Source organism: Diadema antillarum, unplaced genomic scaffold (genome assembly GCF_040938485.1).
Source record: "Diadema antillarum isolate AM-2024a unplaced genomic scaffold, OU_Dant_1.0 seq00000454_RagTag, whole genome shotgun sequence".
NCBI lineage: Eukaryota > Metazoa > Echinodermata > Echinoidea > Diadematoida > Diadematidae > Diadema > Diadema antillarum.
This window is the reverse complement of record NW_027271426.1, coordinates 1,596,802-1,729,436: the sequence shown is the minus strand read 5'-3', so window position 1 is coordinate 1,729,436 and position 132,635 is coordinate 1,596,802. Positions and strand designations below refer to the sequence as shown.

At 38.5% G+C, this 132,635-nt stretch overlaps 3 protein-coding genes across 3 annotated transcripts in view; 1 reads left to right on the top strand and 2 right to left on the bottom strand.

The window, feature by feature from the left end:
* Window positions 1-2,564, bottom strand: part of LOC139732887 (uncharacterized) — a 5,829-nt gene extending 3,265 nt beyond the window's left edge. Inside the window, exons 1-3 of the mRNA XM_071643723.1 lie at window positions 2,494-2,564; window positions 1,334-1,494; window positions 273-448 (exon numbers count right to left, since the gene is read on the bottom strand). Coding sequence (XP_071499824.1) covers window positions 273-448; window positions 1,334-1,484 — 327 coding nt within the window. The 5' untranslated portion in view covers window positions 1,485-1,494; window positions 2,494-2,564. The remainder of the gene's footprint in view (window positions 1-272; window positions 449-1,333; window positions 1,495-2,493) is intronic.
* Window positions 2,565-17,343: 14,779 nt separating this feature from the next.
* On the bottom strand, window positions 17,344-18,450 carry LOC139732886 (allatostatin-A receptor-like). The gene has a single exon (XM_071643721.1). It carries the CDS (start codon window positions 18,448-18,450, stop codon window positions 17,344-17,346), a length of 1,107 nt encoding a protein of 368 aa, XP_071499822.1.
* Window positions 18,451-84,242: 65,792 nt separating this feature from the next.
* LOC139732836 (nuclear hormone receptor E75-like) lies at window positions 84,243-129,630 on the top strand. Its single transcript, XM_071643678.1, has 7 exons — window positions 84,243-84,472; window positions 123,181-123,501; window positions 124,106-124,250; window positions 125,071-125,252; window positions 125,913-126,152; window positions 126,529-126,781; window positions 128,474-129,630. Exons 2-7 carry the CDS (start codon window positions 123,388-123,390, stop codon window positions 128,719-128,721), a joined length of 1,182 nt encoding a protein of 393 aa, XP_071499779.1. The 5' UTR covers window positions 84,243-84,472; window positions 123,181-123,387; the 3' UTR covers window positions 128,722-129,630.
* Window positions 129,631-132,635: the final 3,005 nt, after the last annotated feature.

The window sequence follows — 132,635 nt, the reverse complement described above, 5'->3', positions numbered from 1 at the left end:
CAGGACAATGTTTATACAATGTTAAAACAAAGGAACCTTCCCACAATGCACTGCCAAGTGAAGCCTGGCAAAGGTTGTCCCTACTAAAGTGAATGTATGCCATGACAGATAGACAGACAGAAAAAGAAGCATATTATAATCCCACATCTCTTAACCCGTTGAAGACTAGTCCTTAGTGTACTCGGGCAGGTGTCTATGGGAAACCTGGGTTATAGCAAAATCAGCTCATCCTCAACGGGTTAACCATCTCCCCCTGAGTGAGGGAAGCTTACCCTTTCAAGTCTCCGGGAGTACGCGGCACGGACAAAGACCTCGTTGTGTTCCCTCTTGTACTCAAATCGCCTCTTGCCCTGGTAGGACAATGACCCTTTGACCTCCTTTAGCACGTCCTCCACGGAGAAGCGTGACAGCATGGGAACCTCCATCAAATCCGCCAGCTTGACAAAACCTGAGAACAAGAAGATGATGGTTATAGCTAGTCGTAATCAATGTCTAACCAACTTCTGCACATTGCAATGTTGTATCTTAGCGTCCACTCTGATAATGTGCAGTATATAAAGTAATCTGAGACATACTGAGCACACACATATGTCTGTATGTGTACATGCATGTATGCTTGTATATATATAAAGAGTTACTTTAGCACCTCCCCCCCCCCCCCCCCCCCATAAATGACCCTGACCCTTTAAAGCCTTACTGTAATTCTAGGACCCAAGAATCCAACACCCAATCAAATTTTTTCAACTTTCTCACTCTTCACACTTGGAAATATTATTTCCTGCCATGTATGATACGTTGTAGTTTTTTTTTCTCTCTCTCTTTTAGATTTGGGCAGGGGGGATACAAAAGGAACTCTCACCCTCGTACACGCATAAATAATCACATTAGAAAGGAAAAAAACACTACTTCCTTCTTTCCTGACTTTGGTCAAGCAGCAGTGCCGAAGACAGCCACACACACGATTTCTTTCACTAAGGATTTTATGCTATGGGCCTATATCTGGTGTAATATAATTTCACTATGATGTAATATCAGCAAAAAAACTACAACAAACAAACAAACAAACAAACAAACAAACAAACAAACACACAAGCAAACAAAGTTTTATGAACTGATGTCAACACATTTATCATCTTGGTTAAAGTAATTTAGTTCAATGTCAACAACTTATCTGGATAAGAAAATCATTTGTAGGATACTGTAGTAAATTTTGTTGGCTTGTTTGAAAACTAAATCATGTTGAACTGCTTCACGATCTCAATGGTAAATGGCCTTCTTGAAGAATTCTTGATCAACTAAATCAGTACCTGCCACAGATATTTGCAATACTCACCTCCCTCTCTCACCGACAGCCCTTCCTTCATGGCTCCATATCTGAGGAGGTAAGCCATCTTCTTGCCCAACTTCTCGTCTCCCTTGAATTCCTTCTCCCCATCTTTTGCCTCCGAGGAGAGATCGGGGGTGACTCTTGATGGACACGCCATAACTTCAAATCTGTGCAGAAAACAACAAAAGATGAGAGGATGATACTACTTGCCAGCCAGCTTGATATAAAAAAGGCTCCAACACCTTCTAAAAACTTGTGCAACTTGGAATTGCTGCCTACCAAAGGATAGTGCCCACGGAACTCCGGTAATGCAGTTTCCTTCATGTAAAAATCTTTTAATCTCATCTCAGTCGACAATTGAAGAATTAGGCTACATTTTACACTGCAAAACAATCTATTGTTCCAAGAAATGTATGTTCAAGCAAAGTCATCTTCCAAATGTGACATTTTGCACATCATATAGCAAGCAAGCAGGTATTCTCTACTATACTGTAAAAGTGGAAATTTCGCGGTGTTGAAACTTATGCGCATTTCACACAACCTAAACTAGCGCGAAAATTAAAGAATGCGAATATTTGTGCTGCCATATGTTCCAGTAGTCGATGTCTTGATTCCGCGGAATTAAAAACACGCGAAACTCTTCTTACCCCGCCGAGCGCGAAAAATTAGTCGCGCGAAAATATCCACTTTTACAGTAGTTACCAGTATCCATACTTGCAAGAATAAACCATTTTTTTTTTTCAGACTGTCTGCGTCAATCATTGCATTGATTTTAACTGTGTTATGGCACCATAATCATTTTGAATAAACTTAAGTAGAACCACCTTTACGCTACACCTTTATCCTCCACTGCCGCCAAGTACACAATCTTGGCTCTTTTCAAAAATGACGTCGCCGTTGACCACAGTATGAAAAAAGAGTCCTTAATAAAACACATGGAGTCAGACCAACGCAATGCAACGCAACGCTATCGCTGTGTCTTCAATACTGTCAGTATCACGATCCCAGCCAGTGCAGCATGCATTGCAGTGTCAACGCATCGCTGTATACGCCATACTACGACGAACACGATTACCAGTACATGGGACCGCAGAACATCACTACGAGTAGTCTGCTATGTAGTCAGAGCTATATATTTGCTCTTATCAACTTTACCAGCTACTTACCATACAAGTGACTTTGTTCACGGTAAGCTAGACTGTTAACATACTGGTGGATGTCCACAAATTTCTCTGTGTTATACACGAGAAGAGGGGCATGATGCAAAATCTGGCCATATCTCTGCAACATTCACACACGACACTATTGCAACACAGATGGAAACATTATGATTTCCTTGTTTCAGCCGTTTTGGGCTATTTTGCGTTTGTTTGTTTTGTTTTGTTTTGTTTCCAAATACTGTGTTTGTCTGCAACATCTAAGTTTAATATAGAGAGAGACCTACCTTCCAAGATACAACTAACCAGTCTTTATTCCTTGATGCCTACATTCGTTGCATTTCCCATCAATCTTTTGTAAGCGCGAGTACAACTGTATGTGTGAAAACTGGAATGTAGGCTAGGGTGGCAAAAAAGTGCTCGAAGGTCATTATGGAATGGAACCAAGCTGACAATTACTAAATAATACGAGGTCAGCTCATATCAAGATAACCCCTAGTATTGTCAATCATTGTCAGTTTGTCATTAGCATAATCGTCATCATAGCAATAATAATAAAGCGATCATAATGATGATGTCTTATAATGGTACCGTAATAGTTTTGACAACAATAATAACAATAGGCCTAATGATCATAATACAAAGAGATTTTTCTCCTCATTACTCATGGCAAGCTCTTTGTGATGATAACACTAGAAATTCTTCCGCTTCTTTTCATCAATTATTATCACTATTATCACAATCATTATCATTAGTATTAGTTTTATTATCATTGTTATTATTATCATTATTATCATTACTATTATTATTATCATTATTAGTAGTAGTAGTAGTAGTAGCAGTAGTAGTAGTGGTACAATTATAATCATAATTGTCATCATTACTATCATTATCGTTATCACTATTATTATCAAAATTATTAGTAGTATTTTTATTATCATCATCATCATTACTATTACCTTTATTATTATTGCTGTTATCATACCGACAATGATTGCATTATTAATCACACCTTTCATTGAAACAGTGAAAACGGGCATTGATAAAAAAAAAACAGTATGTTTTTTCTTCTTTTTTATCATAACCATTATGACGAAATTAATCCTAAAGTAAGTAATGTAGGTATTACAGCAGTAGGGTTTATCTAGATCGCAGTCTTCAGTTTGAGTTTGACTTTATTTCTGCATTTTCCTTGAAAATTTTACATCAAATAACGCATATATTCAAAACAAAATCTACGAAATGAATGCTCAGTAATATTTATCAAATTTCAGAATATTTGAGCAAATACATTGAAATAAAAAAGATCTAAGATATAATCATAATTCTTGCAAAGACTAAGAGAGAAAATATGCTAGTTTTTAAAGCAATAACATGATAGTTGATGGGAGCTAAAAAAAAGAAAGACCGACAGACAGAAAGAAAGAAAGAAAGAAAGAAAACACCCATAGAAGTGGCAACTTGACTTTAAAACTTGTTTTGCCCAAACATAATGGAATCAACAAAGGAAGAGTAATAGGTAAGAAAGGAAAGAAGCAAAAAAAAAATGGCTAATAAGTGTACGAAGTGGTAAATTAAGTGAATCGGGTGCAATTTCAATTGTGCGTTTACTGCAGATCACCAAAAAATGTTTTGAATGAGTATAGACATATACATGAACGTGTTGTGTTCCCATGAGTATGTGGTCGCAAATTATATGTCCTCGTACATCTGTTCATATTACCATGTATAGTGATTATGAGCTGGGTGTGAATGTCTTGAAAATGATAATTGCAGTATAGTAGTAGTAGCAATAGTAGTAATGATATTGATTATGGTAATGATAATGATAATGATGATGATAAAAATTGTCATAATAATGATAATGATAATGATTGCAACACAATGATCAAATATATTTTGTGACCTTGTCATTATTGATTTTCTTTTTCAGTTTTTTTTTGAATGAGATGGTTAAACAAACAAACAAACAAACAAACAAACAAACCAACAAACCCTACATGAACGCAGGACAACAGTGATATCAAAGACTAAAAGAACAAAATAAACACACTCTTAAACATACTCAAATACATCTGCTTGCCTCCGGAAAAATGAGGAAATGATAGTGATCACTGTTTGGTGATCTCACAGAAACACATTGTATGATATACGACTTGTAAACATTTCATATGTCTCTTCCACCCTTTTTCTTATTTTGTCCACCAGCAAAATATTAGACCTATGTGCCGTCGTTTGAATGCGTTTTGGTACTGTACAATAATTGTTCAATAAAGTGACGTATTTAAAACATCCCGAATCACTAGTATAGCCAGTGGCCGTGCGATGACGATATTTTGCGTAAAAACCATGTTCAAGGAAACAGTCTGATTTTTCAATCCTATCCTGCGCAATCCAAATTAGTTACCTGTCATTTTCTGCGTGTTTTCAAGTTGTTTCCGAGTCGCAACACCTACATACCACCCACAATGTTTTCGTCGTAATGATATCGATGGAATATATCTATATAAGGAACAAACTCTCAAACACACAAACAACAACAACAAAAAACATACAAACGAAACACTCAAACTCCTTTTAGTCATTGTTGGTGATCGAAGATGGGTAAAAAGGCAGAACATTTATGATAACGGGTATCACGCAGAACGTAATCACAGAATGATAATGAAGAATCTACAGCAGCTACTTTTCTTCCTTTAAAAAAAAAAAAAAATCTCCTTCTTTTTCTCCTAGATTTCCTAATGGTCAAACAGTGATGGCAGGTATAGGCTTACTTAGTAGGTGGATGGATGAGTGGGTGTAATGGCTGATGAATTTGATTCAAATCGCCGACAGTTGAAAGAAATGTAATTGTCGGGACGATCATCCCCAGATAATCATACCCGCCATTAATGACGATATATTATACATACCGTACTACACGTCACGAGCCAATCTGTATTTACATAATTGCAACGTTTATGGTATTCCATGAATCGCTTCGAGTCACATTCAAGTTTCAAGTTTCAAGTTTCAAGTTTATTCAAAGTTTCCACAATACAAAAATTACATAAGAACAATAATATGTAACAAGGAATACATTGTTGAATATATGCGATTAAAACAATTTGCAGAATATCTGAATATAAATTGACAATGCATGTAGATGCATATAGATGTAAAGTGGAGGGGTCTTAGAAAAGCAAGCTTGTATAATAAGAACCCCTGAAAAGGCAAGTTAAGACATGTAATATAACAACTCACTATTACATACAAACATATTAAAGCCATAGAATAATTCTAGTGGAATCCCTCAAGAAGCACAGTAACAACACCCCTGAGACCAAAGAAATGGACACCAAATTTATTGCCCCCCCCCCCCCCCCCGAGTCAATTTAAAATTTATTTTATTGGCTAGTGATATGACCACAAGAGGGAGCAGCAATTTTTTTTTTCAACTTTGTGGTATGGTCTCAGAACCCTCACTTCTCCACAGGTAAGGACCCTTTCAAAAGGAGAGTTTCTATCAAATTTTTACCATAAACAAGACTTACACAGTGGCTTTAACATTATACATGGATGGATTCTAAGTGCACACACACACACACACACACACACACACACTACCTATGGGATTTTAAAGCAAAACATAATTGGCATTAGACTATGTTACTCAAATGGAAAGTGATGAGATGAAGTCATGTATCTAGAATTTAAAAGGAGCAGCATCAATGAGACTGAGAATATCGATGAAGCAAATACTTCCTAGCCAACACTTTAAATCTGGAAAAAGTGGTACTATCTTTAACATCTGAGGGTAACATGTTCCATTCTTTTATGCAAGACACATAAAAAGAATTTAGGGCAATACTGGTAGCTACACGAGGTAGATGCAGAAGGTTTTTCTGAGGTGTATTATGGGAATGAACAACTGAGTTTTTGACAAACAAATCCAAAAATAAGGAGGGAGAACTGGACATGTGAAGCTTGTACATGAATGCCAATGAGTTAAAAGACACTAACTCGTTTAGAGGTAAACAACACAGCTGTAAGAACTGGAGGGCACTTGGCCTAGTAAAGTGTGAGCTTGTTATTAGCCTGATTCACATTTAATGATTCCTGCTTAAAGGGGAAATATAGTCCTATTATAAGTTATAGTCAGATAAAAAGGAGTGAAATCTTACGAGTTCAACGGTAAAATTTTGACTGAAATTGGATGAAAGATAAGGAGGTGATGGCATTTCTGCAAAACAGCTCTTGTACAGTGGATATGAATATGCACATGAGTGAACTAACCACGTCACAACCTCACAGTTTTCCATTGACGGTGTGCAAAAAAAAAATAGACGAAAATTCAATGTTTCTGTCATTGAATGTTAATCCTGGTTGAATAACTTCAGAATAGTGATCTAGCTAGATATACCAGGATTTGAGCCTCGGGCATAATTGCGTTTGAATGAAAAAATGGACATTTCAAAATTTATGTGCAAACTAAATGGCAAGTTGTGAGGGGATGACATGCTCACTTTGACATTTGCATATCTATATAAGGAACCGTTTCCTGAAAAAAATAGTGAAACTTCCTTATTTCTCACCCGATTTCGATCAAAATTTTACCGTTGAACTCGTACCATTTTACTGTCTCTTATCAGACTAACATATGTATTTGGACTGGATTTCCCCTCTAAAGGAACAATGTTTTGCAAATGCATGTTGACTTGTTGATTCAGAATACCTTGATCATCACTCTATGTGGCCAGTAGAATATCTGAATTATTATATGCCATTAAATGCATTTCTATTAATTTTCTACTATTGTTCTGCAGCTCAGAATACTTGGATAAGTCCACAAGAAAAAAAAAAAAAAAAAACCTTTCCAAACCAAACCTGTTGATGACATCATCTGTCGACGACTGGTAAAGTACAGTTTATCCCCCCCCCCCCAAAAAAAAAAAAAATACAATCAGATTTTCGCATTGATAACACCCAATATGATTAAATTGTCTAAAAGCTACTTCAGGCTCTTTAAATATATCATCTTAGCTCTATTTTGCAGAAAACCCCATTCAATTTGGTCACAGAGAAATGTGAATTGTTGTGATAAAGCATGCCATATGAGTCTGATCCTTCCAAGTTTAGCACTTGGATGCTCTTGTGTGTGAACACAATAGACAGAACTTGGAGAGAAGAGATTCCTGACATGCTCTACAAAATTCATCATTTCTCTTTGACCACTTAAGCGAATCGAATGGTGGTTTCTGTGAGATGTGGGCAATGAGTTATAGTTTTGTAGTTTTGAAGTTGTATTTGGATTGATTCACTATTTTTTAAGTTATCATTCCGGAGGGTCCCATTGTAATTTTGGGGGGACATACGGTACTTTGATATGATTTACAAAAGAAACTGGAAAGCGTCTTCCCCTAGACTGAGGGTTGCAGCTCGTTATTCCGAAGGGTTCGTTATTCCGAAGGCTCTTCAGTCCGAAGATTCGTTATTCCGAAGGTTCGTTATTCAGGATTCTATTTCTGATTAACAAATCTTCGGAATAACGAACCTTCGGAATAACGCAACAAATGTTCGGATTAAAGAACCCTTTTTCATTTTCGGATTAACGAACATCTGTGGAATATGTGTGTTTCGGATTAACGAACCTTCGAAATAACGAACCTTCGGAATAACGAACAGCACATAGACTGAGCATAGTAATAATTATAATCTTGTTAATCATGTTAGCACTTTACCAGTGATTAACATGATAATGTTATTTACAGAACCTTGGTTTGGAAGGGTTTATTTTTGTGGGCGTGTACCCAAGCTATCTGAAGAGAAATAGTAGAAAAATATCATAATGTATAGGCACTAAATAGATAAATATCAATTTGGCCACATGTCGAATAATATGATACATGATCGTGATGCTGCTGATGATGGTGTTTGATAAATTTGCTATTATTATCATTATTATTATTATTATTATTATTATCATTATTAATATTATCATCATCATCATCATCATCATCATCATTATCATTGTCAGTCATCATCATCATCATTTTCAAGAAGAAAACGATGACGAGATAGCAGGAAAGAAGAAAGTCATTGCAATCAACGATGAGAAGTGTCGACCTGTTTGCATCCACAGAAATAGGAGGATTTAGGAGTATATGATTATGTTTGTATATCTCATCCAACACACTCGATAGTTTTGGGTTAGAATTCGTTCGCGCTGCTCCGGTGGCAACAACCCCGCCTTAAGATACAAATTGATAATGAAGAAAAAGCAGGGTGCTCGAAAAAGAGTTTGTCACTCAAATCTCTCCTGAATTATTGACGAATCTGATCTTGTTTTACGCAGCTGTCACGGTTTGAACATCCCGTGTGGCTATATCATTCTAACGCGTTCTCTTCCACTTCCTGCTAACAAGTGCTTTGTTATCATGTTTGTACAGCTCTGGTTGATCTGACGAAATTATCACAGGATTTATCGTTTGGTGCAGCGTTCGATTTAACAACACCCGTCCTCTTCAAAATCCCGTGAGATGGACTGGGCACAGTTGTATATTGTGTGCATTAGAGTGTATTTCACGCAGTAATTACTTCTCTTCCACAAGTGAACAGGTATAATAATGAAAAAGGGGCGGGCGAGTCTAAGAATAGATTGTTTCTACATTCTCTAGTGATTTTCTCCCCATACTTTTTTTTTTACCATTTGTTGGGAGAAGAATCTAGGACTGATAATTGTGAAGGCACACTTGATTATCTCTGTTTGGAGTGGATGGTTTAAGATGTGACAAATCCTGATAGGTCCGAAGGAAGCTAAAATTCTACATACTGCACGTTCTCCACGTAATAATCATAGACAAGCTACAGGCAAATCTTGTAAACAACACATCACAAAATGTGAAAAAAATGGCGGAGGGGGGGGGGGGGGTTGAGACATTTGGGAGAGGGGGAAAGGGAATCTTCCAGCCGTAGATTTTGCGGTGGCGTGATTGCGTTTAACAATGACATCAATAAAGTTTATGCCAAAGACCCGGGTCCCGTTCACTTGGGCAACGCTATTATCATCAACTCATGGAGTCATATCACTCTCCTCAACGATACGATGCCACCCATGCATACTAAAATATCTGTGTAGGAGATAAACGAATCAGCTTTCGCTGTTATACCCCGAACAGACTTGGACTGCAGTGAGAAATGAGTGGGCGCATTATTGTGCATTGTGGGAGCATCTTGTTTTGGATCAAGAAGCCATTTCGAAGAAAAGGAAAAGAAAGAGAAAGAGAGGGGGATCGTAACTTTTTGAGAAGAAGCAAAAATAGATCTAGCAGCAAAGAGTTATATCTTCATGAAAAAGCTCAGCTCCACATTTTTATCCACTTCATTTAATAAACAGAGCAAAACAAGACGGACAGACTTATTGAAGTTTCGTCCAACTCGGGCTTGACCAAAGAAAGTTAGGAAATCTGAGTTTCCACAGGTCTTTAAACCGAAGGGTTGAAGTGATCGCAGCAACAAAGTTTGCTAAAATGATGACGTCATCTCTTCCGCTGCTTTCTGCACAAAATCGTCATTATTATTAATTTTTAGTTGGAAGGTTGATTAAAGCAACGCCAGTTACGATTCCTTATTCCGAAGGTTTGTTAAACCGAAAATGAAAAAAAGGTTCGGGGTTTTTTTTTTTCCGAAGGTTTGTTAACCCGAAATAGAATCGTTCGTGATTCCGGAATGATCGAACCTTCGGCAAATGTTCGGAATAATGAACCTTGTGTGGGGGCACTGTGGAATAGTGGCTAAGACTCCTGACTCCCGATCGGAGGACCCGAGTTCGAATCCCGCCCAGTGTCCCTCTCGACCCAGGTGTATAAATGGGTAGCCGGCAACGCTAGGGTAATAATAAAAGCAGGGTCTTCTGGTAGAGCATGCAGTGCAACACTTCGGAGGCTACCCTGGATAAAGATGACCTTATTGTTATCATCATTGTTATCATTATTGATATTATTACAACTACTATTTATTATTATTATTATTATTATTATCATCATCATCATCATTATTATTTATTATTTATTATTATTACCATTATTATTATTATTATTATTATTATTATCATTATTATTATTATTATTATTATTATCATTGTTATTATTATCATTATCATCATCATTATTATTATAGTCTTCAGAATAACGAACCTTATTCCATTTAAGGATTAACGAATCTTCGGAATAACGAACCTTTAAAACAACGAACTTTGACTCGTTTTCGGATTACGAACCTGTTAATAGTAAAAACAAACCTGTAGAATAACAAACCTTATCTCGATTTCGGATTAACGAACCTCTGGAATAAAGAACATGACCCACAACGTCAACCCTTTCTCCCTTAGAGTGGCTAACAAGAAATGTTTACTGCAACACAACAAAATAATCATCACTTTCCATAAGACTGTGCTACATGCATGACATGTATAACCTTCAAAATTTTGGTGGGCAAGTATATTTTCGAGGGAAAACAGAATGTGTTGCCCTCCTAAAAATCATAAATGCAGTTGTCTTTTACCATTACTATACCCCAACTTGCTTAATTATTCTAATGCGTCCCACCCTCTTGCTACCCAACATGAATGTGTCTGGTGCCAAAGGAAAGCGGGGTATTGCCTGAGCAAATTGTAATTGTTGCTAAGAAACGGCAATCGTTACTTTTTCCCAAAAGACTGAAAGACACGTTCAGGTTTTTCCCTTTTCTTGAGAAAAAAAAGGCTTGATTTGTACTTCAAGGAAGAACAGAAGACAAGTATCATGCAGTTTACATATTATTATTATTACGGCTTTATAGGTAATTCCTTACATCTCAAAACCAATACACCAACAATTAACTAGTATTCACATATTGGAATTAGATGAGCTGATTATTAAGTAATATGCTCCAAGTCTCCCACTGTCCAAAACACGAAGTTTCGCCTGATTTCCTTCTTTTTTCGACAGGAACTCAACCGGAAGAAAGAGTTGTATCATTTTCATCAAGATATTTGTTGCATTATGCTACAGAGGTATACGTTTGTATGGGTGACACGTTCATTATTCCAAAGATTCGTTGATCCAAAAATAAAATGAAGGTCGTTATTCAGAAGGTTCATTAATGCGAAAATTTAGGGGAAAAAAAGGTGTTTTTCCGAAAATGAAATAAGATTCCTTAACCCGAAAACGAAAATAAGGTGCGTACCAACGAACCTTTCGAAATACGAAGCTTATTTTATTTTCTGAAAAATGAACGTTCGGAATAACGAAGCTTACTTCATTTCCAGATTAACGAACCATCGGAATAACGAACTGTAACCAGGTTGTAGTTGCTCAAGTATCGATCAGAACATAACTTTTATGATATATGAAAATTGGAAGTTGATGACATTAAGCAGCTTCAGATAATTCGAATGTGGTTGTAATGGATATCACCATTCACAGAAAATGTGACACCTTAAGATTATTTCTTATTCTATGTCTTGTTATATGTATTTATATGTCTTGCAGTTCGTTAAAAATCAATCTGGTAAAGGTTTCTTTTGAATACGGTGTGTATATGAAGAGTTTAAATGTCCAAACCCCAGATATCCAGTTTTTTTATCAATTTGAGAAATTTGAGATTTAGTCTGCTAAAAAAAGAAAACGATTAAGATATATGTGATAATTTTGATAACATCTTCAAAGCTATTCTTGTTTTGTAGTCAGTGCAGTATTATTGAAGAGTTAATTTTTCTGTATTTGATGATGACCTAACTTAAGAAAATTAAGTTAATAAGTTGATAAGTTAATAATATTAAGTAACTTAAGGAATTGGCTTTTATCTTTTCATTTGTATTCAAACTCTTCAAATTAATGCACTTTAAATTGATGGAACGCCTGCATTTCAATCATTAGAGAATTTATCAATGAGTATAAATAATGAAATGCAAACTCCAAACAAGAAGTTAATGTATGGTCACTTTAATCTGGTGTATCATCCGTGAAGACGTTGAATTAAAGTATGTACGTGCACACACACACACACACACACACACACACACAAATGTATGTATGTATATACTTATATAATATATATATATATATATATATATATATATGTGTGTGTGTGTGTGTGTGTATATATGTACATATACATATATACATACATACATACATATGTCTATTAGTTAAATCCCCAAACTTAACGTTGGCTCTGTAAAGTGCAAACAAAGTGAAATCTGGAGGTGTGAATTTTCTTCAATATGTCTCCTGAGATCGCAACTGATGATCTATGACTTAACAATTACAGTTTTTGTATCTTTTTTTTTCCGGCATGTTTGTTAAATGATATAGATCAGCACTTGCAATTTTACAAATTTCATTTGTAGAGGGAGACATATTAAAGAAAATTCACACCTTAACCTTCACCCCTCTGCTTAAATATTCGCTGTCATTAATTCATTATTCGCTTTCATTAATGCCTTGTCCGCCTTGGACTAGAATTTCGGTGGTGGTATAGTGTCGCTGCCCGGAAAGCAGCAGATGACAGGTTCGAGTTCCGTGGTTCCTTTTTCCGACCCGTTTGTTAAATTACAGATCTGCAGTTGTGATCTTACAAATTTCATTTGTTAGAGAGAAAACAAAGAAGATTCACATTTCACCCTTCACCTCTCTACTCAAAGTTCTCTTGCTTTCAAAGTGAAATCTTAACTGTCAGATCTGCATATATTCGTTCAAAGCTGTGTCTTTATTAAACGCTGATGCGGTAACACGTCGTTTCCTTCATTGAAATCGGTGTTGTTATTTCCTAGAAAGCAAGACATGCGCCAGTGAATGTGATCAAGTTTTTCTTCAATCCTTTAGTTTGAATGTACATAGCAATTTTCTTACAGTAAGACACGGAACATCAGAAGCGCAATCGTAATTCTGTAAAATGTTGTGGTAGATATATTTTGCTATAATAAAACCTTAATGATGTCACATGTCGAATGTCATGGCAACTGAATACTGTAAGTAAGATTATTAATAAACGGATACATGCGCGTACAAATACCACCATGATTTATACATTATATATCGTTAAATACCTATATTTCGTCATGATATTCGATGATGCTTTTAAACATTGTATTTTTGAAAACACAGCGTTCAGGTATGAGACGTTTTCATGACGTACTTCTACGTTTGTTTCCTCTCCCCTCCTCAAATATTATCGCCATTGATACGATAATCACATGCAATGTCTTGTTTATAGCGCCATATAAACGATGGTGTTTTGCCTGGGTCTTTGCAGAATTTCCGCGTTTAAACATTCATATCTCGGAACACGTGAGTGCTCAAAGCCGGAAACCAAGACACGTTTTATCCCTCGTGAGTAGCCATGCGGTGAGGATTCCCATTATTCGATTTGTGTATGTGTGTGTGTGTGTGGTTGTGTGCGTGCGTGTGTGTGTGTGTATGTGTGTGTGAGTTGTGTGTGGTGTGTGTGTTTATTTGGTCCTTTGCCCTTGCGATCGACACATCCACATCAACCACGATTCAAGGGACAATATCTAAGATCTGCTTTCAAGCCATCAACTTATCTTTTTTATTTTTTTTATTTTTTTGGCTTTGAGCTGATGTATCCTAATCATCCATGCAACTTGCGTCTATCACCGACCCTTTGTGCACTTTTTATCACTTAATGCAATTGGCATGACGTTCTATTTATACTGCGCGGAAGTGTGGATGTCAGATACAAGAATGACGATAAACGCAAGCAAATGGCAAGCCAATCAATTACGACTTCTAAGAATACAGGGAGAAGTTGCGTATTTTTTTTAGATCGAAAATGGAAAACATCGTAATATTCCCAAATGTGTTGTCTTATTCTCCCACTTGGTCACATAATCATGAATGCGAATGTGTAATGTGAAAACCACTCAATTTCGATTTCTTCAAATTGCAGAATTTCTCTCGATGAAAATGTATGAAGTACTAAAAACAGCGTTTTTTGCCCTAATTTGTTGCTGTTCTATTTACGGTCCGATTTGCTTCAATCCGGAGCAAACATGTCTCAACTTGTCACTGTCCCTCTCTCCCATTCTATCTCAATGTCCATGTGTCTCTTTGTTCATCTCATTCTCAAGATGGAATGACTTTTAACTGACGTATTCATGACCTGTAACAAACACCATTTGGGTCATCTATCATATTCAGTGATATATTATCATAACTCTTTGCAAACATGACATATAAAGTCATTTCTGTAAGTATCATTCCTCTCCAAAACGCTCAAACTTGTGTCCTTTATAGTTGTTCATGTGTGAATAAGATTCATGCTATACCACACTTGAAAGATGAGGTCATTTTGAAATGTAACTGTACCCCGAAAACTAGCCCCTAAAGTTCATAGTTTTATATTTGAAGTCTCGGCACGACTGTCTTTTTTTTTTCTTTATTTTGCATTCTTTTGACCCTATCTCTGTCCCAGTCTCTCTCTCTCTCTCTTGCTCTCTCAATGTACTTTTTCTCCTTCTGCGCCTATATTACATCTAAGGTCTGTTGAAACTATAGTGTTTAAGTTTTAAAACACCCATGTATGTGCAGTCAAATTAGTTACTACATAGCCCAACGAAAAAGGAGGATACCTTAACTACGTATAATCACAAACAATGTTGATATCACTTTGTAGTCTCGTCATGCTAACAGTATCACGAAAATGACAACGAACATGTATGATGTTTCCATGAGCCTCATATGAAAATAAATTATATGCGTATATAAAGTATTTATCACAAGGATTGTGAACTTATCTAAAAATGATATAGACAGATGAATAACCTTTTCCATTCTAAACTCGTTCCATAAACCAAGCATGTAGGCTAAATGCCCTATAGAATTTGGCAGATACTGTTTGCATTTATTGTTCCGTATTTCATGTATTTCACATTTGATACAAATTTACATTCCATTTGATATCAAGAGAGATATCCGACACAAAATACTTAGAAAATAGTCATGATATTTCAGATGTAAAGAAACAAATACGTACACAAACATGAATAACGTGTAATAATATGTGGAGGTAAATGTTAACTATTTCGAGGGTTAGTTTTTTCTTAAACACACCAATTCTGTATACTTAGATGCTTGTTACGTAAAGCATAGTGGCATTATTCCGGAGGTTCGTTAATCGGAAGATGGAAAGTGGTCTGCTATTCTGAAGGTTCTTATATCCATAGGGTGAAAAATTGAGTACTAACGAACCTTCGATATTCAAACCCTCTTTTTTTTTCTTCTTTTCGGATTAATGAACCTTCGAAATAATGAACCTTATTGCATTTTCGGAATTATGAACCTTCAGAAAAACGAACTTTCGGAATAACGAACCTCCGGAAGAATGCACTTTAACCATATTGGAAGCTTTACAAAAAGTAGAAGCTTGTAGAATGCAGGTATCCAAGATTAGGATTTTTAGGGTTTGCTACAACGTACTGATGAAAAAAAAAGAAAAAAACATACAAGAAACTAAATGTCGATAATGTATTTTACGTAACACACGAAAAATGACACAGTGCTTGTGATTACAAACGTAAACGTAAGGTCACAAAGCTTGTCAAATCAATTTGGTCAAACAAATTGAGTCACCCGCGGGAAACTTCATTGTAAACACACAATGATAATTCCAGTGAACAGGTTATAGGACAATTAAACATTATATTCTTAAGAAACTGGCTTTGAGACTTACCTTGAAGAAATTAAAGGGTTGTACAGTTCTGGTCGAGGTGAAAATTTAGCTTTTAACGTTTTGCGAGATATTCAGAAACCACTCTATGAGATGTCAAAGAGCATGCACTTCTAATGGGTATCAAAAGTTTATTAGATGAAAATCGGTTTTGAAATGGCTGAGATATCCAAAAACAATGTGAAACAAAGAGATCCTAATAAAGTTGGGGCATGTCGCCTTTAATTATTAGCACTTTTTTGGATATCTCAGCCATTTGAAAACCAATTTTCATCAAATAAACGTTGAATCCTTCTTAAGATTACATGTTCTTTCATATTTCACAAGAGGCTTTTCATTATCTTACTTAGGAATGTTCAAAACATGAATCCCTACCTCAACCAATACTGTACAGTCCCTTTAAGAAGGAACTCACAGAAATTGGCTGAATCAGAACAGAATATAATTATTCCAAAATGAGGCGCCAATAGCAGGAAATGCCTTAGGAGCAAAAATAGTGCGAACGTGGAAAAGTGGTTGGATCCGCTTTGTTTTTTAGGGTAAGTATGAATATCACCGATGATCATCAATGATCAGTGTTTTATTTCTAACAAACATTGAGGAAAATATGATAGACAGTTCTCCAATATTCCATTTATACATAGATATTCCAACGTGATTCAAATTAGTACATAGAGGGAGAGGTGAAAAGGATGATTCAAATGTAGGAAATTGTTTTCAAATAACAATTTTGACCTTAGTGTGCAGGGATTAGTATTCTAAATAGAACATCAACACTTTTTACGAGGAACACGGCATTTGACGCATTTCACGATTCTAACTTGCTAATCTGTTCAAGAATGTTTGTTTAGTTATTATTGAGCATGGACGGCAAAAGGCTAACAGTTGTTTTCCAGCAATTTTGAGATGATTCCTATTGTTTTTGCAATTCATAAGATATTCAAGTATTGTAAATGATTGCATGACAGTATAAACTTCGCACATTTCTAGCCTATACTTGTTATCATCTAACATCTGGGCATTAAAATCATCAATTCTTTCTAGGTGAGTTCTGAAATACATTTAGGCCTGAAAGAAATCCGCTTTTCAACAAGACTGCTGATGGCCTCCCGCTATCTCTTTCTCTATTCTTTTTAATGAAAGGAGAAGGGCCTACTTAACATCCAGGGTGAAAACATCTTGGGTGGAACGAGGTTTCTGACTCATTGGCTCCTCAAAGATGGGCGCGGTACTCGTGCTGGTTCCCCCAAAGAACGATCGCACCGCATCGCGGAACCGAGGGTGGCGGAGGGTGTAGAGAAAGGGGTTGATGCAGGAATTGCAAAAGGCAATGGCGATCGAGACTCGGTTGAAAGGACTGTAGAGGTACGTGGCCGGGATGATCCGGAGGTTGTAGGCGAGGAAAGCGATCTGGTTAGGTGACCAGCAGAGTACGTAGATCAGCACGATGGTAAAGGTGAGAGTTAGCACTCGATCACGGGCAGCTGTGTGGAACGACGCCGTCGACCTCTGGGCGTCGCCGGTCTTGAACCTCGTAGCGGCGCGGTTTAGGGATCGGACGATGGCGAGCTGTGAACATAGCATGGTAACCGTCGGGATGGCGAACTGGACGGCGAAGGTGTACAGCCCGAAAGTGACGTCCAGTTCTCGATTCGGCATGGTAAAGATGCAGTCTCCAGTGGCGCCGTCCACCTTGTTGATAAAGAGGACCGGACTCATGGACAGGGCCGCCCAGATCCACACAGACATGATGACCAGGGAGACCCGTCCCCGAGTGACGAGCCTCTTGAAGCGGATCGGGTAGACGACGGCCAGGAACCGGTCCAACGATACGGTCAGCAGACCGTAAATGGACGCCGTGACCGACGTCCACATGAAATAATCGCCGCGCATGAACTTGCAGAAGAGCGACCCCGCCAACGACATCGGCATGGTCCTCACCGTAGGATACGGAAGGAGGAACAACGACGTCAGAAAGTCTGCGATCGCCAGGTTTCCCACAAGGATGTCCGTTGATCGGCCTCGCGATGGACGACAGAAGATGACGATGACCACGAGGAGGTTTCCAGAAATGCCGAGGATGCTGGTAACCAACTCGCAGATCTCGTACCAGGACCACATCATTTCGTTCCATGACCACGGGAAAGATCGTGTCACGGTTATAGCTGTCAAGGTATTACTGTCACTGCCTGTCAGCTCATAGTCGAGTAGTTGCGCTTCCGTTGCAACATCTACATGTACATTGTCGTACTGTGCCATGGTATGTGAAGGTTTCTCGTTTTTGCCCTACGGATGAAACAGTGGGATAAGGTGAAGCAAGTCAAGAATTCAGTTTCCATGAAAATCATCATTAATCGCTCATAATCTACTAAAAAGATTTTTTTTTGTAAAGTGAAACATCTATCAAGTATTTCTTTGAAAAAAATAAAAACCAGATCACGTAAATCGAACAACTTCAGTTTACAGCATTTTCAGTTTCAGATCGAGCTGTAGTAACGCAATCACTACAGTAAAACTCCAGTGGCGAATCCAGGAATTCTGTAAATGGGGGCGTGACTAATATTTCTGGTGCCACTTCCGGGTTTCATTTCATTTCATTTTTTTCTTTTTATTTCTTTTGTTTTTAACGAAAAATAAGGGGGGCGTGCGCCGGTTGCGCCCCCCCCCCCCCCCCCCCCCCCCCCCCTCCGGATCCGCCCCTGTAACTCAGACAGAAATCGGAAAGAACGTACAGAAAGCTTGTGACTGTTGAGTGTCTGTACTAAACATCTGACATGGCGTCATGCACATTTTTGTCCAAACATTATTGCCAAGATAGCAGTCTTCGTCCTGTGATTCTGAATTCTTGCGGTTATATTTGATGAATGTATCCTGATTTTCCCATTAAAATACCCGACTTCTTCTGTCACGCAAGATGTTTCAGTGGTGTGACGTTTCATATTGATATTGAACAGAAATCAATGAGAAAACTTTGGTTTAAAAAACAAATAATGAACAATGCACCGATGACGTCGGAGCCTCGTGATGACTGTCTTATTGATTGTTTGTTTGTTTATCAATATAATCAATATGAGACAACAAGGACGCGTTGATATCTTAGTAAATTATTACCATAATCTGTCTTACTTTGTTTAAATAAAAAGAATTAGAGATTTTGTTTTAATGCCTGCATTCAAAATACTCTTCTTCTTTTTATTCATTCGTTACGTAATCTCTAATGGCCTCGTCTCAGTCATGCACGTCCCATATAAACTTGGACTCACGCTGAACAGCCATAATGAGGGAAAGATTCACAGGAAAAGAATATAGGAAGAAAAAAGAAATTTTAAAGCTGACGAGCAAGTCAAACGCTGAAACAATTTTCTGGAAAGCCACGTCCTCCCTGGGCCATGTTTTATGAAGAGTTATAAGTGATTATATAGTTGATTTCTATCATAAGTCTATGGCACCCTGTGTAGCAAGGGAGTTTATAATCGATTGTATCTTTTGATAAAACGGGGCCCAGATGTATGATATGTTTTGAAAGTATGTGAACATCATTAGTCCCTTGTAGCCAAGGTCGATATTTCTTAAAACGCGACTGGAGCCAATGACTAGCCTCTGTCACTATGGTTACTATAGAATAAAAGGAAAATTTGAAATGAAATGCGTTGACATTATGAAAAAATCTGCATTGCTCATAACAACGCTGCGCCACTGTATATGGTTTAATTATATCATATCTCCATAATACATTATATACATCAAATGCACATTGTAACTCATTTATGTCGTCCTTCGCGGCCATAGTGTGAACACTGATTTCTATCGCTCATTACATGCCTCAAGCCGTACAAAAAAAAAATGGGGGGAGCTAATGCTAATAAAAGGTGTGTGAGTGATGTACCAACGATTTTTTACCCGCGTAAAAACCCAGCTAAGACATAAATATTGGCAGATAGGGCAGTATGCGAAAGAAAGGGTAGGGGCTGAGTCAGGACCAATTAACTTCCCTCACCGAGTGTTATCCAAAGTGCAGTCAACATTTACTACTCTTGGAAAAAAAAAAAATCTCGAGAAAGCTTTGATTTTAAGGAAAATTTACAGCATTGCTGAAACTGTGGGGAAATGCAGGTTCTTGTTGACAGATTCGATTTTGCTTCAGCATCACAAAAAGATTCAGAAAATAACATATCAAATCTAGCAAGCCTTCTGCCCAAATTTATCCACATATTTTAGTGGACTTTAATGCCCTATGATAATTGGCTGTAATTCTCTATACATGAAATTTACTTTGTGCATGATAAATATGCGCTTAGGTATAGAATAAATACTCAGCAAAAACACCTCTTAAAATGTGCCAATTTCAGTGAGCAGTTAAAGCCATCTTTGAGTTAATGAAAACGTCAACATAAGGTCAACCGCATCTACGTATCAACGCAGAAGCAAAAAAAAAAATGGGAACGTAACAGTTATTATATATCGATGATTTCAGATACTACAGTTTTCGTCCTATAGATTAAGAATCCCCGCAAAAAAAAAATAAATAGACAAACAAATAACTACAGCGTAATTACATGCCCACGACATGGCTTCGAATGGCAGCCTGTGTAGTAAGGGAATTTATAATCGATTGTATCTTTTGATGAATTATAAACGGGGCCCAGATATATGATATGTTTTGAAAGTATGTGAACATCATTAGTCCCTTTTTCGTAGCCAAGGTCGATGTTTCTCAAAACGAGACTGGAGCCAATGATTAGCCTATGTCACTATGGTTACTATAAAATAAAGGGAAATTTGAAATGAAATGCGTTGACATTATGGAAAAATCTGCAGGGCTCATAACAATGCTGCGCCACTGTATATGGCTTAATTATATTATATTTCCATAATACATTATATACATCAAATGCACATTGTAACTTATTCATGTCGTCCTTCGCGGCTATAGTGTGAACATTGATTTCTATCGCTCATTACATGCCTCAAGCCGTACAAAAAAAAAAATGGGGGAGAGCTAATGCTAATAAAAGGTGTGTGAGTGATGTACCAACGATTTTTTACCCGCGTAAAAACCCAGCTAAGACATAAATATTGGTAGATAGGGCAGTATGCGAAAGAAAGGGTAGGGGCTGAGTCAGGACCAATTAACTTCCCTCACCGAGTGTTATCCAAAGTGCGGTCAACATTTACTACTCTTGGAAAAAGAAATCTCGAGAAAGCTTTGCTTTTAAGGAAAATGTACAGCATTGCTGAAACTGTGGGGAAATGCAGGTTCTTGTTGACAGATTCGATTTTGCTTCAGCATCACAAAATGATTCAGAAAATATTATCAAATCTAGCAAGCCTTCTGCCCGAATCTATCCACATATTTTAGTGGACTTTAATGCCCTATGATAATTGGCTATGATTCTCCATACATGAAATTCACTTTGTGCATGATAAATATGCGCTTAGGTATAGAATATAATACTCAGCAAAAACACCTCTTAAAATGTGCCGAATTCAGTGAGCAGTTGAAGCCATCTTCGAGTTAATGAAAACGTCAACATAAGGTCAGCCACATCTACGTATCAACGCAGAAGAAAAAAAAAATGATGACGTAACAGTTATTATATATCGATGATTTCAGATACTACAGTTTTCGCCCTATAAATTAAGAATCCCCCTCAAAAAATATAGATAAACAAATAACTACAGCGATTACATGCCCACGACATGGCTTCGAACGCTTGCTATTCGATTTGATGGTGGAGTCTTGTTCTTAAATACTTTTTATTTACCAGTGTTTTTTTTTTTTTGCCTTTATAGAAAACACGGGATGAAAGAGCGACTAATAAACTAATTAAGTCACATATTGACTAATTACAATTAGCCAAGGAGAGATAGTTTACAATTAGTATACACTTATTAGTAGCTACAGAATAAAGTGTGTTATACTTTCGTCTTTTTTATTTATTTTCTTCCATGAAATCAGTAAAAGGATAATTGACACCTTTCAGATTCGCCTTCATAGAAACCAAAATGTTCCTTCTTTTTGTTTCCCTCCCTTTAAAGCGGATTGAGTTTACAGTTTCTACGTAATTCTTCTCAGTTCCTAGCTTCAAACACAGATGTGTAATCAAAACCATCAGTCATTTCAGTAAATGTTGAGTTTGTCCTCCCTTAAACGTGAGAAGTTGTACAACTCCGGATGTGATATCTGTTATTTACACCGTTTCCTGACGAGATTTGAAAATCTCCTTGGAAGGTGAAGAAAAGTCCATTCGGTACCCGAGGACAGAGAAAGAGCGATCGTCACGTATTGTAGTTGTCATCATTACAGTGGCCTATTTTCATTCTCGTTCTTGAAACTCATTTTCTCATAAGCTTTTACAATTGCTTGCCATTTGATCTCATTTTTTTTTTGCGCAGCTTTAATTTCCTTGTTGTAATGAGAAGTGACGCAATGACAAGTCAGCTGTTAGTGATACAAACATCGTAAAGGACAATCACAAGTATGGTACAGTTTTGGATGAGATGGGGTTTCACTTTTTCGACTTCTTTTGATGATATTCTGGCTTATGAAATGAGAAACTTCTCACATGAAAGAGCATATAATTCTAAAAGGAATACAAAGTTTATTTGACTTAAATTTGTTTTTAAGTGGCTGAGATATCCAAAACAAGCGATCCTAATAAGAGGTGGGACCCACTTTTTATTAGGATCGGGTTTTTTTTTTTTTTTTTTACTTTGATTTTGGATATCTCTGCTCGATTTCAATCAAGTGAAATTTGAATTTCTCTAAGAATTGGACGCTCTTTATAAAGGTTTCATAAAGGAGTTTGTATGTATCTCGCAAGACGTAACAAGTTGAATCCTCTCCTCAACCAATACTATACCATCCCTTTAATAAAGTCACACTGGTAGAGTGACGTATTAGAGCTTCCGGCGAAAGGTGGAATCTGCCTCTTTTTTTTCTTTTTCTTTTTTTGCCCTTTGCTATGTAAGAATGTTAGAAAAAATGAGATTATGGGAAGCCATGCAAATTAATCTGACAAGTCTAAATACCACGCGTAAGCATAATATTTTGATATCACAAGTGTTTGATGATGAATAAATCAGGATTCAGTACAGAGTTTATGCAAAGTAATATCGCTACATTCTGAATGATATTCATGACTGATGTGCGGTTATCGTAATTTCGTTGTGCTGCTTTCAAAAATGTGGTTAAACTGTATAAAACGAAGGAAAAAAATATTCAGGAAGCGATTTCCGAGGTAAAGTATTTAGGAAAAACGTGATGATAATAACAAAATCTGAAAATTAAAGATTGCTAGTTTACCACACACAAATCTCTTTTTTCTTTTTTTTTTAATATTTTAGCTTGAATATCTTTCTATCAATCTTAATAATTCAACTGTACTAGCCAGAACATTACTGGAACCTGCATGCAATGTGGCGGATTGTGCAGAGAGCAAAAGAAATTGCTGGAAAATCCCACCGAACTCACCTGTTAATTCCAAGGCACTCTTCATTCACGCAGCGCAGAAGCGTTGAATTTCCTGAAATTTAAAAATGATTAAATAGATAAAACCAGTGTTGAAGGTTTGACGGAGAACCGGAGCCCGAAAAGCATTGCATTATAGCTCGGGTTCCATTGCCTTTTATACGATCTAGGAAACGAAAGGTAGGTAAGTTGAGACCAACATCATTACGAGTACGTGCTTCCAAATGTGTCAAAGGTCAGGGCTTTTCCTTCCCTCTCAACTATACATTAAAATATCATGATACTATCATAGTGTCATCCATCGAGGTAAAGAGGCACCTGGAATGACTATGAGCCAAGAGCGAGCCATTTGATTGGTCCTTATTCATATCGTCACCATGAAGAGAAAAAAAGAGAGTTGAAAGAAACAACAACGAATAGGCACGACTGAGTTTTATGATAAATCATTAAAACTTGGCGAGCCGGATATATGTACTAAGTGGAGGGGGGGGCAGCAGCGAAAGGGTGATACTTACTGAGTTGTTAAGCTCTCATCTTGCCACACTTGCCACTTGATGGCGATGGATTTGAGATGGGGGGAATGAAAAGAGGAAAAGAGCGATTACTATAATCGCATTATCATTCCGTCCCAACAATGGGGAGATTTCAATAGGTGCCCCGCGAATCGATATATAAATATTATGAAGAGAGCGTCCTCCAACTACACCAGTGTGCACGCGGCGAGAATTCGGCATTGAGAGTCAATTTCACTCTCTAATGGAGGCACAGACAGCGGATGGCGGGAATAAGCTGAAAGTAAAAAGGAAAAAAAGAAGACGATCAATAAGCCCGGAGGTTAGCACTAGAATGTTAAGAAATTATTAATGGGTGCAGTTATTAGACAAAATTTCTTCCCTATTTAAAGATCAAAGAGTATGGGTTAACATTTCACTTCGTCAAGATTAAAGTGGCAAGGCAAACTCGACTTTTTCTCATATCGTTCTGTTTTGATAAGTAACTTATACGATAATATTTTCTCGGACACAAAAGAGAAAGCAACAGCAAGACAGTTTCTTTATATTCATTGAAATGTTTCGGGGAGACTGCGCACGTCTTCATAATGCATTTACAATTAAACCCTAGCTGTGCCTCCGATAGACCGAGTTCATTTCCTGTAGACTTCGTGCACGGCACACGCGCTTTATGTCACCGGTACCATTGGGATTTCTTTCTAATGAAAAATTCTTAATGAAAATGTTTCCAAAAAAAATGGAAAGAAATGACCTTCAAGACGCACACAGCGTCAATGTGTTGTTAAAAAAGAATGTGTATGTGCATCTTTTTCAAATCTTATTCCTGAAAATTACTAAGAGACATTGTTGAATTGGCAATACGCTTTCCCCGACAAGAACGTATCGTTACGTTTATGTGTGTATTCTTTTTTGATTTTATGTTTGTTTGTTTTTTTCTTTTAAGGAGGGGACCACAATGGTTTTGCACGTGTAGACCTATACATCTTTTTGTTTTGAATTTCTATGCATTTCTTTAAGCAATTGCCCACGGAATCTTTTTGATGCCTGTGTACACTGAGGCATTTCAGATTGTTGTTGTTTATGTTGTTGTTATTGTTGTTGTTGTTGTTATTGTTGTAAGGATTGGGTTAAATGAAACCGCAGTTAGTGACTGCAAATAATGCCTAAATGTATGGTCAATTGTTTGTTTGTTTGTTTGTTTGTTTTTCAAAATGATACAGGAATGATTTTTGTATTGCTTAACCCTATAAAGCCCAAGCTATTTTGACCCTTCCCAGGCCCAAGGGGTGGGGGGGGGGGGGTTGGCACATTATGCCTCCGCATATAACTTCTGTATTATTTGATGTATCACCGTCATATTTGGCACATGCGTATTTGGCACATTATGCCTACCCATAATATCTTCTGTATTACTTGATGTATCACGGTCATATTTGGCACATGCGTAGAGCAACTCAAACTCTGCCCCATGACCCTACACTTGAACTTTCCTAAGGTCATCCATTGAGGGCGGTATTTACCAAAATATAAAGAAATACATAGGAAATATGCTAAAAACATGATTTTTCTTTATATATTTTTTTCTTATTCAGAGTGTATGTCTTTATGTTGGACCAATAATTTTCTTGCCACAAACCAAAATCAAGTCAAACTTCATTGTGTATCTTGGTTAAGATTTCTCAGGGTCATCACTCGTCATTATGGGGATGCTATTCATTAGAGCATAATGACACATATTATGAGACCTATGATGTATTGTTTGGAATAGGTACGTGTATCGTTATCATATTTTATTTTTCCATAATGTTTGAATTTTTAGTTTGCAGATGATTTCAATAAATGATACTACAGGCAAAACTTTTGTGAAAGATTCAAAATGACACAAAATGATAATCTTTTAAAAATACTGTTTTTTTAAGTTAAGTCTATCATGTCTTTTATTTGATGCCTATGTCACATAAAAGATAAAGGAAACAATAGGAAAACATTTCAGGGCCATTCACAACAATAATCACTTCATGTTTGTTTGTTTTTTAATTCATCACATTACAGCAAAGAAACACCCCATTTCATCCATTATCACATTGTTAACTGAAACTGGAACAGAAAAACACGCAAAATCTCACTGAAATTGTTGTCAGTTTACGTTTGCCATGGCAACCAGCAATAACGGTGACGAATGAAAATATGGATTTTATAGCGTTAAACGGAATCAACGCAGTTTGGTTGAAATTCAGTATGACAATGTACAATGTAAAATAGATCTTATCTTGAGTAATAAATAAATAGACAACGCACTGACACCTTTGAAAGTATTGTTTTGAATCCAAAGTACAAGATTGTGCAAGCAAAGGGTTGATGTTGTTGTTAAAATTACACCAAACAAGAACGAAACCCTGCCAATCATTTGCAATAGCGCCATGAATTAAATTTTAATGTAATGTATCACCCCGCGTCGTACAGACCATTTTTCAAACTGTCCTTTAACTAATAAATATTACAGACAGACGGTTCGCCTTTTGCACTGTTTTGTGAAGGATAACATGATAACACGCAATATGTCATGGACAATTTCTAACTACTGAGTATACACTTTCATGGTGAAGGTTGCGCGCGGGCGAGTGTTTGCGTGCATGTGTGTGTGTGTGTGTGTGTGTGTGTGCGTATGTGTGTGTGTGTGTGTGTGCGTGCGTGTGTGTGTGTGTGTGTGTGTGTATGTGTATTTGAATCTCGACATCAAATGATACAGCATATTTGAGCACTTGACCCATTTGTGGTATACACTGCTGAGTATTCCCGGCCGATCTGATCGGCAAAGGCATTTATTTCTTCGTGTAGTTAATGTGCATTTTCTCAGCGTTCTCAGGATTAAACCTTCTCCTCATGTAAATACCTTATCACAATCTTGTCCTATCTCTCTCTTCATAGATGTTTATATGTGCATTTCCGCTTCGAGAGAGTCGTGGGAGGGCATGAAAGATACAGGGTAATCATGATGAATATTTCTTTTTTCGATTTCCTATGCCGACGGTGCCACCATAACAGTCGTATGTGTGCTTTAAAGGCTAAAAGATCGTTTGTGTTGTGACTCTCTAGTACAAGCGTATTTGTCGGGACTTTTCCCCGGTAAGTAATTGCGAGGGATTTCAAAACTGTGCGGGGGCTGCGTTCAAAATTCAAATAACACTAACGTCTGGTTCAGATTGCTCGCCTGAAGTCCTTTGTAAATGCTAATCTATAGCCATGATGACATGCGAGGGAGTATAAAAGGAAATAAGACAGAAGAAAACGAGGTCCAGATGGCAACCTCTGTATGTCGACATCTTCTGTCCTAAAAACAGAGATGACGTCAGTATTTCACGGATCCACTACTTATTGTCGATACCATCGCTGACTATACTTTCATGTCGGTTATTGGAATTTGTTTTACTGATTAAATGATATCACAATGTACACAAATCAACAGTTAGGCCCCTACATAACAATATATTTCAAAAGCAGCGACCATACAGGATTTCTTAATATTTACTGTACGTTTTGTATACTCTTTCTACGAGACAACAGTCTTGTCATGTCAAATGTATATACCATATAGATTTGAAGCTCTAAGGGCAGTTTTTATCAGCGTGTAGGGTCAAGCCTGATGATTGTCCTCAATCTAAAGAATTTGCAGATTTCTTTCCTGAAATTAAAAGGGTCCATTGCTAGATTTATTCGGAAAGTATAATGTTTGCGTTAGAAATAATAGAATCCATGTAATCAACACGTGAGTAGACATTATCATACGTATTCTAATCATTCAGTTATAGTGATGATTAACCTGGGAAAATTAATGTGTTTGAATTAGAAAGTTCTAAACTTTATTGTACATTGATAGTTCATGATACAGGAAAAGAGCAGCATTACTTATACTATTAGAAATAAATGTTAACATTTCGCAATTTGTTAAATATTCTCTTTTTGTGTTGTATTTCTAGTGTAAATACCGATTCTTAGTCTAATAATTTTTACTTTCACCAAATATGGATGCATTCGGCTCTCAATTTCTTATCAAAGTGTAATTTGCATTTTGATTCATTATGGCCATTTATATGTCATATATACTATATGCATGATCTGCTATTTTTCCATGAATGTGTTTTCAATCTATAATCATTACGTAAATTCATTTACATATTCTTTTACGTTATTCTACAAAGGATCTTGTTATCCTAATATGTTTTGATTTCGCGAGCTTTCCGAACACAGCTTCTTATTGACGTGGGTGGCCTTGTTAAAATTAATGAGAGATAAGACTTATAGCTCAACCAGTAACGCAAGCTGACTTTGAAGCGATTTGGGAGGATAAAGACAACTCCTCTATTGGGCGTGTGATTATTTTTGCGAAGCGCAACATGGGTGGATGATAGGGCTTTAGGGCAAAATGACTTGTTATTATAATGACAAATATTCCATTTTCTTTTATGTCGAAATCGACGAAGATGAGGATAATTTTTTTTCACAACTGCATTGAGGAACTTAACAGAAAAAAAAGTCTTTTACCGAATAAAGAAAAAAAAATGCATATTGCGAATTTTGATGAAACTCATTGCACAAACAGGCAAAACAAATGCAAGGATCTACTTGTAGAAATATAGCGTAATTCATGATAAATTCACAGAGTATGCTTACAACGACTTGTTTCCATTTCTCCATTTTTAATCCATTTTCTTTTTCCCGGTAAATTTCGTAAATTTGTATTGTTATATTGCAATACGCTCCGCTGGCAATCAAAATGCTAATGTGGACCGGTGGATGGCACTCCATATTATACGAAACATAATACAGTGTATATTCATTCACATACTACTTTCCCCTTATGCTTGTCCAAAATGATGCATTGCATGTTTGTGGACTTAATATTATCAAAAAAATCTCTCAGAAATGCACTTCGATGATTCTGAAGAGTATCCTTACTCTATGGTGAAAAAATACGTTATGTTGTATTGTTTATTTATACGACACAACGATGATAGCATCTATAGTAACGATGACAAGAGCAGTGATGATAATAACAATAACATATTGAATAATATTGTGATCTTTCTCCAGGGTATAGCTTCTTCAGTGTTGCCACTGCTCTGCCAATGAGCCCGAAAACAATCATTACCCAAGCGTTGCCAGGAACCATTATTATACACCTGGGTAGAGAGGGTCACGGTACGTAAAATCATTTTGTCCATGGATGTAGGCACTTGACGGGATTTGAACTCGTGATCTCAAATTGAATAATCAAGAGTCATATAAACTATACGCCACAGTGCCCCCACTTTATGCTAGGTACATTGTACACATGACAGTCGTTCGTGAAAATTGTCAGAAAGGGCGATATGAGTGTATTTAATCGCGCTGAATTAAAATCTGCTGGTGTAGATGACTAGTGCTTTAAAGGGGCATTCCAGACGATTTTCATAATTTCAAATCATGTAGTACATAAATCGACAGCTCCATGTATAGATTTATGGAATTTATTGTGGTCTTTGAATAAAGAAACCAATACTATAAAAGATTTAAACAAATTACACTGAACAGTGTTGATGACATAGAGCCTCACCTATTTCAGAAATGCTGCAGTGTAATTCCATATACAACACCGCTTGATTGACAGGTTCAACTTTGTAGAATATATGCGTACCTTCTTCTTTTGTTCTGTTTCCTTGAGCCCCAACTCATGCATTCCTATGGTGAGGCTGCCATGTCATCATCCTCGTTCATTGCAAATTGTTATAAATTTTGAAAAAATTCTTATTCCCCATCCAAATCACTATGAATTCTTTAACTCTGTACTCAGTGTAAGTAATTATCCTTTTTTTTTTCAAATTTAAAAAAAAATGTGAAAATCATCCGGAGGTCTCCTTTAACAGACCATTACAAACAGTAATTTTTCCAGTCGTCCGCATTTAATTGGCACTGGGGAAAACCTAGGACCGAACTGCTGCCATTGATTTTACTTTCCCCGGACAGCGGGCAAGTGTGTTCGTAGTACCCTGTGGGAAGTTGGTCCCACATACTTCAATAATGTGTGCCCCATCAGTATGTGAGATTCACTCCTGAATTCATTCCTGAATAGTTCTCTTGTTATGGAACGTGCTAATAGATGAAATCAATATCTCGTTTGGCGTCCTTGGTTGCAGCACACTAAGGTTGCTACAGCTTAACAGGCCGAAAACAGTGTATCTAAGCATTTAGCATGCAGGCCTACAGTGTGACATGAAGGAAAAAAAATCTACAATTATCGATACCGAAGAATTTCATTGACACAACTAGATAGCATTTAAATACGTGAATCCTTGCTGATTATCATTGTCATTGGTTTTATGATTTGTCGTAACCACAAATTTATATTTTGTCACAAAACCCTGCATTCAGGTTAAAACTATTGTTTCGAATAAATTGTATCAAAGCGAGCAGATGAAAGGGAAACATATTTTTCCACATTTTGTAGCATCCTTGTACTACAGTTGAAATTGATGGCTCATTGCAAAAACATTTACTTTTTATAGGATTAGGGCCAATGCATTGCTTATCATTATGGTTACAATCGACTGAGGCTTGTTAAACAAAAAGAAATATACTTTACCTCGCCATGAAGAGAAGGCATTTTGGTAAGTCCTTGAATCCAGAGAAACAGCTTAGAGATCCCCCCGCGCACTGCGACTCAGCGGATGACCTGACGTCATACCTTACGTGGGTCAGACAACCACACGGCGCTCTCGATCCCGCAGGCATCAACAGAGGGAATTCCCTCACTCGAGCGCAGTCGGATCGAAGACAGGTGCGCGCGCGTGATACCAAACATTAGCCAGCTTTTATAGATCTGCGACGCGAACGCTCAGGCGACGCAGCCCTGCACAATGGAAACATCTGTCTGGCGCACGTGCATAACACCATCTTTTGCCCTATTAGCGTCGTCGTAGCGGTCGCATCGCTGATCTAAGGCTCGCGAGTGTCGGGTGTGCGAGAGAGCACGTATTGATGGCGGTCGCTATTCACTATACAGGTTACAAGGTCGCAGACCTTTAAAAAATATCCATACATAATGTACGGCATGTCTGAGAGCACACTGAGGGAGTGAATTGTTTCAGTTGTTGATTGTGTATAAATTGTATGTGTATAGATATATTTTTCTCTCTTATGTATTAATTTTGTGCAATCATTTATATGTTTGCATGCTTTACAATATTTTTGATAAAGAAATTATCCAAACTTTAGAAAACTTTAACCCATACATACAGAGACAGACAGACAGACAGACAGACATGAGGAGTATGTTAGATGAAATGAATGTATGTTCAATTTAATTCTCTTTTATTGCTAATGTGATGGCATTTCTTCAAATGGGCATGAAAAGAATAATTCTAACCAAGAAGCTGATCAGTTAAGATCTTACAAATCGTGACAATCTATAATTATGTAAAATACTCCCCATTATTTTATTCAAATCAAGAATTATTATCATTTTTCAAACAGAAATAAAATGTTAAAAATGCGTCTAGTGGTTGCTCTTGGTTTAACTACATTTTGACCACATCATCCTTTCTCATGATTATCCTAGATGATGTGCAAAACATGGCTACTGCCTCTTGCAAAATGACAATCTAAATGAAATTCGATATTGAATTCAATTTAGTTCATTTCATTTCCATTCTTTTTTTCAACAAAACAGAAAAAAAAAGTAATTACGAATGATCAAATTACTGTGGAAAAAATATAAATGATGCGTGTTCGTAACAAAATAAAGGTAATGCATGCATATACCAGCAAAATACCAAGTTGTGTTTACAGAAAAAAGATATGATGTGATATGATATGATATGATATGATATGATATGATATGATATGATGTGATATGATATGATTATGATAAGATATGATATGATATGATATGATATGATATGATATGATATGATATGATATGATATGATATGATATGATATGTTATGATATGATATGGTATGATATGATATGATATGATATGATATGATATGATATGATATGATATGACATGATAAGATAGAGAGATGATAATGTGAAAGTGATAATGTGCTGATATAGGATGATCATAAATAATGACGTAATCATTATACACTTTCAGGATATAATTATATTCCAAGAAGCAAAGAGGAATACTCGAGCGCACGGAGGGAAAAATCTGAGCGGGGAGACAGCAGATATAGACTATCATGGGTGATGTCCTCTATCTATCTGCCGATCTTGAAAGCAAGGTTGTTAGTGACTTGCTTGACCGCGACGTCTCACTCTCCATTGTCCTCTGTAACAAAATACCGATGCGGTCCAATGATGGAGACGCGTTCACAATCTTCAAGTTCTCCAAAAGGCTTTGGGGTTCACCGCGCAACGATATTTGTGAGCTAAACACCATTATACTATTCGAGACAGGGCGAGATATTGCACAAGCTTGCTGTCAAGGTTGCTCTCAGTAGGAGGCACTGTTTGCTATCTAAAATAAAGTGTTTTTCGACCAAGTAAGACAACCATTTGTCAGTTTTCTATCTCATTTCCGAAGATATATAGCGTTTGACCGTCAAGAAGGGAAGAACTGCCCTTGCTATTTTCTTCTACGAATAACCCTCAGGGATACCTTTCTTTTGTTCTCCTAAATATCACTTGGTAAGTTTGCTCATACACGTTATATGTGATAGGAGACATCGTTTATTCAAAGTAAATTAGGGATTCGACTTTTCTCAGATTTCTATCTCATTTCCCAAGATGTAAAGCATTTGACCCTCAAGAACGGAAGAACTGCCCTTGCTATTTTCTCCTACGAATAAGCCCTTATGGACGTCATTCGTTTGTTCTCCTAAGCATCATTTCTTTGTTGAAATCAGGAGAACCAATGAGCAAAGAGCACCTGAAATATAAGCCTACGAGCTATACAGCAAAATGGTGCTCATGATAATGACGATGGTAATAATAGTGAAAACCAATATGTTGGTAAATAATATGCATCGCATTTTGTGCAGTATAGTAAGCGTCGTAAACATCCGTATATGGCAACACCTTGGGAGATTGAATACGTTTAAAAAACATTAAGTATGCTAACAGTGTACGAGAGGCACCGTTTGTATTCAAAGTAAAGTGGGTTGTTTTTTTACCAAGTGAGACAACTTTTGTAAGATTTATATCTCATTTCAAAAGATGTATAGCATTTGACCTCAGAGAAGGGAAGAACTGCCCTTGCTATACTTTCTCCTGCAAATAGACGCCATGGACGTTATTCTTTTGTTTTCCTATAAGCATCACATTTTTCTTGATATCAGGGGAGTAATGAACAATTAAAACCTGCACTAACCTAGTTCTACAAAACAGTCCTGACTGATGATAGCAATAATAATGGTGCAAATATGTTTTTAAATATATACTTATACCATATGCATCGCATTTTGCGCAGTATAGTAAGCATCATCGTAAATATCCGTATACGGCGTATCCTTGTGAGATGAAAAACGTTAGAAAACACTAAGTATGCTTAAGGTGTATCCTAGGTACTGTTTGTATTCAAACTTTTTTTTTTCAAATTTCTGTCTTATTTCCAAAGCTGACTCTCAAGAAAGGAGTAACTGCATTTGCTATTTTCTTCTATATGTGACCATACATCACAAAGCAAACAAAAAGTCACTCCCCTTGATTGTACGTGAGAACTCAAGAAAGGTGAAATGGGTCAACCGAGTCAATTTTGAGTTTTCCAAATTTTCTGAAAGATCTTTTCTTTTTCTTCATTACTCTTGAGTTTGGGATCATAAATTGAACGGGAAAGTGATTTTTCAGCAGTTTTTCTACAACCCCTTTTATGGTAGAGTAGTGTGTTTTTTCAGCAGTTTTTCTACAACCCCTTTTATGGTAGAGTAGTGTGATCAGGTTTTTCTTAGGCGTTAGAGGCCCCTTTCATTTCTTGAAAATCCTTTCCACCCTCTTCACTTTCAACTCTGATAACTTTTGAAAGGATGATGCTACTGCTTTGAAAGTTGACATTTATCACGGTCAGAATGTGGTTATAGAGCATGCTCAATTTCAGCTTAATGTGATAATCCCTGTATTGTTGTTGCTACAATGGCATACATCATGCTGTCATGTTTTTGTCCCATTCATTGCACAGGTAGCACGGTTTTAGTATAGATAAAGCACTTGTATAGACCCTGTACCCTGGAGCCTCTTTTCTCAGTTCACACTTTCTAGAGTGTGTGCTTTCTTTTCAACATTAATATAGGTTAGGAGAATCCATTTGAATTGAGTTATACATCATTTTAAAACTTAGAGTCTGCTATTTCAGAATCTGCCCATAACTAAAAATCCATGTCTGGCGACTTTTTTTTTTTAATTTTTGGTTTTGTGGTGCAGGGTCACATTTAAGAATAGCTCTCAAGGATGACATCCTTTTGTTCTCCTAAACATCACCTTTTCATATATTATCAGGAGAGCCAATGAAAACTGAGCACTTGCACTAATCCATATAGCTCAACAGCATACCCGTGTCCTTAGTAATGATGATGATAGTAACGATACAAATGTGTGTGCATATATATATACATATATATATATATATATATATATATATATATATATATACATATGTATATATACATATATATATATATATATATATATATACACGATAAACATAGTGAAAACTTTTGAGCAGGAAAAAAAGGGTTTTCAACGGAATTCGAACCCGAGACCTCCGGATTACTTTGCTCAAAAGTTTTCACTATTCATTATTTGTTTCCGGTCAGTTTTCTCTCTTTGTTTCAATACACGATATACATAATATGTATATACGATATCATTTGCATCGTATACCGCAGTGTATAGTAGGGGTGCTGTAAACATCCGTATGACATATAGCTTTGTAAGATTGATACCTAAAAAAGCCCTCCAAAGCACTACTATTAAACTCGTTTTATTTTGCTGGGATTTTCTCATATATTGGTGTCGGTTCATGAGTTATTGTTTCCCTGGACACAAAATGCTCTACATGATATCTCTTATGACTGTCGTCAATCTGTGTGTGTTTGTGTGTGTGTGTGTGTGTGTGTGTGTGTGTGTGTGTATACAAAATCAGTGCCAGTTATGAAAAGTTGGTTCTGAGAGGGTTTAAATGATGTTCCAGTTCACATACCCACGTATGATATGATATCTGAACATGACAAATGCTTGCAAGCTAATTATCACTAGATCTACTGCGAAATCTGAAGCGTGTCTACATAGCTTTGATAGCACTGGATGACAAATCCAAGTGCAGTCAGCGTGCTTTATAATCATTATTGATGATCCTTTGTTGATTTAGTTTCTAAAATGAATTTTGAGATAAACTCTTTTTCCTGAATGATTGATGGTGGACTGAAATTGAAATCCTTTTAAGTAGGTTCCAATCTTTTCTCGATTTACTTCTTTTCAACATCTTTCAGTCTGTTAAATCTTTTCAATATTTCACGTATATAGGGGAAGTATAGTGATTCAATCCCATAAGACATTTGTCAAAATGCTGGTTTATAGATTTTCCTTTCAATGACGGCAATGAAAATGTGTACATGTAATAGGTCATTGACATGCCAAAGTGGCAAACAACTGCATATATATATATATATATATATATATATATATATATAATGTATATTCGCTATTCACTTTCTCACCTTGAACGGGTTTAAAGGGGAATTCCAGAGCAGTTTAAAGTTTGTTTGTTACTGAAAATTGAAGTTTGATAAGCACAACATTTTACATTTTGATCAAAATATAATAAAAGTTAAGGAAATTATGAATCGTGAATATTCGCTAATTTTCACAAAACACTTCTTGAACAGTCAATAAGTACAAAGTATATGCATATGTGAGTAAGTTGATGATGTTAAAGCATCACATTTGCCATATACGGCAGTTTGCACATTATAACTTAAGATTTCGGGGAGTGGGTGTTTCAACGAAATTATGCCTCAGTGTCAAATCATGACAGTACATCTGACAGATCATTATTCTGATCTTATTTTGCTGGGAATAACGTTACGTTTAATACTTGCGTTTAACATTTGTATGGCAGAATATTGAATTTTTGTCACTTTTTGACTGTTTGTGTGCAATCTATGTAAAATTATGTGGTGAAGCTATCATTCATTTTGCATAATATCAACTCTTTGATAACTACGAAGCAAAAAATAGCAAATTAGTTGATTCGGCAGAATTAAAGCCTCAAGTTTGACGGCAATTGTGCTGCATAAATTGTCTTGTAGTTGTTATTAAAATTGTCACTTCTAGATTCCACTTCATGTCTTACATTAATTGAAAAAGATAACATGGAAGTGCTATCTCTGCGCAAACATAAACGGATATTTAACTTTGAGAGAACAAGAAATAAAATCTAAAATGTGGTGCTAAATTGAGAATGAGAAAGCATACATTATAAGCAGAAAAAGTTTCAAAATTCGTGTATATAAAAGTTCTTCTGTTGTTCTAGAACAAATAGCAATGAATAGTATAACTTGTGCAATGAATGTTATGAAGAAAAAAAGAAAAGGCAGGCACCGAATCAGAGAAAAGTGGTTTCTGGGATTTTAGGAACCAGTTGGCCTGTCCACGTCTTTCAAGTCAATCAATGCAGGACAATTTCTAATCAATCATTACCCCTCTCTGTGCCAGTAAGTCAAATGTGCACAAATTTTGCATACAAACTTATGACAGAAAATAAACGTGACTTACAAAGGGTTAATCCAAATAGATATGCGGTAACTCGCTGCTAAACGGAATCAGAACCGTCACTGGCTATTGTGCAATGAGTAAGGTCGATCGTGGGTTCGAATCCCATCTGAGTTTGTGCGCCCATGATTTTCATCATGGTTATTACTCCGACATTGTATAATTGGTGTTTATTCAAATACGTCGATGAAGGGCAATTTGGCAGTCAGTTGTAACTAAAATCATAAAAACGAAAGCAAGGAACAACACACACAAACACACACACACAAACGCGGATCCTGAATCTTTCAGAATTGCACATTCAAATATATGAGATTGAGGATCAGAGAAAGAAAAATACTTGATAGAGATAAAAACATACAGAGAGAAATATGTAGGAACATAAAAAATAGGGGTATAAAGAATTATTTTTCAAAATAATATCATGACATGAATTTCGACTCCTATCTTGAATGAAAGTATATACTTCAAATATTTTCTAGATACCTTAAAAAACGTTCATGAGTGTGATATTACCTCTTTATATCACCTCAACATGTCAATCTCTGCTTCCACAGTTAATAAAACATCATTCTTATGATTCAGCTTTTACTCTAATTCATAAAGTTGACTTTCAGTGAAATCAAATAACTTTTTAAACAAAAAAAAAATCAAATTTATAATGACCTCATTTTTAAAATCTGTCAATAATGCTTATATATTTTGTTGCTTTTGTTGTATTTGTTAAGTATAAACTATAAATCATGCATGTATTTGGCAAAAATTAACATTAAATTCCACAACATCAAATATTTATCTCTTACATCAAATCCTGTTAATATATTGCTTTCATTCACATTGATAACAATATGAAAATTACAAAGATTAATACGCATAAAATTCATATCATTTAAGAGCGCATCAGGCAGTGTATACTCTATAGCAGGGCTTAGAATGACGATTCACGTAGAACCTTTTATATATGATATTCGTTCTTGAAAAAAGAAAATGTATGTATGATCCAAACGTTACGAATATTAGCTCTGTAAATGACTATGTAAGTATTTTGTTGATTTGTTGATTTGTATTGATTTTGAAATGCAGAAATAAAAACTGAACTGAACTGAAACTGATCTGAACACAAGCAAACGAGTCATACCGACTGTAAATTTTAATTGTGCTCCGCTATACGCGCCACCCACCCACATTTCTTGTCCACAAACTCGATCTGGCAGCCTGGGATTTCGGGGCACCGCGAGCGATGGGTTGAGGTTAGTGTCTCATCGAAATTATGTCAGCATCTTCCTTCTAATCATGTGGCAATCTAGCGATCTAAAGAAGATATGAACATTGTAGGCAAGGAAAATAACCTTGATTGCATCAATGATCGACCAGTCCAGTTATTTAGATTCTTCACGTCCGTCGGAAAGGAAGGATAGTATCTTGTACGGATTTCAAGGCATTACATATAAATTGAAAAGAAAAATAACTGAACTGCTTGGACACAAACATAAAAATTAGAAAATTAAAGAATATTGACAGCATTCTTGAAATCCTTTGTGACATCTATGCTGGTGAACCGATAGGATTTGTGCAAGAGCTCACGAGATCTTCTCGCCCTAACGGTGTGAATAAATACTACGAACTCGGCGCGTTTCTTTCATTTCTTGCGTCATATCCGCATAGGAAAGGAAAGACTTCCGACCAGCCATTGCCACGTTTCAGCGAGACGCGTGTTCGTGAAAGATTAGCGCACACATGCCCGCCATTCTACGTACGCGCACGAGCACGTAAGAACACCACAAGACATGTATAAGCGAATACACCACCGTGACACACATCGGCGTTCGATCTTTCCTGCTTTCTATGTCTCGCTACAAGGATGCTCCTAGCTATGCTAATCAACTTACTACAGAGTTGAGAAGGGAAGGAGGGGATTTAACTTGATGTTATAATCTATAAAAACAAAAATGATGACCGCGTTTGGTTTATTTTTATCTCAATACGACAGCTGTTTGCAGTTTCCTTCCTTATCGATGCCCAATTTCAACGGAAAATTTTACTCGAAAACAAATTACTATCACGTACAGTTTTGCTTCCTTCTTAAAATCAGCAATATATCTCATGGGTTTTCATTAACATAACATTATATACCACGGGCCAGGGGAAGTGGGGGGGGGGGGGGGGGTACCATTGACCTTGACCATGAAAAACGTTCCGCGGCCCCTGTATACATATTTCGGAAATTTAAGATGTTGAGTCTTTTGCTGTCACATATTATGGATCGACTATTAAATAAGATTGGGGAATAGGTAAAGTTCTGCATAAATCGTAAGATATGCATTGAGCCTATACACTGGCTCATTTTAACGTTTGTGCTAGACGTTATGTTGCCATAGCGACATCAAACATAGTAATCCCCATCATATCTGGTTTCATGCATCTTTCCTTCTTTTTTCCCCCTTCAGAGGAGGTTTTTCTTAAGACTCAATGACTATTAAACGTGTCAACGACGAGTTTATCTAAATGCAAATGCAAAGCAAGAAAATGGAGTTGTCATTTACGTCCATGCGTTGAATCACAGTTGTTTTCTACTTACTTGTTACGATTTTAAAGGGATGGTATAGTTTGGTTGAGATGGGGATGCAGGTTTTAACTCGTAAAATAATTAAGAAATCACTAAAAAGAAACATCAAAGAGCATACAATTCAAAGAGGATTTAAAAGTTTATCTGATGAAAATCGGTTTTGATATGGCTTAGATATTCAAAAACAAAGAGAAACAAAGTCGTCCTAATAAAAGGTGGGTAACACCTTTTATTGGAATCTCTTTGTTTTTGGATGTCTCAGCCATTTTAAACCCGATTTTCATCAAATAAACTTCAAATTAGTCTTAGAATTACATGCTCTTTAATATTTCATCTAGGTTGTTTCTTATTATCTTGCAATAAGTTAACAACCTGAATCCCATCTCAACCAAAACTATACCATCCCTTTAACTCTTAAACCTTGGTATTTACAGGCATGCGCCTGAGAGGTTTTTGGTTTTTTTTTTTTTCAAACACAAAACATTTCTGGAACAATTCTGACATCTAAAGGCCGAGGCCGTAGATAAGGCACTCTTATTCTTAACGTTTTTTGATCGCAAGAATCAGGTAGAAATCAGGATTTTTAGCTATTATGGTGCTTTTACATACGACTTGAAGAAATGCGAATCTTAGAAATCAAGTATTGAATGATTGAAATGGAAATCCCAAAAATATAATTGAGAAAACACTGTTCTAGTTCAGTTACCTCTTGCCTATAAAAAAAGAACAAAAAAAAAAACGAAAGACATGCGAGTGATCTATAAACGCACTTAACTATTTCGGCGTCAAGTAGTTAAATGTGCACGTATTTCACACTCATATACCTTTGAACAGGAAATAAACGTAGCACACAAAGGGTTAAATAGGTTTCGTATATCGGCCGTTGAGCTCTTTTTTCCTCGGTTGGAGAAATCCTATTCTTCGCTTAAGCTCTTGTTATCCTATTTTCATGGCTAATTTGATAAAAACAATTGCAGCGGTTTATGTCCTGCATTTTTGTGTGTAGCGCGATGCAACTTGAGCGTGAATCTGCCCCCGAGGCGGGGAACTAGGAATTCTGCATCGGTCATCACGCCGAACTTCTTTTTATGTGTAGACCTATATATAAACATAGAGAGCACTATTATGTATATGTACATAATATGTACGATATATATATATATATATATATATATATATATATATATACATATATATATATATATATATATATATATATATACACTTATGTGTGTGTGTGTGTGTGTGTGTGTGTGTAATCTCAATGATGAATAAGGTAGTTTTAGGCACAAAACTTCCTTCAAAGGAGCAACTAACCACAATTATTCTGACTTGCTTAAACCAAGAAATTTAGGGTATTGAATTAGGCGTGGTGTTATCAGCGTAAACAAAAAAAGAATTATGTGTTAAGAAAATGACCTTGTTTTCAACATTTTCAAACATACAGTTAAAAAACACCGATTACCATTATCATCAACACAACTATGAAAATGATAACAATGATAATGATGATATGATTACATCTTTATTTATAAAGCACTTGATAAATGTTTCTACAGAAACTTATTCGAAAAGAATAGACATGAAAATTAGAATTGCTCTTGGGCCGCGAAATGTTTTTCGAATCGAATGTGGGGTTTCGGCTTGACGTGGAGGGGGGAGGAACGTACTGCTATTCCGACTGCTATAACAAAAATAATCAGCTGCAAACATATTTCTGCGTTGATATGAAAAATGAATTTCATAGTAAACAGCTAGTGTTGAGATTGAGAAAAAAAAATCTGAAACATCTCCAAGGAGACGAGAGTTCCAGCATATAGGATAGGGATTTACATGTCTCATCAGGAGGGGGTAAAATTAAGTCCACCTTGATGAACATTTGTATTGAGAGAATGCAGCACAATTAGTAGAACACATCAGTGAAAGTTTGAGTAAAATCGGACAATGTGTTCAAAAGTTATGAATTTGTGAAGTTTCAGTTCGTGATCGCTCGATGTGAAGACTGCTACATTTTGTGATTTCATATGTGTAGAACGATGTAAAGAAAGTATAAAGAAAATTCAAGATGTTTTCACTTTTCTCGCATAATAAGAGAGCACATGACTTGCCTCTTTCAGAAGGCAGGGGGAGTAATACAAACCCTTAAGATATGTCAGTTACAACTTGAGGAAATGTGTACGTTTTTCAAAAAGTGAAATTTTGTGGAATTCTCTTTATATTTTATTTATATCGTTCTACGCATGTGACATAATCAACTACAGTCTTCTCGTCCAGCAGTGACTGCACAGAAGCTTTAAAACTTCGTAACTTTTGACGGATCGCCCAATTTTCCTCAAACTGCATTATCCCAATCCACATGTATATGAAGGTGAACTTGTCCTTTAACCCTTTAACAAGTGGAACAGCAGGGGAACTTTCAGGTGAAGGGCATGATTTCATGCATTGGCTACTACTTCTCCGTGACGGAAAAGGGAAAGCTAAAATATTTGAGGGGAAGATCGCATGAACTTCATGAAAAAGAAAAAAAAAAGTAGACCAATATTTATGTTGGTCGAGTCACCCAAAATGGGGATACGTAATTAATAACCATCTCGACCATGTCATCGTTACGTCATTTGCCGAGATGCAAACACTTCTCCAAGTTATTAATCTCAGACAATGATCACATGCTAGTACCACGAGGAAAAGAATATTGAATTGAACTGAATTGAATTGAATTGAATTGAATTGAATTGAATTGAATTGAATTGAATTACTGAAACTGCACCGGTCTTTAACGCTCGAGACACAGTGAACAGTTCCAGCACGTTTATTGTCATATTTCACTTGACATTGATGCTGTACATTATACTAATACCCCCCTCCATGAAAAAAGATACAAAATAGAACATAAAGGGGATAATGGCTAGAAAGTGTGTCAGCGTATCTATACATAATAGACTACTCTCAATAAGATGTGAAATATGAAGGAACCGCAAAAGCAAAGCTTGTAACCGCTGGTTCCAGGAACAAATAGCAATGTGACTACGTTTTACAATAGAGATAGGACACAAAGGACTGGTGGCATAAAGCATATCAACAATCAGTGAGCAGTAAAGCCTTACTTTTCGTGGTTTACGTTGACTCCGTTGAGGTTGCATTTCGTTATTCGGAAAGTTTGTTCATATGAAAATGAAAAAGGCTTTTTTTTTCATTTTCGGATAAAAGAACCTTAATTTTTGACTTTCGGACTACCTAACCTTCTGAGTAATGTTTTTGCCATTGCTGTGTAATAAGTAGTAATAGACAACCGTGCACAGGGAAAGGCTGATGCACTTGTGTAACGTACACCAAAAATATATGCTGTTGGGCATCACATACAAAATAATTAGAACTGTGTTCTTCGGAACTGTTGAATTTGTATAACCTCAACTGTAATGTAATATAATATTCACAAGATCTGCAAAAACAAAGGATGAGATGAATTCAACAGGGGAAGTGATAGGTAAAATGATCAATGAAGTATTAAAGATCATAAAGTCATTCACATAAATATAACTGATAAAGAATTATAAAAATCCCTCTGATAATGCAAATGCATTTTATTCCTTTTTTTCTCTATTAGACCTGATTTTCATACAACGATAATTTGCGATAATCTCCGTTTCTCCAAATTTCTATCACGTTCATTAGATAAGACAAATTCTACAACACAAAGTGAAAATATCAAATGTTATCAAATTATTTCACCCGAGGACTTCACATGGATATAATGGATTTATTAAGAAGTTACTCAAAGATATGTTTATTTTTTTCAAACATATCTCCTTTAGTTCAGTCAAAATGTCTTTGGTAGAATTATGAATATGCCCGAATTTGCTAAATATTGCAAAAGTAGGGCAATGTGGGGCAAATGCAGGTTACAAATCATCTCCCCATCTCATAACTACCCTCCATTCTAAAGTCTTAAAGTTTTAGGCAAGATTTTATATCAGACATTAATTTCAATTTTGACAGTTGACAACATACTCGATCAATTACAGTTTGGGTCAACTTTTACAAAAGAGCAATTAAATAATAAATCAATCGTCTTTACGAATTTGATAATTACGGTATATAAGGCCCAGCTTACTCTGGGTATAAAAAGTTTTTTTTTTTTTAATCTGATAGATTTGTATGCACACAAAGCCATGATTCATCCATATCAAATTGACATACAATGTGGAGTCCCCAGTATATATATATATATATATATATATATATATATATATATATATACATATACAGAAACGTAATAAGAAAATTGGTCTGCTCGGCATCTTGATGATAATAAGTAAACGAATCAGTAGAAAAAGAACGCCGTAACGGGTTTGATTAAGATTTTTTGTCACACCATGGGCACTGATGAAGAGTGTGACCTTGCCTTTCAGTATTTGAGAGCTATGCTCCGTTTTTAAGATCTTCAAGATCTAGGATTTATTATTATTTTTTACGGCGTTCTTTTTCTACTGATTCGTTTACTATATATACATATATATACATATATATATACATATACATATATATACATATATATATATATATATATATAATACATTCATCGTCGTTTCTAATTTACTCACACTACCGTTTGAGTTTCTCATAAGAGTCATCATAACCTTATTAAAATATCAATATCAGAATTGCAGGAAATTTCATCTTGATTCAAATGCAGTAAATCATCGATGATTATTAGAAAAACAATTTCATGCACTTTTAAACTACACACTCCGATGTTAATCCGCAAATTAATTATGATACAAAGATTTATTTCAAACACAAATATTTATGATCAAGTATACGAAAAATTTCTTACCTCAAATTTTTAACGATTATTTTTCATAAAATGAATTATTCATTTATATCTAACCCGTACATGCATTAATATTCATTTCAATAACCCAAGAATTGTGTTGGCTCACAAACCCTTAAAACATCATGGATGTTGTGAGGAATATTTTCCTTAATTATCTGAAACAACCATCCTTCTACGAATCTTTTGAATTCGAAGAAAGATAAATGAATACCAATTTTGTTGTCAAAATCAGTAATATGATATGTATAGAAATATATTGAAATATTTTGTAGTATTGACAACTGCAACAGAACTGACCTTTTAAGCATAATATTTTTTTAAAGTAGAATCAAACTAGTCCATTCGTAATTACTACCTCCCACCTCCCATGCACTTGCACCTTCGGTCTTTTTTTTGTGGGTAAATCCCTAAAATATTTTTCTTGTCATTATTTTTGTCTTCAGGAAGGGGATGTCATCTCCTAAAGAGGAAATCCAGTCCAAATATGAGTTAGCCTGATAACAAAGAGTAAAATATTACGAGTTCAACGGTAAAGATTTGATCGAAATCGGGTGAAAAGTTATGACATTTTGAAGTTTCGCTAATTTTTCAGGAAACAGTTCTTGAACGGTCAATACGAGTATGCAAATGACAAAGTGAGCATGTCCTCCCCTCACAACTTGCCATATACTTTGGACATAACATTGTGAAATTTCCACTTTTTCATTCAAACGCAATTATGCTCGAGGCTCAAATCCTGATAATCTAACTGATCACTATTCTGCAGTTATTCAACCAGGAATAACACCATGTTTCAGACTTCAATGACAGAAACATTGAATTTTCGTCATTTTTCGTCCACAATCAATGGAAAATTGTGAGGTTATGACTTGGTCAACTCACTCATTTGCATATTCATATCTACTGTACAAGAACTGTTTTGCAGAAATTAGAAAACTTCAAAATTTCATAACTTCCTTAGTTTCAGCCGATTTCAGTCAAATTTTTACCTTTGAATTCTTAAGATTTTACTCTCTTATTTTTGGATTGGATTTCTCCTTTAAGACTCATTACATATGTTAATTGTGATTGCCCAAGCAAAATGGAATCCATGTATATCATGAAAGAGAAAAGGGCAAAAAATTACCGTATTTTGTATCTAAATGAGTTATTGGACTTGTTTGTTGAATTTGATCTTCCTTAGAGATTTCTCATTTCACTAAAATCTGTGTGTTATTGTTGTATTTTCGTTTGTATACTGCATTCTTGACAGAGAAAACTTGTAGAAATAGATTGAAATTGAATTGAAATTGAAATATGTGTTTATATGAATATAGAATTGTAGTAATATTATATAATATTAATAATTGTAATATATTACACAATTATAACTATATACACATGTATATATATATATATATATATATACAATGTATTAAGTTTAATGTATTAAGTTTGATGATTGTACAGTTGCAAGATTGGGAAATAGACGTGAATGCATTATTTTCGGTGTCAGTGAGTCAACAATAGCTCTTATGTAACATATCACGTTGTATAGTGGGCAGATACTGCAAAAGAGGCTTTCAAATCAGAGGAAGTAATTGATATGATACGTGAATTGTTTTTTCAAAGGAAAACTAACGATTCTTCGAATGCTATTCTTTTTAAAGGCCTTCGTCTGAAACCACGCTAATATGATGAAATCAATCATGTAGTATTTATATTATTCTAGTTCTATAAAATATAATATAATTGTATTTTGTCAAATCATAATAAATGATCAATCATGGTGGGAATGTATTACTAGTATACATCCTCCCCCATCATGTTTGATTTATTTTGGTAGTGTAAATAATAATGAAAAATGTACATCTATTCAGACATATGCCATGTCAGCACCTTTTGCCTCAGATCAGAAGAGTTTTTTTGTGTGTGTGTGTGTGTTTTTTTTTTTTTACTTCGTTGGATGTATACCTGTATTCGGTTTGGTACATAATAAAATAAGAATGCGTGTAAAGTGACCACGCCCAGGTAGGTAGAGCTTTTTTTATTGCATTCTACTCCAGAGCTGGATAGAGATGAGTTTAAGCTTGCAGATATCAGATCAGTACTTTGTCTTAAGTACTGTTATATTCTCATTCCTTTCTCTCTTTTTTTTTTAAATTGGCGGAAAAAGTTATATATATATATATATATATATATATATATATATATATATACATTTATATATAAAACCACTTGCACGATTCGGACTTTACAACAGATGTAAGAACTTTCCAAGACTGACATTTAAATAGAGAGTTTTCATTTAAATCTGTCATTACTCAAATCTAAAATAGGCAAATGGTGACAGTAGGAATTGTCCGTACTTTTATAAAGAATAAGTCATCTCGGTGATAAACTATTAACTAAACTGAAATACCAACCATGAAAATTTAGGTCGAAAACCTTATGAAATCTATACACGGACACTCACGGAAATCAGCATGTAAACGACTTAGCGATGGTTTCTAATTCAGCTTTCACTCTATCGTTTGGCCTGATCTTATCTCTTTTCATCACTAAAGAAAAAGGAAAAAAGTTTGAGAGCCGTATGGATATAGGTATTTATACAAACAGAAGATTATTGCTGTGTTTTTTTCCCTCATCGCCAGTTTTACGATCTAGACACATCGATGTGTAAAATATCTTGGGGAATAAACGTTTTCCATTATTAGAAATTGAACGCCAGTTGGGATAGCTTTATCGATCCATCATAGTGAGAAATCTGTGGAGAAGCACTTTGAGAAAATCTGGATCGTAGTCGCCAATGTGTTCCTCGGAAGCCCCCTGTCCGTTTAGAGCGAGATCAACAATGACAATACCCATTTGTTTCTGGCATCTCTCACAAACGCTCGCTACGTCACAGACCGTTGTTGGTGTTGTCTTTCATCTTCCTCTTGTTTTTCCCCGTTCGTCATCTGTTTCGCTGCTGTAGCTGCGAGTATACTTCGCCACTAGTGACGGTAATCCTCGTATAAAGATTCTAACCGTAGGCGTTATGGATCCAAATCCCTGGCATCGTCATCCCAGCTCCGCGCTCATGAAAATTCATTAAACAAAAGGATTTTGGGCCTAGTTTTTCTTCACTAAGGACACAGAAATAGCAAGCGTCGCCATGGAGATAGTCTGTTTATTTCGAGTGGAATAACCTGAGCGCAGATGACACCAACATCTAGTCTTCTCGCGTGGTAGGTTTCATCCTGTCTATTCCAAAGTATATATGACGCTCGGGGGGTAACGAGAGTTAGTAACCTGATGGAAAAAAAGAAGAAGAAGAAATACATTTACTTTAATTTTGTGGTTACGTATTGACTAGCTTTCGGCGTCAATGAATATAGAACGCTATTAATGAGGAGGAAATAAGTACTGTAGCCCTTGGTGTCATGTTATAATACTCTGGCAATAACGTTATCTAAGGGAGGAAAAGATTTTAGATTATAGCCCGGGGAAAATTTCGATTTTTTTTTTTTTGTTTTATTCAAACAAACGATTCTGAGGTATCATTAATGATTCAAAGTAACGGATCAAGTCTAAGATCCGGTTGTCGAGTAGTTGTTTGGTGAGCGGTATTTTTATTCTTCGTCAGTTACCCTCTCACCTCAATTTCCTGCAATGAGATCGAAATTGTCAATTTGCGGGTTAAAAAACGACAATCAAACAAGAATTGCATTTTCTGGGCATATTTCAAATGGAACAGGGTTTTTCTTCTTTTGCGGTAACCCGAAATTAATGTATCAGGAAAAAAATCACTGCCCTGGGCAGATAATAATCAATGCAAGTCAAAAGTGAATACAGTGTATTCAAATATGGAATCGGGCACTTGAAGGGAAAAATACAGGGGGTTTCGGCAAGATGCAAACCTTGTACCGACCTCTCTTGGAATGGGAACATGTTAATTTCGACGATGACTATGTTTAATATTCATAGTGATTTTTTCTTTCTTATTTTTTTTTCTTTCTCTTTTCACAGAGCACCGAATCTGTCTCATATGGCCGCAAGGTGCCATCACAATCCTCTGTACCCCAGGAAAAGGCCACCGTAAAATGTTATCTTAACAAAGACAGCCCTGGAACAAAAAAAAAAAAGAAGTTAGGTTGAAAGTTTGAACATATTAATTAGGTCAGGTGGTGCTGTAGTGTTGTTAGTTTATAGGTTCGCATTATGGAAACGGTGCCGCTTGAGAAAATTATAGAGATGATAATTTAATGTGGTGTTTAACAGCTGACATGGTGAAAGGAGGGTTATATAATGATCGTGATAATTGTGTAAAATATTTTTTAAAAAGTCTCCGAAATTAAAACTGAAAAGATAACAAATAATCCTCCAAGAGGTGAGTAAACACAAGCCTGAATATCTCATGCAGCTTTCGCAATCTATGGTGTTGAATTGTTAAGTCATAAAGTTCATAATCAACACTGTGTAAATCGCTATATATCACGCTATCAGCCGAGAGATTAGTACTGTAATAACTAAATGGAGATATATTAAAGGGATAGTATAGTATTGGCTGAGGTGAGGATTCAGCATTTAAATTTTTGCAAGATACTTAGAAACCACCTTATGGAATGTTAAAGAGTAGGAATTCAAAGTATATTTCTTAAAAATCTGTTTTGAAATGGATGAGATATCCAAAAGCAAAGTAAAGCCAAGCGATCCTAATAAAAGGTGGATCCAACCTATTACTAGTATCGCTTTATTTTGGATATCTCAGCCATGTAAAAACCAATTTAGGTCAAATAAACTTTAAATTCCTCTGAGAATTATATGTTCTTTCATATTTCGTAAGAGTTTTATCATTATCTCAAATCATCATTAAAAAAAACAATGGAAACCTGAGGCCCCATCTCAACATAAACTGTATAATCCCTTTAAAGGGGATGGCTAGTAACTGATCAGTTGGAATCAGTGGGAATACTGGGGGATAATTGGTCAAATCCTTGTGGGATTCATTTAAGAGTATATGATATATCTATCGTTGTGTGAAGATTATTTTCTTCAGAATGGTCTCATATTCAAGTAATGTACAGTTTAAAGGTCCAGTTTACCTTTGGGAACAGTGATTTAAAAAATTTCAAGATATGACATTTAATGCATTTTTTTGTAGGTCTGTTGTACCACAAAACATCCTATCATATAAGATTTTCGCAGTAAAGCCTAAAATATAAGGACATATCTGTATTTTCTCAATAAAACGTAACTGTACACGGTTTAGTCTGGAAACATTTTTATTATAACTATTGTTCACATTTTGTATATTTAACAATACTTAACATCGATTTTACCGATTCAAATTTTTACAGTGGTTGTTGCCATCCCTAACTCACATTTTAGAACTATTTTAAAACACTAATGTTGGCTTTTTGTTTCATCTGCAAATGGTAAATTATGCCTTTGATGTCTCTAGGCTAGCATGCTTGTACAGTGACGGGGCATTAAACTGCACATTACTTGAATATGAGACCGTTTTGAAGCAAATAGTTTTCACACAACAAGAGATGTATAATGTACTCTTAAATGAATCCCACAAGAATAGGAACAATCATCCCCAGCATTCCCGCTGATTCCTACTGATCAGTTACTTGCCATCCCCTCTAAAATGATTGTTGATCAAAATGACAGCACTTGTGTTCTTTTTTTTCACATCTGTCACTGTAACTAATTTTAGCTACCAACAAACAGTGATACATTACGGGGGGAAAATCAGAAACAGTGTAACCCTTTTTTCATTGTCAGCACTTACGTGATAAAATCAATTCATTGATAACCACAGTGCACAAAAGGGAAGTAACGGTTAACATCCTGTTTGTTTGTTTTTTATTGTTTTGTTGTTATCAAATGTGTATCCCGTAGGCCTACATTATTGATCAACTCATAAACGAATTATTTATACATCTCATATTTTCTGGGTTTTTATGTTTGTTTGTTTGCTTGTCCTTTTTTCATTAGATTCCTGCTTTGCCACCATTAAGAAGTAAAGTTCAGCATTTCATTGCGGTTTGTCTCTAATATCCTTATTTTACTTTCCTTTTTTCATTTCAGAATGAACTTGTGATTTGTGATTTCGGTCATTAATTCATAAATAAGCGTGGTAGCAAATTGGAATTGATTTGATTATGCAGGGCTCCACACTAACTTTTATTTTTGGTGGCCCAAAGGCAAACATCCGACCTTTTTTGGTGGCCCGATCAGGCCGTCAAATTCTTCATTTCTGAAATTTTGGTGGCCCGAAGTGCATTTTTAGGTGGCCCTGGGCCACAGGGCCACCGTTAGTGTCGAGCCCTGGATTATGTTTCTTTAAGTGAATCAAACTGAATTTTTTTTAAATGCCATAAATTAACAGTCTGACACAGAATTTAGAAGTCTTGTGGCTCTTTGTTGTTGCTTCATGGTATATTAGATGTAACCAAATCAGAGTAGTCATCTCAATTAGTGTGTGTGTGTGTGTGTGTGTGTGTGTGTGTGTGTGTGTGTGTGTGTGTGGTCAGGTGGTAGAGGGATAGAGTCTCTCAAAGTAAATACTTGTCATACTTTTTGAAAGATTTTGCTGTGTCCCATATCCATGACAGCGTTTACCCGGCGCTCTAATCGGCGTTTTCCGTTTTTCTTCGCTCACCTGCATTTGATGTAATAAGTTCTTTAGGTAATAGTGCAGCGAGATTGATAATAATAATGATAAAAATGAAAGAAGCTATTCCATTATGCGCCATCATTCTAGCGAACTCTTTCCGAGGGGTGCAGAGGAATATGTTTATTCAAAATTTATACACGGTTATGCGCCGTGGTGACATTAAGAGTATTTTGTTGTTGTTGTTGTTGTTGTTGTTGTTGTTGTTGTTGTTGTTGTTGCTATTATAGGCCTTTTTTGCCAGGTCCTTCTCGCTATTTTACCTCATCCATCCGATAGGGGGGAGTGTTTCTTTCGTTCGTTTATGTTTTGTTTGATTTCATTTGGTTATAATAAATGAATATATATACATATATATATATATATATATATATATATATACATATATATATATACATATATATATATATATATATATGTATATACATATATATATATATATATATATATAATATTATATCGACATAAATTAGGAAGGGAACTATCTCCCGCACTATACATACGTATATATATATATATATATATAGGCTATATTTGGTTGCTATAATGGGCTAGTATATATGAAAATGTATTTAGTTCCCGGAAATCGGTGATATTTTTTTTTTCACTCTCCATGATTATTCTGCAAGTTATAGGTTAGCTCTTATCATGCTTATGGGATGAACCTGGGAAACGGGAAAGCTTCCATATACTCTCGTCGTATGATAATACTTGCAATAATAATGATATAGAAACGAAAAACAAGGATTCTGCAGGTAGCAGTGAGCTGATTAAGATTGTCAGTTGTGCAAAGGTTAGAGGGTGTTACGTTTTGTTCGAAGAATTGTGGGGAGTGAATCTTTGCCGGTTTAAAATGCTAGTTTAATTCCTCGTCATAGGTACGAAGAATGAAAGAGGGAGATGGGGGAGTGATGTTGAGGAAGGGAGGCAATTGGAAAGATTTGACATTTTAAAGATGTTATGTCTCAGGCATGTTACGTTTTGTAAACTTCATACTTTTGACGATTACTGACTGAAAAAAAAAAGTTTGGAAAAAAATACCAGTTAAAAAAGGGCGAAGGATACACGAGAGTGAGTGGTAAATAGAGCTTTTGAAATATTTGAAAGATTTTCACACTGATGAGGATATATTCAGTGTATTTGATAAGAAGAAAAAAAAAAACACAAGTTATGTCGCTTGAAGCTGTAAATGCCGAGTTTGAATAGTAATCGGGCTCTTAGCGATAATGCTGCGTCAATATTTTCCCATGCATTTTGTCCGGCGCTCCTCAATATACATCAATTCTACATTGGATTAGAGGTGCGAAAACACTTCAAGTCAAACGTTACCAGGGAGGGATCGGCGAAGATGTGTGCTCGCTTTCTCCGGCGCTCCGTTTTTCCTGCCACCCCCGCGTCGGCTTAGCTCTACGCTATCTTTCGCCTCATATCACGCTCAGGTACAGGCATGTTAAGGATAATCGGCGTAGATTTAGAACGACACTTGAGGAGGGGACGCGAAATCTTATAAAAACCAATCCAACTTTCCGGGGGAAAGCTTCTTCTGATGCGGACAGTCGTCTCGGCCGGGAGTTTGCGGAGTCGTGGATCGATCGGACGGACGTGTATGTGTGCGTACGCCTAGGTTTCTTTATTGTGCTCCGCGAGGGCTGTAATGACGTGATCTACCAGTGACGATGACTTCATACAGGCAATCACCACTCGGGCTCGGGTAAGCCAGATGATATATTCCCGCCTAAAAAAAAAAGTTTTGTCCGCTCTCTCCCTCCGTCTCTCTTCCAGCCCGGCGTGCTTTCGCGGGGCGCCAAGTGAACGAGTTGTGAGCAATAGTTTGTGAACATCCATTACTGTATTGTCCGTGCCAGTGGTTGTGCGTGTTTGTGAGTACGATTCGATTTTGGCGATGCGGTGTGTTTTGTGATGATGTATCTGGAAGTCGAATGCTCTTTTGGCATTGGTGGCGTTCGTTGTGTGTTGTCATGGTAATGTTGCGATGGTAGAGGTTGTTCCGACTTCAACGCCGGTAAAAAATGAGGGTAACGATGTATACGAGGACATCGGAAAGCGACACATGGTAATTTAGTTTAATTCTTCTTATCTCTGAGTTCCACTCTCTTTGTGACCTCGCTGATGATGTCATTCAATCACTTTGTTGTTGTTCCATTTATCATATTTTGTTTCGTTTCGAAGCGAGACGTGTCTAAAATCACGTGATTACAAGTGTTCCTCGTTGTAGAGGAAAAACGCTAGTCGCATGAAATGATGCTCGATATGAGCAATAGTAATAGTGTGCAATCAACGTAATATTAGTGGAAAACTTTCTTACACACGTTTAATGACTTTTAGCTTCGCATGAGCAGACTAGCAGTATACAGTTATACAAAAAAAAAATGGAGACAGAGTTCAAGTTACGAATATTGAACCAAATCCAGCCGCGAAAGTGCAGATGATGCCATTTCGAGTCAAGTAAATGTTATTCTCTACATTCAATGCCGTTTACAGGTCTGGGTTTAAAGCATAATCTGTGTGTATGATACTTACTGTGTCATGCTGGTAAAAGTAGTGCATATTATATCACTTTTTGTCTTGTTATGTTAGTCCTTTAGTCAAAGCCACGATGCCCTGTATTACATTTCGTCGGGCTTACGGAGCAAACACGCTTCACACCTGCACATAAAGTTTGCATGAGTTGCATGACAACATACTGAAACTTGATTAAGATCCAGAGCGTCATCAGAGAGTAAGCGTTTCGTAGCTTGTTTCTATCACTATCATCAGAAAATCGACACTGTTTACTTCGTTATGACTCTCCCGACTTACCAGTTGCTTACAGTTTTCCTAATGGTTGCGAAACATAAGGGCAAAACAAAACTTTACCCGATATATTGAAATGTACTTTGTAATCAGTAATCATATGAATTTAGAATACTCTTATGAATTTTGGAATATGACACGTATACACACACATATTTTATATATCATAAATATATGAGAGATTGATTTCACTATTATGGTATATATATATATATATATATATATATATATATATTTAGATATATTAGCTTGTTTACTTCATTTTTATTTACCCTTTTGGAATACCCCTTTGTAAGCAAGGGTACTTCGAAGATTGTTTGATACACTGAAAAGATTCTGCGTGATTTCGACAGACTTACGAATGATGAGGGAAACATAAGGCGAACCATGGAAAGGATGGTTAATTTGTTTTATATCATTGCTCTTAGTTGTGCATTGTTTCTTTTTCGTTTCATTTTCCATTTTTCACTTCGAGGCGCTTTGAGCACTCCTGTGGATATAGCGCTATATAAAAATCCGTTATTGTTATTGTATTGAATAGTTGCAACTTTTTGTGGAATGTCAGATATACTCTTGAATGATTTATATTTGACGGAAATACACATTACCATGGTGGAAACCACAACGTCTGGACACAAGACTATTCATGTACTCATACTCTTTACTTTACTCTCTCTCTCTCTCCCTCTCTCTCTCCCTCTCTTTCTCTCTCTCTCTCTCCCTCTCTCTCTTCCGTTTTCTCTCGGTGCTTTGTCATACAAACGTTCGTGACGCCGTCAGAATAATGAACAGTTATTGAACCTTGGAAATACGTATACCTTAAAAAGGGGCTTGATGCGAGTAGGCCTAATAAGAACGGTCATTTTAACCAGATTTGAGATTCGAGTCATATCACGCGGGGAATTTTCTTTCTTATTTCTTTCAAAAAAACAACGAGTGAGTTGCTAAAACAACAACAGCAAACAAATCGGCTTTAATTTCGACGATTGCGTGAAAAACAGCTACCATGAATCAATTATAAGTCTGAACAGATTGATGTCCAAAACGAACCAAATGCATTTTCGCAGGTAATTCATAAGTCTTGTAACCAAACCGTTAGCTCCTTTTGTTAAGATTAATTCTTTTAATGATTATGTCTATTACCATCATCCTATTGATGTTGGCTCTTCTGATATGATCACTGGTAGGCGTATAACTCATAGTTTTCAGTCAATGTTTTGATGATCATTTTGTGTCATTTAATTACTACTACTTTCTTGATGGTTTAGAAAAAAAGAAAACAGAAAAGAAAAAATAAAAGTAATTTGCGATAATCTAACGCAAAACGTTATACTTACAAGAGAAATGACATTTGTGAAATTAACAAATAAAGCATCAAGTATAATACCTTCAGTTGAATATCGATGTTGATAAAATGCTACAGAATCCATATGCCTATTTTTTTTTTCATTTGTATTTAACATGGATGTATATACATACAATTATAAAGGTATTTATTTGTTCCTGTAGTTTTCATTTTCGATCATATCTGATATGTCGAAAAGAAGTTATTTCCTTCCGTCATTCTCACCTGCGAGTGAGGTTTGGAATATTGGCCTATGACGTCAGCGTGAGCAATCCTCCCGCCAAAAGTGGCCGGCCTGTGACATTTCCTCGACACTCGGGAAGGATTATACTCAGAAGCGGCAAGGGTTATAGAGCCGACAATTCACCAATGGGAAAGGGGTTTCAGAATGGAAATAGTTTTCCCCGGCCATGATTTTCAACTGCTGCAACTATACGGTAAAGAGAGCCATCAAAACGTTGACACGTACCCCCCCCCCTCCCCCCCCCCCCCCCTCTCCCCCCCCGCGACCTCCTCATCCCATCTAATTTCACGTGTCCTCCTCTTCCGTCACAGAAACCAAACCAACAACAAAGTAGGCTAAGCGAAATAAACCAAAGAGAACCGCTGAACGGATTGAGTGACCTAAATCTCTAACTCAGTTCAGTACTTGTCCCTCTCAAGCCGACGTATTTTGTGCGCTGGCATTTACATATTGAACGCATCTGATCAGATCGTCGAAAAAAAATGAAAAAAAAAATGAAAATAGAACCATGCCACATATGAGAGCAGTGTTAAAGGAATTAGAAAAAGATTGTTTCCTAGCGCAGTTTAAAGAGCAATGTGCAAATTTGATACATGAACATTTGATGTATTGTTACGTAATTTCCATATTATTATAATTATTGTGAAATACCAAAGAGAGAGATATACCCCTGACCCTGGCTTAGCGGTGGACAATTATATTCCTGGGCATCGATTAAATTTGTACGAGACCACCACCACCTCGTAGCCCAACAGGGCCCCGTTTTATCAAAAGATATAATCGATTGTAAATTCCCTTACCACACAGGCTGCCATAGACTTATGATCGAAATAAACTATATAATCAGTTATAACTCTTCGTAAAACAGGGCCCAGATCAATAAAAAAAAAATAAAAACCGGACAGATAAACATACTAACAACTAAGATGAAGCGATACGAAGACATGATGTTATCATTTGTGAAAACAAACAAATCTGTGTGATTTCAAGTTTGATTCGAACCTTTATGATATATGCATGTGTAAATGTTAAAGTTAAGAAAGTGTAAAGGTGCATACAAGCAAGCAATGTGACATTTGCGTAACGCCTCTCCCCAAAGGGTAAAAAGCATTTTATAAATAAATAGGAATACATCAGACTTGATAAACTGACATTGATATCCGAATAAACAGAAACAATAGTGTGAAACATTATCTGACATTACTGAAATAAAAGGGAATTTGAAGGTTTCTCGAACAATACAATTTTTTTTTCTTGAACAAGGTAGAGCTATAAAAGTGTGACGCCGAAGGCCACAAGGTTGCCACGTTAGCTTCGAACCCTTGATCGCCTCGTTTTAAGAACAGCGTACAATCCTGTAGACCACGGCCCTCCATATGCCAGTACTTGCAGGCAAATCGACCCAAGACGTTTTGCTATTCCATTCAATTCATTTCATTTCATTTTTTTTTTCTACAAAAGAAAAACCAACCCAAAACGTATAGACATTGCTTTCTTTGGTAACAGAAATCAACGCATCCTATACTATAATACTCGAAGTTGTTGTTGTTGTCGCGGCCTTATGTATTTCCTGTTTTATTTCGGCGTTGCTGGTTTCTCTATCTCCTCCCGAGCCGTCGGCTCCGGGCAGCTGCGACCGGTGCCGTCGGCCGCAGGAGAGTATCCTACATCGAATGGCGCGGGTTTCGTCCCCTCTCCGCCTCCGTGTCGACGTCGAGGACGAAAAAGAAAAATTAATTAGCTACATGCATAATGCATTTTTGTGCGTGACGAAAGAGCCGAGCGTTTCAATATTCACCGAACCTGCGCTGGCCTCCTGCTTTCTCGATCTTCCATCTTTTAGCTTGCAGAGACACTGGGGGATACTAAAGATGATGGTGCAGCGAAATCTCCGACATCTTCCGGCGGACGCGCGCGCACACACACAATGTACCTCGCAGAACTCTATACACACTCTACACTGTGTGTATATAGTTCTGTGATGTACCTTTGCCTCCGCCTGTTACGTGTACTGAATGTATTGACGATGGTTACACGAATCTGTGTGTGCGTGATATGTACTACAAGGGCATTTACGTACAGTTCGCCATTATTGAATGAAAACAACAAACGTCGGTTATGTAATTGTATTTTGCACAACTGCAGAATACTATAAATGCAGTTCAGGTACGTCATTTAGTTTGCTCGCCGTTTGTTCTCAAGTCCGGTGTCATTGTACGCAGACTGTTTAGGACGCGGCTAAATATATTTGCCGATCGTACCCTTACATATCAGATTACACGCGCAGCTGTGTCTATTCGTTTACTGCAGAGCTGCTGTAATCATACATATTCATAAGATGAGCGGACGTAGAGGAAAACCTCGCTTTGCCGACCGCCTATTTTTAAAATTGCAAGTGGAAATAGAATGTGTGGTTCTATGGTCTATCAAACCAAGTTTTGGTGACAAAAAAGAGGGAGCAAATGAAGACGAATGCAGTGATGTATATATTCTTCTTTCTTCCATAACATGGGAAAAATATTAAAGAAAAAAATACGAGGTCGTGAGAACCAACTCACACGGGTGCCTATTAAACCTGATGACTATGATCTCCCCCTCCCCAAATAACAACAATGATGATAATAATAATAATAATAATAATAATAATAATAATAATGATAAGGATAATGATAATAATGATATAATAATAACAATAATAGGAGCAATAATTGTAGGCCTAATATTAATTATGATAATGTACAATCTGAAGCAGATGTAGTTCTATATTAATATGATACATCAAGCCAAGTTTTGGTAATTAAAAACAAAAAGGAGGGAGCAAAATTATGAAGACGAAAATATCTTATTTTTCTCTCATAACGTGGGGAAAAGAAACATGACAAAAAAACCACAAAACAAACCGAGGCCTTGAGACCAGCCGTGGATTCCCGCGGGTGCCCGCGTGGATGCAAGAGCAGGGGGTAATCAAAGTCATAGTGTTAATATCTTCCCGTTTCGACGGGAACAACCTGTGGGCAGAACTTTCGGGGAATCTCATTTGCGTTTTTGGTAATTTTTCCCTGAATGTTTTTGTTTTTTGCCCTGCGGAGGTGGAAATGTGTGTGTGCGTGAGGGGGGAGGGGTGAGGGGCAACAAGACAACTGTTGGACTTCAACGGGTGCAAATAACCCCTCGAAACTCAAGTTCTATAATAAAAGCAAGTAGTGGCGGGAATGATCCCTACCAATGGACCGGATCGCCTGGCAGAGAATACTACAAAAATGTATTATAAAATTTCTGGGAAGGGTGGTCATTTAGAAGACAGCACAATAACGAAAGAATGAGAAGACTTTTCTTTTTATTTCTTCAATAAAAATGTGCAAAATCGTAATATGAGAAAAAAAATAAAACCCCTCAGACCCGTGGATTTCCACGGGTGCTGCTAGTTTAAGCAGAATTGTGTAAAATGAAAAAGAGTGATGTACAATAACGTATTGTGGAACCTTACGGTAACTATACAATGTCATTTAAAACTGAAGTGATCCGAGGGAAGTAAACAATACGCAAAATTCGAAAAATGGAGGGACCCATGAAAAAGATAAAGGTTGTAGGATGTGGGACCCTCAGGAGAACATCATCAATAGACAACACATGGAAAGTCCTGGAAAACCACTGGAAGGACAGAGCAACAGACAGACATAAGTGTATAAGAAAAAAAAATGGAAACGGGACTGGGATAGGAGTAACACTACTAAAGGAGAATTAACTATTGTAACTATACGTCGTGTCCAAACTTTAAAGTCTACAAAATGTTGAAATCCTAACTGATGCAGCATGTTAATTGTAAGCTAGACAGAGATAGAAACTTGTAAACATATTGAAAGAAGAGATAGTATGAGAAAAAGAGCGTGAGAGAGAGAGAGAGAGAGAGTAAAAAAAAAACAACATTGTCCCAAAGGATGTAAGGAGGTGACGTACATGGTAGTGAAAGGGATCATTACATGCGTATTGGGTTTATTTTTGGTTTCCTTTACGGTAATCGACACACTCTGAGAGGCTTTTGTCAATTGCGATGTCGCGATGAAGGATAAGTGAATTAGGGAGATGATTTTTCAAAGAATTGGATTTGCCGATGACGGAAGTAATAAATCAGAGAAATGCACTAAAAGTACCCAAAGAAAGGCGGGAAAAGTAGCAGGATGATAAAGAGTAAGTGTGAGTAAAGCAATTACTTAAATCATGACTGAAAAGAGGGAATAAAAGTAAGAAAATGCGTGTACGTTAACGCACAAATATTGCACATTATTTATACAGATTAGGATTATAGGTAATCCTCCACACCAAGGGACTGAAACACAAGAACATAAGTGCATTCATAAACACGTTCCAGATCCATGTCAAAATGAAATGTCGTATTAGGAGATGCTAGTAACGTTGCGTGTAATAACTCCGTCGAGAATGATTCAAGGAGTAATATATACATTTTGTCTGATTTCTGGCTGATTTCAGGTCTTTCTCATTTCGACTGACTCTCCAATGTGTATGTCCAACATCTAATCAGCTAATCATCGCGAAGCAGTATCTCAATTAAAAACTGAATGGTCACGTTTTATCACAATCGCTGAATTTGACCGCAAGCTCCTTCAGCACACCGGTAGCCATTGGGTTACGTTAAAGAAAAATCAGTTTCACACTTTAATACCTGCTTCTCTTTATAATACGCAACCCCTCCCCATCCCCCCCCCCCCCCAAAAAAGACAATTACACACTGTAAAAACATCGGTGTTAGATTTAACACCACGGGTGTTAAATCTAACACCGATCAAACTTCAATAAAGGACCACACCCACAGGTGTTAAAAATACACTGTGATGGTGTTGAAAAGTGTTCACCTGACACTTCGTGGTGTTAATTTGACACTGTACCTGGTGTTATTTTGACACTGTACTGGTGTTAATTCAAAACTGACACCACATGGTGTTGATTTGATATTTGTTGGTGTTAATATCAATGGTTTAACACCCGTCCAGCTTCAATAAGAGACCACACCAGCTGGTGTTACTTTGGTGTAAATTTATTTTCACATTTTTTCAAAAATCTAGTATTTGAATGTAAAATTCCTGATTGTCTTGTTTAAATTAAAAATCAACAAGAAGTGCAGTTACTAAGAAACTCTTCAAAAAACAGTTTAAAATTTGGAAATGACACCCGGAGGTGTTAATTTAACACCATAAATGAGCACCGAAAATTTAACACCAGCTCGGTGTTCACTATTTAACACCGGACTTTTTGCAGTGCATGACACATGATCAGAATGATGTGCAAATACATTAATGTTCCGTGGCGGAATGCACCAACAAGTATTTGGAAATGTTTTACTTCGGCTAGTCTTTTGTGCAATTTCGTCTTTCTTTTCTGTTTTCTAGTCAAAACATTATTTGCGCATACGTTAATAACGCCACGAAGATTTCACACACCTTCTTGATAATTATAGTATGTTACTTAACGGTATCTGTAATAATATGACTATTGAAAAAGAAATACACAAGAATAAAACTTTAGCCGGCTTTCTGTCGTTCGTTTTAGAGTTGTCGTCCTCGCGGCTAAAGACCGAAAGTATGACACATTACGAAAGATATATTATATAATTATTCATTACGCATGACTTCATTAACCCTGAAGACTGATTGTCAATGTCAGATTGACAGTTATGATTGGGGACTCTCTCCCATCAAATATAGGATGCTTCAACCCTTTGCTCTGGTTTGTTTGCTAATTACCACAGATGTCTGAAAACCAGATGGCAATGAATAGGAATTACCTAGTTCCGATTGTGATGTCACAATGGCCTCCTGTCGGACTGAGGTACATTCCCATACCTGAATGGGCTTTCTAACTTTAACCACTGAATCCAGTTTTGATGGCTCACAGTGAAGGCTGGTAAATAAAAAAATCGACTAGTTAACAAGGTTAAAGTAAATGCTTAGGCACATATGGAGTTAAAGGCAAGAAATAGTTATCAATTTGTATTTTTGGAAAGGCAGTATACATTAGTTCTGTAAATAAGTTCATTCCCGTTGCTTTTCCCCCCTTTTTATTCGTCTCATATATCATGTATATAATTTTTGGAATAGCTTAGATAATGATTTTGGAATTTTAGATTTTGGAATAGCTCAGATAATGATTTAAAAGAATCTGTGAAGTTAATTACATTTAAGTATAAACTCAAAAAATATTTGTTTTCTAAATATACCAGTTAATTCTGTTCAATGAAAAAACCCGTCATGTTTCACTTTTCCTTGAGATTCTGTAGTGTGTCCACAGATCTTTTCCATCCCTCTCCTTTTCCCTCTCCTTTTCCTTCTCTATTCTTCCCTGCTCCTCTTTCCTCGTTCTTCGTTGTCCAGTATCTGTCTGAGTGCATTTCCTCAAATTCTGTTATTTCTGTGTACTGTGTTATTGTTGTTGTTGTCGTCGTTATGTGTGTTTGTTTTTTTTTTTTTTGTGGCCGATTGCATATCTTCCTTTCCAATTTTTCCTGGCACACCTCGCCCCATGGTGTCTGTGCCACAAATGTGATATGTTACATAGTTTATACTTTTGCATCCTAAAATCCTAGTAAGTATTGTTAATAGTATCAGCATCATTATATCAATGAGTAAAATGTACAATAGTATATAGAAGAATTTAAAATGACTATATTGGTATAACAAATTGGTGCTGCTGTTGTTTTGTTCCAGTGTTCCACGTCTTACAAGCGTGGCTTTTTTAGTGGAACACTGTTTTCCATCATTGTGATTATTTACTATTTTTGTTGCCATGACAAAGTGCATTGTTTCTTTTTTACGACATCATTCGTGTATAATATACTTTATATTGTATTGAAAAAAAAAATCCTTTATCAGACGAGTGTAAGAGAAATGAAAAAAAAAATTGTATCACTTTGGATTATGTCAACTTTTTCTTTTCTTTTCTTTGTGATGATGGAAATAAATAAACTATTGAATTGAATTGAAATTGAATAAAAAACAAATACACGTACAATGATTATGGATTTCCGATCAATCGGTTCTTTGTAATATAATTGTACAACTGCTTTCTTCGGTTAGTCGATCGGATTTTCTCTTTTTTTTTTGGGGGGGGGGGGGTGATCGTCACTTTGCTACGTGTCATTTACTTCCGGCCGGATTAAGGTGACTACGATCGTGGGCAATATTTACGTTAATCACGTGTTTATCTTCATCAATTCCCTGAACCACGCACGAGCACGAGAATAGATTGCACGCTTAACCTTTGCAGAAGCTGCTCTACCTTCGATCAGATGAACGGTTCGGGTCTAGCTCGCTTCAACAGCGCCATCAGTTGGCAACAGTATAGCTGATTTAATTTCAAGACTGATAGTATTCTCTCCCTCTCCCACCCCACCCCCAGCCGTCTCTCTTTATACTATCTATCTATCTATCTATCTATCTATCTATCTATCTATCTATCTATCTATCTATCTATCTATCTATCTATCTCTCATCTCTTCTATTCTTAATTCTCTCCCTGTATCTTGCTTCGGTTTTCGCTTTTAATCAATCCAAGGAAGATATAAGGCGGAGGAGGAGAAGAATTTCGATTCACTTCATTATTTTTCATTTTTATTTTCAATAAGGAATATAAGTGTACAAAACATATCATACAAAAAAGTAATACATGTATATTCTACATAAATCAAAATATAACATAATATTAGGAAGACAGAAAAAGTAAAGGAGGAAATTAAAAAAAAAGTAAAGCAGAAAGCCGAAAACGAAGAAGAGGACAAATAAGCCCGGGTAGAGAAAACAACCCAATCCAAAAACAAAAATAATGAGCTTTATCGCAAAACGATTAAACTCCATTCTCGTTAACTTTGAGATTGTTTCCATTAAAGTTGTTTGGAAAAACAAAAAACAAATAAGATAATAAGAAATGTGGGATATCTTTAATCATGCCTTCAAGAATATTCCATTGTTATGTTTCAAGTGAGGTGGTATGACTGAAAAGTTCTTGGTTTGCTCTGTCTGATTGCAGACTTACTTTAAAATGTTTAAAAATGGCGCTTAGCCCATTTTGTCATCAAATCTTGAAATCATAACAACAACACCAACAAATTCAATTCTATGTAACAATGTCATAGGAAAATGCAATACGTATTAGATATAATTGAAGAGTTTTATTGCAAAATGAGCTAAGTGCCATTTTTAGACATTTCAAAGTAAGTCCATCATCAGATAGAGCAAAATCAAAGCTTTCCAGTAATGCCTCACTTGTAACATAACGAAGTTAAGGTTAAAGAATCCTGTATTTTCTTGTTATTTTGTTTTTGTTTTTTAGCAGCTTTAATCACAAATATCTCAATTCAACTAGAATGGATTTAGCTAGTTTTGCGAGAAAACTCTTCAATTATAAAAGGGTGTTGTTTTCAGGTTTTATCGAAGCACACACAATAGAAAAGCATGTCGCGAGTTCATCACACTTGGAGAAGAAATTCGGGATTGAGCAACCACCGCTGTGTTATAAAGTCCTCAAAAGCAAAACGCCTTTCAGCCATCCGGGATGAAGTTACTAGAATCTATGCTTCTTCCTCAACAGGGGCCACTCGAAATCGATGGCGACGCTTCAAGATGAGGAACAGAGGGGACAATTGATGTTATTTTCTATTTATCAATGACTCGGATAAGTTTTACAATTAAAGCATGATTTAAAAATAGCATGCGATATTGTCATGTTTTGTCGCTACTTATAACAACAAGAAAGCTTTAGAGACGCTCATTTTCCTCTTTTTGGTCACACTTTAATCCGCCACTAACGCCTATTTTATTCCCTTAATTTTCTTCCCACAAATACTACATCCTTCCCGTGGGTAGAATGGGGGGAAAGTTTTTGATTGGATAACCGGCGGCTTTCAAATCGCATACTTGCTGGTTGGAGGAATATACTTTGTTTTTTGTTTAAGAGCATCAATTTCTTCTGTGATTGCTCTAAGGCGTGAATCTTGCGGGACTGGTTCGCGGGAAATCTCGGCAGGGTAATGCACGGGATGGTGTAGCAATTCATCGGAACCCTCTCTTCCACGGATTTTTCGTCTCCTACCCCTCCCCCCCCCCCCAAAAAAAAAGAGCAAAAAGAAGAAAACAGGTGATAGCCACAAACAGGTAGGTCCCGTGGCGATCACAGAGGATTAATTCTAGATTGCGCGATATCGGGATGATCGCGCTGATCGCCGAACTATCACTGCGCAACAAACTCTTTGGGGCCCTTGTGGCGACTAAAATAGCGCCACCTACAACTCCGAGCCCACCAACGTTCCCCTCCCTCCCCCCCCCCCCCTTCCTCAATCGCGTTTATCAAGGTCAGAAAACGGGCAAAACTGAAAACTTACAAGCGCAAACTTTTAGCTTAAATAAGCCACATAAATAAGACAAAAAATGTTTGATACACACTTTTTTGTTTTACAAAACAAATGCAAAATTCATATTATTTACAATCTGTCATTTGATTTGTCATAATCAAATAATTACTCTCATATCAAATAGAACGCTTTCCTGCGAAAGTTTAGAGAAGCTGCTTCTATTACTTGATAAAGACGCAATAAAGATATACATCATAGGAAATACTTCATAGCATTGTCATTTTTACTAGGACTTTAAAATGAAATGTGCGTTGCAAAGCAACGACAACATACATCAATTCCATAGGAAAGAGTAGAGGTCATACCGCCTCTAATGAGGCCAGAGATTTACAGTTGTTGCCATGGTTACAGTAATTAGTCTAACCAACGATGCAGCTGTACGAGTAATAAACTTTATCATCACAATGATTATGTGCAACGACGTCTGGTCACTGTATCAAGAATAACTACTGTGAGGAATACACGAAACAGATGACGTTTTTAGTAAAATTTTGTATCTGACTTAAATCGGGCATTAATCACATATTGTATGAAGAGTATTTACCATTATTTGTAGATATCATCACCTGTTTCTGCACATCTGTAAAAAAAATTGAATTAAAAAAAAATCCCATTTATCTTTTGTATCTTTGACGTGGGTATCCTACTTAAGTAGATATTAATAGAAAATGAAGTGTTTCGCATGTCATCGAGAAAGTGACTTAATCTATTGTTGTGTGTACTATCACCATGGTAACTTTGATGACAATAATTATGATTGTCAATAATGCAAGTCCATTCGAGACGGCTCTGGTGTCTCGTTGCAGATGTAGTCCATCACTTCTATGATTCATGAAGGACAGTTGATACACTGAGCACTAAGCAATGCCAAGAAAAGAATGAGCGCAAATTACACAACGAGGGGTGATTCCTTCTGCTTTTCCACGGACGACCTGCGTGCAATGGAATCGTTTGAATCCAAATCACACGTTAAGACCGATTTCGATTTATTACATGTTTCTCAATAAAATATTCAGAATACATTTCAGATCAATTCATGACCACTGTATTCACAGAAAGATGCAGATAGAAAAACATTATGATATGAGTCTTCTGATTGAGTTATTTCAAAGGCTCATGAAAGTGATCCTCAATTGCAAAACCCCATCGCCCCCCCCCCCCCCTCCAAAAAAAAAAAAAATATGAGTAAGCCTGAAACTAGCAACATATTGTTCAACTCACCTTCTTCTTTTTAATTTTCGGGGTGTTTTCTTACATAGCTAACATTTCTTTTTGAAATTGTAACCAACTTCCCTAAAGAAAGGAGAGGCCCAAAAAATCCGGCAATGAGAATTGTTACTTATTTACAAAAATGCCTAGTTTTCTCTTCATCATCGATGTGTGAATGCCAAATCATGGATAAATCAAAAAAAAATTATCATAATGAAATTGAATGCACAGTGAAAGTCAGATGAGGTAGACTTGTAAGCTTCCATTTAACCTTCTCACTGGTGTCCGTCACCTTAGGTGCGGGGAAATTGGTACAGCTACTACATAGCAGCTTTTGGACTAGCTTTTCAAAAGAAAATAATCATGATATGATTTCATGATGGTTTTACCGGCATTGATCGTGGTTTCTGAAGTAGGGTTTTATGATAATAACTAAAATACTGAACAAATTTCCATCATTATACGATATAAGGACGTCAGAGTGTAGTATGTGGTGTATATAATAATGACGAATTGGTCTCAAAAGGATGTGTGTGCATCATGAATTTCGTGTGTTGGAGACAAGCCGATAAAGTTTTAATCTTGAATAAAGAGGGGGAAGGGGTTAGGTGGTGGGGAGGAGGACTTTTTCGCGTGGGAGGTTTCTCAGACATACGAACTGTTAGGAACGTTATATAGCTTTACTTCAGAATTCGGCACGATCGCGGGACGCGGCAAATGAAACGTGGGCTGGGTTAGAAAGAGTTCTGACTGTCTGACTGACAACAAGTGATGAATCGTCCTGATCTGTGATGCATTCGAAATGTGAATACGGTTGGGGGCGGTTTCTAAGAAGACAATGAGAAGATTTTTTTTTTCTAGTGTCGTTGAAACTGTCCTCGTTGTTGTTCGTTGTCGAGATTTGAAAGCAATGGGGGTCCCAGCAATGAAGATCATTCACCGTTATCGTCACCGCTTTAAAGCCAAAACATAGTTCTCAGCAGTGCTCAAAAGTTTTCTTTCACCATTTTGGAATTTGCTCTCCACATAGCTTATATCGAGGGGTCTACCACTAAACTATTCCGGCAGACGCAATTTGCCTGGACAATAAACTGTTATCGAGTATTTTGAGATCAAAAGAGTTAGATAATTTCAATCGAATGTATACGATTTAAATTCCGGAAGAGCCCTCCACGTTCAGTGGTGGGTAAGTATAGAACGCTACATGACAATCGATCGTGCCCCAGCAATCCTTTTCCAAACAAGCTGCATGCATTTCACTTCAGTTGAGGTTCTATTTGTCGACTATCGATTATCGATTTAAAAACTACGTGGCAACCAGGATCGAATATGTTCCGAGATTGTCATACTTCCGGTTAACCTCTTTTGGCTAATATTTTGCATTTTCGCAGTTGCTCAATTGACACTGTGTTATCACAGTCACGACAGTGCTATTTCACACATTATTTTCTTATGCACTTGTGTCCATTTTCTAGAGCAAATATCGTTAGTTCTGCAGGCATATGAAAAAATTATATATCAAAGTTATTCCTACATAGCATGATATCTCATCTAATAACAGGAACATGGACAACATTTAAAACAACAGAGTATGGAGGGAAAAAAATACATTCTCAACAGAACCGAAACTCTAAAAGCAGGCATCTCTACGTGATTAATTTCACATCATGCGTAGATCGCATCTATCAATCGATGAACCAAACAATCAGCCAATTGTGCATACATGCAACTGAATGAAAAAACAGTTACAGTTTGTATTTTTTCTACAATCATAATATAGTTTCATGTACTTTGCGACGTGTTCACGAACTGCAACTTGCGTACTTCAATAGGCGACCTTTCTACCGCGTAGTAAGATCTCATGGTTATAACTTCAGCCTTCCCCCCCCCCCTCCCCATCATGGTTCCCTGTGGTAACGTTTTTCTTTCTTTTTTTCACCTTAAGCCTCTCAGTCCTATCATATAAAATGCTGCTGTATGCGAAGTAGTTACCAGTAGTACTGAAAAGAGCTCACAGCACTATTTTCCAATCACACACAGTCGTAATCAGTTGCAATACCCGGTAAGAACTCCAACATAGTTGCTTTGAACATCTCTAATCGAACATCATGCGTCCCACCGCTCCCGCCTTCGTCACCTCTCTTAACAACCTGCTTGCCACGTGTAGTTCCTCCAGGTTTTTATAGGTATGTTTGTGAAATTTCAGCAAGTTTGAGTCATTGGTACAGAACGGGTTAATCTGAACGAGTTTTATGGGCACATTACTTGTGTGGTTCTTTACGGACAGTGAGACACAATGTCCCTTTCTATGCGCACATTGCATTCAACTCTTATGACTCGTCATAGTTTTAAATCTTGTTTTTGCCTTTATTTCTGCTCACCATTGTTCTCCTCCTGAAATTGTAACGTAGAGCAAGTCTTTCTCTTCCACTTGATCTCTTTCAAAGAGTATTAAAAAAAAGAGCAGGGAAAAAAAGAGAAAAAAATGCAGTCCCGGCAAATCTGCCCGCAGCGCTTGAATACAATATGCGAATGAAAAGACAGTCGACAGTGTTGCAGCGGAGCTTACACAACGAAGTTTTGCCAGGTACCAGCCGCAATGTGAGCCAATAATCAATACGACACGACATATGAATGTCGATTATTTCCCCGGGGTATCGTTAGAGTTCAGCCCCCAGAGCGCCATTGTATGAAGAGCAACTGCTGCATGGTCACGCGTCTTCTAAGGCAACTATCCGAGCTCGATTGTCAAACCAACTCTTCATTATAATTTTTGTAATAGAGACGTTGAACTCAAAACCTACATACGTAGACAGACGGACAGACAAACCAGCCTAGCGTTAGACAGATAGATGACTACGCAAATGAATAGGCGGATACATACACACGTAGATAGATGAAATACCCCTTGCTGACTAGTTAAACAGATGTAGACATTGTTTCGTACAAGTAAGATTCATGTATGCAGACCATGATTATCAAAAGACATCAAACAGTATTTCAGACACAACTTAGTCGTGCAAGGAAGTAGGTCGTGTGGCTAAAACACTCATGCGATGAGGTAAAGTCCACCATTCAAAGCGAGTACAGGGAATTTCTCACTATCTTTTCCTTCTCTGCCATAAAGGCCCTCGAGCAAGAGAGCGCCAACAATCGGCTGTGTTCGCCATTATGGGTAGAGCGCCCTCATTGGCAATGCATCAGCTTTTTTACAATTCAGAGTCATGACTATCGTACGGATGGATTCAAGCTGAATTCGCATCACCTCCGTGAACGGGAAATTACAAAACTGGTCCATTCCATACTGTTGTGTTGTTCAAACACTCAAGTCGCTAGGTTGGACGAGCCGGAGACATCATTTACAGAGCTGATACTTTGGGCATGTTGGGAGTTAGTAGACAATGCGCTAATTCGTTGCTGACGTTTGTTGAATTGCTGAACATGAAAAAAATCTATGTGTCAACACGACACACGTAATCAAATATAGAGCTTAAATACAACAAGATTTCGAACGACAACATTAGCACAAGCATACACAGAATCAGTCTATCATGCTTGTTTTTATTTATAATGCCAGGGTTTGGCTCAGTCGGCAGCGCGTCTGCCTCCAGATCCAAAGGGCCCAAGGCTCGATTTCCTAGTTTTACTCAGAGATGTTGTTGTAATCATACCGTCCTCTCTACTAGCAAGAGACAAAACACTTTGTCCCTCGGATAGGTCCGGTGTGTGAGAGAGTCACAAATCATGCACGTAAAAGATCCTGCTTCATACATTTACCGATTTGAAATCATCATTAACCGTTGACAAGTTTGGTGATTCACATCTTCTCGGTAGGCGGATTTGATCAGCTACTGCAACCGATAATCAAAATCACCTTACAGTACATTGATCATCACTTTGTCACCCCCATGACCACCACCCCCTCCTTTGTGTTTCTGTGGTGCAAGGTTTATGAATTGCTGTTTGAGGTCAGTGATTTAAAAACAAAGATGCTAATGAGAGAATTGTTGCTTAAGGAGGTCAGCGATTAGAAATAATGCTGATCGAGAGAAACAATTCGGCTTTTTTGTGCATCATAAAAATGATACTTTTTTTTCATAAAGAAGTTTAAGAAGCAAAACTGCTGCATACTAGTTTGTTGCATTGATAGAACTCCAGATCTAGACGACAAGAGTTTATTGGCAACGATCAGGTGGACAACCTTTTCTGATGAGGCAAGGGTCTTGATTAGAAAGATAGACAGTTACGCCCATAGTTGTGCGATTTTTTTTTCTTGTTTTGATAAGATGCGCCAGTTACTTTGTCGTCAGTGATTGTCGAACTCATATCTTATCTAAAAACAACAACAACTGTGTAGTTGTTTTGTTTTGGTTTTTGTTTTGTTTTGTTTTTTTTTGTTTTTTTTTTTTTGGGGGGGGGAGAGAAAAAAAGGGTTTGAATGAAGTGTCCATAACCGTGATACCTCCACATACATTCCAATGCATTCTTTAACTTTCCTGAGAGAAAGAGAGGGAGGAAAGAAGGAAAGAAAGAAGGAGAAGAGAAAGAGAGACGGGAGGATAGATAGAAAGATAGATAGATAGAAAGATAGATAGAAAGAAAGGAAGAGAGAAAGAAAGGAAGAAAGAAAGAAAGAAAGAAAGAAAGAAAGAAAGAAAGAAAGAAAGAAAGAAGGGAGAGAGGGAGGAGAGAGGGAGAGAAAGGGGAGAGGAGATGAGGACGTCACGAAATTCCGAAGCAGTTGAGTGTCCGGTCATCTTTTTTATGTTTCAGAAAACTAGGGACCTCGATAGCAGCGATCCGCTCGAAGTATAGTCGTTTATAAAGAAACATAGAAGAGAAAATTGTGCTCCACGTTGCTTGCTTGAAAGAGATAGGGAGAGGGAGAATGAAGAGTTGACAAAAAAAAAGATATTGGTCAACTTTCCTTCGCTTGCTCGTGGTCCTTTGAGGCAAGCCCGGAGAAAAATGTTTGTTGCGAGAAAAAGGGTAAACGAATTAGTGATATTTCTTGAGAGAGAGAAGGGGAAGGGGGGGGGGGGGAGAGAGAAAGACAACTAGACATAAAGAATGAGAGAAGAGCAGCAACAACGCCCAGAAATGCTATTCCACATCATGCACGCTTGAGTTGGCTTGGAGGAATAGAGTAATGTCAGATGAACAAAGACGTTTCAGCCTAATCGGACTTGAAAAGAAAACAATAAGTTATTGAGCAAAAGCGCAATTAGATCACGTGTAGATCATAGTGTGGAAGTCAGTCGCAGAGTGTATGACCTTGGCAGCTTATCATCCAGTAAATGTCATTTATACAATACTGACAGTCAAGAGATAAGTAATACTTGTCGGTTTGAATTTGCTGTTTTTTCGAATGCATTGTAGAAGATTTCCCCGGATGGTTAAAGACGAACAAATGCCCAAGAACACATGAAATGAATCTGCAGATTTATCCAGTTGGATTTCTATAATCGAGCGCGAAGAAAAAAAATGTATCCCGCACTGATGCAAAACGCACACACACACACACACACACACACACACACACACACACACACACACACACACACACACACACACACACACACACACACATTGTTTTTAACAATCTTTATTTGATTTCTATAATTTCACATGACCAAAAAAAAAAATCATTTTTGAATGTTTACACACAATACATCATCAGTAATGTTTGATTAGTTTTACAAATAATAATTGCATGCAAAGCTAAATTTCCTCTTTTAATCGCCAATTTCTTTTCCTCTTCAATGTCTGCCCTTATTCTCTTCTGAATTATGTTGAAATATGGTAAATTACTTGTACTTGTTAACTTAGAACGATATAATTCAGCAAAATAATCAAAGAATTAACAAATTTGATTAACTTAACTCAACACACACACCCGCACGCACACATACGCACACACACAGAGTAAAGAATGGTAGTATTATACATAACTCCCATGTACATGTTGTATATCGTTAGTCGGAACTCCTGAATTGGATTTTCGATGTGCAACAGGATAATGTATTACCAAAAAATAAAAAACAAAATCGGCCTGCAATCAGCATTGTATTTATGATTTTTTTTATAAACATTTAAGTGCTAACCACTAGGGGAAATGAATCGAACCGACAACAAACACATGCAACAGATTCATTTTCCCCCTTCCCATTCCCACATCTCTCCGACGATCTTCCAAAAGAGAGCGGATATAAACAGAGATCCAGATATATCATCTGACTCATGAGTTATGACGTCATCAGATCACTAACCTATTCATTGTTTTCGAGGGTGTCTGCTCTTTTTTTTTTTCGTTCTTTCTTTCTTTCTTTTCTTCTCTCTGGCTTTCGGTTTGTATACATATTTCTCTCTCTTCACTCTTCCAACAATGAGTATAGGTTTACCCTTTGGACGCGGTGTATGCACTCATTCAAGTGTCACACGGCATTCCGTTATAAAAAGGCGTACGTACTGAGCCATGATTATGTCTCCCCTTATATGGGCACCGTCGCGGTTTTCATGCAAATCAGGGTCGCAAACAGGTTTCTGCTGCAGGGGCGGCACAACGGGGCACAAAGTCTACTCGCAAAGCCAACGAAGGAAAAGCTATTAAGAGTTGAGCGTGCAGTCTTTATTTGCCATGTGCCTCTGAACTTGCTTTCGTCAACATGCGAACCTAAGGGAATCTGGCACTTTGAAGCAACCGTAGAAACCTTGTTAGCTTGTTTGAACAAATAAATTGTCGTTCTACTTATCAGTTGGCGCGCTTTTGAGAATTATAGGGATGGCAACGTTTGACAACTCGAAAGGTTTCTCTGTGAGTAATTACGAAGCTTTAGATTTTCGCGACGCGGTCGTTCCGAGAAAAAAACAAGCAAAACATGTTTTGTGCATGCGCACATTTGCTTATAAAAAAAGATCGACCTAGTCTGAGTTTGCACGGTCGGTTCTGAGCCATTTTTTGCGTCCGCTCAATTCACAACGCAGAGAGCTACTTGATGAAATGATCATATGGGGGCGCCATTTTACTTTGTATTATAGGCTACGTCCTCGAGTAATCTGAAGCTACGTTGCAACACGACGCAAAAGAGAGAGGAGAACGGCCAACGCAATCGTCGTCGATCCGCGCCGCAAATCTCTGAGCTCCCTATTGATAGTAGTAGAGAGAGTTAATGGTGATGACGATGATGATATAGATCATGCTATACTAATGTTACATCATTTCTACATCCACAACTGTTAAAAGTCAGCAACACTGACTGCAGTCTGCATTGCTAGAGAGGTTAGTCCTGGCATTAAGGACAGTCTGTTCGTAATGATGGTACCATGCATTATCATTACTAATACCACTAAGACACACTGCGAACATGATAAATGATAACGATAGGAGGAATGCGATCATTATGGGGATATATACACGGGCGGGGGAACGATTTTGTGCGTGTGTGAGTGAGTGTGTGTGTGTGGGGGGGGGGGGTAGTGCTCGTGATCGGTTGGGTCAAGAGTCAATGATCCCTCCCCCCCCCCCCCCTCGTTTTTCGGAGCTCGTGGGCCTTGTTTACCTAGTGTCAAACTCATGGGCTGTATGACTTGTCGACTGCAGAATTCCGTGGCATTATTGTGCGTCTACCTCACATTTTGCTAGCTCCCGATCCATTTAAAACACTAGAAATAAAAATCATTTGACATGACAGTAAAGACAAAAAAAAAATGTTCTCTGAAAGAATGTAAAATGACGGAGATGAAATAATTTTTTTTTTCAACATTCGAGCTTGATAAACAAAAAAAAGAGCATTTACCATGTTGTATGTTTTTTATCATCTTTTCGAAAACATGTGTTAAATTCAAGAAAACATTCAGGGTTTTATAAAGCTTGAAGAGTCTCCTATCGGCTGTTATGCTCATATTTTTAACATACACCACTGTGATCATGAATCATCGAATTCAAACAAAAAGAAAAAGAAAAGAATGAAAACGCCGTGTCTCATCTCATTAAGTATGTAAAGTCTCAAGTCTCACATGAGATGTCTCACGTGCCCCTGAGTGCTGTGTGTCGATCCCTGTGTTTCTGCCTCATTAAACGCCAGCGTTGCGGTCTGACTGATCAGGGGCTGATTGGCCAATTAGAAACGTTCCTGAAAGTGAGAAATTATATTTGGGACAGGAATAGGACTGCATAAAAAAGACAGAGATAGAAAAAAAAGATGGGCGCAATTGACAAAGAGAATGAAATGGTGAGATTAAGTGTTTATAAAGCTAAAGAGCATCAAAAGGAGAGAAGTGCGGCGGGATGAATGACCGATTCCAGTGGATTGCCGTCTTACTGAATAAAACATGAACCTGGTCCCATAGGTATGTGGAGCAATTCAAAATGAAAGAAGTAAAGAAGAATGTATACAAGTTGTCAAGAAGAAAAAGAGATAGTGTCAATGGAAAGGTCGTGCGAAAATGATAAAGAAAGTAAAAAGACAAAAAAAACTGAAATCTGAAGTATGAAATTGCATACTTTGAATATAAGTGTGGGCAAACTGAGTAGACCTAAAGTATGTAAAGCAAGGAGCAGTAAGCCACATGATATACTACTTCAATGGCTTACAACGGACGGTGACTTTTGAGGAATTTGGCATTTATTGTTATCTGATTATGTGATTGTAGCGTCGGAAAAGGAGTGTGGTATAGAGAATAAATTACGAGTTGAGAAAAAAAAACTGCATAAGTAGAATAAATTAGAAAATGTACAGCACAACATTCAAGACGCGTATTAAGCGGAATGTTTGGAATACTTTAATCGCACGCTGCTTTCATTTCAGTTCATTGCTTTTTTTATCTTCAATCTTAACAATATACATGAATATTACAACCGTGAAATAATATATGTTTCATTTAAGATAACATCACCTATTTCATTCAAGACAGGAAATGAAAATTGAGGAGCTGCTAAAAAGCGAGCTTTTGTAATACCATCCCCTTACTTACATGGTATATTACTACAATATATTTATTCAACATTTACAACACAAGTTATGCCTTTAATGTACAAAACTTGCAAGAATGTCTTGACATACTTCGTGAGGACAGCAGGCATTATAACGTTCTTATCGACTAAAACATGAAGAATGTTATAGAAGAATGAAAATGCAAGGATTCAGCGAATTCGTAAGTGAAATAGATAATAGACAGACGGACAAACTGTTGAGCTGTGTGAAAACACGCAGGATTTCCGACGGTGTAATTCACTATTATGTGCTTAACTTCTCACTTCTAATGACCTCGAGGAGAGAGTAAGGGGAAAAAAAAGAAGACAAAAAAAAAAAAGAAATATCTTTCTACCCCATGTTGAGCGATGGATCCTGGTACAAAACTACAAGCGAGCTGTATTTCAAAGGTCCCTCGAAATCGAACACATGCACACATACTTTAGTACACTAACAGGCGCATATTCATACACACACACACACACACACACACACACACACACACACACACCAACAATTATCCACTTCTCTCCCGCCGATATCATTATGATATCGATTATCGCTGGTGCGTTGTTTCATTATTCCGTCCCGTGTTCGTACGCGTGAATGCACCACTCGAAGGGTTCTTCTTCCGACTTGAATGAAGTGCTGTCGATATAGGGATGTAATGTTCTTTGTATACATCGCTACGGTGCTGTCTGTTTTGTTTTGTTTTTTACTTCGACGACATCTAGGTCATCTGCTGACAGTGGTGACCACCCTAACCCTCCCTCTTTAATAAACCAGCATTCTCGTGTTTAATTCCGTCTCCCGAAAAAAAAAATCTTACATACAAGTTCTGCGCTTCTTTTCTGTCTCAAAATTTACCTCATTTTCAATTCATCTTTTCGTGTAGGAAACAAAATATATACAAAGAATATGCAGATGAAAAGTGTTTAAAATTCAATTTGATGTAGTATATTTTGAGAGATAACGTTCATTTTAACCCGAATAATCCAAACTTGAAAATCATTATTACAGAGATTGAAAGTGATACTTTGATTGATTGTGGGAAAACTATCGTCTTTATCATTAAATGACGGGGAAAGAGGGACGTGCCAACATTACTGCTGCTAACAAAATCTGCTTCTTGAATACAATTCGTTATTCCGAAGGTTCATTAATCCGAAAATGAAATAAGATCGTTATTCGGAGGACTCGTTAACCGAAAAAGAAAAAAAAAATCGTCATTCCGAAGATTCATCAATCTGAAAACAAAATATGATTTGCAATACCGAAAGTTTATACGCATGCATAATCTTTACATTTCTCCGAAGGTTCGATAATCCGAAAATGAAATGAGGTTCGTTATTCCGAAACACTCGAATTATCCGCTATACCAATAGACGTAAGTTAATCCGAAATGATATAGGGTTCCTAATTAACCCGAACATTTGTGGCATTATTCCGAAGGTTCGTTATTCCGAATGTTCGTTTATCCGAAAATGAAATAACTTTCGTTATTCGGAAGGTGGTAAATTCGAAAATGAAATAAGGTTCATTTACCCAAAAACAAAAGCAAAACAAAGCAAAACAAAACAAAGGATGCGTGCTACCCAACTATATTATTTTGTTTTCAGATGAACGAACCTTCGGAAAAATGAACCTTTGGCATAACTCCACAAAATGTTCGGATTAACGAACCCTATTTAATTTTCGGGTTAATAAACACGTAAAAGCATTAGTGATAGGGAATACGTGTATTTTGGAATGGTGAACCTTCGGAACAACGAATCTTATTCAATTTTCGGATTAATGACACTTCGAAATTACGAATCTTATTTCATTTTCGGATTAACAAGCCTCCCGAATAACGAACATCACCCACAATGGTACTACTTCTTATCCGTTATCAAAGACCATAACTGTGAACAACACCCCAGTAATTATATATTGCTGTACCAAAATCAATTAGTGTATACTTCTAAAGAATTTCACGCATCCAATTAACATTTTGGGAAGGACATTGGGAAGGCATTGAGAACTTATATCCAGGAGTGTGTAAAGTAAGGTACTGTTCTTGATGGATTGCGAAAAGATGCACGATTTGAGTATCGAAAAGGCCTGCAGAGTGTACACTTCTATCGCCATTTTCACCTTCACACTCACTATCTATCTATATCTATCCATATTTTGGAATGGTGAACCTTCGGAACAACGAATCTTATTCAATTTTCGGATTGATGACACTTCGAAATTACGAATCTTATTTCATTTTCGGATTAACAAGCCTCCAGAATTACGAACATCACCCACAATGGTACTATTTCATATCCGATATCAAAGACCATAACTGTGAACAACACCCCAGTAATTATATAATTATTGCTTTACCAAAATCAATCAGTGTATACTTCTAATTCTATCTCAAAATGAAATGATTGGGGCGCCATTTACGTTGGTAAAAAAAGGAATGAAGAAAGGGACAAATTTCTGCCCTTCAATATCTGCAGTAACATATCATTTGTGTACAATCTTACTGCTCTTTGTTAATTACCCAATGTTTCTTTTCTTCCGTAGTTGCAGTTTATTCAACTTAACAGGACGGAAATGTGACGATCAAAAGTGATATTTTGTCACAAATATATGCATTTTTTTAAAGACCGAATGACATCACCACCGTCCATTTCCCCTCCCCTCTTACTCTCTCTCTCTATATATATCTGTCTCAGTCTCTCACGTGATGTGAATTATTTCAGTTGGTCTGCAAATATTAAAACATCGAGATACTCATGATTTTGTGATAGTCACCTTCTTCACCGCCTCGTCCGCCAGCGTCCTGAAACGAGTCTGGGTGCAGACGAGCGGAGGAGAAATATTCAAATTTACCCCATAGAGTTCAAGAGAAGGGCACCGCCTCTGCGTCCAAGATGCATCACACACACACACACACACACACACACACACACACACACACACACACACATACACACACACACACACACACACACACACACACACACGCACACGCACACACACAAGATGAATTTATATCTCATGCATACACGTATCCAAGTGAACACATTCCCGTACATCTAGCATTCACACGACAGGCACAGACGCAGACGACAGTACACACATTTTGCAAAACCCCACACACTCGGCTCGCCATCAGCGTGTATAGTACATCTCGAGTGCTGAGTATTATGATAAGTAGCGACGCTTTATAGCTGGCTTTTTTGCACCCCTCTTCGCTTCGAGATGCCCCGGCTCTAAACTCGTCGGGTGTCGAGGTTTGAGAGGTGGCTCGTGAATCCCTGCTAAGTCCCTGCCCTGCCGCTGAGGCGAATTTTAACAGCCCCTGAGCGGTCATAAGACAGATTATCATGCGCGAACCCTCAGGGAGATTTGGCGGGCGATTCTAGCCGCAAGACTCCCTAAAAGTATCGCAATCTGCTATTTGCATGTAAAATACTTGATATTCTCTCCCACCGCTTTCTCAAGAACTCACCCCACCCCCCCCCCCCCCCCCCCCGCCATCCCTGACTGCATGTCAGTTTTTAGGATCTAACGGTCAAATGGAAAGATAGAAAGGGAAGAGTGTTAACAATTGATCTTGTAAGCCCTACAGAGACGACGTAATACAACTCAACTTAAGATTCGGCTTCAACTCCTTTAAAATGTGATAATCTTCATAAGCTTTGGTCTATTAGGCGGACGATTATTAAAATTCATAACCTATTGCGTGAGATGTCAGACTCGGTTATCTGGTCGATAAGCGTGAGGCACTCTTTATACACAGGTCACGTTTGAACTTTATCCTCAAGTTCTGAAAACTGTTGTTCTAGTTTTATCTCACACTTCTTTTTGCCTCTAGATCTATTCCTATTCCTTCTTCTTCGTCTTCTTCTTCTTCTTCTTCTTCTTCTTCTTCTTCTTCTTCTTCTTCTTCTTCTTCTTCTTCTTCAGGATCTTTACCACCTGCCTACTAACCCCTCTCCCGTGCCCTGGGACCTACGTAATTTTGTCCCTTTGAATTCATAAGTTGCCGTGCAAAAATAGACCCTGGAGTGGTTTTCCCTTCCTTTGAACCTTTGGGCCTTCGCGTTCACTGTTTTTCTGATGTGACTTTATCACTGTTTATCACATTGATGACGAAGTTCGCACCCGTAACCCGTCAGTAAGACGGAAGTTACAGTAATTACAGTAAATTACTGGCAACCCAGCTACACAGTAATATGCTGTTATTTCATTTTACAGAAAGTAACTGTGAGCGACAAATTCTAATACGTTAAATAACTATTAATCGAACAATATCTTACAGTAAATTACTATACAATATCATTACAGTTAATGATGGAAGTTTCTCAGAAAGTTTCACAGTAGTTTACTCTAAGTTTTACAGTAATGTACATGTAAGTTTCACTGTAAATTACTGTAAGATTTTGTGCAATTAATAGTAAACATTTACTGTAGAAATTGCTCACAGTCACTTACTGTAAAATGAAATTACAGCAAGTTTCTGTGCAGCTGGGTTGTCTGTTATCTACTGTCATTTCTCTAGTTAATACGTTTACAGTGTAGGGATTGAACAGTTGCGAGGAACTGGGTACAATATAAGCTTTGCTAGTAATCAAGTAAATATTCTCTCCCATCATCCATTCTATCTTCCCACTAACCCTCCCCCTAAACCCCCCCCCCCCCAGAAAAAAAAGTATACTCGAACAAACGATATTTGGAAACTTGGCACAACCTCCCTAAGCACCTAGATGTCATATTCCACTCTGTGATGTATCGCTGTGTGTCTAGCGGCTACTTATTATATTTACTTCTCCCCGGTGTCATCTTATGCGGGATCACATCTTATGCGGGATCTTGAAATTCCGCTGCGTGGCCACACTTTATCTGACAGTAAAAAATTGACGAATTCCTCGCAGTCTTTCACGGCAAAGAGAAGAAAAATGCACTTCTTTGATAATGCATGATTACATAGGACAACAGGACGGCCTTACTGTTAGATTTGCGTCATACACACACACACACACACACACACACACACACACACACACACGCACACAAAATAAAATGAAAACAGAAATCGTGTGAGTAGGACCTATGATATAGGCAACGCGCACTACAGGAATGGATGATCTTTTTCTGTATAACCCACACAGTTCCTAATTCAACTACAACATAATTGCAACTACACTCCTACAGTATAGGAATAAATGAGCTGTAGTGTGTTCATTTCCCTCTCCCCTTCCCCCTTTTCCCTCTCTTGCTCTTAAAATGTGCAACTGCTTGTAATTCAGGGACAAATTTTGTCTTTGTAGTGTGTATGGACGAGTAGAAATTTGAACGATTTTTTTTTTTTCAACTTGAATGAATTTTCATCCAAGCTGTCGATATTATTGATACAGTGGTTTGAAGTGATGGTGAACGTGACACCACCCGGAAGTGCCACTGTCTTTAAAATTCCTAAATTTTCTTTACTTTTACCCTACCCCGGCTTTTTCCTTTTCTTACCCCCCCCCCCCCCCCCCCCCCCACCACCACCCGCCCTCTTTCCGGGATAAGGCCCCGTATACAACCTTTGATTTTCCCCAATGATGTCGCCATTTAAGCACGCACATTCGGCGATCCTCTCTGAATTTCTAAATTCCACAGTAATAGTATAATTATCCTGTACTCGCTTGAGACGTGCTGTTTCGCGAATCACTGTCTCAACTACTGTTTACTTCGAAAATGAACAGATTGCGTTTTTCTGGTTCTCTCAGTTTTGCTTAAACACTCAGCTTTATTTGTCATTAATTTTGAGTTTGTCGGGAATGGGATGTTTGTTGCAGAAACAATGAATTGGCAGTACTAAGTAGAAGCAAACAATTATGGCTATTGCAACTGATTGAGCAGTGTGTTTATGTGGACGAAGTATTACTTGAGGGATTATTTAAAGAGAATGCGTTTTGCTTGTTTGGTTGTGAAACAGCAAATGATAATAACAATAGTAATAAAAGTACCAATGATAATAATAATAATAATAATAATAATAATAATAACAATATCAATAATGATGACAATGATCAATAATGATGACGATGATAATAATAATAATAATAATAATAATAATAATGATAATAACAACAATATCAACAATAATAATAATAATAACAATAATAATAACAATAATAATAATAATAACAATAATAATAATAATAATAATAATAATAATAATAATAATAATGATAATAATAACAATAATAATAATTCTGGGAATGCGGCTTAGGAAACATTTATTTTACATCCATGTCCATATTGTATACGACACCGAGTCTGCTGGAGACCGGCGTCGCATATAGCTACACGATTTTGAATTTCAATTACAGGAATATTCTTACATAATTCGTTCCGTGCAGCAAAATTAGAAACACGGCAGTGCTTAATCTTAAAAGATATGAAAAATTACAGAAGGGAATGAATAGATAGATAACTATCTATATATAACTGAACAAGCAAAGCAACTGAGCAAATAAAAAAAAATGATTTGAAAAAGAGACAAAAGCCTGATGCTAACGTTCGGGAAATTTTAATTTACACAATTTACACAATTTGATTGGGATTTTGTGTTTATTTGTTTTGTTTGTTTGTCTATGTGTGTTTTAGTGTGTTTGTTTTTTTCTTGCTTGCTTGTTTGTGTATGCGTGTGTGTGTGTGTGTGTGTGTGTGTGTGCGTGCGTGTGTGTGTGTGTGAAACATTCGTACATCTCATTCTAACTTCTGATTTCCTGATGCCGTTAATCAAGTATCATTTACAAGTATAAAAAAATGGTGTGTGTTCATACACCTGTTCTCTTGATTTTATGTAGTATATTATGCTGGTCTGAGTCACGATATTTCATTGTCTGTTTTTCAAAGTACTTTGTCTGAAATATCAGATGTATTATGAGTTTAAATGAATATATTATGTTTGATGTAGAATAACAAACAGTATCCCAGTTGGGGGGGGGGGGTATTATAGGGCCTTTGTTGGATTATCCTCAACACACGCTGGTTATAACAAAAACAAACACAAAACACAAAGCCATTCTCAAGAAGCCTCGAGGGAACATTGCCCACATTATGGATTGCATACCTTGGGGACAGCAAAAGAATACAACGTGCACACAATTTGACTTCCCAGAAATTGCCGCAAGTATGTACCGCACGGGGTCAAAGTTCGCAGAAGCTATCGGAGATCTTACAGCGCCCAATGGGGGAAAAAATGCATTCACCGTACTTCAACCCTCAAGTTCTGACGTATGCACGTCGCAGCATAATTTATACAAAAAGCTCTCTCTCAGCTTTTGTAATTGTAGTTTTCATTGTGTGCTTTGTTGCTGATGTTACTGAGTTTGCTGTAGACCTATACAGACATTCCCATGCACAAACAATCGCCTGCACCATGCTCAAAGAATAGAAAGCCCCGAATTCCCATTTGTGGCGAAAATTTTGTTTGCACTGGCTTTTGAAATCACTACCGTTGACTTGTGGTTCGGCAGCCTGAGTGAACTCTAATTCCAGTAACGTAGATTTTATGTCCAGTGACAAGGAACCAAATTTATCATCAGTGGCTGATTTCAATCGCAATCCTTAGTGCATAATGCTCTAAAATCATGCAGGCATAATAGATATTGAGTAGAATCGATATTAGAATGTAAATATTAGCTATCATAAAAACACATTAAAACTTATCATTTTCATTATCATCATTAGCAATATAATGGTCAGCAACAGCAGCAACATCGTCGTCGTCGTCGTCATCATCATCATCATCATCATCATCATCATCATCATAGCGTTACTCCCAGAGTCTAGGATATGAACAGTCAATCATAATATGCTCATGAGTAAAAGATACAGAATAATGGATTGACAAATAAAAAAAAAAAAAAAAAAATCGGTGACATCATTCCATCCAGCAACTGTAAAGGCTTGATAAGAAAGAAAAAAAGAAAGAAGGAAAGAAAACCTGATAGAGAGAACAATCAGATGACAGCAAGGAAAGAGACTCAGGCCCATTAAACCTCATAATATATAGAGGAGTTAGCTGGTGGTGCTTTACATCGTTATCGCTTTTTTGTAGATCAAATACGACCACGTTATGTATTAATAGTCTGTAGACTCACTTAATGTCAACAGTTTCAATTGCGCGTGATTTCTTTGTTCATCCGGCGCAGAGATCCTTGCACGGTGTCTTTTGATAGCAGTTGAATAGCAAATAACCTTCATTTTACCTTGGCATTTGTGAGATGAGGCCAAAGTAGCATTTCTCTTGCTGCCCCCCCCCCCTCCTCTTCATTTCCCTCGCCCTCCCTTGCTCTCTTTAGATGCATGTCCAAACGTTTTCAAGCAGGTGACGAAGTCATCATTGGCATTTTGATGTATCACGAATTGTTCTTGACTTCCTGGTCTAAGTAAGCTCACCTATAAACTTTAAGATCTTCGATTAGATTTACCACTACTAACACTAAAATACTCGTGGCCTTCTCTTGCTTATGCCAAATACGTGGAGTTCCACCTAGCTATGGCTGTTCATGACAACTTGTTGGGGGGGGGGGGGAAGCAAAGCGGTGAACATAACGGTTGAAAACATTATTTGAGCAAGGAGCACTTTCATCTCCAAAACTGAGGGACAACTTTCACGTCGTAGTGCGATCGAAACCGCCTCCCTCTCTCCCCCTTCTCTTTTTCCCCCCTCTCAGCACCTGCTTAGAGACGGGCCACTATCCGGAGCGCAGCCACAGCTTTCTGCAATGACGTCACAGATCCTCTTCGAGCGGTAGAGGCGCCTCCTCGTACATACACACATACACTCACATTCTTGTAAGAGGCTTCACACACACAGAGACACACACAGAAACATACACATACACACACACCAAAATCACCAAAATGGTGTCTTCACGAAACCTATTCTTCGTCATGCATCGAATCCTCCGAAAGTCAATACGCCTGTGTGCGTCAACGGTATGCTTGGATGAATACACGTGTTGTACCAGCGAGGTAGCTTTTCTGGCACCTCATTGCTTGTGCCAGAGACACTGTGTGTACCAGTTTCTTCGTGTTATACGTACGTGCTGGTGCGTGTGTGCATACACATTATGTATAATTATTCTATGCAAGTCCGTATTTTGTGTGCGCGGATCCCTGCTCCTGTGTGCTGGTGGTGGACGAGGGTATATCATCTAACCATGATCTAACGGAGTGGCGGCATCAATGACGTTCAATTGAGCTTTGAAGCGCAGTGTCGTACAGACGTATATCTCTCTGAGGCGTGCGAGGCTGGTCCTCGTACACGACATCCACATCCTCAAGCTGACGCGGTAGCCGGTTCTACCCCCCTCATTTTTAGGCCCGGGCGCTGGTTTCGTCGCGGGGTTTCAGAAGAAGAAAGATAGAAGTTCATATTTTTGTACGTCCTAGTCAACTCTAGAAGAAACTTGTAAGCTACTCATTGTCATCTATACAACGGGCTGGTCCCTCAACAGGTGAGCTCCCTAACTTCACACCCCTTTTATCCTCTTCTTATCTTCCTTTAAACATTCCTTCCTCTTTTCTCACTTTCAAGTAGTTGCTTTAAAGTTGTTTTCTTTTAAAGACAACGTTTCCTTAACCCAGTTTAAGTCTTAGTGGATTCAACTTTGCCTTGTATTTCTGGATGCACGTGCAATGTTCTGTTACCCCCTAGCCTCTAATATATGCCAATTCTTTCTCATTTGTGATTCATCCTCGAAGAGATATGCCCGCAGGCAGGCTGCAGTAGGCTTAAATCCGAGATTTTACATGGCTAGTTCTCTGGGGAGGAGTTATGCAGTTAATATGATTCTACCCCCTCTTTCATCATCTTGTCTTTCCTTGTCTCTATATCATCTTTCGTGTCTTTTGTCATTCCTCATGATTATGTGCTTTTGGTGACAGGTTCTTATTGCCTGTGTTTGTACCAAGCATGTGTCTGTTGTGTGTGTTGCGATGTGTGCATTTAGTGTGCGCGTTATTCCTTCCCCCCTTGTGGCAGACTACTTGAGTATCCAGCATGACCGAGTGCTTGGCGATGAATGGTTAAGAACTTGACGTTGCGTCGGTGCTCAATGTCTTTTGTGGCTCATTTGAAATTCTTCCTTTTTTTGTGCGTCGAGCTGGTCGGAGGAAAAACACCCTGATGTACCCCTTTACTTTCACACTCTGAGCACGGTGAACTCCAGCCGCTGTAAATGTAGCCAGAATCATTGTGAAATGTATGAGTTTTCCAGCTAATGCAACAGGAATAATTTTTGTGCACCAATTGAAAACTAAACGTCATAAGAGACCCAACCAGAAGAGCGACGATTATTGGCCATATTTTTTTTTCTTTCATTTGATCATTAAGATACAAACGAATGTGTCTGACAAATTGCATTGTGATCCATGATTATCAATTTACACTGGCAGCACTTCGCGATCGCTGATGTACATTTTCCCCTGAGTAATTCACCAGTGCACGTGTGTTCGATTATTTCCCCCCTGTAACCTACCAGAATACGTATAGCAGGTGTATTGCGTTACTCTCATTCCCTTGCTGTTGTTCAACATGTCTTTACTCTCTGATACGAGATGTCACTATTAATTTATTGGTTTCCCCAGACTCATTTGCCAAAAAAAGGGGATTCATATTATTACTTTTTCCTCGATAAAGCTATACCTAGCAATAATCACTGACATTTTCGCAATGATCAAAGATCATAATGATCTCATATAATCATTTCAACCATACATGTACATCCAACACATCGTGTGTGTTTTGACGTCACACTTGACCAATATTCGTCAGTTCTTCATCGTGTGTATAGTAGAAGAGTATCGAGACTCGCAAATTCGCGATCAGGACGCCACGCCAATTGATAAGACAGGTGGATAGATGTTGATGATTATATGGTCTTTCTGGTGTAAAACACACGCCATATACTGTTCATACGATCGTGAGCTGTGTATGCTTCCTGTACCATCTACATTATACCACGGTTTTCCCCTCACTCATTTCGAAGGCAAAAACATGTCCCCCCCCCCCCCAAAAAAAAAAAAAAAGTCTGCCGCATGCAGTCTTAACTTTATTGAGTGTGTGAGCGAGGGAAGGGGGGGGGTCGGATTGGGCGGGGCCTGAGAAGAAAATTCGGAGTACCGGTCGACGCACAATAGAGCGGACGTAATATTGTTGTTCTGATGTTTGACGTCGTGAGGTTTTTGTCAATATTTACCCATCCATTGCGATCATCGTCCCAAAATGGTATATGATCGCATGGTTCTAAAGAGGGAACCACGGTGGGGCGCAGAACGGTAGAAAATTTACCTATGAATGTCCCTAACCTCGCGGCGGTGGAGGGTTAGAGCTCTTGTGAACGAAAACCCATAACACATAAGCGCACACATAATAAATATGCGCGATGACATGGAAGCTATGTGCAAATAAACATAGATAAATGAAACAATGCACATGTATCAAACTGCATGTGATGTTCTGTTTCAGTTCTGACTTGTTCGTGTGTGCGTGTGTGTGTGTGTGTATGTGTGTGTGTGTTTATACAGCTGCAGCGCTCAGCTCTGTTTTCTACAACACACACAAAACACACACACATACACACACACACACGAGCACACAGCAGCGGCAGCATCAACTACAAAATGGCAGGTATCTTCAGTTTAAATTTTGATCGATACTGATGGCTTGGCTTGAGTAATACATGTATATATCGGTATATAGCCTGCTTAGTTAAAATATATAACAAATATCGCTCCCTTGCGAACAAGGGGCAAAATTGAAGGTCCTTTTTCTGGTATTTTTTAGTATTATTTTAATTGATGGGATTTGATTTTGATCTGATTTCTTGTCCAATATCTGGAGATTCAGTTTTCATATGGTTTGACCGTATGTTTTTCTTTTCTTAACCTTTATGTATGGAATATGTTGATTTTTAGTACGTAAATAAAACATACAAATTTACAAACACTCACGACAGGTTCATCGGACTGGTTAAAGCCTATATACTTGTTTACACAAAAATTATCCTCTTCGCAGACATTTACATCTACATAATATAAATAAAATACACGCAGAACTCGGAAGAGTGGGGTCCTCTTTCATATGGCAGAGTCATAATCACCTGTGCATCGTTTGTTTGTTTGTTTGTTCTCTCTCAAGTTTTTGAGGGGTGGTTGCTAAAATTTTGAGCACAACAACCCAATTAGTAAGTGGCAATGATTTGCAGCTTTAGCGTAGATGATGGTTTGAAAATGCTCTTGGTGGATCTGTTACTGCTGTCTCATTAGAAGTCTGTTCATAGCCGAAAATTCGTTACAAAAAAAAAAAACCCGATGAATTTGACGCAAATATCCGTGAGTTTATAACTAAATAGGCTGTATTCTAAATTCCTCGCAGCTGTTAAGACTTGCTTCCCGTGTATATGCATTATATAGGCTTTACGCTGTACTTTCTTACGTATACAGGTATGTTCAGAGTGAGCTCTGTCCTTTTTCTCTTTCGTTCACCACACAAATGCGTTAAGAAGATATGATATAAGAAAAAACAACAACTCGTGTTTCGCACACCGTGATTTTTCCACCGCAAAAACCATGCCTTGAAATCGTATAGGAGTTATTGACGATAATGCATTGATTTTACTCGTGCAGACAGAGGCGATATACAGCAAAGACTTCTCCGCGTTTTATATCAACTGATACTTTAGCTCCTCTGGCACTGCGGCGACTAATTCGCAATATTTTGACCTTTACCGACCTATCTGCGCAAATTTGTGCCTATTGTTCGAGGCGCTACGCAGACAAAGCGTTGGTTAGACACATGAGAAATGGTAATATCATTGTGACGAATTGTTTTTCTTTGTTGCGGTTTTATTTTATTTTTTTCATATTGTATCTGGTTGCGTGTGTGTATGTGTGTGAGTGTGTGTATGTGTGTGTGTACAAGCAAAATTATAGGTACAGTGTATAGTGCGCCGCAATACAATTTACCTCGCAATGACGGAACAACGCTCCCGGTAAGAATGTCAGCGCCGGGAAAGAAGAGAAGAAGAGGAAGAAGAAGAAATTAGAAAAGCCAGGGCAGAGAAAAATGGACTGAAGAATTGAAGAGCGAGACACAGAGAGAGAGAGAACACATAAGCTAATCCAACAATGAGCAGAAAATCTAATGAAGATTTGTAATTTGCGCTGAAGGCTACAAAAAAAAAAGAATTAGTGCTGATCGCATCGAACCACCAAGGCGCTGTGTAGCGGACTTTCACAACAAAATATTTTAGAAAAAGAAAGGAAGTCAAACCAAGAAATGAATATCATATGAAAAAAGTGGCCGGAGGCCGCTTTATCATGTAAAGAATATTTGACATCTAATGTCATTTCTGAGAAATTAGCGTTGGGACCGCTGAATTATAACGTCGTAACAGATCTCTCTGACCACGACAGGTATTGTATGCGGGGCGCTTCGAAATCCAAACGCAATCGATTGTACTCTGAGAAAATGGAGAAAGTCGAGAAAAGCAGCCCCGCGTGAATTAAGACGGCTTACAATTTTTGTTGGTTTGTTATTGCCATTTTTGTTTTTGTTGCTGTTGTTGTTGTGTTATCTGTACTTGACCTAAATCCTTGCATATAGTGTGGGCATTCGCTTGTCTGGCGCAGCTATTCCTATAGTGGATGGTGATATTGGCGTCGCGTCGTATTAAACGATTGCGGCCGTGATGCACGGCTTGCTGGGACCAGGGGCCATGCTGAGATGCCCGCAGTTGGCACACCTGCGCTCGCAATCACCAGTTCTCCCTTAAAGGAATAGTAAAGTTTTTGGCTGAGGTGGGGATTCATCTAGGTCTTAACATTTTGGGAAATAATTAGAAACCCTGTTTTATAAAGTATTAAAGAGCGTACTATTCTAAGAAGAGTTCAAAGTTTATGTGATAAGAATCGGTATTGAAATGACTGAGATACTTAGTATCAAAAGAAATCGGAAAACAAAGTAGTCCTGATAACAGTTGGGTCCCACTTTTTATTAGGACCTCTTTGTCTTTGGATATCTCAGCCATTTCAATATCGATTTTTACCAAATAAACTTTGAATTCCACTGAGAATAGTATGCTCTTCAACATTTCATAAAACAGGGTTTCTATGAATTATCACGCAAATAGTTAAAAACTGAATCCCCGTCTCAACCAAAACGATATACCATCGGGAAAAACATAATCACGTGATCGCTAAACATTTGTGACGTTCTCTCAATCTCTAGTCTTCATGTCCGGACTTTAACCTCCGTCTAGACCATTATTCAGATCCTTCTGGGGCATCATCCTCTAAATTTTCTCCCATTCCATTGCACTCATCACCATAACTTACAGTACTGACCGAGATTGTACCCCATCAGCACCAATACATCAGAAATATGTGCCTCCGGGAAAATTACCCAACCCTCCCTCCCCCTTCACACTTCCCGTTTCCCGCTTCTCGCTTTTCCCTTTCCCGCCCAACTTAATATTATCCCGATGAGTGAACCTAACCTCACATATGATCCGCTGTCAAAGAAGACAAGACCCCCCCCAAAAAAAAAAAACAAACAAACAAACAAACAAACAAACAAATCAAAGCAGCACTTCGACTTCAAAATTGCCAATTTTAATTACAGCGTGACGTTGATCTTTCAGACGTGGCGGGTTTTTTTCTCATATTCGCTCGTCAATTACGATTTGCGTCAACGTGATGGCGACTGATTTTACCTCCATTTTATGTATCCTCCTAGTATCCATCCCCTCCCCCCTTTTTCCTGGATCTACCGTAATGAGTGTGCAAAAGGGAAGCTGGTTGTACGGATGTTTTGGAGCCAGCAAATCTCAAATTTGTTTATTGAAGATGGCACCTCACCCGCGAATGCATTTACTTTAATAGTGTATATACATTCTTCACGCCGATTGCAGCTTAAGCAGCATGGTGTACGTCAGAAGAACAGGGGGTGTATCTGGGCAACGCAAATCGTGAGCCCAGATCGTAATTTGAAGAAGTCACATTTTGAAAGCCAGTGGCCTTTTCGCACTCGCTTCATCTCCCCCCTCCCCCTCCTCTCTCTCTCCACACACACACACGCACACACACACGCACTTACACACACTCACACGCACACACAAACAATCATAGTGGTCCATCTTTACACTGCTGTGCTTGTTTGACGCCACTCCTGATCTCAAATCCAACTTGAGCATTTTGAGTGAAATGTCCGTCTGCACAATAATTAAACTAGGGCCCCATTTTATAGGCAAGAAGAATTATGTCTATGCTGATATAGGTTTAAAAGGTGAAGATAGTTACTGAGTACTAACAGCGCGAAGAAAACAAATTCATCACGAGCGCCCCCATCTCTTCCACTCCCTCCCCATAAAAAAAAAAAGAAAACAAAGAAGACGATACAAGCGTGTGAGCATATTAATATTTTTCGATCATTCGACTACCATCGAATGGAGATGGGTATAAAAATATATGTTTAGATAATTATGTGAAGAGAAGGATTACCTCATCGAATCCCGCACCACTTTAAGGGATTGAGGAAGGGTTCAAGGCCACCTCAAAGATGCCCCAGATACGTCTTGAGTACAGTATCCCCAGCGAGCGGAAGCGCATCCACGGTTGGTGTCTGGTGGAGATGTTGTTGTTGTTGTCTTGCGTTTATGTTTTATAGTCTAGAACTGTGCGAATGATGACGTCTGTGTGATGTCTATCGCCTGCGTGTGTGTGTATATATAGTGGAACGTATATTTCTTCGTTTTCAGCATGCAGGGTGAAACTGATACTAGCCATTTCCGCTCAATTTGACTGATTGTCGCAAGCAGTGTTCGGGGATTTTTTAGAGAAAAACACATTGGGTAAGAAGGGGGGGGGGAGAGAAAACGAAATGAGCGTTACAGCGAAATGGACGCAAATGTCTTACCCCCTGCGGCGACGTAAAAATGTAGCGCAACTCCGGAAGGAAACTGTGGAGTGAACAACCGAAAGCAGTCATGGCAAAATGTTAAATAAACAGTTATTTCACTATTTCTGTATTTTTTAATCAAAATTTGTTTTGTTATGTAACAGAAAATTTCTAGAGGAAATGACTGGCTTTTCAATATGTAGGCTGCAAAAAGGGCTCCAATCTCGAATAGGCGTCATTTTGTACCTCTCTGAAAATGACAACATGGCCAACAAACAGACACATTGTTGTTATCACGATAGACGCTCACACACACTACTAGTATGTCGTGGCTATGTGTTTCAGTGAGTGACACTACACTAAAAACTTCCAAATGCTGACGACTGTAGAGCAGACCGTCAAGTTTTGAGGTTGGCGGACTTACTGCTATAATTGCTCCACGAATTGTGTGGACATTCTGAATGGGCAGTTTTTGAAAGTAATTCTATCGTCTGTTCGTGATTCGGCGTTTTGACCACAAGAACTCTTTACAAAGAGTTGTGATATAGGGCCTACTCGGTATTACGCATCTGTATACTTGTTTCGCCATAGTTTGAGTGGGGCTCCAACCATGGTGTGTGAAGTATTAAAGGAGATTTTTTACATGTATGCCTTTACCCTGATCATTCAGAAATGGTGCAGAACGTGCACTCGTTCATTCAAAAACATAGTCGAAAAATTCAGGTTAACCGCAAATCACAATGTCGAATAGCTCATTTTCAGTGTCGTTCAAGTTCAAGGTCAATTTTAAAATCTATTTCGTTTCTCCACAGTAAAGTAATGATTATATAAACATAAATCTCACTTTGTTCAGTGACAAATAATGCATGTAAATTTGTACAGTTGTAACTGATTCAAGAATTTAAACTGATATCTATTCAAGTATGATGATTATGATGATGAGGAGGACATTAGCAAATCAATGATGGTGCTGCTGATTACCCTGCGATTACTCATATCACTGTTATTATCATCATTGTGAATTATCATAAGGATGATATTATTGTTATAATGGTTTGAAGATGTCGGCCTATCATTACACGTGGTAACCGCATGAGGGCGCACAACAATGCTGCTTGTATGCAACTCGCCGCAGGGCTGACGGCTCAAATTCACGCCTGAAGATGATTATGTTGAGATAGCGGGCAAAAACACTCCGTCGAGGATGAACAAGCGCACGTCACTGCTGTTGGCACGAAACTCGAACCTCAAGTTCAGAGAGTTCGCGCGGTATTATCCACATAGCCACAGCAACACTTCTATCAACGGGGAAAAAGAAAAGGAAGAGGAAAAAGCGGGGACGAAAGAAAAAAAGTGTGAACAAAAAGAAGAAAGAAGAGACAATGTGAATTTTAGTGAAGATTTTTAAGTAGGTCATGTGGAAGGACCTATTGGGGATGATTTTTACCTCATCCATGTTCAAGTCGCCAAATACTTTGAGAAAACGCTTACAGCTTTGAGATTCAGTATAACTTTCTCTCTGGCACGTGTGCGTATTATTGTGTGGGTGTGTGTGTTTAGTTTAATGAAACTTTCACCGTTCTGTTGTGTTTGAATCTATTAACTGAAATTAACGTGGAATTAGGCCCTACACTTTCAGGTGCCAGTGGAATAGGAAGCGTCTTTTCTTTGAACACCACAGTGCATTTCTGAGCAACTCATTCCTTCTTTGCACCTATGTATAAGCATACTACGGGAGCTGTGTAAATAACGTTAAGTATCAAACACACAGTTCTTGAAGCCAGGACATGTTCACATAATCTTGAGAAACCGTCAGACAAAACCACCCCCGATGCGACCCAGATGTGAAGCAAGACATTCTCACAGAACATGATGCAAAGTTTAATACCGCCCCCAACGTCTACGAGTGGTTATTATGTGCGACTGCAACTTAGGGGAGGGGGTAGTAGTTTTTGTTGCTTTTGTGGGTTTTTTTTTTATTATTGATGCTGCTGCTGCTACTATTGTTGTTTGTTTCTTTGTTTCTTTGTTTCTTTGTTTCTTTGTTTCTTTGTTTCTTTGTTTCTTTGTTTCTTTGTTTCTTTGTTTCTTTGTTTCTTTGTTTCTTTGTTTCTTTGTTTCTTTGTTTCTTTGTTTCTTTGTTTCTTTGTTTCTTTGTTTCTTTTTCTTGCCAAGAAGGCCCACTGCACACCAGTGCAGTCCGGTCTATATACATCATGGTTGGTGATTACGTTATAGAGAGCATGTTACATGAAAATGACAGAAGAAAAGGATCATCCCCTTTATGTTGACGAAACGAAATCATCGCGAAATTTTGACTTTGCGACAGCAGCAAATTATGACAAATATCAGCCAAGTCTATTTGGCACACGACAGTTGTTATCAAACGCCATTCCAATCTAGGCTTTTATCAAAACGACAACAAAACATCAACAAAGTAATAGCAACAGCAACAGCATGGACAGTAAACGTAACATAATCCATTGATCGTTCCTCGCTAAGAGGAACTGGCGCGTTCTTCTTCAGAAATGCTTTCACCGTCTTAATATTTGCCTCTGATTCGCTAACGACTGCCTAGATTTTCCCTGTGAGATGTTATATTTGGTTCTCTCCCGCTGGGTGTTGGAATTACAGACGATTTCAATACACAAAAATCCCTCCCGTCACACCGGTCCACTCCAATTTCTGAAGTGCGCTGATCAAAACTCTTGGTTTGGAAACAAAATTATACGATTTTCTATCCTTCTCGTTTCTTCTCGGACGGAGCTGGACAGTCCCGTTTTCGAGGAAAAAGAATTTACACAATTAAGGTGCGAGCAGAGGGACTCTTGTATTGCGACTGTATATTATTCTTATCGATTGCCACCGATGTCCCACCAGTACATACCTACAAAGTTACAGGATGCACGACGAAACCGCAGGTAATGAAATAATGTTCAAGCGCGTAGCTTATTTCACACTACTTGCAAACGCTGGCATCGTTATATATACTTGTGTGTTTGAGTGTATTATTATTATGGCTTTGTCCCTGTGCACATTTTGATTAATTAATACGAAGATTTCAGAGCCGTAAGGGCGAGCGCCCTCTGTTGACTGATACGAACCTTCGAATTGACAAACCTTAGTTCATTTTTTGGATTAATGAACATCGTGGTATACATAGTACAATGTGTTTCGGAATAACGAACCTTCGGAATAACGAATCGCCACTCTTCTGTCTAGTCTAACATCAGTTTTCTTTCCTTTCTCCCCCCCCCCCCCCATACACCCACCTTCCATTTGAAATAAGCATAAAGGTGACAGAGAGCGGTATCTCTCCGAAAAAATCGCCCACTGTGTTCAAAATGAAGATACTAAAAAAATTATCCCGCCTGTCTCTGCCTCCCCCCCCCCCCTCTATTTTTTTTGCCTCTCTCTATTTCTCTCTATTCCCAATCTATCTATCTATCTATCTATCTACCTTTCTATCTATCTACCTTTCTATCTATCTATCTATCTATCTACCCTTCTATCTATCTATCTGTCTATCTACCTTTCTATTTACCTACCTATCTATCTATCCACCTTTCTGCCTACTTATCTATCTATCTATCTACCTATCTATCTATCTATCCATATCTTTCTATCTACCTCTCTATCTATCTATCTATCTATCTATCTATCTATCTATCTATCTATCTATCTATCTACCTTTCTATCTATCTATCTATCTATGATGACTGTGATATCATATTATCCCGATTCAGTTCGGCGGGAAACCAGCAAAGAATGGACACGATAGATGTCAGAGAGGGAAAATAGAAAGATGAATTATGCTCTTGGCACTTGAAACGTCATAAGTTACGTAATCATCCGACGTCATTCGCAATCTCTGACAACTTTTATTCTCTCCCTTCCTTGAGAGATTGAATTGATTGAACTGAAGATACAGAGTACTCATAACTATAATATGCATAGAGAAGTAAGGGCAATGACAAAACCTATATCTGCCAGCACTGTAGATGTAGGACCGCAGTAATGTAAGAAAGATCGAAATTGGGGATTGTGACGTGTTGATCGATTCGTTGTGCAGAAGCAATCGATGAATGGTGCTAGACTGCAGTAGAACCAAGGCGGTAGTAAAAAGGCAGAATCACTTTGCTAAAGAGAGAACGTACTGCTCACAGGTGAAGCCTTCATTCGCAAAACCTCGTATCATCTGTATTCGACAAAATTGAGATGGTTCAACGTCATTCATTTGCTGATTTATCTCTTCGCATTTGTATCTGCTCATTTTATCGAGCTACCCAATCTGGTCTGTCGCCTCTACTTACACATCTCATATCTTTTCGCCAGATACAATAAATGTGACATGATCACTTCTCTCCTGTAACGGTGGTGCGTGGCAGCTTCTGCGCTATTCGTAGAAGCACAACATAATGCTATACGATACTCACCTGATTAAGTTGTCCACACGAGCACTTTTGTAGCTAGTCGGTAAGGGATCATTGCATGCAGTAATTGAAAGAAAATGCAACACGTCCATTCGAAGCTATCTCATTGATGAAGATGAGATCGATTAGATAGACCTTTATATGGTGCTTTCGCCATTACTGCAAAGATTGTAAATAAGCACAAGTTTGAGTTACATTTGCACAAGGCGCTCGAGTTCCTATGCGCTGTTCCTGAATATTCCTATCAATGTTTCATTCAACTTGCTAATACCTTCACAACATTGCAACAACATGGATGTAATACCTATCATGCCAGATACCACAGATTTTGGGGGTGGGGGAGCAAAAAAACAGGGAAAGCTATGGTACAAAAACCACAGATTATTCTGCAACCTAGAGTGTTGAAGAGACAGAATAATCAAACTTTTGTCCCAAATGCATCGTTTTCTTACCCAACACTCCATCCCACTGTCACGCAGAGGTAAAGGAATTTGGACCATCAAACTTCCCACGAGGAAAACAAACGACCAGATAAACAATGAGATCAACAACAACAACAACAACAATGTCTTTGTCATTATTTGTGAATAAGTTTTACCTTAGCGTTAGTATATGAGTAAAAATAAAATCAGATTCTCATCACGTGTGGTATGTTTACAAAATGCAAACATCACGCAGATCTTATAGAGAGAGAGGAAGAAGAACAAAATAAAAGACCAAGAAGATGGAAATAAGTATTTTTTTGACGAAAAGATAACAGGTAAACCGAAAGGATATCAATTTGAACGAATTATAGAATGGATGATAGACAACATGCAGACAGACAGACAGACAGACAGACAGACAAACAGACAGAAACAGAAAAGAAATAGACAGGATAGAAAGACTGTTTGATTATGTAAAATAGGCGAGTAGAAAGGGACACCAAGATGGATAAAGCAGGGGAGAGAAAGGAGAGGGAGAAAAAAAAAACGAGGGAAAGAAGTAAAATTCTGCCCGTCGCTTGATTCGAGCAATTCGTCCAACCACCAAACAAGCGAGAAACAAACACGGGATCCATTTACAAAATTACAACGGCGCGGACGCACCAGAGCTTCGTTGCGAATTCTATGCCAAATAAACTCAATTCAAATGAGATCGCGTTATCTTTTTTTCTTTCTCTCCTTCTGTTTCTTCTTCTGCTTCTTACGGGCAGTGTTGAAGGATGATACGCAACGCCAAAGGCAAGCCATTGACTATCAGTAATTTCGCGGTAATCCAACACTCATTTTTACGGTTATATTATGTATCTTTTTTTCATGAGAAGTGTCGCATGCTTCTTCGCGCTAACAACAACAAACAAGCCATGATTGTGATTGTTCGAGTTACATCGCTGGTCACACAAATTCTAGTTGATGCATCGATCAGAAAGCAGTAAACACGCTTCATTCCTTGCAAAGTTTTTTTTTTTTTCTTCTTCTTCGAAACGCTTTCATAGATAAAAACAAGAATGATGCATTCATAGACGAAATAGCACAGGAACAATGCTTGTGAATGTATAGTCCCAAATTCATCTTTGTACAATGAGAAATCATCTCCACCCCACCCCCATCCCTTTCCTTTGTCTCTCCTTATCTTTCGAATTTGCAAACTTGGACAGGGAATGCGCACACCCACATCGTGCGTGAAATAAGAGAAACAATAACGACATCAGTTTTTATTCCGAGTTGGATCTGTTGTCAAATTTCGTCGTAAACAATATGAGACAGCATGACAGCCTTTTGTACATGATATGCACTTATTTTGTAATCATTCTTTCAACGCAAGTATGAGTTGCAACAAATATTCAGATACTTCTTGAGTTTGATTGTTTCTTATAGCTGTTCTCTTTTACGAGTCCATGGGTGAATGATATTTTATCTTTAACCAATACGTTTACTCTCTTTTTTTTCGAAAAGCTCATCCGAAGAAGTGATGAATTCGAAGTTAATGAGATGGTAATGTCGTCTGGTTGTAACGTGTCAAAACACAGACACAAACACACACACACACACACACACACACACACACACACACACACACACACATAAGGGATTTCTGGAAGTGATAGAATAAAGATGACGCTCGTGAGCCGTTCAAACTGTTATCCCTGGCTGGCTATGTATATTCTCAACGACACGCATATCAGATTATCGTATTTCTTTGTACATTCTGTTGATAAAAAATGAAAAATAATGTTTGAATTTGAATTTGAATTTGAAACTATGTATTATATAATATTAAGCACACACACACACATACACACACGCACAGCAACAGAGATGAATAAATAAAATTTCCCTCAAAGAACAACTTTCGAAATATGAAATTAATAGTCACGTCAGAAAGAGAAGAATGTTCTTGAAAAAATAAAAACAGTTCGTGCGATTCCTTGTTACACGCAGATCAAATGCAGAGTAGCTGTACGGACAGACTAGTGTAATATTGACAAGGCACAACATTTCAATCTGACGAAAGCCAGAAATGTCATAGCGACCTCAACGGTTGTCGTCAGCTAGTTTCGCTGGAAAAAAAAATACATGCAACTTATATAAAATTGATACACCGTGCATGGAGGGGAAAATATTAATGCGCACTGGCACGAGGGGGAAAAAATGTCGACAAATAAAAACAAATTATTTTTCTGAATACGAAAATAACTGAGTGAGGCACTATTTACCGATTTCGGGGTGATAAGACCGTTCAGTATAAAAAAACGCACCCATGCAGTCAAAATTTGCTGATGTTTCGGTGCGTCCATTACTTTACAACAATAATATGTTTGGTGTTTGTTGCCAAAATGAATGTCCCACTAATTTGTCACACATAAACTATATACACGTAAAGATACGGTTATGTGTTATGTATTCATATTTATCGTTCTATGTTGCAAATATCAGTACTATGCAATGAAAATGCACTATTATACACACTACTGATCCGGGAGAAATTAAGGAGAGCACATTACGTCAATTTTCAACAATGAGGGCGCTACATAGAGAGAGTACCCAGAGCCGAACTAGGTACCCAACAACGCACAGTTATGGTCACGGAGCTTCTTTTCCGTAACGTGTTGCAGTTCCACGACGGTATGGTAGTGGCGTTTAAAGAGAAAATCCACCCCAAAAATTGATCAACGTCAAACGAAAGAGAAAAATTTTCCCTATAGAATGATACAAAACTAAAAAAAAAAAATCTGGTTAAAAATACGGAAGATGATCATGACATTTTGAAATTTCATATTTCTTTGGAAAACATTTCTTGACCAGTCCCTATGAATATTCAAATGAGTGAGATCATGATGTCATACCCTTTCATTTTTTCTTTATATCTATTACGTAAGAAATTCGCACATCATGTTTATCTTAAGCTAGTACAAGTTAAAGCGTGCTCCCACACCAAGATACATCGCAGTTAACATTTTGTTTTAATTTTGGGTGGTTTTAAGGCACGTTTTATATTTACAGGATACTACTAAATTATGATTTATTTATGATAATATGATCGTCATTTTTGTAATACAAAATGAATAATAAAATTGGGAGAGCTTGACATCGTCAGCTTGATAATTTGAACATTCATAACGACTGGTTAAGAAGATTCTTCCGAAAAATTGTGAAATTTCGGAATGTCATATTTTCCAATTTTTGCCATTTTGTATCTCTCTGTAGGGAACATTCTTCTCTTTCTTACATTGAAGTTATTTTATTTACTTTTTTTAGACGGATTTCGTCTTAACTGGCAGTGCGCCGTATTGGCGGTAGCGCAAGGCTTTCTATTTGTGACAGACCACTCATCGCCAGTCGACGAGCTGCTGTCTTCATAGCGCTATAATGATTGTCACTGTCCTGTAAGTAAGGTATCTTAATGACATTTTTTTTTTAATTCTAGGCTGAAGCATCTACACACTACTCTACACACTTGACTTTTACAATATGCATTGCCTGAAGCTTCTTATCTAGGTGGCTCTTATGGTGTAAAATGATTTGTGAGAAATTGTATGTTTTTCTGCGAAAGGTGAGAGTTCTCCCGCAGTTATAAAAGTTAAGGAGAGATATGGAGTACCGGGGTAATTACACCTGTTTCGGCGCAGCAAATGTTTGTAACATTAATGTAACAAAGGGCATCGACAAAGGGACTACAGGTATACTATTACTACGAGTACCTCAGAGTCAATTTCGCGCAAACAAAGTGAACGAGCGATTCTTGTTTTCTGTTCACCATGCACTGAGAAAGTCCTTTCCCTCCCTCGGCCTTCTCCTGTCTACCCCCGTCTAATAATGGACGCGACCGCTGACCCATTTTACGCAAACTTTTCTTGCGTAATCACTCGCGCGTTGCTGGCTTCAGAAAGACGAAAGGAGAGAGAGAGGGAGAGAGGAGGCGGTTGTGGATTGTTTTTGCCTATTCTGTTCAAAGAAGCATAGGAACCATAAAAAAGTTGCAAAAGTGACTATAGATGCTGGTACAGAACTCGTTAACTGTTTCATGCATGATGAAACACATGCCCTCAGAATTTTGATCGCCGGTAAACAACAAACAACAAGAGCTAACATTATGCTTACAGAAATGCGGGATGAAGAACCTCAGAGGGCACTTCAACAAGATGAAAAAATTAATGATGATTCATGGCAACAGAGAATCGAAAACTGTATGTAATATGATTATTGCATAATCTCCAAATCGAATCCTTGTTGAGACTCTGTCCAGCCAGCCATGGGGACGGAGCATGACTAACATTCTTTTGATGAAAATGTAGTCTGTTTTTTTTTTTGGCCTCTTTCTTAGAGTTTTCGGGATGAAAAACAAACGGTGACGAGAAACATATTTGCCTGCGATGTTCAGTCTGATGTTTAGGCCTACCCTCTGGTCCAGGGACATCTGTGTATGGCGTGTGATGAGGAAACTAAACGTCTGTTCGTCAGGCTACATGAAGGCTATTCGCCATTGCTTAGATTCGATCACATAATCTCATCCTATTCAACGGAGCGTTGCGTTGAGTCTGCTCAAAATCGGCAACTCCTTACCGAGTGATTGCTACCTTGGCATGTATCCGCGGTTTTTCTTTTCTTTCTCATTTTTTTTTTCAGCTGGTTCGGATCCATGTGGCCTTGCGTCCAGACAGAAAAACATTACGATGTTGAGAGGGAAAGAGAGAGAGAAAAAAAAAGAGCGAAAGGGGAAAATGTGCAGTGTGAGATCGTATAAACTCTTTCTTTTTCTTGTTTGTTTGGCTTTTTGTTTGCCAGTCTGTTTTACCTTGAATTCATACTTATGTGTGCATAAAGTAGAGATCATTGTGTAGGTTCGTGGGAAACAATAAAATCATTCTTGCGATGAGGATTTCGTTGAAGATAGCGACATTGAAAGAAGAAAATGGATTGATTGACAGCCAAAAAAAAAAATGTATAGCCTTACTTTCAGTCGTTACACCACCCATACGATCCGGACATTATTGTGTCATGGGACACAGACTACATGTAGGCCTAGACATACTAGCTAGTAGTCGGATGAGTGGAAGGGGGTGCTATTCTTAGTTCATGATCCTGTAATGGCTTCCCTTTGAGCGTGATGCTTGACCATCGCTACAGCTAAGCTGCGTGGACTTTATAACTCTCGGCCTGCTGCGTGTGTTGTGTGTGTGGAAGGCCGTTCCCAGTGCGCTTCCCCGCCCGAGAGCACAGAAATGTTCTGTGCCCGAGAGACAACTGGTGTGCGCCAGAGAGATTTTCTTTTACACTTGTGTGCACACACTCAACGCAGCGCGCACGCACATTACCTTCCGCCGTTGCATCGCATTTCATCTCTTGCGGTCACCCGTTATTGGGTCAAAGCCGTCAACAGCGTCGATTGAGACAACCTCGAGTTCACGAGCGCGGGTGTACTATCGGGAAAAGTCGTTCTCATCGAATACGCTCCCTGCCTCAAATTGTTGCTTGCTTCGGGAATGTTCAGCTCGGGAAGAAAGTTCATCTAAATCTCGTTGCCAGTCCACCTGAGAGTGAATTTTCCGAATATTTTGTGGTAACCGAGCAGGGAGAAATATGCCGCATTCTCTTCGACTGATCTTCCCAATGTCTGGGACAGTAAAACTAGACTCGGTGGAAATCTTTATTTCGCGGTAAGATAAATAAGAGAAACAAGATCTTCCAGAAGTTCAGCATCGCATCTCTCTTCGGCGGAAACAAAGTCTGCTCACTCTCGACTTCCAAGGTATGTTCACAGAAGCAGTCAGGACTTTGAAAGGAACAAGATATCGTATTAATTAAATCGTAAAAATTTTGACAGTTGGTATGGTATCGTTTTACTTAATCATTACCGTTTCCCACTCGGCATCTCAGTTTTTTTCTCTCTAAGTTCTTCCATAATCTTGTCTCCTCCGTATATAGATAGCTCTATCCGTCTTCTTCCGACAAACTGAATTCCACCCGCACACCATGTTTGCGTCTTCCTGCCCCTGTCTTATTTTCTCTTCTTAAAGTTCTTGACAACTTCTTCCTCTTTTCTTCTATGGCATAAAAACCTTCTCTCCTAGCTGCAGCAGCTGCCATCATCCTCGTCACCCCGTTGGTTTATACCAGCAGTTACTAGCAATATGTGCGTGTTTTAGGCCCTGTTTCTATGAGCTATGTGTTCTTCCTTTAGTTATTAGTGATAGAAGAAAGGAGTGACGGCAACAGCAGACATATTGTTTTGCATTAATTTGGTCTCGATATAGTTAACATCGATGTCATGAACACCGCTGTATCTGTATTCACAGTTTACTGATCTCTCTCGTGATTGTGACGAGATCGTGCCGGCCGAAAATGTCACAGTGTATAATAATAGCTTATGCATGCTGTGCGGTGCATTTCAACTAAGATAAAGCCTATATTATGAATACTTGGGGAATGGTGCCGTGTTCGGCAAGTCTCTCAAGGCTAGAAGTTTACCATGACGCAGGGAGAATCCTGCAGGTACAGGTAGGAGTTCTGGAGGCAACTATATAGGTACGACGAATCCGTAGATGAGATTTCATCAGTTTTTAGTGTTATGTACTATTATGTGCATAGTGCCAAAAAAATAATTATCCAAATTCGCGCGCTTGAGTAGATGGGCCGTCTTAGATGGGCCGTCTGTCAATATAGTTGATGTAGTATCTTGAAGAACAACTATATGAGAATACGAAGACAAGATATGTATCGGATCTGTTGATAGGAACCTAGTAAATTGAAAGAGGAACGCAAGCCGTGTTGAAGACGCGCAACAGGTTGCAACTTTGCCTTGAATCATGACGAAGCATGGTAACTCGCGATGTACGGGTTTTTATAGTCTCATTCTCAGCGGAGAACATTATCACTTCTAGAATTAGTCAGTCTACTTTTTACTTGAACGACTGCTCCGGTTGCTAAAGGAAAAACGCGTCCTTTCTATTTCATACGAAATGTTTTAGTGTTTTGAGAATACAGCTATTATATTCATTGGAGAGAGAGAAAAAAAAAAAGCTACCTATTCTCTTTTATGGCGTGTTTGCATTGTTAGGGTTCGAAGGTTCAAAGGTTCAAAAATAGACTGCAAGTATTAAACACAAATATATTCAAGGTAAATGACTCTAAAGAAAATCGATGGAATACTTATGGCGTGTAAACGTATGGGCAGTTTGAACAAACAATGTACTCATGTGATTGTACAGTCATCGTGATATTATTTAAGTGATCGGCACCCGTGTAAAATGTAAACAGAGCAGAGGGTTTGATATTATGATCAGACGTGTAAAGTACAAAGAGTGGTCCAAATCCAATATTTTCGAATTCTGGCTTGCCACCTAAGCTGTGTTGTATGCGGTGTGGGTGTGGGTGTGTGTGTGTCCGTGTGTTCGTATGTGTTGTGCGTGTTTGGGGAAGGGGAGTTGTGGGGAAGGATATACAGTTACGGGCTACCCTTCGACTTTTCGACGGCACGACTGCATGGCCTGGTACGGCACGACGTCAATGACGACCGCACGATCATGCTTTTGAAATAAACATCAAGGCGACGTTCGCTCCGCACGCGCGCGCGATGTCGACACATCGCCATTTTGGTGTTGTGTCGTTGCGTATTGATAAGAGCTGTGTGGGGAAGAAGCAGCATGGTGGAAACGTGCAGGCGAACAGCCACTAAGCACACAAAAGATAATCAAGGTCGATTCCTCGTTGCATAGCACGCGGCTCCGTGTTATTTGTATGCGTCTTGCTAGAGAGCCTATCGGAGGAACCGAATAAAGACATAAAAAAGAGAGACGGGGAAAGAGAGATTGCGATAGCGAACTGAAAAACAAATTTGCATAAAAACTGACCTAGAAGTCACGTCGCGCTTTGACATGCCTCGCGTTTACAATGTGACCTTTGTTTGGGGCCTTCTCTTGCGATACATCATTGCATACATGGGACTGGCTCTGTCTGTACCAGTACAATCGTACGAACGAAGGATAATCCAGATTACATAATCTTATGTCATCGGGCTACCGCTGTTTGCTGGTACTCTTGTGCTGGCATGCCTCCACGTAAATGAACGGGTCCTCGGTTACTTCTTTCCACCTCCCTGGTTATTTCACGGAGCTTGCTCCGTGGCTATTTCAAGTGTCGAGGATTTTGTTCACCTGTGTCTTGACTTCACATTTTTCTTTTCTGTGTGTGTGTGTATCGCATAGCGTATGGGATATAATATATTAGACCTATATATATGCCCTACATGCATACATACATACATACATACATACATATATACATAATGGCCTACTTTTCCTCAAGTGGTCCGTTCCGACCACTAAAATCTTTCAATTCGAAATTTTGTTGGCCCCCAAAAAAGAAATGTACTAGTAGTAGTTGCCCGAAATAACAGGAAATACGTTGTATAAAGATTCACTTTGAATTTCATCTGCCCAAAGTTGTCACCTATAGAAAAAGCCTTTTTTGAAAATTTGATGTCCCGTCATCAACTTTTACTGGCTCCGGGCCACCGGACCCCCGCTGAACAAAACTAGACAATCGTTTTCATTTCCTGTCTTTCTAGAATACGAATGAAAGCAATCCATTCCATATGACAGTGCTACAAACGCTTATGTTGCTTTGACGGTTTGTCAAACTAAAAGTGCAGGTGGGTTCTATTAGCCGTTATTGTTCAACAGCCAAGTGGATAAACAAGAGAATAGATAAGCGTTTACCGCTATATGCAAATCATTACAGATAGAGACGGGTCTTAATCAATTTGCGGAGGTATTCGGACTGTATGGACTTTGGTGGCTGAGGAAGCACTTTGGTACATTATTATGTACATAGTATAACCTTGTACCGTCACACCACAGATCGGTTCAGATAAATTCGGCTGAAAACCGCAGCCAGATAATTTTATGACGAGTTCAGAAAGTACACGTACAAACTGGGCGCTTTGTTTACTGCATGGTTCCGATAGGTACTGTCGCGTTTTGGCTCTGGTATTACTAGTACCTGGCAGGTGAGCTACCTCCCTGGGTATAGGCCTATACGAAATCTTCTATATCATACCCAGAGGGACTTTTTTTATAACTTTGGTTTATGCTCACCTGTTTTTTTTTTTCTCTGAGCAATTCACCCCCTGTGAGTTTTGGGCACCGTCATGGCGGTATATAAGCATTATGTTTTATGCGATCGGCGGAGTCTTATCCCTCAAACAGTTGCCACGGCAACAGCTGAAATATGCAAAAAAAAAAACTTGATTGGCTGCTTGCCTGCTGTAGTCATGGAAACTGCAATAAAGGCATGTCGTGGATACGAGGCGGTTGTGTAAGAAAACTGTTTGGGGCATATTATATAACCTGTTGATTACATTCCAGCATTAGACATTGGTAATGGATAGTGTAAAAGTTGCATTCAGATAATATGAAGTAGTATTCGTATTACTACTGCATACGTCATATACTTGCCTTAACCGAAAATATGCATGCGAAATAAGCATTTAGCTGCGAAAACATTGCATTTATACATGAGAAGCTTCTTGACATTAAACATAATAATACAGGATAACGTAGAATCAAAAAGAAAAGGAGAAAGCATGTCGGTGGAAGTATCTGTAACACGCCGCGATGGTGCACTGATAATGGACTACGCAAACCTAATCACCACTCACGATCTCATTATATCGGCCCTATATAACCAGTAGTATATTCCAAGTGCACAACAACACGGCGGCGATATGCCTACGCGTTGTTGTGCAAATAATCACGTCTAGAATGGCGGAGCGAAACCATGCATACTATGGTACGAGCAAACATAGAGCTCAGCATATTTTGAGCAATAAAAGACTGATATTACCTAAACTCGTGTGATATGCTTCTCATCACACCAGTGCCTCCAAAAAAAAAATGTTTCGAGCTATATCGAGCATGCCACATATTCAATCAGGCGGGCACATCCACTGGGTGTGTATATCTTTATTTACTGATTTATCATTTAGTATTTCGCAGAATCTTTTTTCTTTCTCCCTTTTTTAAAACCTGCTCTGGTGAGATTCATAAAGACGGCGTCTGATTAGGTACCCATATAATCTATAATGACTTGACTTCTCAGTCCCAACGAAGGCGTCGTTCAGTGTTCGGGCCTTCAATGCGCAGTATGATGTCGAAACCGTAACAAGAAATTATATCAAAAGCAAAAAATAAAAATAAAATGAAATAAACAAAATCTAAAACAACAATAGAAATAAATTGCATACCAAGTGGATATGTAGTGCCTTCTTGTCGTGAGCAAGAAGTTGAAACATTTTTTTTTACTTTAAATAAACCCAATCATTCCAAGGACTCTTAAAACACGGATTGATGATGATATTGTGCCCCGTATATCGTCTTTTCTCCTTGTCAAGTAGCTGCAATCTCCTCAACTCATATTAGCAGATAGCCTTCTCCGAAGTGAGCGAAGTTATCGACCAAACAATCTTGGAAAGAACCTCGAGAGACTTGTAGAAAGAATGGACGATATTTTGTCATAGGTGGACATGAGTATACGTTTACCTGCATAGCTTGATATGCAGGTGTGTGCACTTTGTCGGCCTATAATACTTTGCTTTCTTTGAACTTATTCTTCGCTTGGACTGGATGTTCTGTAATGAAAGCTGTTAATCCTTTTTGGAATTACAGAATTTCGGAGGACGGGGGGGGGAGCGCAATGTGCAAACTATGGTTCTTTGTTGGTTCCACATAATAACATGATTGACATACGGTACAAATTTATTCTTCATTAACAAAAATTAATTAAAAAAAAAACTTTCTGTATTTATGGCGCCTTCAACGCATCAACGTCAGTTACTGGACATACATTCTTGACAGCACATTGCTTGCCTGTGGCGGCGTGCGGACCGCGTGAGTTAACACGCCTAGCGACGAACACGTGATCTTCGGTAGACAGCCCGCATGTTTGCACATGCGCTCACGGGTGGACAATCATTTTTTGTATTGGTAGTCTACCTCCAATTCGTTTTGATTAGTATCATTCCTGGCATCACAAAGTTCGGCGGCTTCTCCGTTGGATCCGTGCATACTAAAAAGGGGGAGGAATTATCAAAGTTCAAGATCACAATCTCAGTTTCTGCCGTGTCTTACTGATCATCGAAAAGGCACGCCATTATAAAAGCACTTGTTTCACCAGCCTGTAGTCCATCAAGAAGCAGTATTGTATTTATAATTGATTGTGTCAACCAAATAAAAGGCCGTTCTCACAAAATACAACTGTCACCATAGGTTGTTGTTGTTTTCGTGTCATTGATATCATCCCAGTGAATATGATAAGTCCACTTTATCAGTTCCCCTAAACAGCTCTTCAGCACGATCAGAACAACATGCACGCTCCCTGTTCCCACATTGGCGCTCGACGCCATAAATACAATACGAGGTTTTGTGAACATATTATCCGCGTGGAAATACCCCGCAGTAGTATAATCATATTGTTACGAACAGAATCTGCGAATGACTCGGAATTTCAGATCCAAATTTTCATGAAACTCGTCATGGTTTGTTTTGTTTTCAATCCAACCACTTCTTCCTCGGTCGCTGATTGACCCAATTATCCCCCCCCCCTATATTATTATTCACTGTGTATACGTGAAAACCTATACATGCTAAGCCTCTGTGACGGAGGTCATCTTGTTGACAGAATCAAAATAAACAAAATGGCGACCTTATGTTGAAGCTAATCCACTGTCTCGTGAAAAATAGCGTGCTACTGCTATCCTGTCTCCAGCGTGTTTTATCTTATAGAAAGATCAGAGGTTCATATACAGCGACTATTGGCAAGTAGGACCAATTATTGCTTCAGTATCTAATAACAAAACCAAGACACATTAAAAGACAAAAAGAAGCAAGCCAAGGAGACACAGACAACAGGGTTCTATCCTTGAGACGATTGGAACATAGAGCGACGCTACCATTGCACTAAAAATCGGTTGTGGAACCTTCCTGTATATTCATGTTTCGTCGGGTATGTGTCTGCTAATCGATTTTTGGCCGTTATGTAATCGAGTTTCTCCTATCATACCAAACCATTTTAACACCCCCTTCCCCCCCCCCCCCCCACACACACACACACAACTCACATACACAATGAATCTACAACACATAAACACACTCATCTTTTATCTCTCTTGGTTGGTGTATAATTCTGACCAACCATGTAAGCTCTTCATGTTCTTTTCTTCTTCTGTCTGCGCCCCCTACACGGTGTATGGTTTCGTCAGTTGAGTAAAGACCGGTGCGTATTGCGCAATGACCAAACAAATGCTGTTACGCCATTTGAGGTTTCGCAACGTTTGTGCCGATCGAGGACCGAAAAAAAAGTATGCTTTTGTGGCGTTGAATAGACTTGTTCAGTCAATTTTGATTTTGAAAACGGAGTAGAAACTCGCGGGCATGTGAATAAAAACTCACACATAGGCCTACATACCACCCGCACAGACGGACATATTATCGACATACAGTGTAGGAGCCTACACCCATTACGATGAATGCTTTGATCGCGAGACAAAATGGCGTGGTTACACGAATTTCAGATCAAAATAATGCATTGATCCTGTATTGTAATATTGCTTCCATATCTACATAAATTTATGCAATGAACACGATCGTTTAGTGATTAAAAGTTTTGTTTGTGGTAATGGTGTAGATAAACATTACTATATCTTCAAGAGTGGCAATTTGATCTTTCTTCCAGACCTTTTTCCTGTAGACTAAGGGATGGGGATGTATGATGATCTCTAAAAAATCATCTATCTATCATCTATCTATCTATCTATCTATCTATCTATCCATCTATCTATCTATCTATCCATCTATCTATCTGTCGTATCATCTGTGATGCAAGAGAAATTAATCGCTCTTAGTACTTGTCCTCCACAGATACTGGGAGTCCTTTGGCATTGACAAGATACTGGGAGTCCTTTGGCATTGACAAGCATTGTAAATCAGCAAGTATGCTTTTGGATGTTGAAGTGGGTCTGAACAAACATAGGCTAGAAAGGGGAGCTCGACTGCATTTATAACGAGCAAACGTGCATTATACGCACTTTGCAATCGCCGCCATATAGATAATGAGTAATCGCAGCGGATCTTCTAACTCAAGGCTCCTCGCGAGCGCTAAACATCAAGAATATACAAGTGTTATCTCTCGTGTCTGCTACTGCATATAATTTTTTTTTTATCAGTCTCCTATCACAAGCACAAGTGAAGTTATGGTAATGGTATTGCGGTGCGCGAATGTATTACCGTGTTTTTTGTTTTTGTTTTGTTTTTGTTTTTTACTATTTATGTCATGAGATTCACGAGTTTCCGGTATTTATTGTATTTTGATGAGATTTTCTTCTCGGTATTTTTTGTCTGTTTTCCTGTTTTCTTGGTCGTCTCGGGCACTCACTTGACTAGTTGGTTGCCTAGATACTTCAGCATGTCGGAGGTGCAGTGTCCTCGCGATCAGTGCTTGTTAATAGCGCTTTGCTGGCCTCGCTTCCAGGCTGTGACCTGTTTTGTCCACCCCGTGACTGACCCATTTCGTGTCATTTGCATAATAGGCCTATACAGTGGTCATGTATAGCTCAGGTAGAGAGTATCTGCCGTCAACATGCTGTGAATACATCCAATGATGATATAAAGGTACTCGGTGTGTGTCAATGTTGTTGTAATTTTGTTTTGAAGGCGCGTGTCATTCAGTTGTGAATATACGCCTACCTACCAATGTTCTTGAGGGGTATAGTCTTTACTCAAGCGCGCACAGATTTAGAATGTAAATAGACACTGATATGCTCCATATTCACTCTTGAGTTTGATGATACCGAGGCGCAGTCGAGCAAACAGTATGAAGGTACAGGTCAAAATTGAAGCGATGATATCTGCGCTTCACACATCTCCAGGAGAAGTGAGCGTATTGACATAAATGATACCTATGAAATACAAATATAACAGCACGGACTTGACAACCGATGGCCTCGTCATCTTAATCTAATTTGCATATTCAAATTTGGGTCTCAAATCAGAATCATCGTTTTGTAGAAACATGGAAAACTTCAAAAGTCCATGCTTGGAACTGTCACCGCTCCGTTTGCTGTTAATTCATTCTACCAGTCTTTAACAAGGTGTGCAGGGTCACCTTTACCTTTGAAACCCCTCGGCTACAAAATCAAGAAAACAGTCCATAGACTGATTCTATAGGCTTACATGCACATACTTGATTGCACGCGATCTCACACGCGTTATGGGCTCTAGACGGCACTTTTCGGATTTGATTTCGAGCACGACATCCACGCTGCGGATTGTATGTAGATTGTAATCGCAGCAGCACGTTGAAAATAATTATTCATAACGAACAGGTACAGCCAATACGACCAGAATGCTCGTATATATGCAGCGAGTGCCGGAATAATATTAATTCAGAGCTCGTATTCCATTATCATCCTATCATGCAGTATGTTTCACGTTTGTTTGTTTGTTGTTGTTTTTTTTTTCTTTTACAAGCAGTCAGACAAGTTTGTGATGATCTGGACGGAAATCCCTACGAGCTTTTATGCCTGATACACGGCATATCTTCGGCCCTTTCCCTTGGATGCTTGTATTATTCATGTCAATTTCCCTGCCTTTGTCTTCAAAATAGAGACACATATTATCAGGATAACCGATTGTAAACTCTCCTTAGTTAGCAAAATACATAGAAAGTCTGCCGACGAGCAGATTTTTTTTTTTTTTTTGGGGGGGGTGTCAAAATGAGGAGTGCACTGTCCACAGATTCAAATCGTTCAGATTTATGATACTGTCATTTTACATAGTTACGTTGTCTGCACACCTAAAAGACCTTTAGAAGCATATTTCCCCATCTGTGTTTGTGGCATGCCGCATCCTCCCCCTCCTCCCCCCCCCCCCCCAAACCAATCCACACGAGAGCCTTGGCATTGGCCAAGACCAGGTATACGTTTTGTATTGTAGCTGCCTCCAACCACCTAACCTGAATCAACGGCTGACTTTTTTCGAATATGATATTATACAAATTGTCATCAAATGAATATCTTTTTTTTTGAACTTTTGATTTACGACTGGGTACAAGTTTCTCAAACATTAGGTTCCCCCCCTCACTCAAAAAGGCTCTCGCGTTAAAATTTGAATGGGGGAGGGATATCATAGGCAAGCCAAGTTTTCTTCTATAAATGAGGTCTTCATAGCATGTCATCCTTAAAGGACAAGTTCACCTTCATAAACATAAGGATTGAGAAAATGCAACAATATTAGTAGAACACATCAGTGAAAGTTTGAGGAAAATTGGACAATCGATGCAAAAGTTATGAATTTTTTAAATTTTTGTGTTGGAACCGCTGGATGAGGAGACTACTACAGCTTGTGAGTCATATGCGTACAACAGTATAAAGAAAATATAAAAGAAAATTCAACATATTTTCATTTTTTCGCATAATAAAAGAGCAATTGACTTGCCTCTTTCTAAGGGCAGGGGGAATAATATTACCCATAACATGTATCGGTAACGAGTCAGGGGAATGTGTACTTTTTTCAAAAGATGGAATTTTGTGAAATTCTCTTTATATTTTCCTTATATTGTTGTACGCATGTGACATCTAAGTTATTCATACGCTGCAGTAGTCTTCTCATCCAGCGGGTACTGCACAAAAACTTCAAAAAATCATAACTTTTGAACGGATTGTCTGATTTTCCTCAAACTTTCAATGATGTGTTCTACTAATATTGCTACATTCTCTCAATCCTTATGTTTATGAAGGTGAACTTGTCCTTTAATCACCAGAAGACCCGTTATTTCTGTCAATGTGACCCCAGATGCGTAGGCCTACTTACAATGGTTTATTTCTTGAAGAATATTGCTTGGTGGTTTTTTCGTTACTGAATCTAAACTTTTCACCTTTTTTTTTTTGTCTACGTTCGCGCGATCCAGGGGACTGTTTGTTTTCCTGTTCATCCTTGACCAAAATGTTTTGACACTACTGACTTTACTTGGAAATGTTCCTAATTTTAACCAAAACTTTTCCCAGGCTTTTTTTTTTTTAAACAATCGCTCAGAATCAATTTATTTTAACTTTTATCCCCTCAAAGCAACTGAGTCACGTGATTACGTAAATACCGACATTTGTTTGTCTCCGTCTGCGAATTTTGGCAAATTTAGCGGCGACCCAAATATCTGACCCTTTGCTCCATTAACGGCTACCGAATTTATCACTATTGGATCTCCCCTGGGCTTTCTTTTTTCTTTCTTTTTTTTTGCGAATTGGAGGTACGATATTATATGTCGCCAGATACATTTTCGCTATTGTCATTTTTTCATCGCCGCGTTATCAATTTCGCACATCGCGGGGAGAAAGAAAGCGCGAAAGTCATTGCTTTAATCACGATATATCGCTATTATAGATGCTATCTGTCGCACCGCTCGCAAGCAGCCGCGAAGGAAGACCAAAACACAGAGCGGGTTTAAAATTCATGATGTCACTTGGACATACCTCGATGGCAGTGACAGACGCTTTCGTCATGGATCTATTTTTGCCGTCTGAAGATAATGAAATAGGTTCATTTGAGCATTCATGCACAACTTCTTTTGTCAGTATACCCTCTTTCCCCGGTTCATGTACTACAGAACTTCCTATTCTCGAGTTCTGCGAATTGCACCCTTTTGGCACTGACAGATTTGAGTCTGGGTCAGAGGACAATGTTGGTATAAAGGCTAACCATCAAGAGTGATTGCGCACTGTTTCTGTAAAAATACTCTCTGTTTTCTTCTAATGTCAACATTGTCTCTTTCAGTGATCACTGTTCATTTACGGGTATACACTGTAGTTCTGTCCATGTCATCTATTGAAAGGAGCATATGCAGTAACCATTTCGGATTTGTCGATGTGTCAGTGACGAACAAAACTTAATCAATGATATTACGATTTGTGTTTATGTCACTTAAATAACAAAGCTTTCATCCCATCATTGGTCATCAAAGTAAAGAAAAAAGTCATGCCGTCATTAAAGTGAAGCAAATTAATGAGTTGTGTGTACAAAAAAGAAAAGAAAAATATGTTGACAGATAGTGAGGCCAGAATGATTATAAAGGGAATTTTGGAAGAAATTTGGCAAGAATGACTTCTGCAGGAAAAATAAATCAAAACAAGATAACTTTTCCTTGTTTTGAACTTCATGGTTGGTGTGCATCTGTTTCAATAGTCACAATTATTATTTGTGATATTTAAAAGAAATGTAACTTTTTTATCAGAGGATACTAGCAAGGTATTCTGTCTCATGATATAAAGACTTGTTGGGTTGGGTTATCTTGTAACAGGGAGGTCTAAGGATGACCACTAAACACAAGCGATCAATTACCAGTGATTACGAGAATGGGTGGTACACCGTGTTATTGGGGAATACAATGATTGTGCACCGGGGTGTATTAAAAGCTCGGTTCGTGCTGGGATGTGCCATGGCGTACACGTTCCCGATAAACAGCAGAACAATATGAACACTGTGTGACTAAACTCCCCGTCACACTCTACATTGTGCTATGTATATGCCTTGGAGGCTGGCTACAGTACTTGGTCATGGTTGACTCAATCGCAAAGTCAAATGTCTGCGATATTGATTTTGAAGAGAACATGACAAAACTTGTAAACGTATAGTATCATGGTGGCTGATTCCGGGATTAGTTGACTTTACAACGGACTCGAGCAGCAACACTGAATCCGGGATTCAGCGTTTGAGAAGAAATCAATTGTAAAAGACGCAAGTACTTGCCAAGTTATTTTTAACGTGATGGCAATACATGTAACAGAAATGGCAAGTTCTGTGACAATTTATTAGTAAAAAAATTTGAAAAATCATCATTATGGCTATCCGTCTAGTGGAACTGTACTTCTTCAAATACGCTTCATGAACTGGTGCATCGTTCAGCGATGTTTTCTGCTCTTATCTCCAATGACAAATTTTCTCTTTGTTTGTGGAGTCGCTTTTTTCACCTGTTCGCAAACTCTTATTTGAAAAGGAGGCTTTGGAATGTGTCAAAAGGGGGGGCAACACGCCCCAAAAGACCACCAATTTTCGTGGCGCCTTCGCACTCCACCCTGCACGTGGAAGAGCCTCGCCCACACTTTCAACCAATCAGCGTTCGCGTGCGGACGCACTCCCTCCACCACTTTCCCAAACTTCGTCGCCCAAATCCGAATGTGAGTCACCCGTGGTATATACTAGGGTGGAGGCAGTTTTCGGTGTCTTTGTGTTGGGAATGTTTTGGATCCGATTTGTTTTGTTATGACTCGTGCTGATGATGTTGCATGGTCTTTGGGATGCCATAGCGTTCACCATGCTGACTGCACTTTGCAAACTCATGCTAGATGATCAATCTTTACCGACCAAACTACACGTGAGCTGTATTGCAAAATGACCCGGTTCAGCACCCTTCCACGCTCCGTATTCGGCTGAAGACGTCGTGCAAGTTTGCAACCGGTAGGCAATGTTGCTACTGAGAATTCTTGTCGACGATGAACACGCCGCTCGCTCACACAGTTATTTGAGTTTCCGTGGTTTCTTCGTTACATCAGGGAGGTGGAAAGATTCGTGCTTTTAACAGATGCTTAGCCACATTCATGACCGTGTATGATACGGTCTGTGATCAGCATTTATCTGTACTGCGCCCAACCTGACTGCAGTAAGTTTGTAAACATTTTCAAGGCTTCTTTCGATGTTTTCGTCATAACGCGATCGGCATGCATTCTCTGCACGCCGGTGTCAGCGCAGCTTTTTATCCTAGTAATGTATCATTGACACACACACACACACATAATTTGTGTGTGTGTGCGTTGCGTGTGTGTGTGTGTGTGTGCGTTGCGTGTGTGTGTGTGTGTGTGTGTGTGTGTGTGTGTGTGTGTGTGTGTTTGTTCGGGTCGTAGTATGTTTTTAACATGGTAAAGAGCTATGAGGTAAATACCGCCAGTTTGCATAAAGGCGCTAGATGTTTAGCAGCAGTAGACTCACTTCAGTGTGCAACTGGTGTGACGAACAATCACGATATTCATTCCAGCGCAAGAAGGCAACATGGATTATTTTGATTGATTTCCCCTGTCTCTGCACCACTCGGAAGGAAACTGTAGATTGCCTGAGTGTTTAACAGAACCGGGAAAGAAAATATGAATTGCAGAATTTGTTCATACGATCTATTCTTGCTGCGATATGAGCGAATACTTTGAACGGAAATTTCATGCATAGTGTAGTGCTTCCAGATGTCATTACCCCCCCCCCCCCCCCCCCTCACCCCAGAAAATGGCTTCGGGACTGCCCCTTATGCAATCGAAGCAGATGTACGTACTTCGACATGACCATGTCTCATGATTATACAGAGGGAATCTTAATACCCGATAGTGTTTGTTATAACCTCATTATTACGCAAAGGTAAGAGTGTTCCGTACAAATGCAATGCCGTTTTGAGATACTTAGATGTCCCACTGTGTATTGGATTAAGGAGGAAGAACCCTCGCATACATCCTTGCGCTCTTTTGAATTAAATATGTCTGTCTCTTTCAGAATGCAGATTATGCGTAAAACTGATGAAAATGAGAAAAATATTTCAGATTAAATACCCTGACTGGTCGACATCTCGAACTATGATACTATTATCCCTTAAAAACAAAGAATCTTTAAAAAAACACAACAAACAAAACCATCAAATTAAATGACGTGTAGGCCCTATGATGTTAACAAGACGGTTAAACATAAATACGAAATTATATAATATCTCCTCGGAAGAAGAGGACTCGCTCAGGCATATCATTTCTGCTTCTTACCTTGTACTTTTTCTTCTTCAACTGCGACATTTTTTTTTCTTCCATGGAAAAGCTGAGCGTACAACTTCTGCGTAGATTTTCCTGGAAAAGGCTTCATGAGTTGTATATCGTCTAATTCTATTATCTTTCCAAATGGAAAATATTGTTGTCACTACGACAACCGATTTTGCCTTGATCCTGTACAGATTTATTATTATCTCAAGGAATTCGATTTTATACTCGAGTATGATAGGGATAAATAGATAAGTAGGAAGATACGTAGGTAGGTAGGCAGGTAGGTAGGTATAGGTACAATAGGTAGGTAGGTATAGCTAGATGGATAGATAGATAGGATATGTAGATAGATAGATATATTGATAGATAAATAGATAGATGAATAAATGAATGAATAGATAGATAGATACCTTATCCTTGCTGGAATTCCAAATCGCTTCCCATCGGTACTATACTAGTTTGAACTCTATAGGCCAGATATAAGTTATAATCTTACAAGCACAACAGTGAAATTATGAAGTTCATGCAGGGCCCCTTTGTGAAAGGGCTTCCTGTGAAAATAAAACGGAATAAATAAATGAATAAATAAATAAGTTTTGCTGTTTTCGGCAAAACAGTTCACGCACTGTTGATATGAATATGCAAATGAGTTGCCGATGATGTCATCATCTCACATTTTTCCCCTGATCATGCAAAACATGTTATTCCCTGGCTAACTGCCTTCAAAATAATGATCAGTCACATATATCAGCACTTGAGGCTGGGGAAAAAATTGCATTTGATTTTTACAAAATATGGAAATTTCATGATTTTATGGACATACTGTATGTGAAATTGCGAGGGGATGACATCATCAATTCATTATTTGCATTATTATTCATATTGACTGTTCACGAACTGTTTCGTGAAAAGTAGCGAAAATTTACACTCTCATAACTTCCTTAGTTTAATCCGACTTAATGATCAAATGTTCACTGTTAAGTTTGTAAGATTGTACTCTTTCTGATTAAGACTATAATTTTGATTATGTCCCGGATTTCCCCTTTAAACAGAAATCACAGGATGAGGGTTCCGGACTTTTCTAATATAATTTACTCTTCATCGCATAAAGAACAGTACGAAGCATTCTGTCACTTTAGGTAGTGAGTATACATCCAGCAGCCCATGAATCTTAATAGATCCCTAGGGAGGTGTCTTGGTATGTAACCTATATAGACTAAGTTGCCAATTTGCTCCTTTTGACACTCGACGCAGCACTTTCCGATACTTTTGCCCCCCTCGCCGCGCCATCCGCGAGTCTCGCGCCTCTCATTGGTCGGTTGTCCACTTCACGCGCGTAAAACAGCTCGTCGAATCATACTTCTATCGCGTTGTCAAGTGTTGTTTTTAACAGTACACCCGAAGTGTCTACAACCGTGTTTATGATTGTAAAAAATTAATTCGCCCACGGAAGTCATCTAAGGGGGATTCTTGGGTGTTTGTTTGTTATTGTTTGTTTGTGTGTGTGTGTGTGCGTGTGTGTGTGTGTGTGTGTGTGTGTGTGTGTGTGTGAGAGAGAGAGAGAGAGAGAGAGAGAAGAGCGTAACGACGCGGCGGTGAGACGCGAAGCAATATTTGGTTTGTTTGTCGTCCGCTGTCTCGTCACCTCAGCGTCTCACCGATTTTACAATCTGTGTTACCTTTTTTACCTTACCTCAACAAACATGCTCTCAGAGAAGTAAAGACAGTCTGTGAGGACTAGATGTGAGAGAAACAAAAAAAAAAAGAGGTGGAAAGAGAGACACAGGCAAAGAGAAATAGAATAAGAGAAGAAGAAAGAATTGCAATCATGAAGAATACAACCAAACATCAACATCGGAAAGGCAGGGGGGAGTAATGTTGTGACTGCAGGCTGCGTGTATGAATGATGACAAAGGGAATTTCATATGAAATCATTTTACCCGCGCTTCCCAAACCGCGTTCTGCGAGCTCCCCCATCCCCCATCCCCCACCCCCCCCCCCTCACCCCACAAAGCGACGGGTCATCCACTTGTTAAGAACTCTCCAGCGAAATCTAGGCTCTTACATTTTTTTTTTTTTTGCTCAAAAACACCAACAATGTGCTTTTGACCATGGAATCCTCCTGACCATTATGGGGTATATACCATCGGGCGATTTATGTAAGACAAGTGTTTTGTTTGCGTGTCCGCAGATTAGCATACATGGGTGTTTCGCATATATTAGGGAGGCGCATTTACATGACTGAAGTGGGATTTTTCTTTGATCAATCATGCGTCTTCTCCAGTGATCATTTTTTTTTTCTCTAAAGAAGGGATGAATTTCGTGAGAAATTTGGCTTCAACAGATCATTGTCAAGATTATTGACAATGGCGTGCATACAGCAGATATTATTTTCCAGTTGAATGATAATTTGATTGTCTGTGAGATTCCCTCTCTTTGAAATGATATGTAGCATCGAAAAAAAACACGACCGTATTGACCATTCCCAACAGGTCTTCTCGGAACGACTTTGATCACGTCATTGACCATTTAATGATCATTATTATTTGGGAAGGGTTCCCTCATCTAATTCTGTACGGGGCAAAATAATCAGATTGGCTGTGGGGGAGTTGGATCATTCAGCAGCTTCATACATGTATCTATTTTATTTTCCGTACAAAATGCGCGAGACATTGCAATATAGCCTTTACGACCTTGCTGCATCATTCATTGAAAAAGACAAACGAATTGAGAACAGACTAATTCTGCAGACCAGTATACGTTGCCAGATAGTAGCTCAGTTGTTGTATCATGACTTTTGTCTGATACTTCCTTGGTCTCTGACCAAGAATGTGCTTGCATCATGGTTGGCACGCAATAATGACCCACACACTCATCTGGTGACACTTCATCTACTGTACATAACAGTTTTTTTCTGGAAACGAAAAAGCAAGGAGGATTCCTCAACCTCGTCGTTAACCGAGTTTTGATTACACGAAACACCTCTCCTCACGGATTGACTCTCGTTACCATGGAGATTTACTCTTTTTGTAATGAGAACGGAATTTGCAGCTGCTATCTGTCGTTGGATAACACAAAACGTATTGTTGCATGATTTTGCCGTGATTAAATGTGCGCTTACATGTCAAACTCCCATATGTAATTTTCATAAAAGGGAGGTCAAATGAAAATTTGACTATTTCCACTTGTTTACTAGGTCATTAGGTCCTTATACTCCATAGAAAGAAGTAGATGAGTGTATAATTTAGTGAGTTAGAGCCTGTAATAAGTGTGAAGCTTAATAATTTCATAACTGCCTCAAATATGATATAGGTCATACTTTGATGACACCACGTACTGCCAATCTGTTGGTAAGATTTTACTCCGTTTGTAAAGCCAACGTGAGTATCATGGTGTGATTTTCTGAATTCTTCTTTCGACGCCTCAATGCCCACAGATAGGGATGAACTATGAAGGTATAACCAGGGAGGTGGAAGAAACTCTGCCACCTCCCTGGTATAACCACGCTGCCGTCATAATGAGATACATGTTTAAAAACGTTAAAGGGATGGTGTAGTTTTGGTTGAGACCTAATTTCAGGTTTTCAACATTTTTTGGTGAGATAATGAGAAACCTCTTATGAAATTTGATGAAACTTAGTTTTGAAATGACTGAGATATCCCAAAAAAAAGAGCAACTCTGATAAAATGTTGGACCCACACTTTATTACGATCGCTTTGTTTTACTTTGTTTTTGGATGTTTCAGTCATTCCGATTTTCATCAAATAAACTTTGAATTCCTCTTAAAATGGTATGCTCTGTACTATATCATAAGTGTTTTCTTGGTATCTCGCAAAAAGTTAAAAGCCCAATTCTCATCTTCACTGATACTGTACCATCCCAAGAATGTTGTCTTCACACTTATTTTGTCAATCGTGGCGTCACGGGGGAGAAAAAGGAGCGGTACAACGTTTACTAAGGAGTTCACTATGTTCCTTTCTTCAGCAAGGGGAGTGGGACTCTTCCCGCCTTCCTGGTCCGACCAAGGGGGTGTATTGCGGGCAAGCTCGCCTAATTGCGAAACGATGAAATCTTCAATTATGGCTTTGGCGTCGGGAACCGTGGTAGGAAAACTTTAGAGCTGGAGGAAAAGGCGATGTGGGATGCGATTTCTTGCACTCCGACATTTTGTTCACCAGATACGACGGCAATGCGCTTGTGTCAAATATCGAACTAGTGAAAGACCGCTTTGCTGTGAGACGGACAGTTTTCTTTCTCTTTCCTTTTTTTTTAAAACAGTGATTAGTGTGTATGGGGATCTCTTTCTGCACTTACGTAATCGGGCCCCCGTTTGGACCAGCCGTGCTTTTCTGTGAGTCCCAGCGGAAGATTCCCGCGGGAGCCCCTCGGAAACCCCTGGAAGAAGAAGACCTGGCTCTAGGGAAGGTAGAGGAACCCCCTTCTTTCCCTTTCCCTTGTGGGCGTGGCGATGAGTCAGACCAAGGAGACTATAGGAGACTATAGGAGCTCCTTGGTCCAGGGAGGTGAGACACTCACCTCCCTGCTTGGTGTGACCAAGGAGGTACGAGAGAACCTCCTTGGTCTGACCAATTGGGGGTAGCCCCTGGTTTCGTCGGCTCACAGGGGAGGGGGGTGGACGTGACACATGTTTGCCGACATGGTAGCGGAAGAGGACTGAAGTGGGTCAGTTAACTTCTTTATTGGAAGCTAGCAGGTGCACGCTGTTGTCTTTCTTTATATACCGTAAATGCCAGCACCAGGGTTTCGCAGGGTACATGACATAATGGGTCCAGGTATGGGTTGTTGGTTTTATTCCAACCTCCCCCGACACCCTTTTCCATCTGCACATTTTGATTCATCTTTTCCGAATTTTGTTTTGGGATTATGGAAGCTGGTCATGCATCTGATCACGAGATTGTTATTCGAGCATACCAGCAGAGAGCGACGTTTGGAGTCGGCATGCTGCCCGCCGCTCTTTGCTTTGTCAGTGCCGCCGAAAGTTCATCATATCTGGGTCAAAATCCAAGAAGTGTCTAGAAATAAAGACTACAAAGTAAGGGCGTGATTACGCAATGTATGGCTGGTCTCTGTGCCAGACGACGCGGTAATTTGATGAGCACTTGGTCGTGTCTTGGCATCGGCACGTAAAGACGAAAATGGCGGATGTCCCAAGGTTGGCACAAGTGGCCTTCCATACGCACGATTTATGGATATGATGTCCTGTCATTGAGTAAAGTTATCTTCTTCTTCTTCTTCTTCTTCTTCTTCTTTCTCTATCTCCCTCCCCATTTAATGAGTTTGAATCCAAAGAATGTAAGAGGTATAAAGCTATGTCTATTTTTGTAATTTTAGGACGGAAGTCTGGAAATGTAACAGCAAACAGCAGGTTGACCACGATTGTGTTGTTGTTGTTTTAAAGATGTCTGTCACTGAATGGTGACAATTTCTCATAATACATGTATTTCATCAAGCAATGTGGTATCTGTGACTTGCCCGTGGGTGTACACATAGTAATTAATGTTCAGTTGAGTAGTCCAGGAATTTGTGATTTTAGCATGGATCGCGCGTTATGTTACCACAGTACTTTTATTTTGGTGTAGAGACCGTGAGATTGTGCCGTACGGTTGGTGAGATTATGGAAGAATATATGCACTGAATTCAAAGAGCCAGGAAAGAGAAGGCGTGTAATTCTCTTTGAAACTGATGAAGAAATCAACACGTTTTGACTTGTTGTCCGTAATGTTGTGCCCACCCACATAGCGCAGATGTCACAGTTGGATAACCGTTGTGAGATCGCTGTAGCTTAGAATAGTTCTACGTTTAATGTGAATATATCACGGGTATTAAAGATCATCAAGATAAAAAGGGAACTAATCGAAGTCACTCCTCTCTCTCCAATTTGGGGGATATTCCTTCAAAAGCACTGTCGTCATCACAGCTACAGCGGAGTAATCCGTTGTGCGTCCACCGCCAATTTTCTCACCTATTTCCAACGATGGATGCGAGCGACGTATGCACGTCACTACTATCTGGTTGTCAATGATAACCTACCCCCACTTCGATGCGTACGTCGTGTGGCGTATCCACTCTAGAAATATGATTAGCATACAATGCATTACAAACTGGTTCTTGTCAGTGTTTTGGATTGAGCCGCGCGCCTGGAACGAGGAATCCAAGTTGATCGGCAGCGTTTGAAGAAGTGACGTCATGATAAGAAACGTTCTTTTTTTGACTAACAACGATTATTGCGTAGCAACTTGTTGATGATAATATGAATGAAATGCAGAGACGTGAGGGTGTATAAGATGGTGAAACTCTTTCACTCCGAGTAGTAGAAGAAGCCGAGTCGTTGGGAGAAGCGGTAACTTTGTTTTGGCGAGTGTTTATAGGCAATATTACATCAAATATTTTCAAGTTCACGGCAGCTGAAATAGTTGTTTTACCCCACTGCAAAAGGAGAGTCAGCTTGATAACAATGCGAGATCGAAATTTTGTATCGTCTGAGATGAATCGTAGTGGCAGCCTGATGCGTGGATCAAATCACACATTCGCACGTAAAGGCCAGTGTTGTGTGCTGTAACGACCGATGAATATTTTGTATTCCTTCCCGCCGATTGCATAGCATATATTTCATACGTGGGTGAGTGTTGTGTTTTTATTTCGGGCTTATACATACGTGTGTTTATGATATCGCCACTTTCTATATAGCCTACTCGGGAGGTCACAGGCTATTACGTCACCCGAAATTTCCGAGGAAAGTATTACACATACCATGCCGATGATTTCTTTTGAAGGACAAAGTTTTACACCCTGCATGCCAGCCACTAATAACGGAAACTAACCGATCCTTACTTTATTTCCATCATTTTCCTCCTCCTCCTCCTCCTCCTCCTCCTCCTCCTCCTCCTCCTCGGCATCCTCGTCCTTCTCCCTTCTCCTCTTCTTTCTTTCTACGTTCCTCGTTTTCATCATCGTCCTCTTGCTGGTATTGTCGTCCTCATCATTTTTATCCTGATATTACATTGAGTCAGTATTTTCATTATTATTGTTTTTACCACTAATACTATCATTGTTATTAATGTTGCTGCTTTTTATCATCATTAATTGTATGATGATAATGATGATAGTAATACTTCTCCTTCGTCGTATTATTATTATTATTATTATTATTATTATTATTATTATTATTGTTGTTGTTGTTGTTGTTATTACTGATATGATTCCTTTCTATCGTTTCATTTGAAATCAGTAATTTCTCGCCTGAAATGTATACATATATTATTATTATTATTATTATTATACGTATGTGTGTTTGCTATTCAAATGTCGGAAACAAGGGCGTAGCTTCACATCACAACGTTGTCGCTTATATGCAGCCGTACTGTCAGACGCATCTCAGACCTGGCAAAAGAAGAATTGATTCTAATTGTGAAAATGTTGTTTCCCATAGGAGTGGCTATCATCAGTTGATATTTGAAGCTAATAGAGACGTTTCTTCTCGCTTTACCTTTGTGATTTGCAGATATTTCATTTACGTGCTGGTCACTTAGTCTGCAAGACGCACCTCTACAACAAGATAAATCCCGTTCACCACTTGGACACCACAGCATCAAATCAACGCTTAAAAAAGAAAAAGGAAAGAAAATCGGAAAGATATTTGTCTTCACCTGTAGCAACCTCCTTCACCATCATCATCATCACGACTTCATTTTCGTTCGACCCACCAAAGATGGCGCCCATCAACAAGAAAGTTCCCGCCAAGCCCGTTCTCCCATCATGCCGCGTGTGTGGTGACGAAGCTTCCGGTATACACTACGGAGTCACATCGTGCGAAGGGTGCAAGGTAAGCCGGTATTAATAATGTCTGTATACAATATTGTTATGAATGTGCCATTAAAAGTATATACTTGGCCCACGGCTACGTCTTATAAGACCACTTTATCTCACTTTCAATGAGAAAACTACAGTCACGTGACAGTGATCATTGACAGTCTGACACCAATCAGGTGACGTGTTTCATAACTGTCGAGATGGGATTCCTATTTTCTCTTTTAATTTACTCCCTCATTTATGCCAATGAGGGCGTAGGCATTGCACAACTTTTAGCGAGCATACTGTAATTTGGTCTTTCCAGCATGTGGGAAACGAAAGGAATTTGTAACTTTAAAGTTGACCAGATCAATGGCAAAGTGAAGTGGAGCTATCGTGGATATTTGAAGAGATTCTTCAAGAGACTGCGTAATTTTTTTTTTAATCTGAAGACTTTAATCAAGGCTGAAAAAGACATTACCTCGGCTTGAAGTCTTATGTTGTAGGATGAAAGGAATACTAGTAAGAGCCTACTGTAGTTTGGACGCATTGTTCTTCCTCTAGTTGCGCTTTGTTTTTGTTTGTTATAATGACGCCGTACATGCGCCCTTTTGTCCCTGACTTGTGCTTCGCTACAGGGCTTCTTCCGTCGGTGCATCGGCAACAAGACTTTGATCGTGCAGTGCCAGAAGGACGGCCACTGCGACATCGGCAAGAACACGCGGGGGAGGTGCGCGCACTGCCGCTATCAGAAGTGTCTAGCAGTCGGCATGTCCGTTCACTGTGAGTAACAGCAATCAGTGACTAACAAGTTCGTAGAAGGACCTACGTATCTATGTCCAGAGGTTTCCACCCATGGAACACTCCATTGATTAGGTGTATGCCTGTGGCCTTCAAGGATTCGTGCTGATTTCATCTTCATGCATTCCATTTTCAACTACACGCTTTCTTAGCTAGATTCTGGTTTAGATTGAATCAAGAATTCAATGTCAGTCACACGTCTATTAACTCTCTGCGTGCCAGTTGTTACATTACAGTTGTTACATTGTCGCTCGTAAGTTGTTCGTAACTTTACGAGCAGCTTTATGAAACACCCCCCTGCACACATTACTACAGTATAATGTTTATTCATTTTGTGCCATTTTGAATCATTGGCGCATGAAGGGTTGAGCAGGTTACACGTACATGATGGTGACAATAAGACGTCTGCTCTCTTGTAATGTATTCTAGTAAACAGACAAAGTCATTGATAAGTTGAACTTCATAGAGATCTCCCTCTGATCACCTAGCAACCAGCATTATCCAGTCCACCTGCTCCATTTGAATACATTGGTCCCATTCTGGGAATACGGTTTGCATGTGATTGTCTTGGTTGATGCTCTATGCCGATCTGGCCTGGGGCACCTTTTTTTTTCAGAATTGTGTCCAGAATAATCTATACCAAAAACAACCAACGAAATAAAGGTGTGCAATAAATTTGAATACATAGGTGCAACGCCATGAGCTAGCCCACAACTTGAGTTTCGATTCTCGCTCCCCTTTTCCAAAACTCATAATGCAATATGTTTCATCTATATATGCTTCTCTCCCCTTCCCTCAACAGCCGTGCGAGTCGGTCGGTACTCCAAGAAGCAAAAGATGAAGAACCTAGCTGAGATCCAGAGCCTTGCCACGCCGGAGCAGATCGTGGAGCGCGAGCGAAAGGACCGCGAGATCTACGCCCTCATACAGAAGGTCGTCAGCGCACACGACGTCACCAGCTCGAAGATGACGACGACGGCACATGTACGTCCCCATCCCCCTGTTCATCGTCCTTTCATTAATGACATGAACGATAATGCATATTTCGTATCGACTCCACAATTTGTAGTCGTCATAAAGAAGACAAACCATATGCCAACTCCCTATGTTTTGAACTCTCTCCTGCTTGACTTTCTGTTACCCGACGTATTAAACTCATCTCTAAAATGGTACGATGTCCGTAAAAAGTCTCAACTACTAGTTATAGTTCCTCTTTTGTCCCATTTCTCGTTAAGTCTCAGTACACTTGAGAGAAAATGAATGTGTCTGTATGAAAATGTCGTTTAAGCCAAACACGTAGCCGTAAACTTGAGATAAGAGTAAATCGAGTCCTTACGTCAGTCTAAACAAGTCTTGACAAAATTAGAAAACGGGTAAAATCATGAGAGCACACTGGTCCTGATGTAGTCGTCACCAGTTAATCTTTTAATCCGTTGAGGACGGGCTGATTTTGCTGCAATACACGTTTCCCATAGACGCCTTGTCGAGTATACTTGGGACTAGTCTTCAACGGGGATAATCATAAAGCGGGTCCATACTTTATCGGTGACTGATAATGAACATAATAATCGAAGACTGATCTTCAGAGAATCTTAATGTGTTCCTAACATTGTTATCATTCACTTGTCGGTACTCGTTGCACAGATCAAACTGAAGCAGGACTCGCATCAGAGCAACCCGGACAGACTGCCCGTCGACCTGTCGGCGCTGTCCCTGCCTGGGGCCAACGCGTGGTCCAGCTTCCTCGACGAACCGTGCGACCTCGGCGACCTCTACTCGCGGATCTGCACGGTCAAGTCCTACCTCACCGACGTGCTCACGCCGTCCGTCGTCAATGTCGTGCAGTTCAGCAAGAACCTGCCGGGCTTTTGCGATCTCCTACAGGTAATATCATTACCGCTATGGATTACTGTCTTACCCGAATTCACTGTATAACATATAATTTCATTGAATCCTTCCTGTTATCTCATTATTATGACATATTTAGTAGCTTTTGTTTGTGGTATTATGATTTAAAACGCTTGGAGGCTTGTGGGGTGGGGCACTGCATGCTCATGGTAAATCATGTGTACAATGTGGTACAATATAATATAATGTGTTGGCTTATTTATGTATCTCGATTATATCATGTATGTACGACTGAATGTTGGCATAATTACGTGTCATGTCCGAATGTGTGTATGTATGAATGTGTATGATTATTAGCAATGTATCCTAATGTTTTGTTTGTTTTGTTTTCCCATCGCATTTCACTTAATAGGAAGACCAGATGACTCTTCTTAAAGCTGGTTTCTTTGAGATTTGGCTTCTACGCACCTGCGCCGAGATCGCCTTCACCTCGGACTCGGTATCCTTCGGCACCGAACAGGCCTACAAGATGGCGCACCTAAGCATGCTCGGGTGCGACCACCGCTTCTGGGAGGAGCTCTTCGACTTCTCGCGCAGCTTCACCAACCTGCAGCTCATCAAGGAGGAAGTTGCCCTGTTCACCGCCGTAGTGCTCTTCAGCCCTGGTGAGTGTGCATTCACTATGGTGGCGCACGCGCGCGCGCACGCACGCGAGTTTGTGGTGACGAAAGAGATTACCCTATGATCTCTTTGATGATGATAAAAGGGGGAGAAAAGAAGGATACCCTTTGATTATCTATGATTGATATGTACATCTTTCTGTTTAATCATGGAATAGTCTCATAAGTATGTCACGTGACGTCTCTGTAGTGTGCATTATTTGTTTTATGCATACAATGTCTATCCTTTAAACAGTGACAAACTGCGACAAAGAGTCATTATTTTTCGTGAAAATGTGATACAGTGTAAATTCTATTTCTGTGCTATTGCATTGATATCTCTCAAAGTAATAATCAAAGGGTGTTTTGACTAGCTTGATTCGAAATAGGTATAGTTGCTAACTCGCATGGCAATCCAAAATGGGTCTCAAAACATTAAACGACTCTGTTCAAACTTCTAAAAACGTTTCTTAAATGAGACGTTTTCAAGGGCATTCCCTGCTAGAACTCTGGGCGTTGTTGCCGTCGCTGGCCGGACGAGTGCTTCAAAGTGCTCATTGCGCAAAGTTTTCACTCGCAGCAGCCTGTCCCCGTGACTCATGCTCATGATAAACACGAACGGTGCTGTATACGTACATTTGAGAGGACCTTGTGTGATCGTATTCTGGTCTCACCTCTCTCAAACACAAACAGCCGTCCGGCAGGTGCACCTGATTCGCTGTGCACTAAATAATATTCCACGTGTGCCATCTAAAGACGGTTCCAACTTTTAAAGACACCGTTCAGATTGGTGGGGGCACGGTTCTAAGAATTGTTATCAAATTTATGCCAACTGAGCGGTATGATGGTTATGTTTGGTTTAATGAAGAAACACTTCAACATTACACCATATCAGAAACTTTTCTATAAGGATTTAGGACCACGCAACTCCTGTTTATTTATTTTTTTCATTCATTTCAAATTAGAGTCATTGTTACGCAATGTCTTTAAAGGTCTTGTCGTAATGAAGGCTGTTCTGATATTTTCTGTCCTCACGCGCGCGTGTTCGCCAACTCACTGTGACTGATTGCATCTGCTGTGTCCTCTGTTTACATCGTCTTGAGCAATCGCTTGTAATAAGGTGTGAAGCTGAACTGTGTTTGTATGCAATGTAAGTGTGTGTGTGTGTGTGTGTTCGAACAGTTAAGATTTCAGTTTAAAGTGAAACATACGCAGTCTTCCTCTTCTCCTCTTACCCTCCCTGCTTCCCCCCTACTTTCCTTGAATAAAAAGGACGAAAAATTAACAGCAGTTGTATGCTTGCTCGTGGCATCGCCTATAAGCAAGCTTACTGTCGGCACATGTGTACCCTAAGACGTGCTGTTGATGGGAATAGGATTAGTGCTTCCATTGAGGTTACGCGATATCTCGGTCACCGGAAGAAATTCATTTTTTCATCGGCAGGCAACATGCGACATAATGAGTGTTTGTTGTTTTTTTTTTCTGTGGCATTTCTGTTTGGGCATGTGCATTCTCTGAAGACAAAACATCGTTGTATCCTTAATTCATGCAACTTTGCTGAAATGCTCTCTACAGAATCCTGTTTTTCACACATGTGTTTAATCGTGTTTCTCTCTCCCCCTTCATCTTTCACTCTCCCATCTATCTCTCTATCTCTCTTTCTGTTCCTCTTCCTCTCTACGTCCTTCTGTCTTTCAGATCGCCATGGTCTCGTCGAACCCAGCAAGGTGGAAGTGTTGCAGGACCGCTATCTGGAGTGCTTGAAGCGAGAGGTCACGAGACGCGACTGGAAGAATAGACAGCTGTTCGCGCGCCTCCTCATGCAGGCGACCAACCTCCGCGCCGTGTCCGCCATCTTCTTCAAGAGCACGGCGGAGTTCCGGCATAGCTGGCCTTACATGGAGGTACCGGCCTTGCTGCAAGAGATCCTCAACTACGAGTGCTGATGTGCCCGAAGCCGCCGCCGCCGCCGCCGCCGTCGCCGCTGCCGCGGTTGAAGTTAACGAACAGTTGGAACAACCGGAAAAACCTCATCACGTGGCGAAATACATTTCGAACAAATTAAACAGCGGTGATTGTATAGTGGCGTCTCGTTGAGCGACTTCTTTGTTGCTTTTCTCCTCCAGACCCCCACCCCCTCCCCACCCCTTCCTCCCACCTCTCTCCCTTTCCCTATCTCTAGCTACTGTCGTGTTCCCAGAAGGACGTCTGCTTCACGTGGTGAATTGCACACTACCTATGATAAACTCGTTGTGACTAAAAATTGTCGTGCACGTGAGTGTTCCACATTTTTCCCGCGTCGCCCTGCTTGTGTATAAACTTGAACAGAATCGTCTTCGAAAAAGATCCGTGGCGTTTAGGTGCTGCAGTGTGGTCTGGTGTTGTTCCTTCCAAGTTATACACAGTCGTCAAGGCAACCAAACTACCTATATAGTTTCGTGAATGTCTTGTATTTTAACTGTCACTTTGTCAGTCGCGCTCCGAAGTGAAAAAAAGAAGAAAAATTATCATTAATGGATGTTTTTTGCGATCAATGCGATTTCGTGTTGTCATTGTAGAAACTGTCATCATAGTATACTTTTTTTTTCCTAAATGAAAATTCTGTTCTTTGAGTGTATTCATTGCTAGCGTTGTGGCCAGCTGTGGACTATATGTTCGCTCACTCTCTATCGGGCATTTTTTTTTTTGTTTTTTTTTTTGTTGACAAACTCAAAGAAGTCAGTTCGAATGCGCCTGCAGTGATCCTGCCAGTTCCTGTCCTCAGAAATCTGTGTGCAAGGCATGTTCATAAAAGTTACATGATTAGTTTGTTTAAGTTTGTTTGTTTGTTTGTTTGTTTGTTTGTTTGTTTGTTTGTTTGTATAACACTTCAAGGCGTCTAGCTCTCATTTTTTACGTGCCTCTGAACTTGTATAATAAGGAACTAACCAATGTCTGCCAATGACAATCGCATATTACTGTGACACTTCAAGGCGTCTAGCTCTCATTTTTTACGTGCCTCTGAACTTGTCATTTAAGTTTTTTTCTAAGCAAAAAGAATGGAGACCATATGGACAGAGAGTGTTGTTGCGATGCATATTAGTTTTATGGTTCTTGCCATCAGTGTTCAGTTAATCGAGTGGTTATATGAGGGACTGCCTAACCAGTGAATATTATTGGATCAGAATGATCTCTTATGTAACAAGGTTGTTCGGAATCTCATAAAAAGTCCTCGAAACAAAAGTACCAAATGCTCATGTATAATACGAATATATTGATTAGGGAGTGAGCCCTTTTACGTTTTTTTAATCATTTTTTTTTAAATATATGTAGACGAATGGGTACAGTGTGGAAGGGGTCGTGATATATCTATCTGAGTATAATTATGTAACGTTAGTATTCAAAGGATTGTAGATGACAGGGATTTGTGTACATATACCAAAGAAAGACAATGTCCCGGGTGACGGTGTAATATACTTCAACGCTGTGTACATATTGGAAGAAATGACAGATATATTATAATATGATCTGTGGTATTAAGTGTAAATAAGAGATATTTTATTCTATCAGACAATACCTTGAATATATCGAATGACTGAGATCGTTTCTGTTCAACATCTTCGGGTTGATTACTGCGTCGAGGAGATCAATAGTTGGTCTGAATTCACTATAACGAAGGTAAAAGCGGGAGTTTAGTTTCACGCGGAAAACACCAGAGAAAACAGTAGAATAATTCAGAAAAAAAAAGACTGTATGAAATGTAGGTTTAGATAAAGAATATGCTTTAAGAACAAAATCGAAATATCCGCATTTCTGATTTTTTTTCTCTTATGGAAATTAGAATGATATCAATGCTCCCTGAACCAGTACACACCTTTTGTTGCACACGATCGTTGACGAGGTTGTTGTGTACGTTTCTGTTCTACATGTATTTTTTCTAAGAATGTTTCGGAGCTAAAAATCTGCCAATTGGAAAGCTAGTGCCAGATTCAAAATTACCCCTAGTTCTCAATCTAGACTGATACTTTTTCTCACTCGGAGGCCTGTATTTCTTCACTTCTTTCGTACCTCATCGCAGCCAATCAAAAAGTGGGTTGTGCACTTTCACCCATACTCATTTTTCTTGTGGGAGAAACTTGTCCAAAGCACAAAGTTACAAAATTTGAACGGACGTCGTTGATACATTTGACCCGTGGTTGCCTTTACGGAGTTAAGAACGTCATTCTGGGTAATTAACCACAGTTGATTTGTTATTCAATAATTAGGATGGAAAACATGATGTCGGTCATGGATTATGATATCAATATCTTCATGGAAATCGACGACTCAGATGCCAATTCGTGTGTCTATTCTGATAATGTGCGACATGCACCGGATTGATGTCGAGAGAGAGAAAAAAAAGAATGCATTCGACCGAGTTGGATGCGCTTATGAATGAAGAAACATGTCTCTTCTTGAATAGGACCTTACATAGAGCCTATACTTCAGTGATGAGAGAGCGTCTGTTTCGCAGACTATCTCGACCATCTTGGTGGAGCGGCCCAGAAAGGTGAATGTACAGAAGACGTATTTCGTACCTTGTAGACTTCTTCTTCCTCGTAGAGAGCTCTTTAGATGTACGTTCGGTCTGTGTAGAACGACGGAGAAAACCGCTCTCTTCTAGACGTTTTCTTCTTTTCTGCGTACACTACGGCATCTGTCTCCCCGGTTTCAAAGGAAAGGACCATGAGAAACATACATGCTAGTTAACCTTCTCATCTCTATAGCTGTAGTCCATTACAATTTGTATTTATGTGTGGGTTTTGTTTGTTTGTCCGTTTGTTTGTTTGTTTTCTCGATAGTTTCATAATATGCAGTGCTTCGACAAGAAACCGCTTGTCGTTCCTCCGCATTTTTTTTCTCCGCTTTTAATCATCATTATTTGAAGTTGATTTCATACTTCCTTTTCCCATTAAGTGTTTCTTTTTTTTCTGTCCATCTTTCATTCTTTTTTCGGATTAGTTTGACTAATTCTCATGGTGTCAAGAAGGCGAATAACAATTCTCGTACTGTGTGCGAGCCCAGAGCGAACTGGAATTTCGTAGATCGAAATGCCTAAGTGTCTTTCTGTGAACGGCCTTTTGCATCCGTATCCATGCCATTTGAATAATGTTATGCAGTGTTTTTTGTTGATATCGTTATTGTTCATGACTTTATTAATCACACGGTTGATATAAGATTTCCAGAAAAACCACTGGAAACAAAAACAAATAGACAAAAAAAAAATCCTCTCGCTGGGCGAGATGGCATTTTTTGTACATCAGCTGTCGTTATGTTTTTTTGACGTTAGAAAAAAATGTTTTTACACAACAAACATTGTCATTCCAAAGTAGTATACAATGTGTTACAATGCCCAGAGGGTCTAAACCATTTGGTAGATATTTTTTATCACGATGCTTGAGGCATCTCTGTTTTCCTTCAGAAGAAAATCAAATGTCAAAAGTGATTAATTTCACTTGACCTCTTCGTGTCTAGCTGCGTGGTCAGCAGAACGTTCTGTGTAAACATCTTTGAATATCTCTGTGGTATAAGTGTGAAATCGAGGTTTTGGAAGAGTGACTCTGTTTAACTCGCAATATTATGTTTGTTCAAATGATCAAAACCAGCGTTGAATATGTGCAGCCTCCAGTTTACGTAGACTTTCATTAGGCTTCTGTGTTTCATTTTACCTCATTCCGACCTTCAACATGGTTTGAAAAGAAAGAAAAAAGTCAGTCTGCTACCTTTTACATTGATATACAAATATTAATGACCTCTTTGAATCCGTATGGTCATCATTAAACTTATGAAAGGACCTATTTGATAAAGCAACATCAAATGTGTATATGAGACTAAAAGCAAA

Excerpts from the sequence above, each read along its gene's own strand:
- LOC139732886 (XM_071643721.1), bottom strand. The coding sequence starts at position 18,450 with ATGGCACAGTACGACAATGTACATGTAGATGTTGCAACGGAAGCGCAA.
- LOC139732836 (XM_071643678.1), top strand. The coding sequence starts at position 123,388 with ATGGCGCCCATCAACAAGAAAGTTCCCGCCAAGCCCGTTCTCCCATCA. Across the intron at positions 123,502-124,105 it reads CATCGTGCGAAGGGTGCAAG|GGCTTCTTCCGTCGGTGCAT; the intron begins GTAAGCCGGTAT and ends GCTTCGCTACAG. Across the intron at positions 126,782-128,473 it reads CGTAGTGCTCTTCAGCCCTG|ATCGCCATGGTCTCGTCGAA; the intron begins GTGAGTGTGCAT and ends TCTGTCTTTCAG.